Genomic DNA, 144,179 nt, shown 5'->3' on the forward strand with positions numbered 1-144,179 from the left:
AAATGAAAACATATGTTACAATATACAAAATAAATTATTTCAATTTTTATTAAATAATTGAATGCAATTCATTTATGGTTATCAGTTTGTATAAGCACACATCATATAATGCAATATTAATCATAAAAAAATGGTTTTAAGCAGGTGTACTCAAACTTTTGACTTGCAAGTATATCATAATATAGCCCAGTGCAGTGCAAGTGATATTTTAGAATCAGGTCAAATTATACGATTTTGCCTGATCACTTGAACAGTCAAAACTAGAATTATGAAGAAAGGCTTGTGTGTGTGTGTGTGTGTGTGTGTGTGTGTGTGTGTGTGTATCTTGCAGACTGCCGACGCCACGTTGTCAAAAAGTTGTAAGTGCACAATTCTCTACAATGTCATTGTATGCTGTAGCAATAAAATATCCCTTCAATAGAACTTAGGGGCCTAGCCCAAACTATGATAAACAGCCCCAGGCTATAATTCCTCCTCCACCAAACTTTACAGCACTATGCATTCTGCCAAACCCTGATTTGTTCATCTTCACAATAACAGCAGCTACAGTTGACTGGTGAAGCTTTAGCAGGACAGAAATGTAATGAACTGATTTGGTGGAAAGGTGGCATCCTATGACAGTGCCATGTTGAAAGTCATTGAGCTCTTCTACTGCCAATGTTTGTCAGTGGAGATTGCATGGCTGTATGCTTGATTGTATGCAACTGTTAGCAATGGGTGTGGCTGAAATAGCTGAATTCACTAATTAGAAGGGGTTTCCACATAATTTTGGAAATGTAGTGTATGTATAAGTCACTTTCTCTTTTGGAAAGAACTTATACATACAAAACATGTTTCTAAATTGATTATAGTTCAACTTCAAACATTCTCGATTTGTACCCTTCAGTCAGAATTTTAAAACATTTCCCTCAGTGTTAAGACCTAATGTACAGAAATGGCTTTCATGGAAGAATTTTACCACGTTTTACAACATATTACATTTATTGCAACATAAGATTATTTATTTTGTGAAACCAGACTTTAAAACCTTTTTTTATTTTTTAAATTTATTTTGGCGACCACTTATGATCGCTGCTATTATTGTAACAGTTCAGTACTTTGCTCAAAGGTACAATGGGGTTGCCCCACCTGGGATTCAACCCTGCAGCCTTGGAGCTACAAGACCAGCTCTGTACCCATGACATTACAGTACTGCCATAAAATCATACAGTGGCTACATTGCCATCTTAAAATGATAAGTCATGTTCCTAATTTCCTAATTCAGATTTTAGGGGATCATTAAATATCACACATTGCTACATTAACATTTACTTCTGAGGACTTAATTCCCATTTTCATATAATTTGATACAGGTGTGCAGTGATGTATTCATTACACATTCCCTAAGTACTTCTAAGAACATACATGTGAATGGATGGTTATACTTTCATAATTGCTTGCATTTTTCAGTCACCCTATGTATATTCTACATCTAACACTACAAAGAAAAGTTTTATTACCTTTACAAATGCCCAGAACATTGTTGAGTACGTGTATGGAAAATACTGCAGACTATTTGTCTGCCTTTGTGATATTGTAAAAAAGATGAGTGCAAATGCGTATTGTGTATGCTAATGTTTTAGTGCAGGTGTATTATGTTGTGGTTAAATACTTACTCAAAATATCCTTAGAGAACCATAGACATTTTAAAAATGTACAAATATACATGTGAAAATTGTATGGTTTTATTGTACACATAATTCTCTGAAAATAATTTCTGCCAGTATATTTAATACTATTTTATTTGAATGCAATGTTTGATTAAACGAAGGCCCTCCAGACTATCTGGGCTCACCATTTTTTGAACAGATCAGTGGTTTTACCTGGTCAAACTCTAAAAAGCTATTTACAGTCACTGAATCTTCTTGTGTCTACAGTGTGCCAGAGTCAATGATCACTGGTAACCTATGGTGGACAAACTGTGAACAGACAACTTCAATTTATAACAGATTTGTATTGCTAGTGTTGTTTATCATGCATGTGCTTAGGAAGTGTTGCCTGAACTGGAGTCATATCACATTAAAAATGAGTACTCAAACCACGATTGAGTATTTCAATGTCAGCTGTCTTTATTTACTGTATTGTTTTTAAGTTCTGCAATCAACCTAAACTGATTCCATTGAAAGAAGTAATACTTGCATTTATTTGAAAGTCAAAGTAAAGTAAGGGTGATTGAATCCAGGCCATGGATTGCCCATGTGTTGGCAATGGAGGAAGTCTGAATGGAGGTGGTCCATGGAACCAGAAGAACAGTAGCTACATTTATTTTACCTTTCAAAACCAACAGCAGACCAGACTCTTACCACAATAGCAAAATTATCCATTGAATTATTTCATTTGAATTTGATGGAAAATTCAACAATGCTAAAACAAGTATGCATTTTGCTTCAACAAATCTTATATTATCTGTCCTTGTCGAAGCATTGGACACTTCCAAAAGAATATTTCTGTGCTACAGAGGAATGTAGAGAAAAAAAATCAACATGGGCAATCAATATTTGAGGAGCAGTGGAAAAAGTCCCCTGGAACATATTTGAAGTGAACAGTGACATGCGTAAAAAAAATAGGAAGAAGCTTGTTCCTGAACAGGCAGTGTGAAACCCAATTAAGTTTTTAAAGGTACATTTATACAATCTATGACTATAACTTAAACTGAATTACAGAATATTGGCCTTGGTAATGTTTTCTGAGTAATTACATGTACTCACTTAGCAAAATAATTTCCTCAGTTTTGAATTGCATTCATATCCAGCACAAAGCTGCACATGTTACTATCCCCAAGAAACAGTATACTGGATTTCACAGATTGGAACTGGTTTGGGTGTATGTATGTTTTTTTCTGTCTCTCATTATTGCAAATGTTGAAAACCATATTGTTTTGGCTCATATTTTTATGTAAACGTAGCTTTTAGAACCATGGGGAAATGAATACACTTGCAAAAAGTGTTTGTATATAAGCAAAGTCATATTTAAAAAAAAAAATCTCTTGTGGTCAAGATGATGAATAGAGGGAAAAGAGAAAGGTGATCTCAGTGTGCTTGTCACTCCAGCTGTTCATCCAGTGAGGGCAAAGAAGAGAGAAACAAAGCATCCAGTCCAGATTAAAAGCTAAAAATTTAAAAGTCACTTTGATGCAAAGGGAAAGTTAAAGTGGATAGGATTAAACCACCATTTACATACTGCAGCAACAGTCAAGAGACTAAGTCATGTTGTGATTTGTAATAAAAACATTTTATAGGATGGGCTTCTTAAACTGGACAGTATGAATGAGGTTGGAATAGCAATAAAATATGAATTCAAACAAATTAACTCAGACTTCCGAAAACACTGATCTGTTTTCAAAATTTCTGCATGGTGATTCTTGCCATCAAATAATTTCATTTTAGGTTTATCTGTTTCGTTTGACAGATTTTTAAAAGCCAAGAAACATGAAGTTTGTTGACCATGTTTCCAGAATAGTAGGAGAGGTGATAACTCCTCAAAGCTTTGCCCATGTTGTCACATGAGATATTGCATGTAAATCCGAACTGAAAACACCTTGCTTGAGGAATTTATTCAGATTTAATGGCAAGGGGTAGTAAATGTCATAGGATTTATCTTTGGTTTATAGGAAATTAAAAAATGTTCTGCCTTCATAGGGATGAGTAGTAAGACAAGCCTTTGAACTGAGTGAAATCCTGTACTACAGCAGAAACTGTCAAGAGAAAATGGAGAAAGAAAGGGGGATATGACTCTACATGAGTCTAAAGATAGCTCCTCTGTTTGCTGAGGAAGCCCAGATGAATAGAAGCTGTGTCCCTGACATACTGCTTTAGTGTCCTCCAGGAGAAGGCTCATTTTCTCAAATTGTTGTGGGTACCTTCCAGTGCACAAGATGCTATGAAGGTATCACTATGCTATTGTGCTCCAGATAGGCATACCTGCATTAGTCTCTTTGAAGATTGCTCAAAGAGTCGTAATGTACTACATACCGCCCTCTCAGGAACACTTTTATTCATCCTCTTCAGTACCATACATCATTAAGAAGTAGGAGCAGTGAATAGAGGTCTGACAATAAAAATAGGACTGTATTGGTGAATTTCTGCCAAGCCTTAGGCCTTTGTATTATTTATTGTAGGATCCACTTTCTGAAGGTTCAATTACAGCTCTGCTCTTGGGCATATTGCAGTAGATTATATAATCACTGATATTGACCCATGCACTCACCATTCTGTAACAAACCTCCCCATCATTCCATTCAGATATTGTATATATAAAGAAGAAACAGCCATGACCCATGCACGCACAGGAAGAATAAATGGAAAAGCATGATGATTTATTTACTGCCTAGCTTCAAATCTGCTGTGTTTTTGTGTTTCTCTGTAAATGGAAACAGGTGGCAAGGGCATAGGGAAAGAAAACCGATGAAAGCCTCCATTTAAATATTCATAATGTGCCATAATACAGAAATGTTGGTGTGCTAGAAAAGAGAGATTTCACAAGTGGACTTGAACACAAATACCAAATAGATTTTTGGTTCAAAATTTGGACTTACCCACTGGGTCTGAATTTGCCATTATTTAGGCAGCCAAGTACCAAGGGTACCTAGGACCCCTGTTGTTTTTTCATGGATTATTATATTCCTCTTTTTCTTCTTCTTCTGCCTCTGTCTAAATTTTACCACATGCTCAAAAACTGCATGACACCCATGCAACAGATGTTCTAGTGTTACCTGCAAAATTGCAACATTGAAAAAAATATTATGGCCATCCCGTTTCATGGGCATGCACCAAATTCCTTCCAATCCTATATACCTCTTCATCCTGAAACATTTGCTCATAGAACCCCTGAAGTCAGCCATATTCTCCAATTTTCTTCCATTTAGAATTAAAAAAAATAAATGACTTTTTCATACTTCTACAATGCTACAAACACTACAATGCTTGTCCGATTCTAACTAAATTGGGCAAGCATGATCTACAGCCCATACCTGTGTTAAATTTGGTAAGGCCATTTTGATACATTTGATATTTTGATACCCAAAGATGGCTGCAGGACTGCAGGACCATAGACATATATACATAGACGCCGCATTGGCCGCTTTGGCCCCTTGCTGCGATACGTCAACGTGGCCGCCGTATTGGTCCAGGCAAGACTGGGCTGAAAACAAATAGAAGTAAACAGGGGAGCTGCGGTTTTTCTGGATAAAAAGCACTATAACGTTTCATTTCTCAGCCAATTTCAATGAGTCGTTTTTATATTCAAGGGTTTATGATCTACGTGGAGTACAAAAAAATGTTTTATCTCCAGTTAGAATCTCGATAGTTAGGCTATAATCGCTGCTAGACGCTCAAGAGAGGAGTGTACCAACGTTAGGTTTACATGAACTGAATTACTTACGTGGTGGAAAATAATTCATTGTCATAAGGAATTGCCACAGTTCATTTTAACCTGGCAAGCTGGCTAGAAGGTAATAAATGCATTGCTAACTAACTTGAGTAGGATTGTAAGCATAAAATAACCTTGATTGTAAGGCTAGCTTTGCTTGTTAGCTACCTACCAATGTTTTCTTGCAAGTCGTGTTTTGATTTTGAATGAATTAAACTGAACATAACCACAATAATTTTAACCTGGCTAGTAATTCAGTTCATGTAAACCTAATGTTGATACACACTCCTCGCTCTCTTGAGCGTCTAACAGCGATTATAGCCTAACTATTGAGATTCTAAGTAACTGGAGATAAAACAGTTTTTGTACTCCACGTAGATCATAAACCCTTGAATATAAAAACGACTCATTGAAATCGGTTGAGAAATGTAAAGGTTATAGTGCTTTTTATCCAGAAAAACCGCAGCCCCCCATTTACTTGTATTTGTTTACAGGCCAGTCTTGCCTGGACCAATATGGCGGTGACGTTGACGGACGATCCAAAGGCCAATGCGGCGTCTATGTATATATGTCTATGTGCAGGACAACGACTTAAATTGAATTGAAATGGCTATGCCCAAATTATGCATATGGCCCCAAATTTTGGTTTATTTCAATGATAATTATTACAGATGTACCCTTATATGCAATGCACACCAAAGTTGTCATGAATGATATTTACATTAGGTTTGCAATCTGTGACAAAGTGCCCCCAATGTGCTATGACCCACCCTTAGTGCTTGGCCCCTGACATCACTGCTTGCAGCTATATTTACCATTATATTGTTCCAAAAGAGGATATCTACCAGGATTTACTATGCTTTGCCATCAAAAATGATATTTGCCACTAAATTCTATTTCCTACAAGTCCTTTTTTCCAAAAGAGAATATTTACCATGATCTACTAATGATTTATTATGCTTTACCATGAGTTAACATGTTTAATTTTTAAAAGATTTTCTGCCATAATCTAGTAAAATCAAGCAGGATAGTTTACCATGATTTGCTTTTCCCAAAGTGGAATTTACAACAATTTTATTTCCACACAGTATATTTAGCATTGTTTTCTGTCCAGAAATAGGATATGTACCCTAATTTATCATCAATGATTTACTATGGTTAAGCTTTTTTTTCCCTTTTCTCTCCCATTATCTACTGCAGCCTTGCCATCAAGCATGCCCTGCCCCTCTGCAATGCTCAGCTGCTGTCTGGGAGGGGGTCAGGCACAACAAGTGCTAAGGTACTAAGCTGTTATCAGTTTTTAAAAAAAACAAAAAAAAAAAAAACTGGTGCTTTTCATTGTCTCCATTGTATTTATTTGTATTCCTGTGCTGTACTTCTCAGGTGAAATCATTCTGAATGGTGTGGCACTGTTTGCAGCAGATTATGATCCGACCCCTCATCTGCATTCGAATGGAAATTCACTCAAAATGTTTAGTTTAAGTGCAAACTGTGGCCTGTACTTGCACTTAGTAATTAAGTTAATCAATTAAAGATTTAATTAAGGTACCATGGCAAAATTGTTATTAATTTAAACATATTTTCATATTCTGATCAAAGGGAATATTTAATAACTCTTATGACTTCTGTCTTTATGAGAGCATTATTTGTAAATTGATCATATGTGCAGGGTCCCTTTAATTGAGGTCCCGCCCACACACTGATATGCCTCCTTTCAGGCCACACCTATTCCAGTTTGCTGTTTTTTCAGTCTTTATATGAATAAAGCAAACCCTTATGGGTATAAGGTTAGTTTGATTGAATCTGAAAAACTGAAGTTTTTGTGTGTGTGTGTGTGTGTGTGTGTGTGTGAGAGAGAGAGAGAGAGAGAGAGACACACACAGATAATGTGTTTTATGAAGCAGCTGTTACTATTTTTAGACAGGAAAAAGAGCAGACACTCCTGGAGGCGGCTTTAAATTGTTCTGCCATGCTTTTAGGACCCATCATTCCTATGACTGGATACAGTGACAAGTGACAACTGTTTAGCAAAATTAGGCTCATGCATATTTATTCATATGTATATATAGCTTACTGGTTCATCAAAACAAGTCACAAAGCTCTCACTGGGGGTTGTTTATGTCTTAAGAAATACTATAAAAAGAACTAATACACAAATAAAACTCAATTCTTTCTATTCTCCTTGTGACCATTCACCAGTAAACTATGCTATTTATATTACATGCATTACATTACTGCCATTTGGCAGATACTTTTTTCCAGAGTGACTTACAATGAGAAGACATGAGGATTACACATTTACAAGAAAGTACATACAATTTAACAAAATATCAAGATTGTGCAAAAAATATCAGTACCAAACAATGTAACACTAAAATAGAAGTGCAATCAATTGTAATTCATCATAGCTTCAGTAGGCGAGCTGTTTGCACAACTGCTAAGGAGGGTTGTGTGTGTGTGTGTGTGTGTGTGGGGGGGGGGGTAAGTCTGAAGTTAGAAGAGGTCAGTCTGTGAGGTGAGGTCAGTCTGCAGCAGAAGGTGGGAAGTGTCTCTGCTGTTCTGATGGGGGGAGGCCATTTCACCACTGGGGGGCCAGGTCAGACAGCAGGTGTGACCTGGAAGTGGAGGCATACAGAGAGCCAGGCATGCTGATGTTGCAGGACAAAGGGATCTAACTAGTCTTTAAGGTTTGATGATCTCAAGAAGGTAGGCCAGAGTAGCCCACTTAGCACCGAGGTTTTGCTGTTTCATTTTATTTTATTGATTCTACAAAGTGACAAAGTGTTCTTTGTTTTTTACATTGCTCCAAGGTTTTTCACACTACACAGGCAAATTATTCATTGGCCAGTGGAACTGGCATAATGCCCAGATTTACTGCAGCTAAGTTGGCATGCAATGCCTGTTCACAAGCCAACTGAGGGAATAGATCCATCAGTAACAACTGAACAACTGACATTTAGCAATACTTGCCTTTTGAAAAACTTTGCAAGGAGTGTGACCCATTTTTCTCTTTTTTTTGCAAATTAAAATGGCATAATAATGATCACATCGCTGCAATGCCCTCTGCTCCCCCACAAGCAATTATTCAAAAATAATTATTCTTTGTCATTTTTACTTTCATAGCCACTGAAATCATTATTGTTTAGCACTTTGCATAAATCACAGCCATCTTGTCCCTGAAACACAACCTTTGTAGTTTAAAATAAAAAACAAACTACTGAGGTTTACGAGCTTTTACTTCAAGCTCCATGAAGATGGCGGGGTGCCATGAAGTTGACAATCCATATATCAGAAAACAGCAATAATACACACCAATTGTTTTTTTCTAATTGTTTTTTCATAATTTATGCTACTTTCATTTGTAGATGTACATTGTTTCAGAATTACACATAAATAACTTTTTTAGTTTCCAGATTTTGTTACGTTACAGTCTTATTATAAAATTGATTAAATTCATTTTTATTCTCATTAATCTACACACAATACCCCATAATGACAAAGCGAAAACAGGTTTTTAGAAATTTTAGCAAATTTATAAAAAATTAAAAACTGAAATATCACATTTACGTAAGTATTCAGACCCTTTACTATGATACTGAAAATTGAGCTCAGGTGCATCCGGTTTCCATTGATTATACTTGAGGTGTTTATACAACTTGATTGGAGTTCACCTGTGGTAAATTCAATTGATTGGGCATGATTTGGAAAGGGACACACCTGTCTATATAAGGTCCCACAGTTGGCAGTGCATGTCAGAGCAAAAACCAAGCCATGAAGTCAAAGGAATTGTCCGTAGACCTCAGAGACAGGATTGTGTCGAGGTACAGATATGGGGAACGGTACAAAACAATTTCTGCAGCATTGAAAGTCCTGGAAGAACACAGTGGACTCTTATCATTCTATCATTCTTTAAATTCTTAAAAAGAAGTTTGGAACCACCAGGACTCTTTCTTGAGCTGGCCGCCCAGCCAAACTGAGCAATCGAGGGAGAAGGGCCTTGGTCAGGGAGGTGACCAAGAACCCAATGGCCACTCTGACAGAGCTCCAGAGTTCCCCTGTGGAGATGGGAGAACCTTCCAGAAGGACAACCATCTCTGCAGTAGTCCACCAATCAGGCCTTTATGGTAGAGTGGCCAGACAGAAGCCACTCCTCAATAAAAGGCACATGACAGCCTGCTTTAAGTTTGCCAAAATGCAACTAAAGGACTCTCAGACCATGAGAAACAAGATTACCTGGTCGGATGAAACCAAGATTGAACTCTTTGGCCACAATACCAAGTGTCACGTCTGGAGGAAACCAGGCACCGCTCATGACCTGGCCAATACCATCCCTACAGTGAAGCATGGTGGTGGCAGCATCATGCTGTGGGGATGTTTTTCAGAAGCAGGAACTGGGAGACTAGTCAGCATCAAGGGAAAGATGAACGAAGCAAAGTACAGAGAGATCATTGATGAAAACCTCTGCCAGAGCTCTCAGGACTGCAATCACTACTAACAACAACCAAGTGACTCCAGCTACCTTGACCTGCAGAAGAGTATGGACCTAACACAGGCAGTCTAATAATAGGATCATGTAACCTTCAACAATTATTTTTATTTGCTTTTTCCCACCAGGAAGGGTGGAGAAAGAGCAGAGTGGGCTGCTCTGGTGTATTGTAAGGCACTGTCCATTCAGCACCTCAGATGTTTTGGCTACCTGGAAGAGCTACAGGAGCACAGACAGCACCAGCCAAACTAACAGGCAGGCCAACATCTATGGCTCATTGGCAGTCCTAACTGATGGGCCATATAAAGGCTTGGTTTTTAGGTCGAAGAAGAGATGGCTTTACAGCACATCCACAATGCAATACTGCTCTTTGTTGTACATTGCTCTGGATAAGAGCATCTGCCAAATGCCTGTAATGTAATGTAATGTAATGTAATGCTCTCCAGCGCTCGAGTCCTTTTTGTGTTCTTTGAAAGTTGTGCTATTTTGTAGGGGTTCTGAAATCGTTTTTGATGTTGTTGTTGTAATTTTATTGTTTATTTATGCTCCTCACACTCAAGGGGTAAATAATAGGTGGTCAGACACACACAGGGTAATGGGTGTATCTCGTCCCATGCACCACCTGATTCAGTGACCACCCCCGGCACAGCATCACATCCTGTAATGTTGATATGAATGCAATTTACACATTATTTACAAATGCATTTAATACCACAAAGAAGCATACGTTATTCATCAATTATGTTATGTTACAGGTTAGCAATGAGACAAGCAGTGTAAATTGTAAACCTTGCATTTTAATTTGCTGCAGTTACATTTCTTGAGTTCATTCATTTTTTGGTGAACAATGAGAAGTATAAAGGCAGTCCAAAGGCATGTCTACATCAAAAACAAGATGTAAGTTTGAGCTACCAGGGCTGGAATTCACTATCATAAAGACCCCATTTAATTTTCATCTCTCTGTGTGAGGACTGGAATAAGCTTCTTCAGGGGCCATGAATGCTACCAAAATGGTTATTATTATAGAGATAGGTGTTTAGAGTCTCCTGTGGGTCAGATGCTTCCTGATGGCTGCACAGATAATTAATGCTTACAGAGTGACGGCACATGTAAAATCCAGTTCAGGCTTAGAGCAACTTGGCAGCCTTCATGGTGCTAATTAAAATTCTAGGGCCTGTCAGCATCAGTACAGCTCAGAGATCTTTCGGCCTACTTTTATCCAACTAAACACACAACATAGTAAATGTAGACAGTAATACTTAATAGGTCTGAAAATGAAAAACCATCATCCCAGAACTGTCCTGAGAAACAATTTTAACCACCCAGAAGTGAATGTGGACTGTCCCTACTTAAAAAAGTTGAAGGTGGTTGGAGGAGGAGGGGGGGGGGGTAATTTCTCAATAGTGGAAAAAAGTGTATAAAAATACATTTTAACCACATGTAAATTTTTTGATTACTAATCTAAAATTGTGAAGTACAAATCAAGAAAAAATGTGTCCTTGTCTCAATTGTTATGGAAGGTACTATATGACAGCTGTATAAATAAAAAATATGTAGCGAAAAGAACCATGGCAAACACAACCAATCATCCTAGCAAAGAGGCTGTTTGGTGTGTGTGTGTTATTGTAGTGAGCTATGCTAATACCAAATGCAGAACACTTTAGAGCCACTGTCAAGTTTTTTGTTAGCAGGCTAAAGCTGGTGAATCTTCACCATCATATTTAGAAGTAGGTGACTGAGCATCACTGTTCAATGCATCATTCAAGCTATTTGAATGATCGCAGTTCTATTCCTGTTTCCTCCAGTTAAATGGACAGCAGTTCCCCATCGGGAGCAGACCTAACATGACCTAAGCCTCGGCTACTAAAAAATGTTGTTTTTTTATCATCAGGGCAGTGCTGCTCCCCTATAAAAGCAAATTAGGCAGAATGTTATTTCTCCCACCACTTTTCTAAGAAGAGGGCTATCATAGAGGTCTTTTTATTTTTCGTGCAGAATCTCAAGCCTTACTTTACCTTCATACTTTAGTTCATTGGATCCAACATAAATTACGGCCACCTGATCCACCCCCACTCAGGTAAGAAGCTTGTCTGTGCAGGCAAGTCTCCTACCTGGGAGGCACACTATGTATTTATGTATGTATACTATGTATGCAGCCACCTGGTCTCATTCATTTAAGCACACACCTGAAAACACCCCCTTAAGCTGCTGATTGTGGGAGAGGAGAGCGATGCCAGCAAACCCGTCGGAGGATGTGTGGCTTTACCCTAGGACTCATGGCAAATCTTAAAAGGAAAGACTCACTTTTATGTCTCTTCAGAGAAATACATTTCCCAAAAATGTAAACTGCACATACTTAGCTTGAAATATTCCCGCATTGGACCTGTGCTTTGAACCATTCTCCTGCTGAAAGGTAAATGTTTACCATGACTAAAGTCTTCAGCTGACTAAAATAGGTTTTCAGTCAGTACTTTGCACTCTCCATTTTCCCATCAATTATGACAAGCTTCGCAGTTTCTACCAAAGAGAAGCAACCCCGTACTGGAACCACCATGCTTCACTTAAGGGATGGTGTTAAATGGGACATGTACATTGTCCCAGACATAACAAGTGGGCTTGCACCAGACATAACACTTTGCATTTTGACTAAAAATATGCTGCTCAACTGACCACATTTTAGCTGGATCATTCTTGTGCTTTCTTGCAAACACCAGACAGGCTTGGAGATGCTATTTTTAAAAGTAATGGCATCCTTCCATACTGGCCATGTTTGCGATGTGCATTTGATAGCATATCCATACATTTCGATTTTTTTTATCCTTCTCTTATCTGTGGCTTTTGATAATTTTATCCCAGACCTGTTGAAGCTCCTTGTTCTTCACTTTTGCGTACTTCAGATACACTAATTGATCAGTGACCCCCAAAAACAGGTGGCTTTTATTTTGCACTTGTCAGAACACAGCATTTAAATACTTGGGCAATCAACAAATCCATTTTTAGTTTAATTTTCAGTATCTCTATGTTTTTTTCACCTTTTTTGTCAGCAAATGTGGGGTGTATGTATACTAAATAGTTCCTAGATGAAAATGTAATAAATAAAAGCTTGAAAGCAAAAAAATGCGAAAAATGTTTTACATGCATATCCAGTGTTCTCCAGAACAATTAAGTAAAGTAAGACAAACAATTACTGAGCTATAGGCCTTTTTCAAAAGGAAAAAATTCTACTTTACTAATGATTTAATGGAATAAACCAAAATAACACAACTTCCAGAAATCACAAATGAATTAATTTACTGAAAAATGTGTCACAAATATTCAATTATTTTCAGTACTTTGTGTACCCGTCCATTGCAAGAATTATGCTAGCGAGCTGTTTTTGTTTTTTTTTACTGTGTTTCATGAGATTGAGGAACATATTGCAGGCTCTTTGACCGTTTCTGGATACAAACTATAATTCATTCATGATTATATTGACCTTTACAAGAGTCCTCAAAATAGGCTATTCCCACTACATCAGTGGTTCCCAAACCTGGCCCTGGGCCCCCCTGTGTATACTGGTTTTCATTTCAACCACAATTGCAATCCCACAATTTTAACAAGATGGTAATTTTTCTTGACTAGGTGCTTTTCATGTTTAGAGGGATTATTTACCCTCTTATATATAAAAATTCCCATGTTATATTGGGCTTATTGTGTTATTGTGAACAATCACATAAAAAGAAGTTAATTCTTTTGATCAAATGAAAAACTGAGGCCAATCAATTAGTCATCTAAGATTAATACCATCACTAACTGCAGTGCACGCCACCGCCACTTGTGCATATTTCAACAATGGATTAATACCGCCACCTACTGCACAACATCAGTTGCGCACGTTTCAACAACGATGAGTCAGCAAGTTAGTGAGTCAGCCAGCCCCCTCAGTAAAAGACCCTGTGTCCCCAGGTTCTGGAAAAAAGGAAAAAAGTGAAGACAGGAAACAGGTTATCCATGATTATTGATTGTATATAACCAGCAGGTATTTAATACAAATGTTGATTAAAAATGCATACATGATTATTCATTGTATATAACCAGCTGGTTTTTAATACAAATGTTGATTAAAAATACATACAACTGATTGAACCTTTCTTAATACATTATGAAATTTAACCTCCATAAATTGTGTGGAGCAAAGCTGAAAAGTGTTGGAAAAAAAACAGTAACAGAATGTGGCAGTTGGGGTCACTTTGTAACCCTTGAAGAACCTTACAGGGACAGCTCCAACTGACAATACCAATGGTGTACCCAAGACAATCCAAAATCTTTCCCACAGGAGCAAATTCACAATTTGCAAAGAGCACAATTCACAGAACTAATGGAGCAGGGACCAAAACCCTTATTAAATATGAACAAAAGTTCCCAACATCTCCAGCAGTACAATTCCATGATGCAATACAAAGATGTAATCACAGTCTACACACTATAACTCTAAGTTCATTAAAGGCACTGGAAAAATGGTATTGACAGGATAACACTGTTTCAATGGCCCAGGCTTTCATTCCTCAACCACAATACTCTTTGAGTCAGACACTGCAATCCTAGAGTATAAAATATTCAATTTAATAATACAATGGCAACAAAAACCAACTCTGATTGAATTGATGAATCAAAGATACAGGCCTGTGTACCCGAGCTGTACACCAAAACTGAAATTTTTTATCTACATTATATCTATTTTCCTTTTAAACACGTTACTACTCTCTTGGGCAGTTCATCCATCACAGTATGAAACAATCAATTCACACAGAAAATCATATCAGATATTTTTTATCAGATCTCAATGTGGATTGGAAATGATACATGTATAGTGAGGTGGAAGGGGTGGAAGTAAAATATTTTTGTGTTTTACAAAAAAGCAATAGCAAAGCTAAGGATTGTATCAGCCATAATTCATTTTCGTGATGAAAGTGGAATTGTGCAAGAGAAATACTAGTATTATCAAACAGAACTAGTAGTAAATTAGCTCTGTATGTTTAACAAAACTTATTTATGCAATATAGTGCTCATCATTTAGTGCACAGTAAAATAAATTAAAATAATTTCCTGTATCAAGAATCTAGTACAAACCAGCTGCCTCATATTTTATTGTAAAAAAATAAACAAGCCTTTCATTTTGGTCGGAGAACAGCATGCTGCACTTTCTAATGGGGCTTTGAAGTCTAACTGAGCTTAGGTAAAATGAGAATATTGACATTTTTTGTCAGAGTCAAATAGCACACCAAGTCTATTGTTGGACCTCTAAAATGTAAAGATTCTAATAAATCTGCAAAGGCCTTAATACAATTACATTCAGAAAGGCATTGCACCACAGCACTATATTCAATAAGCAAAACCATGGACTTTCTTAAAAAATAATGATCTAATTCAGCAGATAATGCAGCTTCAGTGTCTTCTTTGACTTATATCATGGCATCCATCTTCAAAGCCACTAGAATGGGTCTTCCTTTAAGAACAGGGGTGTCCATATCGCTGTTCCAGGATGGCTTCCATTACATTTACACTCTGTAACAAGATAAGCGCAGTCAATCTTTTTTTTTTTTTTTTACTAATTTTAATACAACAACGCAAACCGCATATTTGCATGGTTCCTATTACATAGATACAAGTAACAAGTACAGTTCCCAATACTTTTACACAAGATGAGGACTCTCGTTAGGTTGAGGAAACTCACTGTTCAAAGTTCAAACTGTGCCTGCCACCTTCGCTCAAACACAAATGGTAAATGGACTGCATTTATATAGCGCTTTTATCCAAAGGCTTTACAATTGATGCCTCTCATTCGCCAGAGCAGTCAGGGGTTAGGTGTCATGCTCAAGGACACTTCGACACGCTCAGGGCGGGGTTTGAACCGGCAACCCTCCGACTGCCAGACAATCGGTCTTACCTCCTGAGCTATGTCGCAGGGCAATTACCTACTACCATTCCCAAATGGTTTCTCACAACTGCCACGTTGCCTCCATGCCCCTACATCTCTCCTTTCTCCTCAATGTTTTTTTTAAAACATAATTTAACTTTAAAACATCAGTACAGTCATTCAGATATATAGTTGTTGCAAATTAGTGACAGTGCCATGCGAAAAGATGCTGTTTAAAGGAACATTTATCAATGAATGCACAAGATATAATGCACATGCAGCTTATTTTTATTATTATAAGCTGTGACAAATTAAAATATGCAGACATTGATGGACTTTTACATAAAAATATTGAAATAAATGAGTTCAGGAACACTCAGAAAAACTGTTCAAATAGTGGCAGTGCAGTGTGAAAAGATGTAGTTTAAGGGAAAACTAAGCATATATATCTAATTATCTTTTGTTAAAAGTTCACCTGACTCCTGACGTTAGTATGCAGCACCATAATAAACTGATTTTCTGGGATGCAATATTTTAAAGGAAGAGCAACATCACTTAATATACATCTCTCCAAATACTGTTAGTTCACACTATGATTATTTTAACTGATTTATAAATTGACTGATACCTTCTTCACTCCTCTTCTGAAGAAGGACTGAGCAAAATGCTCAAACAGTCGGTTGAGTCTTCCCACCCCGGTGACACTGATGCTGCCCATCTGCCAGAACTCTGTCCTGCAGAAATACATGAGCACACACTAAAAACAAAGAGGCAAGTGGAAAATGAGCTGCTAACCCTGAAACAGACAAGAAGAAGTCTTAACAGCAGGTACAGTCACGTGTGAGTATTAGTTTCTGTTGTACTAGAAGCCAGAGGAAGCATTTCCTGTAGGGAGAGGAACGTTGAGAAAGCAGATCACATGCACCAAACTGGAAGCCATCTCAAAGTACGGCAGTGTCTTAAATAAATCATGAAGGGTGCTTAAGTGTTGTTCCTCCTGCTGTATACATGCCAAGCAATAATCTAGATATACAGAGCCCCCGTTCCCATCCAGAACCCTGGGGTTCTGTTCAAACCTAAATCACAATGATCTGAGCTGATAAGAGCTTTGCTTATACTCATGGTGTTTACTGATTTTCATACTTGAACTTCCTCTTCAGTTACAGCACAAATTGACCCCAACATTATTTTTCCTTATTGCTTATGATAGTGAAAACCATCATAAATGTTTTTCACTAAAAACAGCATGTGTATTATACAAAATACTGTGTATTACTTAATCAAAATATAATTAAATATAATTTCCGTGCTTGTCAGACTAAATTTGTAACCACAATAACAAGAGAAAGAGTTACTAAACAACTCAGGATTTCATTATTAAATTACACACACTGGAATTGAAAAAAAAAAAAAAGTTGAAAAAAAAAAACTTATATGAATGAGGTCACTGAATAGGGTGTATGTGCTACCACAGGCAAGGGCATGAGAAGATGTTTAGAGCAGGGTGTGCTGCTGATGAAAACGCTAAAACGTGATTGATGTCACTATGTTAATATTAGTTGCTTTAATTGTATTTATTGAACTAGCAGGGAAGGGCTTGAAACTAGATGCATTTGATTACGTTTTAACTTCATACATGTAGCACATAACTGCAAAAGAAATTCTGCAACATAGGATGAAGGTCTTTACCATACAGGGGAAGGTATTTTCTGGGAGGGATGAAAGGATTAAATGGGGAGGTCGGGCCTGGGGTGAGATCTTACCAACCAGCTCAGACTGCAATAAGTAGCAGGGATAATACTCACTAGGTGGGAATTTACCAAGACACTAGCAGGGTATTTACTAAAAGTAACAACATAAATTAATACAACTACAGAACATTAGCTTAAGAGTGCTATTAAAATTTGTCTGCTATTAAAAAAATCCTCCAGTACTGCATGGCAAATGTCAAATAATTTCATTATGTCTAATTACTGTCAGCTTCCTGAGGTAAGATATAACACTGAAATCAAATTAAATCTATAGAGTCTGAGAGACATAAGCTGAAAGGGCACACACCAGTTGGGGTTGGCTGTACTTTCTCTGAAAATCGACACCTCTTGTAAGGTCGCATATTGGCTCCAAGTTAGACATCGGCTCTGAATGTTCATAGTCTTTCGTTTCTCGTCCAGCCAGGACTCCTCCTCCATGTAAACATCATCCACATTCATAAGGCGCACCTGCAAGCAATTGCAACACTACAGTGAAAGCAGGTGCTAAACTAGCCCACTTCTCCATTCAGTCATGCTGTTCAATGAATGCCAAAATGCACACAAATATTTACTGTGGGAAAACACAACAGATAGATATGGCTAAATAGCTAACAGTTTTAAATGTAGATTACAAGGCAGTACATACTGAACTTGTTTTAAACGAGCCAAAGTTTTGTGGACCAATACCATTCATATATATCTTCATTGGACTTTTCATTATCAGCTGTTCAGGGCTATTTTAATTCATCAACACTAATATTTGTGATAGAAAGAACATATTACAAAATGTGTAGATATTTGCATGCAGAACCAACCCAACATTTGCATGATGTTGAGAAGCACATTATTGCAGTCGTCTATAAATGTTATATATTCCCACTGTACTGAGCTACTTCAGTTAACTCACCAAAACTTATTTTGCAATAGAAAGAGTAAAGAGCATATTCTGAAAAATGTGGAGATATATTCATGCACAAAAAACTCACCTTTCGTAAGATACTGGGAAGCACATTATTGCAGATGGCTATCCGCCGTCTATAAATAATTCCAGAGCTGTCTGAAGAGATTTAAAATAGGTTTACTGTAAGTCAGCTGTGGTAACTGATCCATAGGGTGAGCTTTCAGACATGGGGACAATACCACTCCTGCTTTAATGTAATAATAAACGCAGTTTGGATTTGTCCTGGCCTCCCTTTAATCTTTAGAAGATTACACTGTGACATTTTGGCATTCACAAGGCATTCTTATCCAGAACAAATTACAAAAAGCATAGTTTGACATCAATGGACATTTTACTCTTATGAGGTACCTTGCTCATGGGTATAAGAGCAGCTCCACAGCTGATAATTGAACCCACAACCCACAAGCCAAGGTCATTAACCATCCAGTGTTACTGGAATATTTTGTCAATGTTGCAACATGGTGAGAATGTTTTGTCAGTGGGGATTATACACTACTGCCCCATATGTTGCACGTGCACTCTATAAAACTGCTGATACAATTCTCCACAAACCTGTACGAAGCTCAATCCAGACCAATTAATTTGTGATGAATGATTCAAGATACTTTTGTAGCTATATATACTGTGTGCAGTGTTTGGTAGGGGTGGGGGCAGCAAGTTACAAGTTACATTCAATGCATGATTATGAAAGAAAAAAATGGATAAAATATTGTAAATAAAAAGCAGCTAATGCAGTGTAATGTCAATAGTATTTTTACTTCGTGAATTACAAGTGTCATATGCATACCTTTCTTTTCTTCTACTGTTTTGATACCTTTGATGTGCTCCTCAAGTGGCGTGGGGTACTGCAGAACAAACAAATCCACATTTATATGAAAAACAAATCAATTATGTGAATATGCATTTCAAAAAGAAGTGTATCCCAAGCTTTCCCATGTTCTGATGTCTTTCTTCAACTTGACCTGCTCTCCAAAAGAGAGCTTCAAATATGACCTAAAGCACTTCAATTCTCATTTCAACTCCAGTCCCCCAGAACAGTTACTGACCTAAATCTACCCAAAAAAGCCGTAAGATTTTCTTAGAGTTATATTTCTAGGCAATACAGGTGGAAGTGCATCTTCCCTCTCTACTCTGTCATACACATTTTCTGTCTCACTCTTTCTATTCACCTTGTATAAGCATACTTTCTCTTTGGCTCTCAATCTTGATATGTTGATCAGTTTCTGTCAATTCAGACCTTCAAACATGGTGAAATACAAGGAAGCACAGGCCAAATTTTAAAGTTGAAAATCTGAGCTGTATCGCAGATCGCTTGATTTACACTGGCAGGGAGGTTGGGGCAGGCAGGAATATGACCCTCAAACACCATTTCCTATTTCCTCAAAAGTAGGTGACCTGTCACTGTTCTGAACAATGCTCGACTGCGACCACAGTTCTCTAGACCTCTGTTGTATAGGCTAAATACTCTTGGGTCTACATGGAAATAATAATTTGGCCTTTAAAATGATTAGCCTATATTATAAGCCATAAAGAATCTCAATTTTCGGCTATTTTTACTTTACAAAAGGTAGCCTATATTTAGGTTGAGGTATAGCATGCACATCAAATATGCTATTCCGGTAAGGTATTCAAATTAATATAATTATGTATCATTTTATTTATGCACCCTTCAATATAACTGTTCATGTCTGTTGTTGAGTCCTATTAGGAAACCATCGTCAAAGTATAAAGGGGCTTTTAGCCAGACTTTATTTTCCTGTCTGAACTAGGCTACGTATTTTAGGGAGACTACAACATGTTCAAGTTTTTACTGGCTGGGAACTGTGCACTTGAAAACTTGAACAAACTAAATGAAAGACAACCCTGACTCTGCACAGGCTTTGCGGCTCAGTCATAAGACAGATTAAGCCAAGGGAAGGCCATGTGGTGGAAACTTCAGGTTTAGGGACTGCATCTCCATGTGATTGCGTATGCTTTTGTATTTTTTTTGCTGCGTATGTTCATACTTACTCTCCACCCTTCAATTTCCTCTTCCCCATAAATAGTACTAGACTAGGAACATGGAACTTGTGGTTACAAAAATAGGGGTTTAGTCATAACAAAACAGATTGACCCCTTTGCTACATTATTGTGAAAAAAACATAAATATAGGTTTAGTCATAACAAAGCAGATGGCTGCCTTTGCTACATTACTGTGGAAAAATAACACAAAATATGTCTGTCTATCCTACATTACATGCACTCAACAAATACACCCCAATGGCCAACACATCAACAGAACAATCCACTGGAAATTACCTTTGGTATGAGATAGCAAAACCGGTTTAATCATAAAGATAAAAAGATATTTTCACTCAGAGGGAGAAATCACCATTTTAACACCCCAAGCTATGACCGGCAAGTGCAATAATGGATAGTGAAAAACTTAATATAAAGTATTGCCACATTTCTATCAGTAAAGAGAATCAGCTGTTCTAACACTACACACAATATATTTTACCTTGCACAAGCACTTGTACAAGCAAGCTTGGAGAACAAACCGGAAATGATTATCAGCCCCAACCTGACCTCATGGCTGAAGCAGTACATGCCGACGCACAGCCATATTCCCTCCCTGCAGCACAGACTCACACACTCTGACTCATTGAACGATAAGGATGAGCAGGAACCCACTAACTCAGCCATGCTGTGTCTCTCGTGTTGCAGTACTTCCGAGCTTGGGACCGCAGTGCAGGAGGTGGCTGCTGCTCGCACCCTGTGAGTGGACATCCCTGCCATCATGGCCGAGGCGGCGGCCATGGCTACGCTGCCATACACTCTGAGTTCCATAAAGCACCCACTTCACAGTGGTGGACACTACCTCCTCCCACCGGCGTTTCGCGGGTCTAATAAAAAGATGCCATGCCACCACCTCCCTTACAGACAGGTTTCATAACTGTGCTGCTACCTTGTGTAACTGTGTACCTTGCTATAGTTGCCATTTATCAAGCAGAGCAGCCAGAGAAATACGAGAGTAAACTGATGGATGAGTATGTTTATGAGCATCACTGAGAAAATATCTCTGTTCTCCACCTGTCTCAAGCAGTCTTGCTGGTTGCAGGCTACGGCTAAACTTCTGACCTAAATGTGGCAGAAAAGGTCTTGGGATCACCCTGGGTGCTGCCTAGACCCTCCTGCCCTCCCCCCTCCAGAAGTCAGCTGTGTCAGACTCAGCTGATGTATAGCCAGTGACGCACCAGACTCCTAAGTGACAGCCTGAGAAAAAAAGGACTCAGCATTTTACCCTGTAAAAGCCAGCCCAGGAGAAGAGGAAGCAGCCTGGATGGTCCGCAGGAGAGTTTCCCCCTCAAACTGCCTTCCACTGACATGACTACAGAGCCACAGTTAGCAAGCAGCAATCTCTGCAGCTACGGTAGCTGTAGCTAGTCAGTGTGCTAACCAAAATCCTACGTTTTTGGCATATTTACATGGGATGAACATTTTCAATAACAGACAGCAGCCTCAAGAGGTTGGCAGGCATGTGTAAGCCAGCACAATCTGTACGGCTCCCCAGCTATTAACTAGTTAGTTAGCTAGGGTTTGGGTGTTTCATAAGAAGTTGCGCATTAGTTAGCTTCCAGTAACATAAGTATAGCTACAGTTTGCAAGCAAGCGACCAGTTGGCTGCTTCATCTGCCCAAACCCAGGTTGACTAGCTAGCCACCTTTATATCTTTTTTAGCACGTGGACTCCAATGAGGGGACACAGTATGGAGAATAGCTTCCTCTCTCTCATAGCAGTAGTAATTCAGATAAATTTAAAAAAAAACTCACTTCAAAATTTGTCTGTTTATATGAACTGATATTATAGGGAAAACCACATTTGTCCCACTTCAAGTGCACTTTACTAACATTAATTCATAGTTCTCCAGTCTCTTGCATTAGCCATGGGACTCACATGTTGTCATTTTGGCCAGTAGATGGCACTGGCACGTAATAATAAGAAAAACCCACACACTTCTTAAGCTCCCATTATTACAAATGTAGTGTGTATATGGACACACTGGGCAACCATTCTGAAGAAACACCTGATTTAAATAGTAATAATCCCTTCGAGGGGCATTCAACGTTCTTCGAAACGGAAAACAGGCATGTTTCAACAACCCATGCCACCTTGCACACTCCAGTAATCAAAACCATCACAGGACAAGTACGTACAAGTCCCAAATCCTACAAGTTACAATAGATCAATCAACAATAATAAAACTTTAGATCAAAAATAAACAAATGTTGGAGGTACTGCAAGTTCATAAATACACAACTACCACAATAAGACTCAATTGGGAAAGCATAGGCCTATTTATCATCAAGTACACAATGACAAAAGGAACATGTTTGTAAAATGAATTAGCTACTGTGAACGTATCATAACATACTGTAAGACTAACTGTTAAGTGCTGTCAATCTACACATCCAATGTCTAACATTGGGAGCTAAATAAGTGTGTGAGTTTTTATAATACTGCCTTCCTACCTTGTCAACCTAGCACCTTAGGATTTGCATGTGCATGTACAAGCTTGGCTTGTGCTAGTGTCAACCTTATACACATAGACTAGGTTTGAAACATTCATATACTGTACATGCAAGCAACTTCAGTGCAATCACTTACATAAATTTATGTAGGTAAAAATATAGGGACATTCCTCAACTGGCATTGCTATAGTGGAATATTTATGCAATTCAATTATTTAATGTAATGAGACCAGGGTTTGAGAAAGACAAATCAATGGGACCAGTTAGTTGATATGTACGACTGGGATAGCTACCTCATGGTTGTGTCATGCTGTCCAGTGACTCAAACAGTGAGCTCCATAGTGTTTTTTTTCTTAATTTCTCTGACTGTTCTCTGACTTAAAACTGCTCTGTAACTCCAGTTTTAGAATAGTTTAATAATTCACATGGTTAAAGTGTACATTCTCAGGGTTTATTTACAGGTATTTTATACACTTTAGTTTCACCATGTAGAAATGACAACATTTTTAATACATAGCCCCCCTCCCTCCTCCCCACTAACACAGTGCACCATACCATAATGTTTGGGACACATTAATGTTATTTAAATGAAAGTGACCATGTTTAGTAAGTTGTTGCATATGCTTTGCATACAATGACTGCTTGAAGTCTGTGGCCCACAGACATCACCAGGGGTGTGCTGAGTATCTCAGTTGATGCTCTGCCCAGCCTGTACTGCAGTCCTTTTCAGCTCCTGCTAATTTCAGCTAGTTGCCTTACAGGGAACCCCGCCTGTTAAGACTTGTATGGCTTAATATGATGTAAATGCCCTCAACAATGGGAATAGGTTGTAAAAACCACACAAAACAGTTCAGTTATTTTGACAAAACCCCAGCCTTTTATTTTGACCTATGGAGGTTGCCATTATTTTAGACGCGCAACACACTTTGTGTAGACAACGTAAAATGCTTGCGCTGGAAGTTAACTCAGTTGTTTTGTCCAGCAGTTGCAGTTATTAATAGTGAAAAATATCAATACAATGCAACAGAATTTGTGTGTGATTTGGAACACAGGATATCTGTGAATAGGATGGATTTGATAAACATCTTAGGGTATCAGCACATATCTATCATTTAGGTATTATGCACTTAAAGGAGGTAGCCTATGTCCCGTGCTGGCTCAAATTGAAAAGGCTGAACAGAAGACATTATCAATGCCGCTCAATGGACAAGAGCAATGGAATGAGTCAAATGCAACCATTTGATGTTACTACCCATAGTGCATTGCAACAGTATTAACAATGGCAACCTACGAGTTGAAGGACTTATATTTTATTTTAAAATAACTCAAATCTTTCATGTGGCTTTAAAAACATATTTATGTAATTGTTGAAGGCATTTGCACCATATTAAGGCCTACAGGTCTTAACAGGTGGGGTTCCCTTTAAGTTCTCTTCAGCATGTTCACACATGTTCAACTGGATTCAGATCTGATAAATAACTTCGCCTGTCAAGAATTTTACAGTTTGGTTTCCAAGAACTCCTTTTTTTTTCCATTAGTAGTATGTTTCAGATCATTATCTTGTAGTATCTTGCTGTAGGATGAAGCACCATTCGGTGAGTTTGGAGCCATTTGCTTGAACTAGAGCAGATGATTCTGTAGAAGACAGTATTCATTCTGCTGTAGCTATCAGCAGTTGCATCATCAATGAAGACAAGTGAGCCAGTACCTGTTGCAGCCATACATGACCAACTGTAGAGGGCTTCCTTGGCCTACCAGGCCCTTTGACAAATACTAAGCTCACCAGTGCTCGCTTTCTTCTTCATGATTCTCCAAACAGTTGATTTTGGTAAGCCTAAGGTTTAGCCCATGTTTCTGACTTTTTTATTTAGTTCTCAACTCATTGACACAACTCTCGTCCTCATGTTGACAAACAGCAATAACAAACACCAAAGCCAATCAAAAGCCTAGAAACTGAAAGACTAAATACTCAAAGCTCTCTTATACCTGCACTAGGTAAGAAACTGGACACACTTGACTAATCAGAAACACATGTGAACTCATTTAACATTATGGTGCCCTGAAATGGGGGGACTATGTATAAAAAGTGTGGTAATTTCTACATGGTGAAAAAAAAAACCCATATAAAAATACCTTTTAAGAAAAGCTGTGAATCTGCATGTGTGAATTGTTTGATTATACATGTGAAGTACAGAGAAAAAAATGTTTCTCCCAAACATTATGGAGCCCACTGTACATGTGTATTAAATTGGCCTCTGATTCAGGGAAGCTCATATAGCCTACATGTACATGAGCCTATTAAGTTTAAGTTCTGTGATTTAGCCTATGTGTAGGCCTATCTCTGTTTTGTCCTTCATGTAAGAAAATATCTAAATGTTTAGCAGACACTGGCAGGGCTCCACAATGCTCCCATTACTGTGCTCCTAACTTTTTCAACTTACTGTGCTCCTCAAAAACAATATTATCACAGAGCCCTGATTGGCTGAAAAAACATTTTGATGTTAACTATCACAGAATATGAAAAAGATACAGGCCTAAATTCCAAGACATTATTGGTAAATAAGAATTCACCAAAAAAGGTTTATTTTTATATGTGCTAGTCATCTTCTCATGTCAACCTATTTTTGATACAAGATCAACTGTGCAAAAACACTTGATATTCTCAGTATAAAATATTTTTTTCTTAAAAGATGGTTGAACCTAACACTTCCCACCTCAGACCTCAGTGAACTCACAGTAAAGTGTAGCCTACATCCATGCTCTGAAAATCTGAAAAGTCTTGACCATGCTTGTGCAGCAGGATTTTCACCACTGTAGTACAACAACATTTTTTCTATTAAAGCTCAAAATCTACTCTAGATAAGCAAAAGTGCAGAAAACTCAGATACCATACAGTGGGCAAAATTCAGCTGCACAATGGCAGTAGACACAGCCTACACTTGAGTGGTGAAAATCTAGCTGCATTACTGTAGTGAAATCAAACTGCACTAGAGTCGTTAAAAACTGTGCATGTTACAACAGAGAAACATACAGTGCAATAATGAAAATTCAGTAATACCTATAGCGGTGAAAGTCCAACTTATTGAGTTGTGAAAAATCTCAAATTCAAAGCGTAAATTACATTACATTAGCACATTAATCAGAGGTTGGGATATAGAATTATAAAGCTATAGCTACTTTTGAAAGTAATGTTTTTATTGCCAACAATCACACCTGTCAGCAATCGTGCACCATGACCTTAGACACACCCTTAAATGTCCATTAACTCACATCCACAAAAATCACTTCATTTTTTAAAGTTTGGTGCAGTCTGTACATGCAACACTGCACTCTGTAATTGAGATTCTGAAGAATAAGCAGGTATGTATCCACATTAATGTTCCGAAAAAGTCCTCAAGGTCATTCACAGTCAATACAAAAAATTAGCCACTTAGAACTGGCTCTACTAACGGTGGAAATAGTTGCACATTTCGGGCCTGCTATCTTTCAAATATTAGGTTAACTATGCACAGTCGTTATTTAATCAAGAATAAACTGGATAAGAAACAGAAGTTTTGGGTTATCAAAAAAGAAAGAAACTGGTAAGGTAGTATATTATTTGCGCCACTCAAAGTGCAATCTATCTTTGTTATTTCAACCGCACTGCCTATTGGGAGCAGTTTGAAGTGAAGATAATTCTTGGAGTTCTAGGCTACTCCATAGCATAGCGTGGGTGGAGCTGTTGCCCTGAGTTGAACCAGTTATACCCCGAAAGAACGTGAGCCTTGCTCGCTACCATTGTCTGGCTAAACAGACGATAACGTTCGAAGAAACGTGCACTGTGCACGCGGCACGCCATGCCCGTTGTATGCTATATAACAATAGCTTGAGTACATTCCTGCTCCACCCGTCCAAACCGCGCAACTTCGTAGCCTAAACTGTTCACAAGACAGGTATTGAAAATAACAGCCACTGAAAGGAACACAAAGCAAAAGGCACCCATGCAACAGCTATTCGTTCTCATTCCGACAGCTACAGTGTTCAACACCGACATGCTACTCAGACATTTTTATAGGCTACAACTTATAGGCTAGTGAAAAGGAGCAGGAAGTTGACAAGAGCCTCATAAAGGATTAAAAAATGTATATTAAGTATGACCACCTTGTAAGCACATCCACTACAGCAGTGAGGAACATTTTCATAAAGACTTAACGATGTGATAAGAGACTTAACAAGCGCGACATTCAACGAGGTTGTTGATATCCACTCGCAGACTGAATATGCCATCGGTAATTTAATTAAAATCGGAAGCAGCTTTATTTGCTTAGGGATCATTTAGCTCAACTTATCGATTTATAGTTATGAAACAAATTATTCAGCCGCCCTAATACGACTCTGAGCGCAACAGAAGATCCTGTGTGTCTTCTAATTTAATAAACTTTGCACAATACCTTGTTCAGATGCATGTCTACCACTCGCTCAAACGGATATCTGTACATCTTCCGTATTTCGATTGTGACGACCATTGCTAAAACAAAACTATTTATGAAGAAAACAAGACCAGAAAATAAATAATAATAACTTCATACATAAAACATCGCTAGAGCTGCAACTGTCAAATTGACCAATAGCGACAAGCAACAGACTTTGCTCCTCTGATTATCTCGCGTAATCTTACGAGAGGGCATATACAAACGTGGGGTTAATTCGGGTTAATTCTGTGCTATAAGAATGAACTAAATCCGGCATGGTCTATGGCTCGACACAACCACTGAAAATCGGGTAACGTTACGCTGACACGTGTAGAATTTATTTGAAGGTGAAAATTGAAACGGCAGTGAGTATTCATGTAGAATTTCCAAATTAACGAGGCGCCAGGAAAGGGCTTGCTAGACAAAAAAAAAATAAAATAAACGTTATACATTTTAGGCGCAAATGCCATATTTATTATGTAACTACAAACTTGCGAATTAACTTGTCATGTATTTTAGCAGGGAACATCATATTCTACCTGTTGCTCAAGTTCAGAAGAAGAGAACTTGACCTAGCCTACTTTAAGCGTTGTCAATTACGTGTTGTGTTTCTGGTCTACGAAGTACGAACACAGTAGCCTACTGTAGGCGACGTAGCCTATGTGTGCGATCTGGATTTTATAAACGTAATAACTCCATTTTGTAAAGTCAACACATGCGTTTGTTTAAACACCGTGATGTATTCTTTGCAGTTCAATGCAGCGCCTGCACAAAAGACAGTGACGCACATACGCCATTATTTTTGAACCACCTTGATATACGTAATGGCGTCAAACCAAACTGACGCAAACAAAAGCAGCTTAGTCTGTTTAGTTAGTTTGCAAAAGTGCGGGCGTACCATATTATATAGCTACTGGGGGTACAGTAGGTCTATAAACCGTAAACGAAACCGTTTTAACCCTGGTTTAACAAGGACGCGAGCTCGCCCGATGCCAAAGTGTGCACTTTTCAACTAAGGCGGTGATACTGACACGTAACGAAAAGCATGCAAGAAGCTCGAACGTTGGAAGAACGGCACAACTTCCAGGACGAAATTCAGAGTACAAGCCATTCACTCATTGCAACATTCATTACAATCTTTGGTTTAAAAAAAAAGGAGAAAAACTTAAACTATACCAAGACCTTTTCAGAACAGTCCCCAAAGGTTATAAAGAGTGCATAACACACACAAAAAAGGCCATGAATGAGAGGGCCATAGGTGTGTATGAATATGCCACCAGCTGTTGATGTAAGAAAATAAGCCTGTGACCTCTGGAAGGTTTTCTTATTAATAAATGCATCTCAGAGTATCTCAAAAGATTATTCTGCTTCTGCATCATATAGCAGCAATCCCTCCACCCTCCCTGGGTTAAAATCTTGGGCTGCGTCCAAATAGTCAAAAAATTACGTCCTATGCAGTGGCGGACTCAGGCTGTTTGAAGGACACCTACTGCACGACATGGGGCCCCACCAGCGCGCAAAAAGCTATGATGCATCGTGGTTTCTCACTTGGAAGGGCATCTAAGAGGGCACTTCATGAGTTTTTTTCATCAGAAAGGCACCTGTAGGGAACCTCAAGTTTATCCCATTGTAAGGGCACCTAGGCTATATGGCACCACATCACATTTTCTCCACTGGAGGGGCATCCATTAGGAAACTTCCCCACATTCTCACGCATGTAGGGACACCCTTTACAGCACTGCATCACATTTTATCCACTGGAGGGGCACTTCCCCATTAGAGGAGCACCTAATTGGGCACTTCATGATGTTCTCTCACCTGTAGGAGTACCCTATACAGCACTGCATCCCATTTTCTCTACTGGAAAGGGCATCCTTTGGGACACTGTCATGTAGGGGCGGCATGGAGGGCACTTCATAACGGCACCCTTTTCCATTGGAAGGGCACCCATAGGGAACGTCAATGGTTGCAGGCACAAACCAATGTCATTAAGATCATATTAACAAATGCATATTCTTCAGGCATCAGGTTCATATGTAATGGACACTTGAAACACTGTCCCTCTGAGAGATTCCATGATTTTAAATTTCAGGCAGACCATATACAGTGAATGCCATAATGTTTGGGACAAACGCATATTTTTATTGATTTGGCTTTGTACTGCACAATTTTAGATTTGTGAAAAATTCACCAGTAATTGAAGTGCATTCCCAGCTTTTACTTAAGGGTATTTTTATACATTTTGGTTTCATGTAAAAACTACAGCACTTTTTTAATAAATAGTCTGCCAATTTCAGGGCATCATACTGTTTGCGACAAATATCTAAAAGTGTTTTTGATTCATCAGTTGTGTTCAATTGCTTCTATAGTGCAGGTATAAGAGAGCTTTCAGCGTCTAGTTATGATTCTAGCTTTTCGATTGCCTTTGGAGTCTGTTATTAGCGTTTGTCAACATATGGACCAGATTTGTGCTAATTAAAGTCAAGGAAGCCATTACGAGGATGAGGGAAAACAAACAAATAAAAGAACAGTCAGAGGTTCTCTTCTTAATGATGCTTGGGACAACAGTTTTTATTTCTTAGCCTCATAATGGCTTCCTTGACTTTAACTGGCACAACTCCAGTTGACAAATTCCAATAACAGACTCCAAAGGCAACCAAAAGACTAGCATCAAAACTGCATACTGAAAGCTCTCTTATAGCTGCACTAAGGAAGCAATTGAACACATCTGACTAATCAGAAACACCTGTGCCATTGTCCCAAACATTATGGTGAAGGGACTATTTATAAATTAAGGGACTATTTATTAAAAAAACTGCTGGAATATGTATAAACAGATGGGTGACAAATTAAAGGAAAAACCAACATAAAAAGTCTTAGTAAGATGTTGGGCCACCATGAGTCCCCAGAACCATTCAGTGACCCCTGTGCCCTGCAGATGGGGGCACTGTCATCCTGAAAGAGACCACTCCCATCCGGATAGAAATGTTTCATAGAATAAAGAGATCACTCAGAATTACTTTGTATTGATGAAACAATGAACACGATGTTAAAGTGCAGACTGACAGCTTTAATTTGGCATTTACATCCATAATTCCCTGTAGGAATTGCAACCATCTTTATACATAGCATAAGATCAAAAGTAATTGGCCTATTGGCTGCTCAGCCTTTTCTTAGCCAGCTGTGTGTTGTTGTGTCATTATTTCTGGCACAAAAAAAGCTAACAATAGGTCAAGAGATGATTATAGGTGTGGCATTTATATTTGGAGTCTGTTACTCTTCTCTCTCAATATGAGAAATGAATAAGCATCAAAACCAGTAAAGCAGGCCATCATGAGGCTGAAAAGTCAGAATAGATCAATTACACACACACACACACACACATATATATATGAGAGAAAGAGAAAGAGAGAGGGAGTGCTATAACTGTTGCTGTCAACATGATATTTGGTTAACTTTGCACCAGGTGGAGCACTTTCATATTGTCATAGAAGGAATGTCTTTACAAAAGCTGGAACACTTACAGTATATCAGTCAATGTAACCCCGTCTTCTTTTTTTGTTTGTGTTGGTTCGGAGAGAGACAACGTATGATGTAGGTCGGCCTTATTTAGATTTTCTTGCCATTTTTGCAGTTAGTGCACAGCCTTTATACAGTTTGTTTATAGAATTTGTTGAGCTTATGTATTTATATTTATTTTTGTTCTTTTTGACATGTCCACATTGGGTTTGTTTCTGTTCCCTCCATCCCCATCAGTATTACTGCAGGTTGCGGTTATTTTAAATAAAAAATTTTTTTTGCTATTTGCTATCACTGTCTCTTATTTACATTATAGTGCCTTGTGTGTGTACAGTCAGTGAAGCTAATGCTGTGCCTCCTTACCTGAAATGACAGTAAAAACGCCCTTCTCCTGCTCTTCTTACTTTTTTTTTTGGAAAGTGACACCAAAGCTGACAGTTATTGGTTTACCTCACCTTATTGGTACAGAACAATCCCTCAGCCACAAAGCCAGGAATGCTTCATAAGAACCTTTTTATTCTCTGTCAACTGCATGGCATTCAACCCCAGAAAGCTGAAACATATTACAGTAAGACAGGATCTCAGCAGGCCACTCCCTCCCCCCTCCCAGACCGCGCTCACCTGAGGCAGGGCGCTGCCGTTGCCCTCGCTGCGACACTCGCTCACCCGGGGCACCACAGCGAGGGTGCTGGAGCAACATTGTGTGTAAATCTTATGAAACCGCTACACCCAGTCAAGTGCAATATATCCAAATGAGCTGCGCGGTCAATATGTTGGAGTATAATCCAGGTGCAGTTTGCACACCCGATGGTGGGAAGTGAAACAAAGACATTCCTGCAGATGGCAGCCTTCCATCCCTGGCAATTGCCACCGACCACAAATCCCTGTGTGGCCTCCAGGATCATAAGCTGATCTGCAGCCAAATAAAGATGGGTCATTTTAAGATGGAATGTATTTAGTTCCCATCTATATAATGGGATTGTTTGTACTTCCCAAAAATAATTACTTTCTAAAAAGTAAGTGAAGAATATATTAAAAAAATGTTTTACTCTGAATACTTGGTTGATTCAGTAGTGCTTATTCTTGGGATGTTTAAAGATCAGATTTATAAAGGCTGACTAACCGTTTCGGCCTGGCAGCTGTATCAAATGAAGTCCAAGAAATGAGAAATGGGCATTGGAATGTGCAGAAGGACATCATGGCATGTACTTACCCGTGCCCTTCTTAAAAAGGGCATTGATGTTTTTTATGATGCCACATTAAATATAATAAATAAAGGTTTATTATGTTCCTGCATTGTGTAAGGTGTCAAATATCACCAGCCACTTTTGTGGGCTCATGCCTGAATTCCAAAGTTTTCTTCTGCAGATTTTTCAATCCACCACTAGGGGGAGAACAGATCAAAGTACTGAAAGACAGAAAATGCTGTTGGCATTTATGAATCAACAGTTAATCAGAATAAAAAACTTAGCAAAATTAATTTTTCATTTAAAACAATTGTATGAAATATTATCTTTTTAATTCTGTATTCAATGTGTTATGACAAGTCCTACTTTGAACAGAAAATTTGTTAATATTACATTTTATCAATCAGGGATATCGTATAGTATGTGACCAAAAGTATCTGGACACTCCTTTGCCTGGGGCTGTTTTTCATGGTTTTGGCTAGGCATTCTAGATGATTCTGTGCTTCCAAGTTTGTGGCAACAGTTTGGAGAAGGCCCTTTCCTGTTTCAGCTTGAGAATGCCCCCAGGCACACGGCAAGGTCCATATAGAAACGTTTTTTTTTTTAGATCCGTGTGGAAGAACTTGACTGACCTGCACAGAACCCTGACCCCATCCCCATCCAACACCTTTGTGATCAACTGTAAAGCGAACTGCGAGTCAGACCTAATTGTCCAATCAGTGCCCGACCTCACTAATGTTCTTCTGGCTGAATAGAAGCAAATACGTGCAGCAACACTCCAAAAGTACACTATGAATGTAGTATAAACCCTTTGCAGAAGAGTACAGGTTGTTATAGCAGCAAAGGGTGGACCAATGGCATATTAATGCGCATAATTCTTGGTGAGATGTTAGATGTCAGGTGTTCACATACTATTGGTCATGTAGCGTATATAGCCAGTAAAACCTGAAAAGGAATTAGATTGAACTGTATTATTCGTCAAAAGAGTTACAGGTGTAAGAAATACTGATATAAGCCTTGAAAGGGTAATCAGAGTACAATGCAATATTGTTTATTTTCACACTTTAAGAAGAAGAAAACAGGAAACGCAATTGCACAGTTGAAATCGATTTGGCCAAAGATGAGATTACTTGGATTATTGTCGTTGTCCCAATATACATGACTCGGAAAGAATCGATTTATTGACCGAGGTGCGTCTGACGAAGGCTTCTTATAAATCCTGCTTCCTCCAATTTTGTCTCAACTTTTTTGAATAGTTCGCCATTCCGTGTTTTTCTTCCATCCATGTATTTTAGGATATTTAACTCCTTTAATTGAGAATGTCGCCAGCAGTGTATGCGCGTGAGCTCGACAATGCATTTCTCACAGAAAAGGTCGTTTGTCGCCTTTTTTAGTTCATTACAGTGGTGATAGAATTGACAATAATTAAGTGGTACTGTGCTGTTAGCCTTTATTGATCTCTGTACAAGGTTAATGTGAAGTAGCAAGCACAATCGGACAGCACTAACTCATAAAACTACTTTGAATGGTACTTGCTCAATCGAACGGTAAATGTGAAAAACATTTGATTATAGTCAGCGGCACCAAAATTTTCTGTCACACCCTCAATAAACGTAATAAAATGCATTTCGGTTAATAGGGAGGTCCCTGACTAATTACAAGAGAGCAGCCTTGAGGTCAGCTGTGCATCAGCTGTGCTAGAAGCATTCTCCAGTGCACTTGCTGCACAGCTGAGCTCATTTCTTTCTGCTGTGGATTTATTCATTTGATGGCACTGAAGTGAACAGTTAAAAACCAGGACATATAGGCTCACCTTTACAAAATGCAAGCTCTATATTGATTGATTTGTTTACCACTGATTCTCTTAATTTCCTTCTCTGGTTCTCTTTACATCTCTCTTTCCTGGTTGTGCCTCTTTAACTGACTCATTGTCTCTCCTCTGCAGCCCTCTGCACTCATCATTTGTTCACTTCTTTTCACAAATATCTCACTTTGCTATCAAAAATGAAACAATATAATACACTTCATGAACATCCATGACTTAAATATGGTCACTTATTTAATTTGACTTCAGACTAATACTACATTTATCTGTATGTCTGAACTGAATCTCCAAAAGTACCTTTCCAGAAAGTAGAAGACAAGCCCAGTAGCCTATTATATGAAAGTTAATCACAGTTTTTACTTTCACACAGATGTTCCCAAGGCCGATAAAAAGTGCTTTCTCATGCCCATGAAAGTTACTATACTATAAAGCAAATCATTATATTGTATAATATACATCTTTAACAACACGCTCCAATAAAAAAGACAAATATTAGCTGGACCATTCTTGTGATTCTTGTGCAATGAGGAAAATTTATAGCTTCTTGCATTTACATGTATTCTGCTAATTCATTACTGACAACTTTAAAATACATGCTCATTGATATGATATCTTAAGGTATTGTAAAGACCAGCCAGCTGAATGAGGGTTGACTAGTAGAGGGGATTGATCCTAAAAGGCACATTCATTGAGATGTGATTATTGAATTTTAATATGCATACACTAGCCAACAAAATATATTGAGGGATTTTACCCACAAACTGCATTACAAATGAACTATTAAATTAACACTAGCAGTATGATTCTTGTCCACATTTATGCCTAATCAATCCCATAGAACAAAGTCAGTAATGTTCTACTACAGGACTACATGTACAATTTTGGATTTAAAAAATGATTTCAAATGTATAAGTAGATGAAATTACAGTGCACTGACAAAATAAATCTGTCCCAGCTACCAGCTGAAACAGAGATTTGTGAAAATATTGGAATTTACATTCAGATATTGTCACCAACACACTGTTATTGCCCAGACAGGAGTTTACCTGGAATAATTATTGTACATCTCTTTCACACTATTAAATGGAGTGCAGCTACAGAACAGAGTGAAATCAATAGTAAAAATGTTGCATTAGTAATACTGCAGGTTCCAGCTACACAAATTGGTTTGCTTAGTCCCTTTACTTCATTTACCTCTAATCAGCTAACAGTAGCAAACAGTGGTATGACTGAAATATCCCATAATGCCTATAAAAAACTACAGACAGGATTGTGCAGTCAAAAACCATACATTTTGCAAAATAGTTCAGATAAGACTGGTCAGCTAGTATGAATTTTGACTGCTCTCTGTCTACAGTAACATGATTACTTGAGCTCACCAATTTCCAAAGACCTTTTACTTTTCAGCAAGTCCTTGTTATTTACCCTGTCCTAAATATTGAGTCACGTATGGTGCACAAAAGAATGACACATTTTCTCTACAAAAGAGAAGTCTTCCATTTCCATTTAGACATAACAGGATGTCAAACAAGGTTCCTAACAATAACAGCTGGCACACTCCTGTTTAAGAATTTTGAGCTTCTGGAAGGCAACCATATAATTCAGTATCCATGCTTAAATTCTACAGCATTTGAAATTCGAATCACTCAAAGACAGTGGAAACTGATTAAAGTACATACTGTGAATCACCAGTAGGTCAAAGAACCAGTATATACCAGCCTTATGCTTTGTTGGAACAAATACTGACTAGTAAGGAAATTCCATCAGGAAAACATATCCATGCCGGGTAGTGAATGGACACAAGACAGTCAAACACTGCAAACTCGCTTACAGAATAAATGTTAATCCCTTTAGGATGCCAATCAAAGTGAACCCCCCCCCCCCAAAAAAAAAAAACAAAAACAAAAAACAAACAAACAAACAAACAAACAAACAAAGAAAAACAACTATGGCAACACAGGTTTACAGTCTGGAGAGCTGCTTCTCACAGCACTGACTTCATGCGAGCCACCTTCTCTTAAAGGCAAACTCTACCAGGCCTGACTGAGGCAAAAAGAAACAGCTGTGCTGATTAATGATCAACCTCTGCTGTGCATTGCTGTTGGTGAGGCTTCCACTGTCTGTGGTCCTGAAGAGCACCCAATCTTTGGTAGGCGGAACAACACCTTATCAGCTGTCAAAGCCCTCTTTGCTCCTCCCCAAACCCATGGTATCACAAAGCTATACACTAAGGTGGCAAAGAAGGCAGCATTTTATAATGTTGGGCAGAAGCAATAGTCATTTACACAGCTTGCGGTTAGGAAGAGAAGTATCAACACTGCAAGCTAGACAAGGTGCGTGGTTATAAAAGGCTGAAAAAAAAAATCAAAACAATGATCAACATGCATTTGCAGTCTATTTTCATTGCAACTTTTTATCACAGGCCATGGTCAACTATGCCCATAACTAATATCTCAAGAGAGATAATGATGAAATTCAATTTTTGCAGCAAGCTCTGACATATTTCCAAATCAGGTTCATATCCCCCAGATGTCTTTGCAGTGCATTCACTTATTAACTATAGAAAATCGCATGGTATAACAAAATAAATTACATTTTGTGTCTAACAAAAATGAACACAATAAATGCCATAACTGTCATTGCATAATCAACATAAAGATAACAAGATAGATCTAAAGTTAAACATGCATACAATGTTTAACTTTAAATGGTATCTTTTCTGTTATCTTTATGTTTATGATGCAATATGGCTATGTGGCTTGTGTTCATACATCGTGCATAATTTTCCACAGTGGTGTTGATGCCTTTCTACAGCTTAATGGTTCAAAAACTAAAGACGTGACCTTCGGTTTCATATGCAAACCCTGTGCCACTACTACTAAAAAAACAATGATTAGCGACCAAGAAGTAGGCAGTGTAGAGACAAGCAAGTATCTGGGCACTATTACCGATTGTAAGTTGCCTTTTGATGTAAACACGGATGCACTGAAGAAGGGGCAACAATTCTTATTCTGCTTACAAAAGCTCAGATTCTTTAAATACTCACAAGGCCCTGATGACAATGTTTTGTAAGTCTTTTATTGAGACAGTTTTAAGTTTTGCCATGATATGTTGGTTTGCTAATTTGAATGTCAAACACACAAATGTGTTTTTACCAGTGCAGCAAGATAACTGGGGTAAAACAGACTTTCTGAGCTGTTTGACTGACAGGCGTGAAAAGGCTCAGGTTATCCTTCCAGACTATGAACATCCACTATACACTATTTCTCCCAGTACCTTCATGTCAGCGTTTTTGGCTGCCAAAGATTAACTAACAAACCGTATAAATATTGTTTTCTTCCCCCAGCCAACAGTACTAAACAAATTGTAACGAGGAAATTTTGTTTGGCACTTTTGTATCAGGTATGCACGAGCGTTATCTGTTTCATATTGTCACGTAATTCTTGTTTCTTTTTTTGTATTGTTTGTTTCTTTATTACAATCCGGCAGGGATTGTAATACAGTATGAGTCAAAGAGAGAAATGGCTTCATTTGGCAACACAAATTTAATATTGTACATAAACAGCATATTTAAATCTAAATCCCAAATATGGACAGAAGGCTTAAAATAGCCTACTTATTTCAAATGAAGATATGCTTGCAGCTGTTTGTTTGGGAATGATAATATGGACAGTTTTGGTTAACTTTTGTTTAATCAACAAATCTCCTTTGGGATCAGGATCGACCCGTATGTGCAGAAAAAGCAGCAGTACATACAAAAATCAAGACCAAAGTAAATTTATGAAAATATTTTATGACCCTTACTATTTGTTATGCATTAGCATGTGAGCCCATAATGCTCTATTTGACACGGTTTCACAGCGCTGTCTGCATATTCCAACAAGATCCCGGGCTGCTCAAGGGTTAATAAGTGTAACGTAAATTGACACGAGTGTATGTGCAAACTTGTCAAACAGTTCAGTATTGGGATTCGTATTGTCTGTGATCGAGTGAATTATCTGTCCTGTGACGGGAAATCAAGGTTAGTACCGAATGATGTTTTATTTAAAACGATACAACAGTAGCCTACATAGCTACGTACAACTTTGTTGGAACTGCTTATATGAGCGAAGCGTAGGTCCTTTAGCAAAGCGTAGTTCCGTATTTCTCTCACAAGTTAGCTCGCTAACAAACTTAACTTCGGTAGGCTATTTCCCTGTCATACATGCAGCTTCGTGAATTCCTTCTTGTTTTGTAAACACCGAACTCACAACGTGAAGGTGTATTCTTAACATTTTACCGATATGGTACGTATTGTTCTTTTGCTGTGCCGCGGTGGTGCTGACTTCCTAGTGTTACAGGTACGCTAAAGAGACACCTGTCTCTGGGAAAATTTTTTGAAGAGCAATTGCTTGTCGACATGTGTCGCCTATTTCGTATCGTAGATCACATCATGTATGCTACAGACATCGTTGCTGAAACTTTTCAAGAATGCTGTATGAAAAGCAATGTATGAAATAAAGGGGTAATGTTGTGTGAGAAGTGGTAGCCTGGCACATTCTTCAAGATTCCGAGCATGCAGGCCGCGAGATGTGTTTTCTCTTTAAAACACAAAGCCCACATAATAACAGCACCTTCCACGGCAGCCCTGTTGTCGGTGACAGGACAGAAGAGTGAGTCTGCTTAGTCTAATTAACCTTATCAGCCCTGTACGTGGCGTGCTCTGTTTGGTGGTAAAAATAAATATTTCATCATGTCATATTGGAAACTAAAAAAGAAAACTTCTTCAATGTATGTTTGATGTGTGAACGTTTAATTTATTTAATAAAATAATAATTATTAAATTATTGAAATTCTGAGGAAATTACAGGAATACAATGAACTAGTCAATTGTTGCTAATCTGTTAGAACAAGCATTAAAGAGTGCTGAGAATAACTTTATTTATTTTCAGTAATGCATATTCAGCGTGAGGCCTGGCGTTTCTGCCCCAGTCTGGATGGATGAGCTGGCCCTGCTGGATTTACTGGAGTGCCCCCTGTGTTTGGAGCGGTTGGATGTGACAGCCAAGGTGCTGCCATGCCAGCACACCTTCTGTAAACCGTGTCTGCGCAGGTTGGCGGCGGCGCACTCTGAGCTGCGCTGCCCGGAGTGCCGCGCAATTGTGCCTGCGGGAGTCGAGGAGCTCCCTGCCAACCTCCTGCTGGTGCGTCTCCTTGAGGGCCTCCACCAGGGTCCCGGGGCAGGCATCCGAGCAGGAACAGGAATGTACAGTGCACCTCTCGCTAAGGACCAATCAGTAAGAAGATCCAGACATGCTCAGTATTCTCAATCCCCCCAACGCAGGCAGACGCAGGGCCACAGGAATGCTCTGGATGGGGCAAGTATCTTATCTAATTCATCTTTATGTGACGGTAAAGTGTTAGCCAGGCATAAGCCCCTCTTTGCCTTTACTTTTTGATTTGAAGATTAATAGGCTATCTCTTTTAAGTTGGAGCTTTGGAACAGAAGACCTTCTGCTCATGAAAGCATGTTTATACTTGGCAGACACAAAGACAGGGAAGTTAAACCCTCTCCATGACCTTGAGTCTCGTTTTTCCAAGTTGGCAGTGCACTTAGAACAGATCTATTTTTCATAAAGGTTCACAGCAAAAGGACATGAAGTAGCCATTAACAGCCCAACTGCTATATCACTCCACTGAGGAATTCATTTAATATTATTCTAAATGTGCAATTAAGTGTGTCTTTTTTGTGTGTGCAAGAGAGAGGGAAAGAGAAAATGTGTGCTTGCAGAAGAGAGGGATGTGATTGTGTGGGAGAAAATGCATGTGATAGAAAGTGAACGTGTGTGCTTTGTGCACATTTGTATGTACGTGAAACTACATATGTGTGAGAGGAAATGTGTTTATGCAAGTGTGTGAGAAATGGAGTGTGTGTGCATGTATGCATGTATGTGTGTATGAAAAAGAAAGTGTTTTAAAAGAATTGTCCTGTTTGTAAGCATGTGTGTCTATCAAGTTTATGTGCATGAATTGCGCTATCCTAGTTGGTGATGCTGGGTAAAGTCAAAATGGGAAAGGGTTTGTGTAAAACAACATCTCAAGCTGCATTCTGTAATAAGCTTTTTTTTTGCATTTTAAAACTGCATGGTTCTCGCCTGTGGAAATCCGAGGGTTACATATCACTCTGAATCTTTCAGCATGTTGCATTGGTACATTCATTGGTTAATCAAAATTGCAAGAAGCCTAGTTCACTTTGATATAAAACCTGGTTAGCTATATCTTATCTTGTTTGGAAGAATTTTTTTTTCATGCATCAACTTTGAGTAGTGTTCTAGTAGTTGTATGAGATGGTTTTGACACAACAGTATGGAATATCAGTGTGCTAGATTTTTCTACCACATTGTTTGCCATTATCTTTAAATGTTGCTTTTTTGGACTGGACATTATTCTCTGGTCAAATGGCAAATTAAAATTTTTTTAATGTGGTGAGATATTTCATGAATATATTTTATCTGGCCTTAATGCCACTATTAACAATGTTGTAGGCCAAGATAAATGGTCACACTGCAGGCACATTACTGCTGTAATGCTGAGCGTTAACGTTAGGTAAGAAGGGGAAATTCCAAAACCCTAGCTCTGCTAGCCTGTCAAAATACTAATCAGTGTTCCATGCAGTCAGGAAGTCCCACCTATTAACCTAATCAAGGGAGATCCAACTGAAGATCACTGACTAGAAATGACTAGTAATCTCTGCCAATTGGATTTTATGTCAACTGTGTACATACAGCGCCAAGAGAATTTACTGGTAGTTGCCTGGGTTTTCTGTGTCATAGTTTAGTCATCCGTGAAAGAAAATGGTCGTGCTGAGTGCCCCAGAATACAAAAGTGTTCACTGCTGAATGATGGATGTTGTTTGAGTATCTTTCAAACACAAACCCACAAGAACTTTTGGAGGTCATGGTGTGCGTTTCTCCAAGGTTCCATTGTGAAAAGTATGCCATTTGCTCTTGCGACACAATGCTACGCTATATGACCAAAAGTCTGAACACCCCTTGGTCTGGGGCTGTTTTTCATGGCTTGGGCTAGGCCCCTTAGTTCCAGCGTAAGCAAATCTTAATCCGATGACATTTTTGACTAATCTGTGCTTCCAAGTTTGTGGCAACAGTTTGGGGAAGGCCCTTTTCTGTTTCAGCATGACAATGCCCAGAGCGAGGTCCATACAGAAATGGTTTTGTTGAGATCGGTGTGGAAGAACTTGTTTGGCTACCACAGAAGACTGACCTTAACCCCATCCAACACCTTTGGGATCAATTAGAAAGCCAACTGCAAGCCAGGCCTTATCGCCAAATCAGTGCCCAACCTCAATAATGCTCTTCTGGCTGAATGGAAGTAAATCCCTGCAGCGATGCTCTAGCATCTAGTATAAAGCCTTCCCAGAAGAGTGAAGGTTGTTAGCAGCACAGGGTTGTCCACCTCCATATTAATGCCAATAATTTTGAATGAGGTGTTGGATGCCAGGTGTCCTCATAATTTTGGCCATGTAGTCTACTTTTGAACCATAACAAGTAGCTCCTTCTTGCATTGTTTTTAGGGATACGCAGTCCATATCATAATTACGTTTTCTACCATTTTCTCAAAAATTCTCAGAGATTCTGTCATATATTATAATGCATGCTGTAGAAGACCCTTTGGCGCTCTGCATGTCAGTAAATAAGTAGTTTAAATCTGGTATCTCAATGAGGAAAAATCATTGTTAAATGACAACCTTGAGAAATCAGATAATGGAAAACAACATGACATTAAAACCTTAATGTTATGTTGTCCTTTTCTGCATGAACAATTGCCTTGGGGAAAATGAGCAAGACAGGATGACTCACTTGTTGTCATTTTCTCTGAATTGCACTGAAACTTTTAGTAAATTGGAACATATTTCAGTTCATATTATATTAAAGAAATCCTTAGCAGATATGTTTACATATTAAAAGGTCACCAAATTTTTGTCTAAAAAAAGAAACTGTTTCTAAAGAGAAAAAAAATGGTTGTGAAATATGGTTGGGAAGTCATATTTTGAAGAACTCACTTCATTTTATGCATTCTTGTACATATACGTGCATTAAGGCAGCTGTACAGCTCATACTGTTAGGCTTCCAGTGTGTGGATTTGCCCCATAACATGGTGTAAAATCCAGGCTGAGCCATCCATCCATCCATCCATTAGGCTATCTATACCCGCTTATCCTGAGCAGGGTCGCGGGGGGTGCTGGAGCTTATCCCAGCGTGCAAGCGGCAGGAATTGACCCTGGACAGACCGGCAATCTATCGCAGGGCTGAGCAAACCATACTTTTAAAAATATATTTGTGTGTTCACTACAAATGGGATACCCTGTCATTCACAGATGGCATCCTTTATCAATTCAGAAGAGTCATACTAAGGGTACTCTACCAGTGCCACAAATTGCTTCTTTCACTTTTCTGTCAGTCAGCTTAGCCATGTTGTCATTGAGTTGTAGGGGTGATTGCACCTCATGCAAAGCTGGTGCAGGCAGGTAGCATATGTCTTATTGTCGAGAGGAGGTACTTTTCCATGATGAGATTGGTAGAACCCCGCCTACCTGGATGATGCATCAGCCAATCACACATAGCTCTGAAGGCATGCTGTCCAGAGCTAGTATTGGCAGAAAAGTCTGAATTTGTTAAAAGTCTGTGGAGTGTGTCCAGTATTTAGCAGAACAGGCTCCCAACAGCCCCTACACCAAGCAGTACTTTCTGTTCTCACAATAGGGAGAAAAGCTGCAGCAGGATATTAAATATTCATGCTCATTTTCTATTATCTGTGAAATAAGCTTATAATTAATAAGTATGGAGTGTAATCATGACGACAACAAGAGGATAGTACCGCAGTGACATTAAAGGGGTGTTATCACAGTTTTAAGATTAGGGTGACAATGAGGGGTGTTATCACAGGGTAATGACAAACCCAAATTAATCAAACCCACAGACAGGCAATTTCAGTGTGACTCGGCTGTGAAGTGAATGTACTCAGATATAGCTGAGGTATATTGGAGTGTACAGAGAAAAAAATTAAAACAGAAGACATGTCCCATTATACTGAGATGTTAAAAATATGAAATATTTTTTGGAAATGGGCCAAAGTGGGAAATGTGCTGATCCCTTTTTAAGAAAGGATTAGTCTTTTGTTACCAGTGCTTACGATCGGAGGAAACTTTTTCAGAAACAATTTTAATCCTATCTTGCCATGAATATTTCAGAGGAGTTGACATATCACTGAAGAGTAATTTATTTATAAGTGTTCTTGGAATGACTGTCAACAATGACTCCCCGAAGAATTCTAAAAGTGCATCCTTTTTTTAAAGTGTGTTATAGGCTAGTTTGGTAGGTCAGAATAGAACATTCATACAGATGAATGTGGGCAATAAACATAATATTAAAATGGGTTTATTTTAAGACTTGCAATCCATGTAAGTATTTGATGTATTTACAATCGTTTTTTGGTATTTAATAATTTACTTTGTCCCGGGTCTGAGTAAAGTTAATTTGGGGGCAAATGAGATCAACTTTCTGTGTCTAAAAGAAGCAATGTCGTTCTTGTATTTGTGACACACAAAGTGGGGAATGCAGGCAGTGTCACAGTGTATCCTGTGCTTGGAGCCAAGAGAGATAACAGTCCTTAGTATCAGTTACTGACTCACTGGGCATGCTCCTGAGCTGTTACGTGCTATGAAAGTTCTGTTATGTTCAGATATTGTGGAAAACAGGAAATCTGATTGAAAACACTTCTTGGATGGAGCAGTAAAGTGATTGGGCATTGGGGCGTATTGAATTGACTTCTGTGAAGTGATGGGTATTCTCTCGTCTCTGGCAGTGTCATACTTGGACAGGGCATGTACACGCATCTTTCCCAAGAAGTGACCTGTAGTGTTACCATGGTCCAGACCATGAAATCTTAAAATTTATTATGCATATTTATTATGTATTATTATGTGAATTATTAACATTGTACATAATGTGGAGACATTCTTATATATTCTGCCTGTATAGATCTGTCCCCTAATAAGTTTGAATCCGATGTGATTTTACAGAAAACAACTTGAGGTTTTTGTGAGAATACATTTTTCATACAGGGTAGTCTAACAAAGTTTTATATTACTCTGTTTTTTTGTACATAATTTAGTGTTTTGTGTTTAACTGTTTGTGAATATGACATTAAACTGTTGACACACATCAGTAATTGTTGACCTTTAAATACATTCACACAGTAACCTGACCATAATTGGAATGGACCAGGCCAGTAATAATGGCCTGCAAAACAATTTCAGACATGTTCACCTCTCCTGGAACTTCCCTATCACCATGAGGCCTGAGCAGACAGGGACAAGCTATCCACTCTGTGCTGCTACTGCACTGGTGACTATAAAAACAAACACACATCTGAAAATCCTCACGTCTTTGAGGTCCAGAACCGGCTCCTGTGTTTTTTCCTGTTGTGCATGCCTGTGCGTGCCTGGGAAGAGGGGGGAGTTTACTGCACTGCTACTGTTCATTCTATAATGTTGCAGTTCACTATATGATAAGTTCAACAGTATACTGGGTTTAATAGTTTATACTCATTACAGAGAAGGGCTACATTGATGCAGCAGATAAATACTACCCCCAACTCCATTGTAGAAAACTTTTTAGTTGTAAGATCTTATTAAACCTTATTATGGGTAATGACTAGGTGTCAATATGGAAAAAAGTTTGTGAAGCTAATTTAAACATACTTTTTTTAAGCTGCTTTTTATGGTGTCAAGCCCTGTTTTCAGTCACACCTGTCTCAATCTTGCAACCCCATTGTAACACAAAATATTATCATTGGATTGATCATCAAATAATCAGAAATTCTGGATTTCAACTCCAGGATCTAGGGGTTCTAGTCTTTTAATCAGTACTTCTCTTTCAGTAAAACTCTTTATACTCAGGTCAAAAGGGTTTATAGCAAGTGAAATATCATTTTTGGCCATGAGGTACCAGTTGATTATTCTTCACTTAACTTTATTATTTTACATAAAGTGGTAAAACGGACTTGGGATTTCAGAAATGTGAATGCTGATTGCTGCCTTTCTTTTTAGGTTCCATGGGCCCGAGCCCTGTGCAATTACAGAGGAAATGTTCCTGGTGAGCTCAACATAAAATCTGGTGACATCATCATCTTGCGCCGGAAGGTTGATGAGAACTGGTACCATGGAGAGGCCAATGGCAACAGTGGGCTGGTCCCAGCCAACGTGATGCAGGTTGTCAACCAGTTGCCCCAGCCTCTGCCCCTTTGCCGCGCTCTTTATGACTTTGATACGAAGGACATGGACCAGGAAGATGTCCAGGACTGCCTAAATTTCTTTAAGGTGGGTAACAACATAAGTTACTATTGCCTCAGTATCAATCAAATAGTTATGTATTTATGATAGCACTCTTAACAGTGGAATGCTCCCTAATTTTCATAATTTATATTTAATATTGTGGCAACACCTATATGATGACCCTTTATTTCTGGTAATATTCAATGAAATGAATCTGTGTCACTCTGTGTGTGTTACCTGTGAATGTAATGGGGTGATTTCTACTAGTTACTTGTGATTAAGATGAGTGTTTGCTCTGTTCTGCATGGCTTTGTTGTTCTGCAAAGAATCAGGGCACAATTATGAATCTTGTCTTTTTTTTTCTTTGTTGTTCTCTTCCTATCTTCTATAGTAATGCTTAACAAACAGCCATGTAGAACAAAATATTACCGGTTAATATCCACCAAGACAGCATATTGAGGAGGTTTCTGCTCACTTTGAAAGGTGTGATTTTCCCTAGAAAGTACAACAGAGGTTGAGCCTTTTTAAAGACAGCACCATTGTTCTCCTTCCAGTCAAGTCTGAACATTATTTGTACAGGGTGCACATCCATTGAAATGGGGTGGGGAAACAAAATGCAGGTTTAACATATTTCATCATGTTAAAGGAATTCTTTTTGTTGATGGGACAGCTGCACTCTCACTGCTTTCATTGCACATTTAGCGCAATCAGTGCAGATCAGCTAGCGTACTTCAGAATGAAAAGAAGCAGTGCTTGACTGCACAAACTTTGGAACAAACATGTGCTAGTCTCTCCCATTAATAGAGAAATGTGCGCCAATTGAACAGGGCGTGGCCTTCACTGGCCTTCACTGAGAATTCCACATTCCACCAAAATTGGGGATTAAATCTGTTAAAGAAAAAAAAATCAGTTTTTCTTGGACACAATTGAATATATTTTGATTTCACAAAGGTTTTTTTATTTTCCTTTATTGCTATATCTTTTCCATAAATTATATGTGCTTTGTATATAAAATATATTTTCAGTATTTAAGTGACAGAACCTCCTTGTTTTGCAAGACTAGTTGGAGGCATTTAAGCTTGACGTGGTGTCCAGATGAACATATTTAAAACACACCAAACCTGCCTAATTCTGTGAAAACAAAAAATGTAGTCTCTTTCAGGAAATATCTTGAATAAGGTCACTGAGGTCAGTAACAATCCACAGGGTTTTGAGTGAAACAGAAGCTCAGGCATTTGCATAAACGATGTCACAATAATATGTAATGGGGAGGAAGTAGTTGACGGTCTTTTTTCTGGCATACGTTCACGAACCTTTCCTGACGGAAACCTTAGTTTTTGGCAAAATTTATTGATGGACTTTTCTAGAAGGTGGCTAGAACAGGTAGGTTGTGTAGTCTAAAAATATGTTTTGGAAAGGCTGAATGTCATCAGCTTGCTTTTTCTGCATTCTGACGAAGCTCATTACGTTTTGTTACGTGACAGTAAAAGCAGCCTTTGGTTGTAAATTTTGAGCTTTGATAAATGGTGAAAATCCTTTCTTAACTTTGGAGGTTGTTTACCGAAACTGGGGTTCTGAGAAAATATGTGTTGGTTATCTAGCTCTATATGCACACTGATTTATCACCCCTGTCAAGTATAATAATGAGAAAGAGCAGAGGTTGGCAGGAGACTTCGATCTGTATTTGAAGTGTACAGTCGTACAAGCCCCCAGGGCTGGATCAGGCCAGACATGTGCACTGGTAGTACTATCATTAATATGCTGTGTTCTGGCCAGAAACCGCAAGAAATATTAACCTAAGTTTATTTATTCAGTTCCCATCTAACATAACCGGTTTTTTTTCTCCTATCGAAGCTTATGGTGAGCTTGGAGTCGGAAAGGTTGTGCGCAACATAAAAATGCCATTCTCTCATTCATAACTTTTCTGTACTGTGGTCACAGTCACAGGGTTGGTGAAGAATATGTGCAGTTAAATATTGGCTGGAATGGTGCATGTATTTGAATTTGGAGTGCATAGTGAGGGTGAGAAAGCCTCTGATTGGTTAGAATTGTATACTATTTGAGTTTGGAGAAGTGAGTAGTGGCCTGGCCGGTCACATCTACTTATGAAGCATTTGTCGTCCTCAAAAATTGGAACGAACATGTGATAGCCTTGGGACAAACTATGCAAGAATGTGGTTGAAGGAGCAATTCAAAACTGGTGAGAGAATCTGCGGTATCTCTTGAAAGACACTAGACACAAAGGTGGTAGAGAGTAAGGTAGAGAGTAGGAGTCCTAGGAGCTAAGTATAGACAGTGGTCAGTCATTGTCACCAACTCTCTCACATCTTGTCTTCTATTTTTCTTCCAAACATGGTTTTGCAGGGAGACATTATCTCTGTGATAAGACGAGTGGATGAGAACTGGGTTGAAGGGAAGCTGGGAGAAAAAGTTGGAATTTTTCCTATCCAGTTTACAGAAGTAAGTATTTTTCTGTGCAGCTGTCTGAACATTTGAAATTGGTACGCATACACACACACACTGTGTAGTGTACTATAGTAGAAATATTTGCCTTCTTACTTATTTTCCACATCAGTGTTTTTATGCCTCCGCGACAGCACAGCCGTGGCCGGAGGCAATATATTTTCGGGTTGTCCATCCGTCCATCCGTCCGTCCCGATTCTCGTGAATGCGATATCTCAGGAACGCCTTGATGGAATTTCTTCAAATTTGGCACAAACGTCCACTTGGCTCAAAGATGAACTGATTAGATTTTGGTGGTCAAAGTTTAAAGGTCAAGGTCACTGTGACCTCACAAAACACGTTTTTACCTTGAGGGAATACAAAACGTTTTTTCCTTGAGGGAATTTCTTCACATTTGGCACACACATCCACTTGGACTCAAGGATGAACTGATTAGATTTTGGTGGTCAAAGGTCAAGGTCACAGTGACCTCACAAAATACCTTTTTGGCCATAACTCAAAAATTCATATGCTAATTATGACAAAGTTTCACACAAATGTCTAATAGGACAACATGATGAAGTGATGACATTGCACCCCTAAATTAGTGAATCTGAATCCATCCAGCTTGCTTTGTTTTAGCGGTAATAGACCATTCTTGTGACAGATTTATGGAACCAGGTTAACTTGCAGCTAGGGATGGGTGATATGGCCTAAAATTCATATCACAATATTTTGCATGATATTTTGTAAATTTCTTGTGAATTTCTGTATGTTCGCTCGTTTCATGTGTTACTAAATAGCATTTCTTCTATATTCCACATTATTCAACCAAGAGGCAAAAGCAGGGGATGTTATCTGCCATTTTTTTCATTTTCCCATCCGTCTTGCTCCAGGTTACAGAAATTTGTTTGATAATTTGCATTTCTTGTTAATGAGATTTCCATTGTGCTCTGCGGGGCAGGTAAATGTGAGTAAGTGCTTGCATCTTAATTGGGAGGGAGTTTTATATGACTCACTCTGCACTCCCTGCTGGTAGCCTGGCTGAGTCTGCTGTGGGCACCTAGGTATGAAGGCACCATCTAGTCTAGTTTTTTTTTTTCCTTTTTTTTTTGTTAGTAAACTGTGTAACTATCTACTATGTGATGCCATACTTTGCTAAATGATGGGGTTAACAGTGAACCAGCTGATCACCATGATTACCATTTCCAGGCTCCGCTTAGTGGTGAAAGAAACATTTGGGCCATGTGGGCCCTGACGTTAGTGGCTGCTCAGAAAGCAGCCTCGAAACTACAGGGTTGTGGGTTCCCTTCCCAGCCGATGCACTGCCTGTATATGCTTAAGCAAAGCACTTAATCAGAACCACTTCCCTGAATGTATTGTTGAAACTGTCACTGCCTTAGACACTTACTTAGAACTTGTATGAATTTTGTGTCAACAAAATGCTCAAAACATGAAACTGAATTTACAACTGTCAAAACTGTTAAGGCATTACGAAAGTTCTTATGTTTTACTGTAACTGGGTAAGCATGAAATGTGAAAGTCAAGTTGACAAGCCAGCTTATCTAACACAAGCTAGTCAGCTGTTTTTTTGTTAGCAAACTATGTAAATACCACGAATGTCATCACACTTTGCTAAATGATAGAGTTAATGGTGAACAAACCGATCACAACGATTACCATTTCCAGCACCACTTAGCAGTGATGTAAACATTTCCTGTAAGCACAACTGCTTACAGAGACAGTGAGAGAGAGCAAGAGAGGCAGCAAGATAGTGTGTGTGTGAGAGAGAGAGCGAGAGAGAGAGAGAGGGAGAGAGAGAGCGATACAGCGAGAGAGAGAGAGAGATAATGCAGCACATTAGTCAGCCTCCAGAAGCAACAAGAAGCACTGTGCTTTCTCACACAGCCCAACTCCGCTGCCGCCAAACTCCTGGACAAACGCAAGGCTAACGGGACCACGGAGTCAGGACCCCAGGCGCGGAGTGGGAGCGGGAGCAGACTCCCTGTGCCCAGTGCTCCAGGAGCCCCCAACCGTTCCAGCCACCCCCAGGGCCCCGCAGACATCAGCCCAATCTTCCTTGGCTCCAGCACCCTCGCTGTGGTGCCTCGGGTGGGTGAGAGTCGCAGCGAGGGCAACAGCAGCTCCCTGCCTCAGGTGAGTGTGGTCTGGGAGGGGGGAGGGAGTGGCCTGCTGGGATCCTCTCTTCATTTGTTTTGGCTTTCTGGGGCTGAATGCCATGCAGTTGGCACTGAATGAACGGTTCTTATAAAGCATTCCAGGCCTTATATCTGAGGGAGTGTGTTTGGTGATGGCTATTTATAGTTGAATGAGCTATGGCTGTTAAACCTTTACAGAACTATTAAATGTGGCTTGCTGTATCCTAGTATATCATAATAGCTTGTGATGGTATGAACACCAAATCTGTAGGGCTGTGTTAGAGTGTAAATGCCCAGTAAGACTGTGTGAGAATGTAAATGCCCTGTCAGTAGGAATCTGTCAAGGATGCCCTAGGAAAAATTCCCTGTCAGTCAGACCTATAATTTAATTCACGTAGACTCATGTTGCATGATGCTCTGAGGAATATGAAGAGGAGAATGTGTTCTCGACAATCTGAGTGTAATTCAGCAAGCTACCGACAGCCTGTCCCCACACTCCCCTCCCACCTCCCCAAAGCCAAGCTTTCATTTTCCAACTTGCAACCTCTGAAGAACCTCTGCCCATATTCTGTTTTTAAAACCAGACCACATACTCACAGTAGCTAAAGTGAATCAGAAGTTACCAGGAAAGCTAAGAGACTGTTACAGTACATTACATTAGCATTTAGAAGATGCTTTTCTGTGTACATATGCAGCAGGTCTTTTGGAATTGGTAATGTAAAATGCACCTCAAATCAATGCTTAGATTTCACACCACCGGAGAGACTAAGTGAGGCATTTTGGAGTCGCTGATCAAATTTCACTTTTCTTCTGGAGTGAAAGTGATCTGTTATGACAGAGGGAGAAAAATGGACATGCACTGAAAAGATTTTTTCTTTTGAAAAGGTTGTCCATCATGTACAACAGCTGTGAACTGGGACACTGCTTTCTTAAACTCCTAAAGAAATATCCAGTTGCCTAATACTTTGGGCAGTTGAAGTATTTCATATGCCAAATGGGTTCCCCCAGTGAAATGTGTAATAATGGGCAGTAACAATCTATTATTATGGGCTGACATCATTGCAGGAAAGGCAGGAACATAATAACCCACAAGCTGCTACAGGAAAGGCTCTGACTGCAGGTGGAGTGGGGAGGTGTAGTTCTGGCTGCAGTGTTTATGAGAGTGGGGTTGCAGGATGAGGGATTATATGGACATCTGGGGACTCTTCGTTTAGATACAGGCTGACGGTGAACTTGTGGGATGGAGGATGGTGTTTCAGATGTACAGATGGGAGATGCACAGTTAGGAACCCAGAGGAAACCCCTGCACCTGACTGTGCAAGTCTGAGCCGAGAGATGGCGGAAAGGCTCTTCCTCTGTGCGTGCATGGGCGTGTCTCACCTGATCTTGACAGGACATGGGAGAGGAGAGTTTGGAACCTGCCTCATTCAGGATAACATCTTTTAAAGAAACAGTTTTGCAAAGCCTAAGCACCTCTGAGCTGCATTTCGTGCTGTGGGTCACTGCAAAACTTTTTTTGGGTGAGCAGCTTTTCAGAAAAAGTGTTTACTCTGCCAAAATCAAACAAAAAAAGGTTTGAACAAGTGATGTGTATTTTTTGGCATGTGATTTGTCTAGGCAATGAGGAAATTATTTGAAATGACTTGGAAATATCCTTATAAGAAAGGACCACTTTAGATATTACTACAGCTAAGAAAAAGGAAAATGTTTTGCAACGTAAGTCAAATACATGGAACCCCAACTTAAATACCATGTTAAAAAATGACATCAGCAGTAGCTTAGATTGAAGAAGGGTACAGTAGAGTTTATGTAAATTTGACATCTGTGTTCATTCGTGTCACCTGGATTTGCAGTGTAGACTGCAGTGATCTGATGTAATGATACAGGAAGTGGATGTGACTCCTATATTCAGCTCTATTTAGAAAGAAGTGTACCAGCTTGATATGTACAAGTTTGTCCAGAATGTTTGTAGATTGCTGTTGGTATAAGACAAAAATGTGATCCTGGATTAATATTTTTTGCTTTCTCCACTTACTTTAGCCACGGGGGGTCACCTCTATGTGAACAAAATCTTTGTTTTCTGTGAATGCCTGTGTGGTAGCACAGGCTGTGTGAGGCGAATTAACTGGGACATAGCCACCTTCAGCTTTTCTTGTCATTTCTGCTTGATTGCATACGAGCTGCAATGGCTCACAGTGTCAAATGAATGCAATGCCTAATTATGCCGATAGTCAAAATAAGGAGTGAAAATGTGACAATGGCATAAGCGGGTGTGCAGTCCCAGTGAGGGCATGTGTTAAAATGACATCAGTTTTTGTACAAACCTAGTGAGAGGGTGTGCTAAAATAACATCAGCAGTTGTGCAGTCGTAGTGAAGGGATGTGCTAAAATGACATCAGCAGTTGTGCAGAACTAGTGAGGGGATGTGCTACGGTTACCTCAGCTGTTGTGTGAGGAATATACTAAAATTACATTACTGAACGCTCTGCAGCCTACTTTACCAGTAAACCAGAGGGCTTCTGGTATCTTACAGGTTACTTGGTTTAATGTTTAGACCTAAAATATTTTCATGATTGTTCGCCTGATGACATTTTACCTGCGTCATTTTCATGGAGGGGTTAGTGAGGAAAGGGAAGTATGGGCACTGTGGTTCTGTCACATGGCCATGACTCATGTAAGTTACATAAGTGTCCGCCTCTCATCTGCTGTAATGCTCATTCCTCTTGACTGAGCTGTCCACATCAGCAGCTTGCTGGCGTACTGATTTCTGGGCAGCGGCTTAGTAGAAAAAGTACATCTGGCCCAACATCTGACCTGCCCATAGGCCACTTCTTAGCACTTTATGAATTTATTTTTAGTGTCCATCCTTAGACATGAGAGGCTGTGCACATTTTTAAATTGGTAAATATGCAGAACCATTTTCTAAGAACCCCCTCACATTGTCTACAAACACCCCCCTAATATAAGGGACATGCTTCTTAGAGCAGATTACAACCCCCCATCCTACCTCATTACCTTCTGAATGACATTCCTGCAGGTACAGCACCGTGAAAAAGAAGTTGCCCCCTTCCTGATTTCCTCTATTATTCCATATTTGTCACTTTAAATGGTTTCAGATGTTTAGACAAAATGTCATATAAGACAAAGGGAACCTGAGCAAACGCAAAGTTTTTCACATTGCTGTGGAGTAATTTTAGCCCACTGCTTTAGTTTAAATAAATTGGTAGGTTTTTGCATATGAACTGCTTGTTGCAGGTCCTGCCACAGCATCTCTATTGGGTTCAAGTCAGGACTTTGACTAGGCCACTCCAAAACGTATTCGGTTTCTTTTCAGCCATTCAGATGTCCTTGTGGACTTGCGTACATAGACAAAACTCATAGACATTTCAGAACATTGCAGTAACTTGTTTAAGACATGAGTCACATGTACCAATATTGATGTGCATGTTCATATACTGTGACTGTTTATTTTTTTGTGAATATATTTCTATTGCTGTACATGTTTTTAATAGTATGATTCTTTCTTTTATATCTGTCACATGGTGTATCAGCTGTGTTTTATCATAACCATGCCTACAGTATATATACTGGTAAAATGCCAGTTCTTGGTTACCTGTCAAAGATCCCTGTGGGGATCCTTTCAGGAGCCTTAAGCAGTGAGCATACATTATCTTTTTTATGTGATTTATTCTTATCCAGCTCCTACAGAGAGAGATTTTGGATGTGCGCACTTTCAAAGTTTTTCAAATATGCTGAACCTCCCCCCATCCAGTGGTGTTCAGGGCAGCAGAATCGTTAGCCATTTTTTGGATGTAGATTGAAGACCTACCTTTTCAGAATGTATCTTGGTCTCCCTCTCATCCCCATGCCCTAAAACTCCCACCTTTTGTATTAATTCAGGATAGGTTGTTTGTATGGTTTTATGTTCTGTTCTTAATGTTTGTTTTGGATGCCACTTGAATGTATATTTTTTCCTGGCTAGCATTTTCATTAGTGCTTTGGTTATATATACACTCACTGGTCTGGGAATATTATTAGCCAGGTCTGGCATTATTGCTCATATAAATCAGCTGATTGCACTTTCATTTCTCCTGCATTGTAATTCACTCTGGATAACAGCAGCTGACTGGTTTCAGCATACAGGCCCTGACTGAGTTGCATTGGATCATCAGTTCACACAAGTTGTTTGTTTAGATTTAATACTTTTATGTAATCTGTTTTCGCACAGTAAACGAGTGTAGCCTGCTTGACTGTATTTCATTTTTGGTTTTGTCATTTTCAATTCTGGCAGCATTTCTGCTGGCTATTTATAACTAGTATAATGATTCCAAATGTTGATGCTACCAATTAGCCTGCCTCTCATTTGTCCCAGGGAATGTCATTCATGTGAGCAGCTGAAATAATACTGTCTCAGTGTGGTTCTGAAAATTTCAAGAAACAATGACGCATCTAGGGGATGCACTAATATGAGAATTTCTGGCTCATGCCGATTTCCGATTATTTGGGGGGGACATTAGCCGATGCCGATACCGATGGTTCCATTGTTTGGTGGTTCTGCTTCCATAAACTGTTTAAAATCTTGCCATTCTAAAAAAAAAAAACACACACACAATTTTAATTACACAACTTTAAAGTAGCATATTGGTGGCACATTGGTGCAGTTAGATGTTACAGCAGGTGGTCGGCAATTTATATTTGTGTTCAAATTTCAGTTTGTCTGTATATTCAAGACTTCAAACAAAATGATCACAAGGAGAGGATAACTTAATATGCTGCATTTATTGCAGAAAAATAAGCTGTCTAACCCTGTGTACGCCACATTATAATTAAGACTCCACAATTGCACACAACACATTTTAACAATGTTACAAACTTCAGTGGACAAATAAGATTTTTGGAACATTCAATAAAAATATATTGGACCAAATGAATTTATATCAGATTAAAGTGCCAGGGTTTTGTTGGGGTCATATATTTCAGAAGAATTGTTTTTGGAGGAAAAAACAGGGGCACACTTTACAAATTTACCAATCCTCTAACCTATATTATCACATTTGGCTGTCGATCCCCCGAGTTTTTCCCCGCAATTTTAGTTGGTGCCAAGTTCACGTTCACGTTCGATTCTAGCTAACTTGCCGGGAAACCGTTTTACCGGCACGCAAACTCGTACAAACTGATCAATCGCAAAGTTGACGGCTAAGGTTTGGTATCTAGTTATGAGAGGCAGTATCCATGTAACTCTAGCTTGCTAGTTGATTATTTAAATAGTGCAAACAAGAGACATACAGTTGCATTGAGGTTTCACAAGAAATTATTACATTTCAGAAACTTTCACTTTGAGATGGCTTGGAGAATAAAGACTTTAAAAAGCCAGCATGTCTCCGGTCTCCTGGCGTCAACTTTCCCAGGTAACAACATAGAGGTTGACTTGTGTTTTGGAGCAGCGCCCCGCAGAGGCTCATAAGCGCCAATGATTATTGATTTCAAAATGAATAAAAATTTGGGTTATTTTTGGCATTAAAAAAATGATTTCTTTTTAAAATTTATTTTTACAGGTCTGTAGGCTATAATTATAGGATAAACACTGAATATGGAAAACGAAGTGCAGTTATGTTATATTTGATAGGCAAATGAAAACCAACTTTTGGAATATAATAAAAAGACTTTTTGCCTTTTGATTTACAGGACATAATCTGAGTTGACCGTCGTTTTTTAAACGACGGCCGATGGCCGCTTGTGAAAATTGTTAATCTATTGGCAGATACCGATCGTTGGCCGGTATATGTACATCCCTAACACATTCCATTAGTGTTTAACAGTTTGATTAGCTAAATCGTTAGTTTATGCTGTGTACGGGTGCATGTTCACTGAGTAGCCTACTACACAAAACAAAACTATCTAATACACTTTTTCCCACAGTCTGACAACCTGGCAAAGAAACTACATGCATGCATTGTATCGTGAGTCACTGAGATTATGGTTCCTGATAGGGCAGGTTATTGAGACACACCTTCACTGTATAAGTTGCTATATTTGTACTGTGATATTGTTCCTGTATTGGGTGAAAGCACGTACAACCACACCTCATCACACCTTTTAACCTACTTAGCCAGGTATGCCCTCCTTCAGACAGTCTAGATCGGAAATCTTGAGAGGTTTCAGTGATTTGCTCTTTTCTGCTTCTGCAACTAAATGACTTGGATGAATATTAGCATCTGAAAGACTCTAAACCTACTTTCTGGGTTGGCCTAAATTCCTGGAATGGTAGAAGTAAGTTTTTCTGAGATGAAGGCAGGGCATGAATCATGTCTTTGCGGTGCCAAGGAGTACTTCGGTTGTTTATTAAATCAAAACAAACTTGTATACTACTGATTATGTGGCAGCAGTTGAATGCTATTGGGGAACAGTACAGTAGTTATATCATGAGGGAACTGCACAGTAGTCTGTTGTATTTGTTTTGTAACTGCTCAGTTGTGATTTAGTCATGAGTAAACTGTGCAGGACTATGTTGTATTCGATAAGTAACTGCAGTAGTGATGTGACTAAGAGGAAACTTCAGGAGTATGTTGTATTTGTTAAGTAACTGTGCAGTAGTGATGTGATTAAGAGGGAACTGTGCAGGAGTATGTTGTAGTCAATAGGGAACTTTGTGGCAGAGCGATGTAGTTTGGTGCATTTCCTGTAGTAGTGCCCAGATGTATGCATAGGTGTGTTAAATGTTAGGATACAGTATGCGAGTAGCCTTGGATAAAAGGATCTGCTCTAATAAAATAAAATAAAATAATATATTATTATTATTATTATTATTATTATTATTATAGCTGATTTTCTGTTTAATTTGGAAGGTCCATCTGTAGAACAAATGTACAGTATACATTAAAGGAAAGTTTACTTCCTTGGGTTTTTTAGTATTATTTCAGTTTTGTGCTGTTTTTGATTGGCCCAGGCAGTTTTGTGTGTGATGAAGGATATAACGGCAGCGTAGTATAATGAGTAAGGAACTGTACTTAATTGGTTGTGGGTTCAATTCCCGGGTATGACTCTGCTGTTGTACGCTTGAGCAAGGTACTTAACCTGTATTGCTTCAGTATATATCCAGCTGTATAAATGGATGCAATGCAAATGCTATGTGAAATATCTTTTAAGTTGCTCTGGATAAAAGTGTCTGCTAAATGCCTGTTATGTAATAGATGTTTAGATACATTTATAATGTCCTGCAGCTTTCCAATAGCTGATATAGGGGCATTCAGAAATTCATGGTCTGGAGCAAGAAAATATACCTCAGCTAACTCCCAAATGGCTTCTACAGTTATGTTATGCCTGTGGAGGTTATAACTGTGTATATTACCCAGCTATTCTTCAAAAAATTATGCTGATAACCTGAGACCACTGTACTCAAGGACAGAAGAACTGGTATTCTATAAAAAAAGATATTTATGTTTATAATTATGAATATGCACAGCCTCTGGAAACATAATTTGACAGCACAAGCTATCTTTGAATTACTTGAAGTCTAAAGCAAAAAAATACACATTACATTACCTTACATTACATTACATTTATTTAGCAGATGCTTTTATGCAAAGCGACGTACAAAAGTCCATATCATGGTCATTGGAACAACTACAAAACACAGGTTCGATAGGGTACAATACTCATTTCGTACAGTCATTTATAGCCAAGAGCACATTTCAGTTTCCGCAGTGGACATTATTCTGACCTAACTTATGCCAGGTCAAACTAGGGGGAAGAACAAGCTACAATATTAGGACGAAAATACAAATTACAAGTGCTGGAATGGGGGTACATGTAACATGAGTGCCATGAAAAGGGGGGTTAGTCCAGGTATAGTCTGAAGGATGCGTCTTCAGACCATGGCGGAAGATGGGTAGTGAGGGAGAGGTTCGAAGAGGGACAGGGAGTTTGTTCTACCACTGGGGAGCTAGGGTGGAGAAGCTCCAACATGTGATCCCTTTACTCAGATGGGAGGGGGTGCAAGGCGCCCTGCTGCTGCAGTGGAGTGTTCGAGCAGGCGTATCTTGAATCATGTCCTGTAAGTAGGCAGGGGCCGTCCTGTTTGCTGCTGTGTAGGCGGGGGTCAGGACTTTGAACCTGATCCTGGCAGCGACCGATAGCCAGTGGAGTGACCTCAGAAGAGGAGTGACGTAGACGACAAAGCCCGTATACTAGCCATTGTAAAGGTCGTCAGAAACTTTTGTAAGCATCATTATCCCTCTTTGCACATAGAAACTGTCTGGGCCAATCAAAACACACTAAAACTGTAATGATATGTGATAGTGAACTGTGTCTTTAATAAATCTATTGGATTTTCCACACCAATATGAAAGTGGTTACATTGATTAAATTACATGGTTGATTGACATGAAGTTTGTGACATGGCACAGGAAGACTCCATGTGAAGTTGCTATTTGAAAGTTAACTTTAGCTCTGAGGGTATCAAATAACAGTTACTGTAGTGTGTATCTTTAATGTTGTTTGAGTGTGGCTTTTGCTCTGTTTTAGGGGTCTCCGGTGGTTCCAGGTGAGAGAAAGCCTAGCGCTGACCCAGCGTCAACCACCGTCGCCATGGCACTTATGAACCCTCAGTCCCATTCAGCTACCATGGAAAGCAAGCAGTCCTCCAACCAACAGGTTTCCATCAGCGTGTGAGTCCTGCTGTGCAATGCTGGGGTGGGCGGGGCTAACATTTGGTCGCAAATGTTTTATGGAGACCGCACACCTATCTAGGATTTCTTTCATACAGCACGTCAGGGTTTCAGCCAGGCTAACCCAGACTATGCTTGTCCTACTATAAGCTGTGTTTCATTTTCTCTCAGTGCAGTTTTAGTTTGCTGTGTATTCAGGGGTAAGAAACACTCTGAGCTTCCTGGAGGAGTATTCTGTGGGAACATTTCACAAAGGAGGAAATTCTCTCATTAACACTGGAGCAAATGGCCAGTTTAAATTCAATCATGCTGTGAACTCTGCCACCGGATTTAAGCATAACACTGAGATTTCACTGTTGTCAAACTATTGCACTGCTATCAATCAATCTGGTTCCAATGAAACATCAATGCAGCTGAGATCCAATTGGAGGCACACATTGCCATATTGCTTTTCTTGCAGTCATTCATGCATATTTTCACAAAAGGCCTTAATTGTTGTGAATTGCACCTTCTGTCTCACTGCTCTCCGATCTTTCCTTTTATGGAGGAGCCTTGGAAAATGTTGTTTCTTATGGATGTAGCCATTGTGACGAAATCCCACCCACAATCAATGTTTCACGTAGCCTTTATTATCTGCATTAGATTGCACAGTAAAATCAGGCAAACAGTATTTACAAATGCGTATCTTTTCATTATTTCTGCTTCTAAATTATTTATTTCCATTAATTAATTTTATTTAGTCACCAGTAGCTTGGGTTCATAGCAAAAAAAATATAAGTAACAGACTAGGCTCTGCTACTTATTCATCTGCAGGCGGTTATGAAGGACGCACCTGTGTGATTTCTCAGCTGCCCACGCTGGTTTGCTTTTAGCTGCCGGCGGGTCAGGGCCGGAGCAGCAGCCAGCCCACTCTGTTCTGCACTGAGTGATTCCGCCCAGTTCCGGAAGCCCATGCAGCACGTCACCACACTACTTCATCTTTCTCCCACTCTGTGTGGGATGCACTGATTGCTTCTGACACCACTCCCCAGTGGTGTTTTTGAAAAGTTTTACTGCATCTCCAAAGTGCACTATTCTCTGCTGCTGCTTATAGAGCTGATGCAGGTTTGGGTGTTGCCATCGCTGCCTGTAAATCATTTTCCTAGCTAATGTGTGTTTTTTTTGTTGCTGAAAAATATGTTTACTCTTTACTCAGTTCTAAGTGAGAGAAAACTGTTTCAAAGCGACAGAACACCAGAAGTCCAAATGTTGCCTGCGTGGTTTAATTCTGCACTGCTGATCTTTTGGTGCAAAAAAGAGCAATTCCAGGGCAAAAAGAATTATATGTGTGTGCCAATAGATGTGTGGGTATGCAGTGTATCATTTTTGTATGTGTTGTGCTACATATGTGAGTTTTGTAACTGGGTGTGCCCACATGCATGTCCCTCTGCAGGTGTGTGTGTGTGTGTGCTTGCATGTGTGTGTGTGCGCGTGCGTGTTTGTGTGTGCGTGTGTGTGCGTGTGTGTGCTTGCGTGTGTGTGCATGTATGTGCGTGCGTGCGTATGCATGTGCGACCCGTTACGCTGCTGTACTGTTTGTGAATGCATTATGCAGCCGTAATGGATGTGTTTGTTTGTGTGTGTGTGTGTGTGTGCGCACACACACTGGTCAGGCGTAGCTCTGTGTATGACGCATGTTCTCTGCGCACAGGTGTGCTGCGCTGTACCCCTACACACCGTGCCGCTCTGAGGAGCTGGAGCTGAGGAAAGGGGAGATGGTGGGCGTGTACGGGAAGTTCAAGGAGGGCTGGCTCCGTGCTCTGTCTCTGAGAACCGGCAAAGTGGGAATCCTGCCAGCCAACTACGTCACACCTGTGCTCCGGTGAGGGCTTGCTGCCATGCCAACCACAGGTGTCAATATGTGTCGTATATGCAAGATCAGGCCTACTCCATTTAAGTACCAGACAGGTCATGCCCACTACTGTAGTGCAACATAAAATCTGGATTGATTCATAATTATCAGTGCATTTTATCTTTACGGGAAGTTTTTAGTAGACCACACATGGCTCTTTGGAAATTTGCCAATAAGCAGTTGAGACACAGGTTTGAGAACACTGTCAAGATTATGCAGATGATGTACTGTTTTGGTTTAAATGGAAATTAAGGGGATTTTTGCTCTCAAGATAAACAAGTCATATATTTCTTATAATTGATTGCTAATGCCTTGGTGGACAAGAAAACATTCTGATGAAAAATGCAAATACGAGTATATAAGTTTTTTATGAAAAATCATTTTATGACAATACTACCTCTCCAGCATTTCCTCATGCATATTTATAGAAGTTTAACATTTGTTTAGGAAGTTACCTTGCCAAGTTCATGCTTCCACATTTTCTTATGCAACCCATGTATAGACTTGTTAGATATCATTTGAATAATTTATATGATGTGCTCCACAACGTTTGGGACAAAAACCTTGTTTTTTTCTTGATTTGACTCTGTATTCCACAATTTCAGATTTGTAATATTGTGGTCAAAGTGCACATCCCTGTTTTGTTTAAGGGTATTTTGTATACCCTTTGGTTTCACCATGTAGAAAGTATAGTATTTTGGTTGCATAGTCCCTTCATTTCAGGGCTCCACAAGGTTTGGGACATATTAATGTTATATAACTGAAAGCAGTCATGTTTAGTACTTTAGTAGTTTCATATCACATGCAATGACTGCTTGAAGTCTGTGACCCATATACATCACCGGGTTCTGAGTATCTTCTCTGGTGAGGCTCTGCCAGGCCTGTACTGCAGCCATCTTCAGCTCCTGCTTGTGGCTGGCTTCAGAATGAAGTGCCATCCAATGAGTTTGGAGACATTTGCTTGAACTTGAGCAAATAAGATACTTCTGTACACATCATAATTAATTCTGCTACTGCTATAAGCAGTAATGTCATCAATGTTGTTAAATGAGCCAATATCTGTAGCAGCTATACATGCCCAAACCATAACACCCCCACTGTCATGTTTCACAGATGAAGGGGGGTGAATCTTGGTATCATCCATCCACAAGACTTTTGCAGAACTCTTTAGGTTCTTTTAGGTAGGTCTTAGCAAACTATAACCTGGTCATCCTGTTTGTGCAGTGGTTTGCTTCTTGCAGTGTAGCCTCTGTAGTTCTGTTTGTGAAGTGTTCTGCACACAGTAGTCACTGACACATCCACACCTCCCTCCTGAAGAGTGTTTCTGATCTGTCTGAAAGGTGTTTTGGGGATTGTCAGTCATCTCCTGTAGAGGTCTTCCTTCCTGCCTACCTGGCCCTTTTTGATTCCTGAGCTTGCCAGTGCTGTATTTGTTCTGAATGATCTTCCAAACAATTGATTTTGGTTGGCCTATGGTTTTGCCTATGTCTCTGACTGTTTTTTCTTGTTTGTCAGCCTCATAATGGCTTCCCTGACTGTAATTGGCACAACTCAGGTCCTCATGTTGAAAAATAATAGATAGGCAATAATAAATTAGGCAATAATAGACTCCTTAAGCAATCAAAAGCCTAGACTCAAGACTTGATACTGGAAACTCTCTTACACCTACACTAAAGAAGTGACTGAACACACTTGACTAATCAGAAACACTTATGAAGACATTTGTCTCCAAAATAATGGTGCCTTGAAATGGGGGGGGGGGGGGGGGGGGTCTGTTTATTGAAGTGTTGTTGTAATTTATACTAGGTGAAACCAAAATGTAAAATTATACCCTATAAAGCTGAGAATCTGCAGTTTAACCATACATACACTGCATGTGTTTTTGTCTCAAACATGGAGCTCACTGTATATAATATCTAATAAAAAAACACGTTTTCAACGTACAAAAATGCCAAGTTACTCACACATACAAGACCAGTCCAGGCCTGCCATTAAAAGTATTGATATCAAAATGACGCCAAGTTACGGTACTACAAACAATATAGGCTATCTTGCCTCACCGAAATTAAATAAGATGTATTCCAAAGCAATGCTACCCAATATTTCCTCAATTCTTTCAAGTCACTTGGCCTTGTGTGTATAAGCATGCACTACATGGACAGGCCAAACATATGTGTGGATGGCTCTCTCACAGTCAAGATTGATTGAATTGGCGTGTATATGTCCAATTTGTATTGGTATGTATGTATTTCGCTGCCCAGCCTTTCTGTTGCGTGAATGATAGTATGTTTCTTGGTATAAGTGTGTGTTCGTAAATGTGAATGTAACATGCTGCGAGGGAAATGTCCACATGGGGATAAAGAAGTTCTCTATGTATGTACAATATGTATTTTACATGCAGTATTTATTGTACGTAGCAAATATACAATAACTTGTACTCAAATTCAGTTCAGAAGCAAGTATAAACATGTTTATGGAGAAATATGCTTCCTGTAGTTACTCAGCAGCAGTTTTGTACATGAATTTCAGTGTGTTCCATGAGGCAATTCGAAATATTTGACTCTTTGATCTGACACAAAGTTTGCATGACATTGTAAAATGGTAAGATTACAAAACACAGGGCCAAGTGACTTGAAAGAATTGAGGAAATATTGGGTAGCATTGCTTTGGAATACATCTTATTTAATTTCGGTGAGGCAAGATAGCCTATATTGTTTGTAGTACCATAACTTGGCGTCATTTTGATATCAATACTTTTAATGGCAGGCCTGGACTGGTCTTGTATGTGTGAGTAACATTTTTGTACGTTGAAAACGTGTTTTTTATGAGGTATCATTTCTTTTTGCAAAGCGTTTTATTACGAGAGTGAGAAATGTGAAGTGACCCTGTAAGAAACGGTTGTGGATTATGGCTATCCTTGTGTGAAATTGTACAGTCTGATGAGCGTGTACTGTTTAGCAGTTTCGGTTTGCTATATATGTAAAACAGTGGCTGTGACAAAGGGTGCGGTGGCGTAAGTGTAAACGCAACAGAAGCGCAGGTGAAATATGGCCAGTGTATGTACTCATGGATTTGACGGCCATCCAACAAGCCTTGATTGAGAAAAGAATCAGCAAGCCCGTAGAATTAGAGCTCCCTAGGTCGCAACTTGTGTACCCTGCTGTCCTGCTCCGTTGTCTGTTATTTCGTGGAGATGCACTTTTAGTGTTTATTAGGTTTATAAGGCATTTTGATAGGCTTATCTGCAGGTAGGAATCCTCTTCACTGTTTTGCTAAGCTAGAACCGGAAAACTTGATAGTGGAGACTAGGAGCAGACGCATATGTCCCAGCAGGCTTTGCATATGCGAAAATAACTACAGTGTGAGAGAAATTAGGATGAAATGATGAAATTGCGTAGTTGAAACAATATGTTTTTAGCAGAATGGGCATGTAGGTGAAGGTTGACATGATCACAGACTATAGTGCGAAGTAAATGAAGTGACCATGAGCGAGCTTAGTTTCCTTATGGAACGGTATATATAACAGTCTGTATAAAGCATTAGCTTTAGTGGAGAGTTAAGTAACGTGTGAAATCTATTGCACGGATGTGCTTTTCTCATGTTCAGTACTAGTAGTTATACTTATGAGTGAGTCATGATTTTAAATGTAATGTTTTAATGGGGAGTTGCAGAACGTACATACGTAGTAATTATTTGTATGTGGCTAGATAGAGAACAGGGCGAGGTAACATGAATGTAAAAACATGGCGTTTGCTGATAAGAAGGCTTTGTACGGTAGCCAAGTGAAGAAATATAGTTAGTAGAAATGGCACTGTGGTGAACTGGTGTAACTTTTTAATAAAAGGAATACATTTGCCATCATGAAATGCATATGGGTGGCCGTGAGTGATTTTTGGTAAAGCAAATATAAAAGCGTAAGAAAACGTTAGTGTAAAATAGGAAATTATCTGCCTGAGGGCGAGGCGGGATTCAATCCTTCAACCGGAGGTTTACCAGTCTGTGACTTTGTTAGTTCAGCACCAGGACATAGCTATGCAATGCATGAAATATCATTAGCAAACCTGTCCATGGTTTTAAAGAAGAACACAGGCCAGTAAGCACAGAAGAGCTCCCGTTGAATCCATATGGCTTTGCAATATTGTAGCCGGTTAATAACTGAACGTGCAGACGGTCCGTCATAATGCAGTGTATACGTTCGGTGAACGGCGGGTAGATATGGTGCAAAAGCAATAATTGAGAAGTAGTATACAATTATTAGTGAGGGTAAAAGCAGGTTAAAGAAACCTAAGACCCCATGTTCCCAAGTCTGTAACCTTACCCACTAGGCCACAGGCAGATTAGCTGTTTAAACTTGAAATGTTTCAGAGTAAAAAGGTATGGGTATTTTGATTGGGTCGTGAGGGTGAGGATTTGGCTGATGTTGGTAAAATGTCCAATGGGGAGATATGTTGTTAGTGGGATAGGCGGCAGGAAAAATAAGAATGAGAAGAAGAAGAAGAAGAATCCCCTTAGTTTGGGGCTTTATTGTGTGGACATGTGAAGTTGTTTATGAAATCTGTCTGTTGAAATGGGGTCAGAATGTACAGTAATGTAATGTTTTTAAGGGCTGAGTGTCTGTGGCTGTTGTGGTTATTTCTGTGGGGAACCCTGAAAAGTGCCAAACTCTCTGTGCTGTATAGGTATGGGGCATGCCCCCGCCAAGGCGTAACTTGGCGGGATGGCATACCTGCCATCCCAATATAACATCTGTTGGTCATAATGCAAATTATGTGATTTTACATAAATTAGAATCTTAACTATACAAACACTTCTAGTAATGGAAGTCATTTGGAATTCAGAAATGTTTGTAACTCTTCAAGTGCAGTCAAACGGTTCATATCTTTGAGGTTGTACTATATGGTTTTTATGGTGCACTGTTTGATTTAAATCAATAACCCCTTATTTTAAGCTGATTTAAATTAAATGTGATTATCTTCTTTCCACATGCCTCTTTTTGCAGAGATGTTAAAATCTGCTATCTTTCACTGTAAATGTGACCATGCACAAAGGCGTAATATCTGTACATGCCAGCCGGTTTAAGCACCTGTTTCTACACGCTGTGATTGCGGGTGATGAATAAGAGTTTTGGCTGATGGAAGAAGAATACAAGTTGATTTGGCAGTTTGTTCAAAGGCTAAACATGTTTCTTTCCAGTTGAGGCTTATATCATTAACCTGGTTCTTCTGCATTGCATGTGAATACAATGTGAATACAATTTAATTAAAGGATAGCTTCATGTTCTCACCGCAATACTAAACTTAAATTAATTTGTTCCTTCCTCATTTATGCACACTGTTACCTCTACCACAGAACTTCTGCTAGGTTCCTGGACCCCAAATCTTCCCAGAGTCAGAAATCTGCCACAGAAAAGAGGCCTGTGGCAGCCAAGCCACATGCCCCTGTTATCACCAATGGCACAGTCAGGCCTGCTGGGCAGGCTCACTTGGTTGCCGTGACAGCATCTGGCAGTGGCATGAGAGTAGCTCAACAGGAAGGAGTGCAAGGTAGAAGCATGAAACACAGACGTGAGTACCACAACCACTGCATTAGACTCCACAGGGGTCCACAGTGCTCTCTTATTTGCTCTTGAAAATTGATGTGTGCTAACTGGAAAAATAATTTAGGAGCGCATCTACTAATATGAGATGCATTAGTGTGCTGCTGATTTTTTCAACCTTGGAGTACATGTACATAAAAAAAGGAAAAAAGAGCCCTGCAAACAGCCAAACCATCTGGCATAAGCCCCCCATCACTGTGTGCCGCACAGGTCTACCTCCTGAAAACTTGATACAGACAGGCCAACTTCTGCACCTACTGCAGTTACTGTGCATTTTATGAAGGTGATTGAATTAGGTCATACTTTAACAAAGGTCTTGTGTTCGCCTTCTCCCAGGGCCTTCCGTGCAGGGGAGGCTGCACAGCCGGAATCCAGCCCCAGGCGCAGCTGTGGTTCGGCCCCAGCAGCCACTTCCCTCCGGGGGCTTGGCACAGATGCAGGGCCTCACTTGCATGCCTGCTATGCAGCGAGGGAGACACAACCACCCTGAAAACCTCAGCAGACCCATGTGCTGGGTCTCTGAGACAACACCGCCCTCTGCTGGTGACTCTCTGGTACTTGACTTAAGAGATAATCCTGCCAAAGAGCTGCCGGACAGGCAGGTCACTACCGGTCTGCAGTCCATCCTGGTGAAACCAGACGCCCACAAGAATAACACAGAGAAGGTTAGACCAGCTATTTAATGTACTTGTTGCAGCATTCCCTATGGTTCTAAACGTTATTCCACTGGTGGAACAAAGAGTAAATCACAGTGATCCCAGTACTGATTAACACAAAGTATTATTTGAGGATTTGAACTCTGGATACCTGAGGCTTGTTGTTCAGATGCTGCTGCTTTTGCTTTAACCCTAGCCCATGAAAACAGTGCGCTTCCTCACCCAAGAGGCTCCAGCCAATGGGCAGAGGATGGTTGCTGCGCCGCTGGGGGGACCGGGGAGCCCCAGTGTGCAGCCTGTGGGCCTAGGCCTGGAGCTGTGGGTCAGTCAGACCCTGGGTGGCTCCATGCCCATGGACGGCAATATGGCCACTCAGAAGAAGGTCTTGGCAATGGATCCTGCTTCTGTAGATGGACTCCCACCCTGCCTAAAACCAGCCCCCTGCAGGTAACTCCTCTGTTCTGGATGTCCATAGCCTAGGGTAGTTATACTCCAGGATGTGGGTACCTACGAGCCTTTGTTACAACCTCTGTTGTAAATTTTGTGTTTACATTTGTGTCTGCTGCATGTGTGTCTCGTTCTTCTGGTTCGTCATCAAATGGGCTGTTTCTGTCTCTGGTTACTCGATTTGAAAGAGCTGCCGTTTACCATTCACCAAAGGAGACTAGCTCTTCGAAATTCGCTTGGTACTTGTGGATAGTGATTACTTCGTTTGACTTTGCGTTTTTGGCCTTATTTAGCTTGATTCAGATTCTCAGCTAGCACCTCTGGTTTGTTTGCTGATTGGATTTGGTGTTTGACTTTTCACTTGTTCTATTCGACTCCAATTCTTGCCTCAGCCCTTCTAGTTTCTTTGCCCAGTGGATTTTGTTTGTTCAATTCAACCTTGACTCTCATTGTCCCCTCTGCTCTGACTCCGGTTAGTGAGTGTTCCCAGCTGGATTACAAATCCTTCCAGCGAGACACTATTTTGTTATTTTGCTTTGTTATTTTTCCTTTATTATTTTTGAAAGAGACACTGGGTGGAAATTTAAATCTCTGTTGGGGGTTACGCTATTCGGACTCTTGGTCTCAGCCTGCAGATTAAGTGCCCCGAAGCTCGGCATTCAAAACGGCCTCGTTCCCAGCAAGCCAGCCAGGTTAGATTGTTTCTGATGGTCAGATAGGGACCGGAGTTTCTCACCAGTCTGCAGTTACCCTTATATCAAATATCTAATAATAAAAATTGATTAATATAATAATAATAATAATAATAATAATAATAATAATAACATTATGGACGGCACGGTGGAGCAGTGGATGGCCTCACAGCAAGGAGGTCTTTGGTTCGAATCCCGGCCGAAGCCTTTCCATGTGGAATTTGCATGTTCTTCCCATGTTCGAGTTTCCTCCGGGTACTCTGGTTTCCTCCCACAGTCCAAAGACATGCCTCTCACCCTATGCATACTGGGATGGATGGATGGCTAATGATAGCATTGTGACATTGTAAGAAAATTTGATACCGTTCTGATCTTGATGAAGAGTTGACAAATTTTATTTAAAGTATATTAGGAGTGACAGAGAGATAATTGCCTCAAAGAGTTTGCAGAGTTAATTGAACGTTATCAGGACCGAATGGCTTTAAATACGCTTTTTCAGACATTGATTTTCTGAGGTGGAACATAAAAAGGAGACCAAAAGTCTGCCAATCAGCAGGAGGTCTGATGTTTCAGAGACCTAGCTAGGAAACGGTCTATTGTAGTGTTAATAAACTCTCCTTGTGTGGAATAGTTCTTAATCGCACACTCCCATTTGCTATTCTGTAATTGAGTACTATGCAGATCTGTGACAACAAGTTGTCGATTATTCTTACAACCTGCATTGTCTTTATGATAAGTTGACTGAAACTGGGTGGGTGGCAGACATGACACTTGAGTGGATAATCTTACAATATTGATAGACATTGAATGCATAAGATTCCTTCCTGCATAGGATGTTTCTTTGTGTACAATTCCAGGAGAATCTTTGATGGCAGGGTCTTTTTTTTTGTCCAAATTCACATACGATGCCCCACAGTTCATTTCTCATGATAATAGATTTGGAAAGCAACTGTTGTGTTTCAATGAAACTGTCAGTAATAAGAGAATCACACATTTTATTTTTATTATCATTTTTTCAGACATTGTTCTTTCCATTTTAATTTTCTTCTCATCTTCCTTATTGTTTGCATTTTTTCTGTAAACAGTTATTCTAAATCAGACTCCATTTCATGGGCAATGGGAATATAATGAGCATACAATGAGGATGTACAGTTAAATGCAAAAGTATTGGGACAGTGACACATTTTTTGTTGTTTTGGTTCTGTACTCCAGCACAAGGAAATAAAAAGATTTATATGGGTTAAAGACTGTCAGCTTTAATTTGAATGTATTTACATCCATATCGGGTGATCCGCAGTCCTTTTTATACAAGTCCCCCCATGTTCCGGAAGCAAAAGTAATTGGACAATTTGCTGCTCGGCTGTTTCTTAGCCAGCTGTGCGTCATTAGTTCATGCACAAGCAAGCTAAAAAAAAATAGGCCTAGAGTGCACTTGCAGCATGAGGATCAAATAAGTGTCATTACCAGTAAAGCAGGCCACATGAGTCAGAAAAATCAGCATAAATCATTCAGAAACATTACCAAAACATTGGCTGTGTCAAAATCAACTGTTAGATACTTTGTGAAGAAAAAGGAACGCATTGGCAAGCTCAGCAATACCAAATACCAAACAAGCAATACCAAACAACCTGGTAGACCAGTGTAGTGGACCACTGTAGTGGATGACCATATATGGTAATTAGCATGATGTCTTTTAGCGATAAGAAGCTCAGCCACTACGTTTCCTCACACAAGCTTCATTTCTCTGAGATTACAGATCAAACAATGACCACTGCAATGGACGCTGTTATGGCAGAGAGCAACCCTCTCAGCTGAGAGTGGGTAGTGTCTTTAAAAAATAAAAAATAAATAAATAAATAAAAAAGACCTCAAGCTTGACCCAAAAATGACCCAAAAAAAGAGATATGAACTGAACCATAGGTTGGAAATTGAGGATCAAACTGGACTGTGGACATGGAGAACCATTACACCCCTTGTGTGTGTATGTGTGGGCTATTCTTTATAAGCCCGGTATGCGTTTTCAGGCGCAGAGTGTGGGCTGTGTATGGTATGTCTGTATGTACAGTATGCGTGCGCCTGTGCGACACTCCTCAGAGTGATGATGTTTACTTGTGTTTGCATTTTCAGGTACAGAGTTATGGTTGCATACGCTGCACAGACTGATTCAGAGATGCATTTGCGGGAAGGAGAGCTGGTTCTGGTGCAGCGGCCTCGGCAGGATGGCCGAGTTCTGCTGACCCAGGAGAAGAGCGGGAAAACGGGCCTCTTCCAGAGCGTCGTGTTTGAGGTTCTGGAGAAACTCAGCTGACCCTAGTTACTGAATCAACTCTGTTCTACCCCACTGCCAAATCCTCCTGCCTACTGTGTGTGCGTGTCTGTTTCGGAAAGATGACCAGTCTGTTACACTCCCACCTGCTGTGTATGTGTGTGTGTGCGTGCATGCGTGTCTGCCTGTCTGTCTGTCTGTCTGGTACACGCCCTCCTGGTGTGTGCATACAGTACCTGTGTTTTTGAGGGATGGACAGGGTGTTACACTATCCAGGCAGCAATCACTGGTATACTGAATTAAGTCTGTTCCATTCGCTCCGCTGTTTGGCGATGTAGAACCCTTACAACTAAATCCAGTGACAAATAACAAATTAAATGTGCAACACATTTTTTTGTACATTTCATTACATTTATTTGGCAGAATCTTTTATTTAAAGTGACAGACAATCAGTGCATGCCGGAGGTCATTGGAACAACTACAAAACACAGGTCCGATAAGGTACAATACTCATTATGTAACAGTTATTCATAGACATAAACACAGCAAGCATAGTCTAGGTCAGAGAGTAATGTTAAGTCAGACAAGGAGGCATGACAACAAGCTACAACATTAAGATAATGATACAAATACAATATAAGTGTTGGGTGGAGCTACATGTGACATGGAAGTGGCACAGGAGGTACATGTGTAACATGAAAGTGCTATTGGAACAAAGTCGAAGGATACAATATATGTGATAAGAATGATCCTAGATTGGGAGTGCCCTGCAGAGTAGTGATAGTTAGTCCAGGTATAGACTGAAGAGATGTGTCTTCAGACCACGGTAGAAGATGGGCAATGACTGAGTGGTTCATAGAGGAACAGGGAGTTTGTTCCACCACTGGGGAGCTAGGGTGGAGAAGCTCCGTGTTAGGGACAAGCCGAGGGAAGGTTGAAGACAAGTCGGGCAGCAGCATTTTGAATCACCTGTAGACACTGTATGGCACAAGCTAGCAGGCCTGCAAGGAGGGAGTTGCAGTGAGTTCAAGACAGGAGGTCACTATAGCCTGGACAAGTAGCTTGACGGAGTGCATAGTCAGGTATGGTTGAATCCTCCTAATGTTGTACTGGAGGAATCTGCAGGACTGTGATGTTGCTTTGATATTAGCATTACTATCCTCTTTATTGTAATGAATTACAGTAGAATTTTCTCCTTCAAACGTGGGGTAAAAATGAACCCGGTTAAGTTGAAAAGAACTAATATGACAATCACGGTCAAGAGGTGCTAAACACAGCACAGGTCTGAGTAACACTGTCATACAGCATGCAGTTACCAGCAATGCCGAAGTAAAATTTCATACACAATGAACAGTTGGAATGGTTTTACAGCTATCACAAAAATCCCAAAATGTTGCATTTCATGTTGGTCATGTCCTCAACAAAAGCTATTTAAAACTATAAGGAGATTGTACATTTGATGACAAAATTCAGACTGCAGGCAGTGTGTCATGCATTTCATGTTGCCAGCTTGTGCTTTAGTTGCTCTTTTATAATAGTATAAAAGAGCTACTAATGCTCTTTGACTCCCAGCATCCAAAGAGGATTTTCTGGCCATTTTTACCATTTAAATGTTTCCCGATTAAGGGATTTCTGTGGATTACCCAAAGGCGAGTTTCATTGAATGCAAAGCCATGGCCTTTACTATAATTATATGTTTCCGTCCCACTGTATATATGCTATGTACGTTCATTTGCCAATATTGTCCTCATTACATACTAGTTAATATCAGTAGACATGTCTCCTGTTTATCAATGGCATTTGAGTTCATATGATAACTCCATTAAAAGTCCACTGCCATGTTAAAATGCACTTTATTTACATGCAGTATCTACCAAAGCAGAGGGAATCCTTTCATTATGAACCTGTCCAGCATTTCGAAATGCTAAGTATACTCAGTTGTTGGTATCCTCAGTTATTCAAATTAAAACAAGAATTATAAAATGTAGAATTAAAGTATTGCTCTAGTAGTCTGTGGTAGAATTTAGTAAAAACCGGTTCCAAACTCACAGGTGCTAGGAGTTTATCTTTCAGACATTTAAGGCATTTATGATATGTCCCACACTGGGAAGTAAAGTGAATTGTAAAAGTCAATGAGAAGAGCCAGAGAGCCTTGGGTGTAGGAGCCAAATGTAAGTGGAATGCTAGAGAAACTTGGAGTGCCTGTCACATACGCCCAGGTTTTCACATTACCGTTTGGCACTTTGCGGTTTAGCTCCATTGCAAATAGGATGTAAAGCTGTGGATGATGTGGACCCAGTGGATGTTTTTTTTTTTTTTTTGTCAAAATGTATTTATACAGTATATTGTCAAAATACTTGGAAATTTAGTTCAGTTGTGGCTGTAAGAGAAATACATGAGCAGAGAAAAAAAAAATCTGAAGATAATGTACTTCTCTTTTATGTTTGTCAAAGGTCAGATCTTGTAATGAATATGAAAGAAGGAATCTGTAAATGTTACACTTTGGACATACAGTAACAAGCCTTTATGATGTTGCTAGCTATGGATTTATTAGTATGTTTGATTGCATTGCTGTTTATTTTTATTTTTTGGAAACCGTAGGTTCCTGACATGTTATTCTTATTCCTCTCATAGTTATTATTATAATGGTACCCTTATTGCAGCTCTCAGTGTTGGCATGAACACAATGGCCGTAGAGTTAATGCCTTGGAAAAATAAACAAATTTCCAGAAACACTTGCTGCCACTTTTGTTTCTCTTTTCTATAGCATGCATTGATTAAATAAGGAGGGTGCGGTGGTGCAGTGGGTAGCACTGTTGCCTCACTGCCTCCAGGTAGTCCAAAGACATGCAGGTTAGGTTCATTGGAGAGTCTAAATTGTCCCTAGGTATGAGCGTGAGGCGAACTGTCCAGGGTGCATTCGTGCCTCACACCAAGTGCATGGGATAGGCTCCAGAACCTCTCATGACCCTGACCAGGAATAAACGGGTATAGATAATGGATGGATGGATGGATAGATGATTTTAAAAATCCAACAGCACACTTCTGACTCCCATCATTTAAAAAAATACAGCTCATTCTGTTCCATTATTTGCTGAATGTTGTAAATTTACTTGGGAGGGGCTTGTGCATCCATATCCAACCATTTCACAGGTGCCGTGGATGCAAAGTGAACTGATGCAGAGAAGAGGTAACTGCACACTATTAAATGCTCCTAAGCAAGTTTAATGGTGCAATTTTGATGGGAAATATTTTTTTGGGTTAAGCTATAAAAGCCTGAACAAACTTGAACCAATAGGTGGATTCAACACCTTCAGGTTGTGTTTGCCTAACATATTAAAGTAAATCATAGCATATGCTTACTTATGAACACTGTTGTTATGCTTGGTCTTCCCAGAGATGAGTACACAATAGAGAAGGGAAGGGGGTAAGAAAATGCCAGAAATACCAACATATTTAGGTTGTTTTCACTAGCCACTAGTTGTTTTCACTAGTTATTTCATCAGCTTGAAATAACTTACCTGCTCCACTACTTCAGCACAGTGGTTAGCAAACAGCCTCTCCCACTGCAGATCAGGGTTAAAGCCTTTGTAGATCTCTGTTTTTGCACTTGGTTTTACTCATTTTTAAAAAATGTATACAATAATGCACATGCTTGGCATAAATACAACAATTTATAGCTTTGTATCGTAGAATTATCAAAACAAGTCCAGCAGAAATTGCAGGGGGAAATCTTCATTTCTGTTCCAGTGGTCTACATAAATTCACATGGTTTCTGAGATTCCCACTGTTAAAAGCTATGCTTGGTTTGTATAAATTCAGAATACTCTGCACAATAATTTGACTACAATGTAGTGGTTGGCAAGGTTCAGATAAATAATGTGAGTATAGAAAAACACAAGCCAGCCAGACTATACACAGCCCCTGAAATTAAGTTGTTGAAGCATCCATAGGCGTAGATTTCGGGGGGGATGCAGGGGATACGTCCCACTCAATATTTAGAACACGTGCATTTGTCCCCCCCAATAAAAACATGAAAGAAGCAGAGGACTTTTAAATTGATGCAGAAAAGGCACAAATTGGTGCATAAAAATTCACCAGAATGCAGGAAATGAAGTGCATGACGCTCAAATTTCCTGTGGGGAGGACCCCCAGACCCCCCCCCCCCTGCTTAATGTCCCCCCCCACAAATGTTCAAACAAAACCTACGCCACTGGAAGCATCTACTTGGGGGATAGGGAGATAGGGGTGGTTTCAGACCCTGCAGTGTGCAAGTGTCTCAAAAAAGATTGGTCTACTGTACCCAGGCCCCTCTGGCCAGGGGTTCACAGGGTTCTGAATCAGAAAGAGAAACTCTAATTGGCCTTGAGCTCCATTGCCACATTGCCTCAAATACATGACTGAGAAGAGCAATAGGCTTTTTAATCATTCATGAGCATTTTATATAATCTATGCTGGAATAAACCAAAAGTATGTTCTATCTTAAAAGCTCTATGGGAGTAAATCTCACTGCTGCTAAAGCTTAGGTACCCGGAAACTCATTTTACATGACAGCTGTCGAGTCTCCTTAAGTCACACAATGTATTTCTTCAGCTTTTTGCAGATTTTAAAAAGCACTGTGCCACAAAAACATCAAAGTGACTTGCAGCAAACCATGGCTGAAAACAGACCCAAGACCAAAATAATCAACCTCAGAAGTCTGTGGGATTTATGATTATTCAAACAGGAGCAATGTGAAGCTGAGGATGAGAAGACCCAGGCTAGAAACTGCAACTAAATGTGGACCAATTCTGAGTTTTTCCCTCTAATGTGATATAATTACAATGTGCTTAGAACAATGTGAACAGCACAAAACCACATGGAATTGCATTTTTTTCAGTTCTGGTTTGTGCCACAATGGAATGTGTAAATAGATCATTGCATTTTCTTCTTCTTTATCCTGCCGATTACATAATCACAAATGCTCCAGTACCACAATCAATAATTCTTCCCATTGGACATTTAGCTACATCAGCCAATAACAGCTTTGGGTCTTGAAAGTGGCCAAATGCTTGCAGGATACTTGGATGCACACTAAAAAAGGACATAAGGATATACACTTTTTCAAAAACTTTGTATTTTACAGAAGCTAGCTTTTGCTTGCTAACTAAAAAATGCCAAAAATAAAAAAAAAAATTTATTTTTACAGCTGAATAATCTGGAAACTCATTTATATTTCTGAAACGCATTATCTATCATTTCACATTCAAACACCACTTTACATTGTTTCATGGCTAGGGATGGTATCATTCACATTTTAACAATGGTTATCTACCTTTTTTAAATGAATGACCAAATGATGACATTAAAGAACATCCTTTCAATTGCAAAGGCACATCGCATTGTTTGAATCCTTCTGGGTAAAGTACAGCCACACTTTACACAGTTTTGCTTTCAGCATTTTGACCCAGTTTAAAGTAATAATCTCGAAGATTTTCATTAAAATAAATGTCTTTTAAGTCACTATCTATCGCTGCATTGGGTAACACAATGGTGATTGAGCCTATTTTTATATTCATTTATACTATTATTATTATATAATTCATGATTAAAAAACTTGGTGTCTGTGGCGACATTCCCGGGAAAAAATCACAAGCGGCGCACAGTTAGTGACGCGTTTTTCATCACCCATCAGTGGTTGGTCCGCCAGAGAGGGTAGGCGGAACTAACGCAACAGGCTCGCTCTTCAACTCACTTGTGTGTGAGCGGCGTACTGTTTTTTCCGGTGTCTGCATGCGTTACAATAACAGAGAAAGGGGGGTTGGGGGAGTTATGGAACCCTAAAAAGTTTTTGTGTAACATGAGAGATCATATTATTTGTTGATGTAGATTTCGTATTACATTTAATGACAATGTAACTTCACTAAATTACATAGCTATTTGCACAGCTAACGCTAGCTACCGACCATGTCAAGAAAGACAACGTTAGTTTAGACAACGTTGCCCACAGTATCCATCGCTCATATCAGGTAACGTTGCGTTAGCTAGCTAGCTAATGTAATTAACACAATCTAATGTCGGCTAACAATTAGAAAAAACGCTAGCTAACGCTACCGACCGGTACCGACCTCGCAAACCGTCTCTCGGATGCAATGCTACCTTGTTGCAACGTTGCAGTGTAGCTAACTTAAGGCCAGTTCAGATCAATGATTCGCAACGAGACTGGGTGCAACTTGCAAAATTCCAAGACGTCTGATTATAAACGTTCTAAAACTGCACTTGGCGATTTGACAAGGACGGTCTTTTAGAACCTCAGGGCAGGCAACGGCTCTGCTACTAGCCAGTTCACACCGCTGCGATTTTCTCTGCAAAATTCTAAAACCGTTTCGCCTCGTTGCGAATCATTGATCTGAACTGGCCTTAACGTTACCGTTATTTACATTGCTATCGAGTTCATCAATATATTATAATGATCTGAATAAAGCCGGGGTATGTAGAGCAGAGCCGGGTCTGATTTCTGAAGACGTCATGCAGGAGAAAACTAAATAAAAGAATATGGCAGTATGGATTAGCATTGTTATTATTTTATTACGCTTCCTCATATGTTCCTTCAGCCTTTATGCCCTTTTTGATGAAATCTCCTTTGTTTTTGTTTTATTCTTCTTGTTCTGATTGCTAATTTAACCACCCAGCTCAGCTTTATTCTCGAACAGTTTAGCTAGCAAAACCAAAAACACCAGGGGTAACATTTTGCAAGGCAGTTATTTCAAAAATACCACAACAATCATTCACGAAAAAGACTGCTTATTGTGCACGAGATACATAATTGCAGGAGCCACAGAGAAATTCTTCTCTGCAGTGTAAAGATGTTCATACCGGGCAAAAGGTGGATAAAGAACGTTTGCAGAAATTGATCATCACTAATTCTACCCCAGGTTTGCTACAGAATTTTAACTCGGCTCGGCAGTGTAGAGATCTTGAGTTAGCCTAATGTTAGACAACGAATGAGTATGTACATAACGTTACTTTTATAACAACCGTTTTTTATTCAGTAAATAGTAAGTGTTATAGTTGGCGTGCCAACTGACTGACGTCACACAGGCGACACTGGTTGGATCCGGTTGGATCTATGGGAAGTGAGGTCCAAAAACACACCTGCAATTACCGCTTCTCGCCATTGGCACCGCCATAGAGAACGAAACTGAAATCTTAGAGATTGTCACTTTAACATTAGCTAGCTTGCTTATGAGTCAACCGGATGCGTGTATATAATGTTAGTACAGATGGCGCTGAAATTAACCTCCGAAATCTGAATTCAATTACATATGTTTAGGAAAAGTCACAATGGGGGAGCTATTGGCTATGGATTTTATAACAGCAGATTTATCGATTTTATTAAAGTGAGAAGTACCAAATTAACCGCTATAGTGTTTCTAGTGTTAACTACTTTTTAATTAGCCTACTGCAGCTACCTTGCAAATGCCACATGTCTAAATTAATGTTAGCTATCGATCCTCTACCGACATAAAAACAATTAATAAGTCTATCATTTATACAGCACCCCATTAAAAACACTTAAATTATGACAAAAAATTTGACAAAACACTTTCATTTATTCATTCATGGTAAAGTAAAAATGACTGAATCCATGCCTATGTGTTTGAGCTAGCATGCATGTGTGTTTGCATGTATGTTCCATCTCTCTCATACATTTATTTGCTTTATTATTATTATTATTATTATTATTATTATTATTATCATAAACAACACCATACAAAACGAAATATCTGAACAAAAGCATGTTTTCAATGCACAAAAATGGCAAGTTCACACATACAAAGCACTGTCTATAAAACATTAATTAAATCAGGCAAAATCTAGCCCTGCCATTAAAAGTATTGATACCAAAATGAGGCAAACCTATCCAAACATGTTTCCCCATTAATGTACAGTATGTTTGTGGGTCAGATGAACTTTAGACAAATAAGTACAATTGTATAATTTATTGTACCATGTAAACTGATTTAAAAAATATATATTTGTGAACACAATGTTCTAAAGATAACAACAACAACAATAATAATAATAATAATAATAACAATGCTTTTGATGTGCTTTTCATATGCCCAAAACACTGGGTGCACACAATTGTTCAGACATGTAGTCATTTAAAAATATTTTTAGGTGTAACACAGCTGCATTATTTTCACTATAACTGATTGACATTTGGAACCATGTGACTCATAAACTTTCAATGAGGGTATTCTTTTCCGATGGTAAGATGAAAAAACACAGGGCCAAGTTACTTGAAATAATTTAGGAAACATTGAGTCGTATTGCTTTTGAATAACGCTTGCTTAATTTGTGTGAGCTATGATAGCCAATATTGTTTGTTGTAAGGGCCAAATTACTTAAAAGTATCAATACTTTTAATGGGAGGCCTAGATTTTGCTAGTTTTAATGAATGGCTGATAGACATTGAATTATACAATTCAATGTCTATCAGCCATTCATTAAAACGTGAGTAACCTGGCATGCTTTGTCCGTTGAAAACGTGTTTTTCTTCAGAAATTGATCAACGTCAACGCTCTGGCCTTTGCTATCAAAAGATTCGTTCTAGCGCGGTTGATAAGCTCTTAATTTACTTCCGGAGATACCGTCAAACTCTGATTCCGATATCACCAAAAACTACAACGCGACGTACCGTTATACGATTAATTCACGTTCACAAACCCTCGCCTATTTTCCGGACAGCGGATTGGCTTATTGGTACGTTGTTCAGCATATTGGACGCTTTACGTAAATACGTAAAGTAGTTTGTCTGACCTGTAAGTAGCCGGAGTAGGCCGAAACTGTGTCTGGGTATTGCACTGACGATGAAACTGGGATTATTAAAACATATTCATTATTTATAGTCAGTATTAGCAGACACTTCGGAAAAAGATGATTATTGAGAATGTGGAAGCTCTGAAATCGTGGCTGGCTAAACTCCTGGAGCCGATGTGAGTGATAAATCAAAATGTCATTTTAATTTTATGCAGTAACTAGCTAACCTTAGCGAGCTAGCTAACTTGTGTAGTTTAGGGGGAACAGTCGTGCTACTAGCTTGCTAGCTAGCTGAATCGTGTTAGATAACTTCTTAGCAATCTTACTTGCTAGTTAGTCTATCTCGGAACCGATGCTACACTACGTGGCAAAATCAGCATTTATGTGACGAAGTTCGCTGGCTTGTTTTCTATCGAACTAGCTTTGCATACAAGATTGGTTTGCTAGTTGTGTAGCTAGCTGGGGCAGCCAGCTATCTTCTGATCTAGTTGAATTAGCAGTAGCTTTCTGCTATGAAATTCTGCTAGCAAGCTAGTAACAAGTGATCTGACGCAGCATTGGTTTGCTGGTGCAGATTCTCTAGGCCAGCAGTGAGTGTCAGGATAGTTGAGTGGGAGGTGCCTGTCGCTGGCTAACGTATAGTTTACGTTATGTTTTAATGCGATCTTGGCTGCAAAAGTACCACTACTTCTTTATTATTTGTTATTCACTTTACATTATATTTAAAGCCAACACTGTCAAGCTTGTCTCTGTTCTTCAGATTAGGCCATTCAGCACATCCTCTCTAACGTGTGCTAACTAAGCTTTCAAGTTAGCCTGCTAACGAGCCACATGAACAAGTTCGCTGCATCTCTCGTTTTCGTTCATTCATTCATTCATAACTATTTGGCAATAGAAGTTATACTCTCTGTATTGATTTGAATCAAATAATGCAACGAATCGGGGTAAATTCAGCTGGATTTCTAAGACACTCTTGCTTGAGTTCGAGTCGGGTTGATACATTTTCTGGTGAACACTGATGTGCTTTTATCATGCCAGACCATTCACCATTTAGGCCTATTTACATGGTGATATTTTCATAGTCTCGTGCCACTGGAAAAGTTTCTGTCTGAAGTTTTGGTTGTGGTACCTAGGAGTTGGTGTCCAGCAGGGTTGGGGAAATTTGAAATTCAGTTCATGAATTTAAAAATGGTCATAAAGCTTCAATTCATTGACCGAATGTTGTGAATGTAATGGAGCTTTCTATCCATTTACTGTTTCACGTCTTGCTGGTTCGCCAGGTATGTAGTTACAGCAGTAACTTGAATTAGCTTGTTTTTATTGTATGATGCCATTTGGTTGCGTATAAACCAGTCTATAATAAGCCAAATAAAAATTGAAATAAAATTGGCTAAAAGTGTCTTGAACATGAATATTCTGAAAGAAATCGTACCAATGTATATTTTTCTGTAATATGCACATTTGCCTGTTTGACAGCTGTTTGCATGCAAATGTTCAGTTTGAACGCTTCCTGAATTGTTTATTCTTCTCTCTGTTCTAGATGTGATGCAGACCCTTCTGCTTTGGCCAACTATGTTGTGGCCTTAGTTAAGAAAGACAAACCTGAGAAAGATCTCAGGGCTCTCTGTGCAGATCAGCTAGATGTCTTCTTACAAAAAGGTACATCATTTTACACCCTACAGTATGCATGATTATGCACCACTGCACCTTTCCGTATTTGTAGCTTTCATTATTGAATCCTTACCGACATTGCAGTTTGTCCATTTGTCTGTTGTGCATGGTAATCGAGTGGATGTTTCTTCTCTTTCAGAGACAACTGGTTTTGTAGATAAACTCTTTGAATGTTTAACTACAAAAAACTACTTGGGCAATCCAGAACCAATAAAAGAACTTCCTAAAGTGGAACCCAAGCTGGCAGTGCAAAAACAGGAAGACCGAGAAGAGGTACTGCTTTGATCTACAGTGCTGTCTGTGCAAAAATTAGTCAGTGAAATATCTGCAAGGCTGTGTTAAACTGATTAGTCTAATGATTAAAAGCCTGATCTAATGATTTAAAACATTTTTTAAGTATCAGATACCACATAAATAACCAGTTAAGCTTTATTACACAGGTTTTATTTTTGTTGTATTCTCTTTATGTTATAGTTAACCTTGCTATACTTTGCTTTATCCAGGCTGGTATAAATTTAGTTTGGGCATGTGGTTTCTTAGCAACTTGTCCAACTGGGCGAGTGTGAAAACACTTTAATGTTTAACCCTGTTTGATGTTTAGCTTCCTTTGCTGTTGAGTAATGTAATGCCCCATCTGCCTTTTGTTATATTAGGCAGGGAATGCTGAGGAAGAAAGGGATGGTAGAAGAAGAAGGAGCCCTTTGAGAAACCGATCTGACATAAATGAATCCAGGCAAGTGTAAAAACCACTCTATCACTGCTCATATACAGTTGGCTTGGCAGTCCTATTAAAGTGATGTCGTAATGAGTGATGGCAACAAAATGAACTTCACGTGTGGTTATGGATTTTTAATTTTTGCCAGTTTTGGTACTGTATGTTGTTCAGTGTATTTTCCAGCCTTGTTTTAAGATACAGGTGGTATCATTTTTAATTATCAGTGAATTGCTTTTCATTGTCTTAAGCCCTATTCGCACGGGACTAGTATTACCTGGGGACCTCATGTGATTTAGAAATTACCCCCCCACGTCTGTGTTTCATGCGGTGCATTCGCACGGGATACGTGGGATAAACAGTAAGATACGACCCCAAATCACCGAGATGCCCATTCGCACGGGACTAATATTATCACATGACCTCTGTGTTTGGTGAAATATGGTAGGTAATTTGCGGTGGAATTTTTACTTTACAAATTACGGACATGGCAGATTCGCACGGGATTAAGATCACAGACGACCTCCGCAATTATTACAAGTTACTAGAGATCCCTAGGTAATACTAGTCCCCAGCATTATTGTAGCATCAGTAAATGCTGTGACAGTGCCTGCATGTACACTTTACTTAATTTACCCTCCAAAAAATGCATGTCCTTGTAGACCATTTATAAAAATCAGCTTACCACAATTGCCTCGAGAATTTAAAGTTAAAGGTTTTAAGTTCAGTTAAATAATCTTACTGGGTTTGTGAATTTCCAAGATTAAGAGCGTGTTTAAAATATAAACAGTGCATCCAAGCCACAGGGGACATGTGTGTTTTTTTTTGTGCTACACCCCAGGGCTCGTGATGACAGGAGGAGAGATGACCGCAAGAGACGCGATGGCGATCGCTACGGGAAGAGCGAGTCCTACAGGGACCGGTATGAGCGGCGAGCGGGAAACAACCGGGGGCGGAGCTACAGTCGCAGCAGGAGCCGCAGCCGCAGCGGGAGCAGGGGCAAGAGCGGGGACAAGGAGCACGCCCGAGGTAAAGGTGAGTGACGGACAGGAGCTGCGTCGAGGGAGAGGCTGTGTGGGCCAGTGTGAAGATGGGCATCAACTGACGAATGCCAAGAAAGGATGTTGGGTGACTGAGGGGTGGAAGGAAAATGGTGGGAACAGTTACAGTTGTTTGTGTAGCAGGTAAATGTGGCAGAGGGCATGTGATTGAGAGAACAAGCACTGCTGAGGGAAAATGTGAAGGCACTGCAGTCAGAAATAAGGAACGATACACAGTGTCATCGTGTTCCATACCTGGTTACATCTCATTTTTAAATACCGTATTCTGAAATGGTGTTTGAATATTTCCATATTTCAAAAACATTATGCAGGTGAGATGTTCAGTTAAGGCAATTTTAAACCCGAAGGCAGTGTGTTAAAATAATTCATGAATATATATACTGAACAAGTGTTAGTTCTTTCTGTTTTAAGTATAAATGTATTGACATACAGTAACATGAAATTTAGATTTGACCATTCCAAGATTAGGGTGAACTGAACTGAAAACCTTTTTTTTTTCTGCCATAGTTCCTTTAATACATTTTCCCTATCAAATATTATATGGTACCTTTTCCTTTGTAATCATAGCTTTTGTGGTACCTTGCCTTTTATGGTCAATCCCCTGCCAGGTTTAGGAACACAGAGCAAGCAGTAAGGCTCCTCGTGGGGGCTGGACTCTCAAGAGTCTGATTCTTGGTTGAGGCTATGGTCTCTGAACCAGGAGTACATGCTCTTCCTTTTGTTCCTTGGGTTTTGTTTGTGTACAGTATTGTACACAAACAAAATTTGGAGTTTTTTAGTCATTGTATTTAAAGTGGGTGATCCTGGGCAGGTATCCTGTGGTGTCCCGTTGGCAGCCTGGCGCTAATGTAGAGTAGTAAGTGCAAAGACGGGCTTCCGTGTGTAACTGTCATGAAATGCGTGTTTGTAATTTTGCATTTGAAGGCCTGCTTTATGACACCCTCGGGTTATTTGGGTTCATGCCAAGGTCTTAAACACCTGCGTGTCTGTGTGCTTGTTTTGTCTGTGTCTGTGTTTGTGTGTTTGTGTGTGTGTGTTTTCACACTTGCGTGTGTGTGATGCAGAGCACCGGTCCAAGTTTGAGCAGGAGAGAAAGGAACAGGAGGGGTATATTCCCACGGCCGTGCCCGCCTGCAGCTCCCTACTCCCTCTCCCGCCCCCCCACCACCAGCTCTCCTCCGGGGCCACGGCTCTCCCCAGCTCCGTTACCGTGGTAGTGCCCGCTCACCTGCCCGATGGCACCAGTGAGAGCTGGTCCAATTACTTCTCCAATCACAGCGAAGGCAAACAGTTCAACAAAAGCGCCTCACTGAAGCGCCGCTGCCGTGACTACGACGGTAAGACCGCCGCCGGCGCCTCCTTCCTTTCTGTCCCGGTGTTTTCAGGAGCTGCGGAGCCTGTTTATATCTGACGGAAGGGACCGGAATTTCTTTGCAGCTGTTTATTTAATGAAGGCCCCCTGCACGCTTTCATAATACCTCCACTGTAATCGTATTTGACTGGGGCAGCACATGTTTCACTTATCTTGGTGGGATGGTGAGAATTCTACTTTTTTAAAATCAATATAATGATGTAGTATCATTTGAAGTGGTCATTTTAGTGCAGTAACACACCTGTTTTCAGTGATTTCATGCTTTTAAAAAAAAGTAATGCTGCCTTTGCAAAACAAATCTAATTCTATTGGAGAAAAAGCTATTTGGAGGTGGACTTCTAGAGGAAGAAGATAATTTGAGGAGTTTCGCTTGGTTTTAGACAGGTGGATTTTACAATGCTGTAATGTTTAGAAGGTTGGTCTGTTTGCTTGAGTTGACATAGGTAACGCAAATAGCATCTCTTAGCCCACTGTGGAGCTCCGCTAATGATCTGAGCATCCCCCGGGATGCCTTAAAGCTTAGAGGGAAAGCTCCCAAAGTGTGGCTGATATATTTATCATCTCATTTACTCTCCGGTACAGTATTTAGACATTTACCATATCATTTACTCTCAGGTACGGTGTTTAGAAAATGTTTCTCTCATTTACAGTCTGGTAAAGTATTTAGACCGTAATCTCTCATTTACTGTAAGGTGTAGTACTTACACACTTGTTATCTCATTTACTCCAAGGTATGTTTTTATAGGTATTTATGGTGTTATTTACACTAAGGTACTGTAATTAGATTTTTACATTCTCATATACACTAAAGTTCAGTATTAAGACATTTGCCATCTCATTGACTCTTATGTATGGTATTTTTACCCTGCTGCTATTTGGGGCCTAAATACATGGACCTGCTGAATTAGCACTGTGTGTTCAGCAATATCAAATGCACAGATGGACACTTTGTCCCTGTCTTTCACTGAAACATTATCCCAAGAACTTTTTAAATCTATATTTACATTTTGTGGAGAAAGATCCTTGACTAGAGGATTAGTCATGGCAGCAATGTTATGACAGAACATTTTTATAGCGATATTATTCATGTTATGGCAGCAATGTTATGACATTACACTTTTATAATGATACTGTTCATGTCAGATGTCTTGTGTTTTTATTATTGCCTATTTTATTTATTTGCCTATGGCAAAGGTGTTGTTATTTCAGTAGGTTCTGATGGCGAATCTTGCCGTCTCTTCACAGAGAAAGGATTTTGTGTCCGAGGAGACCTGTGTCCCTTTGATCACGGCAATGATCCCCTGATAGTGGACGACGTCACCTTGCCAACCATGATTCCCTTCCCGCCCCCACCTGGCATGCCGCCACCGCCCCCCCGAATGCCCATGCCCCCTATGACAGAACCGCCTCCCAACATCAGAATGCCCATGCCCCCCCATGGACAGCCCCCTCCAATGCCCGGCATCTTCCCCCTGCCACCTGGTAAGTTTTTTTTTTTTTCTTTTCTCCCCCACCCATCTCAGAGACACTTCATCTTCTCAAACACATACATTTCAAATGGATTAAAATAAAGCTTTGCTCACCTCCTGTGTAGCGAGATCGTGGAGTAAGTAGGATGTGAAGAAATGTTTTGAAGTAAAGCTGCCACCTCTCCCCTCTCCAAAGTACATTGAAGCATGGCATAGACTGGAGGTTGTTCTCCTGTATTGATACACTCACATGCCCTTGTTTTATCATGAAGTTTCGTGGTCCTGTGCAGTGTTTGTAAGGAGTGTACTACTCATTCATAATACCATCTTCAGATTGTCCCATGGGTGTTGCGGGACTGTGGAATGTGTGATGATAACCCTTACTGCAATTGACCCTTTGTTTGCATTTTGTTTGGCTACCTGACCCACCAATCAGAGGGCTCCCGTGCATGGCAATCATTGCTAGGTTGGAAAAAACATTTGTTGCCTAGATATGGGGAGGTCAGCTAGCTACATTTTGGCCTGCCCTCATATTTATCATGGTTATATCCTGTGGGGGGGGGGGGGGGGGGGGGGGGGGGGGGGTACATGCAAAACAGACTGCAGTTATCCAGATTTGAAGGAATATGAATAACATTCATCACATTCCTGTTTTGTCCTGGAAGTTAGTGTCAGCAGGGATATCATTGGGCAAAACTGCTCATGTACGGCAGGGTATGAACATTAGTAAATTATTTTACTAGTATTATGTCATTTACAGTGGCAGCTGCTCAGCTGAAAATTTACCTCGACCCGTTTTTAATAATTTTTCTTGATTAACGATTCTCCTCATTAAAGCTATTTGGTGAGTAAGAAAATTATTTTGTATTGCAAAATTGTGCATATTTTATGCATATTATTTATTGGGTACATGTATTCTTTATTCTTCACACTCACCTCTGAGAGTATTTAATGCGCAGATTTAGTCATTTGAGCGATCTTGAAATGTAGGTTTGTTAGAGGGTCTTGATTGCAGGTTGTGCTGAAAGATAACGAGGTAGTTAACACAATGGTCTATCTTTTCATTAAGTGTACTTAGTAATTAAAACAGATTTTTCTGAATTGTATTTATCGTTTAATCTCCCAAACATGACGAAGAAAGAAGTTGTGTGTTTACCTGGCACACTTGTTAATCAAGGAAAATTACTGAAAACAGGTGGAGATCAATGATCGGTTTAAAGGGAAGTTTTCCACCCCATCTATTTTTAACTTACCAGCCGCCTCTGTAAAAGACATACTAGTTGAATAATTTACTAATATTACACACCCTGTAAAACATGAGCCGGATTGCCCCATGATATCCCCCTTGGCATTCACCTCCGAAGAAAGTAGATGAGACTTTTCTGTTTTTCGCATTGGATCTATGACGTGGCATTTATCGATTTGTCTGTGAATGTGACATTGTGTATGCAACATTCAGCAGCATACTGAAGGCCTTATTAGCAGCATTTAGAAGAAATTAGAGACTTCTAGCTCCAAAATTGGTCACTTACAGATTGCAGGGGCCAGTCCGTGGTGCAGAGACAGCTAGCAGCCATGGCAAACCATTTCATTTTAAAGCAAAAGCAGTTGTTAAATGAATTGACACCAGACTGTTCTCGAGATACTGTTTTATTAATTATACGTATTTGAAATTGTTGTTTTCAGTGGGACCAGAGTCTCTTGAGAAATGTTTTCTCCTACTTAGCAACAGTAACTAAGGAGTGTGGGAGAGGGGCGGGCCTTGACAAGGGGTCAATTGAGATATTCACAAACCTCTAGCTCGACTTGACGTTGTATCTTCCATAGGACCTCCATTAATACCAACAAGTGCAATAGATACTGGTGAGCACTCTGGGACAAGTTTGATCTCTACTCTTGCGCCGCCAGGAGTAGGACCTCCTCCTCCTCCTATACCAACACATCCTCAGTACACGCTTTCAGAATGTAAGCATGTGTACTCTTCTTCTTGATCTAGAGGATGTCTGTGCTTTCTGTCGGGCAGAAATCTGTCTTTGTGGTGACAAATTGTTGATGCTTATGTTGGTTTGTTGCGTTTGAGATTTGTTGATTCCTTAGCTTGGCGAGGGGTATAACTGCAATTCTGCACCTATAAACTGTTATTTTAAGTGTGAATGGGTCTGAATTGTATTAGCACTTGTTGGTGGTAGTTCTGCAAGATTCTGGCTGAAAGTTTTGCCGTCTTTCTGTTGCTGCAGTAGCAACGGCTGTCCAGATGGTAGCACTGTTGGGGGGGGGGGGGGGGGGGGGGGGATTTGGGTATTCAGTTTTAAGTGCAAATTTTCTGTTCACTATATCTTATGTGAACTAATTAGAGGTAGTAATGTTATCATTGTTTAGTTATTGCATAAAGCTTTGGATTTTTTAGTGTGTCGCCGGCAGCGTTGTTTGCAGTACAAACAGCAGTTTGTCGCCTCTCGACAGATAACTATGAGCAGGAGGCCTACAACCCTGAGGCTCCGGGAATCACGCAGTACAGACACTTCATCCCCCGCATCCAGACCCAGAGACCCAACCTCATCGGCCTCACGTCTGGAGACATGGACACGCAGAACTCTCGAGGTACCGGTCTCATGCAAACACACACAGTTTGAAACACGGATGCAGGCACATGCTTGCAGACGCGTACGCTTTGCCTGCGTGTGGATGCAATTGTTAATTTCCTCTGTTTCAGTCCAGTTTCGCATTTGCAGACATCACTACTCGTCATTTGTGATCTGAATTGCTGTGCTATTGTTCCTGGCTGTGGTTACCATTCATTACCATTGTTGTTGAGTGGTGTTTCTGAATGGTCATTTTATTCTATGAAATGTTTTGTTTTGCAGCAGCTAACATTGTCATTCAGACGGAGCCGTCCGTGTCGGCAGCATCCAACAGCAGCTCAAGGTACAGCAGTGAGCAGGAGAGCAGGAAGAGGCCCTTGGGAGCCACTGAAGGCCCCGCAATCAAGAAGCCCTGGATGGACAAGTAAGAGCAGCCAGCCACTGGTTAAATATAGTGGATCACTGCACAGACTTTCATCATGCTACTGTTTTCTGGCATACAGATAATCTGTTCTACTGTAAAAAATATACAGAATGTAACCTTTGAAAGCCAGATCACTGTGGTAGTCCACAGAGGCTGTTGTCAGGCCCTTGCAGTGTGCCCCACAGATAGCACATGCTGCTCTAGCAGGGAAATGGTGTTATTGTGCACTCGGTCTTTGTCATACATATTAAAATATGATATCAACAAAAATTTCATTGCCAAAATGACTGTGGTCAATCCACTGTGCAATAAGTATGAATTAATATTGCCTGAAAATGAGCTGTAACCTGCAGCTCAGTTCATTTAAAGGCCATGCAATATGTACACTTGTCAATGACCATGGCAGCTGTTATAGTTGTAAGGAGAAGACAACACCAACATGTTAAGTGCGCAATAATATAATTGCTTGATTGTTATGAATTATGATAGCTTTTTTGCTATGATATAAAGTAAGCTATTTAATTTTACAGAGATAAACATTTAGTCCAGTGACCATGTTACTTTATTTTTTTTTAATTGTTCATTTGAAATGATCCAATTCTGTGAATTGAGATTGTGAGTTGTTCCAAGAAATATGTGGCGATCCAGATTGTATGAGTAGTTAATGTGGTGTGAATACTGTTATGCATTTAGGATCACCCACTGTGCTTCCTATTTTTTCTTGTCAATCTACCCCTCAGGTTTTGGTAAGCTGTGTACTTGGTTGTCATAAATTTGTTAACCTGCAGGGATACTTTCGTACGGGGAAGTTAAAATCTTCCATTACTTATTGAAACTGTTCACTTATGCAGTTATATTCTCTCATTAGGCAAAACTTCAATAATCAACACAAGCCTGGCTTTCAGAAGAAGAATCACTACGCCAACACGAAACTTGAAGTTCGCAAAATCCCCCGTGATCTCAACAACATCACCAAATTAAATGAGCACTTCAGCAAGTTTGGGACTATTGTGAACATTCAGGTACGTGTTCATTTTCCGCTACGCACAGTCCTGTTTCCGCTACGCACAGTCCTGTTTCCACTATACACAGTCCTGTTTCCGCTATGCGCAGTCCTGTTTCCGCTACGCGCAGTCCTGTTTTCACTGTGCACAGTCCTGTTTCCACTACGCACAGTCCTGTTTCCACTACGCACAGTCCTGTTTCCGCCACGCACAGTCCTGTTTCCACTATGCACAGTCCTGTTTCCACTACACACAGTCCTGTTTCCGCTATGCACAGTCCTGTTTCCACTACGCACAGTCCTGTTTCCGCTACGCACAGTCCTGTTTCCACTATGCACAGTCCTGTTTCTGCTACGCACAGTCCTGTTTCCGATATGCACAGTCCTGTTTCCACTACGCACTGTCCTATTTCCACTACACACAGTCCTGTTTCCACTACACACAGTCCTGTTTCCGCTACGCACAGTCCTGTTTCCACTATGCACAGTCCTGTTTCTGCTACGCACAGTCCTGTTTCCACTACGCACTGTCCCGTTTCCACTACACACAGTCCTGTTTCCGCTATGCACAGTCCTGTTTCCACTATGCATAGTCCTGTTTCTGCTACGCACAGTCCTGTTTCCGATATGCACAGTCCTGTTTCCTATATGCACAGTCCTGTTTCCGCTACGCACAGTCCTGTTTCCACTATGCACAGTCCTGTTTCCGCTATGCACAGTCCTGTTTCTGCTACGCACAGTCCTGTTTCCGCTACACACAGTCCTGTTTCTGCTATGCACAGTCCTGTTTCACACAGTTTACTGACACATTTCATAAGGTGCTGCATGCACAGTGCTGATCTTTTATCCACTATAAACTTGGTCACTGTTATTGTGTAGCTTAATGAGTTTTAGCTTGGTAAGGGTTGTACTGTACAGCACCTAGATGGGGGCCAGGGCTTTCAGAACACAATAAGAATAAATGTGCAATCATCTGTGGACCAGGTGGTGTTTGGTGGTGACCCTGAAGCAGCATTGATCCAGTACACCGCGAATGATGAGGCCCGGCGGGCCATTTCCAGCACAGAAGCAGTGCTTAACAACCGCTTCATCAGGGTCTACTGGCACCGGGAGAACAACGAACAGCTCCAGCCCCAGGGACAGGGACAGAGCCAGAACGCTCCCCTTGGGCCACAGCATGCTGGTGTCCACAAGGTATGTGTGTGTGCGTGCGTCCGTGTGTGTGTGTCTGTGTGTGCGCATGCGTGTGTATGTTTGTATATATGTTGTATATGTTGAAGTGCATTCCGTTCCTCTGCCTTTGTGTTATGAGTATGGGAAAAATTCATGATGCTTCTCAGTAGAATAAGCCTGCCATTAACAAGGAGAATCCAGGGAGTCCAGTTTTTTCAGAGAGTTTCAGCTGAACCCCAATGACCCCTACTCTGTTATTGCTGAGAATCTCTATATTTAATAATAGTTTGGATTTCAGAGTGAAAAGGAGTCAACCCAGGATTATTAGACCTGCAGTGGTTCTAACTGGTATGCAGTGGGAGTGGTGTTTTGTTTGCTGGTCTTTACTCTGCTAGAGGGTCTTTAGTGAACTTGGCCAAATGGAAATGACCCAAATGTCACCTCACTCCCCAGTCTCCCTCTGGTTTGAAGGTTGTCAACAGGCCACACAGTCCTGGCTCCTACGTGCTGAACAAGATGACGGCCAAACATCGCATGGGAGGTGCGGCTCTGAGCAAAGTGGATGCGCTGCACCCCGCTCCAGACACCTCTCAGGTAATTACAGCAAGGTGTCAATCATTCCTCGGCAACAAAACAACCAGCATCGCCAGGTCTTTAAAAAAAAAAAAAAAAAATTTTTTTGCTGAACTCTACTGGCTCAAGTTTACTGCACTTCAGAACGGTTTCCGTTCAGCTCAGGTCTGTTGAAACAGAAATGTTCACGTAAACATATTGTGTGCATCGTATGCATGTCCATATACGCAATAAGTCTTCACAGTTAATCAGTTATCAATATTATACCAATGCACAATAGTGTCATAGAGTGGATGTTCCAACATGGAGGCATAGAAATGATGCATGTCCTTATTACTGATGCAAGTGTTGTCTTCCAAGCACATACTAGGAAAGCGCATGCTATTTAATAATTAAATCCTGTACTTTCTTCCAAGAGGCGACTGTCTGTTCAGATTAAGTCTAAACCATCAACATCATTTTTGGTAAATTGTAAATAAAACTTAAGAGCTAAAATGTTTTGTCCTGTGTATAATACTGGATCTAATAATGCCGTGATGTTGGATTTTGATGGGGTTCAGGCTTCAAGATTTGAGTCAGTACGGCCTAAAATGTCATTATTGATTTTGGCTTGATCCGCGAATAATAATAAATTGTCAAAAGAAGTGACGTTCATGTTTTACTTTGTCATTTCAGACTATGACTACCTCTACAAGCCTCCAAAAGGGAGCTTACAGTTCAGCGATGAAGATGAGCTCCAAGACGATGGGGAAAGCAGCCAAGGCTCTGGAAGCTCATGAAGCACTGAAGAAGAAGCAGGCAAGATTTAGACCCCTGTCTCCCCACATCCCCCATAGACCCTGTAACCACAGACCCTGTATGCCAAACAGAGTCTGCCCTCTCCCCATAATGCTAGACAACTCATTGTTCTATTTGAACCTTGGTTTTGGGTCACAGTTGAATTCAATCCTTGGTTCAAGTTGCATGTCAAACCCAGTCAAATCTGAATACAAATCTATTTTTACATTTCTTTTTCAGAAGAAAAAAAGAATACATAATCATTTAACATTCTTTGCTGAGAGGTTAGCTTTTGAACATTCAGTGGGCAGTGCAGTTAAAAGAAACCATTCACGTTGCAGCTATATTAATTTTCTTTTAACCTTCAAGGAAATGACAAGGCTTTGTGTACTCCTGATAAACATTGTGTTACATGTTCATCTTCTTTTGCTATAACTACTCTGAGCTCTTTGTTTCTTAAGCCCAGGTATATTCCCAAAGAACGTGTTTAAACCGTGTGTGTGTGCATGTGCGTATGCTGATTTGTCAGTTCTGTTGAGATCTTTGTTGCTGGACTGTGTCTGCCTCTTTATAGATGTATGAGATGTGCATCTCACCTTAGCCATTCTCTGCTTTGATTTCATTACAGGAGGCGCTGAAATTACAGCAGGACATGAGAAAGAAAAAGCAGGAGATGGTGGAGAAGCACATAGAATACCAGAAGGTTGGTTCTGCCATTGCCAAAGAGACACAGAGGCTTAATGTGTCCCTTGCAGAATACTGTTGGGACTCTAGACCCCCCCCAAGTACTGTTGGGCTAAGTGACTGGAGTTTTAGTAAAAAGAGTCTCAGAAGAGGTGGCTCACTTCACATTGGGCGAATAACATGTCATGAAAAATAACATGAAGACTGTTCTGTGCTTGCTCAGCTTCCACACTTTAGGGATCCGCAGGCCTTGAAAATCCTTTCAAAAGTTTTCATCCTAGAAGAGCGATGGAAAATCTCAAATATTCCGCTTTGAATTCTTGGAAAAAAATAATATGTAAATGCATGTTGCAAACTCACTAGCACTCAGTTGCTAATTATTGTCATGTGTCGCAGTGGCATTGTGCTAATTTTCCAACTAATCTTGCTGCTCGACATTGAGCCCACTGTCGTTGGTCATTGGTTAACTGGTATTTACTGCTAAGAGAATCAGCAGGTTATTCTATGCAATTTAAAGGGTAATTGCTCCCTAGATCACTTTTCTATTAGCTGTTTCTAAACATGTTTCTATATCTACTTTATAATGAAACATTTTAATCCAGGCCGTTATTTCAACACTTCTGAAATAATATAGTTTGGCAGAAAAAGTGGTAGAAAACGTCTTGGTGGTGCCGTCTTTTGAAAATTGCTTTCTGCATTCCACACTGGTCCCGCCCCAGTAATGATGTAAGAGTAACTCTTTGGAGTAGAGGTCGACTGATAGATCAAGGCTAAGGGCTCCAATTAATTTCATAATTGAATGCTCCTGGTGCTCCGTCTAGCATCTATATTACGCTTATTCGCTCTCCCCACAACTACCCAGTGACTCCATCCATGAGACCTGGAACATTTTCAAGTTTCAACCTCAAGAGTATGCCGTTAGCTTCCACCTGATACATTAAGTTTATTTATTTAGCAGACGCTTTTATCCAAAGCGACCTACAAAAGTGCATATCATGGTCATTGGAACAACTGCAAAACACAGGTTCGATAAGGTACAATACTCATTTCGTACAGCTGTTTATAGCCAAGAACACAGTTCAGTTCACACAGTGAACATTATTCTGACCTAACTTATGCCAAATCAAACAGATCACTGCTTGCTAGCTTGGTAGTAGGTGGAACACGTACCAAAAAAAACCAAAAAAAAACCACTGAAATGTTAAAGTTGCTTTTCCACTTTAATGCAGTTCGGTAATGAAAGGCACATTTCACAAATGTTCTCGTCAAATATAACGTTCCCATTGGCCGTGCATGGGTTAACATTACCTCAGAGTCTCTGTCGCAAATCTGTGTATCGCCAGCTATGTCATAGGCTAGAGCAACCCCTGCTATTATTAGTCAGCTACGGTTGGCTCATGTTGAGCATGGCTGACATTTTCATACGAGTATCAATAACGGCTGGTAATGTCAACATTAACCACACCATCTCGGACGACTATCTGAGGCGGAGACTACCACTGTTACGCATCCGTCAATTCAATCCAGATAATTTCAAACATTTTCTGTTTCCAAAACCCTGTAGATGGTTTCTCTGTTTTGTGATTTTTTCCACAATCATTTTTAAAAATTCTAAATTAGTCTTTATATCAGTCCCGTTGCTTTATCTAGGCTATCATTTTAAACTGAATTTCTCAGACCAACCGACGTGAACAAGCCGTTGCTGTTCTGCATTAAAGTTGGCTTATAGTCCAGTGAGAGTTGCTCGACTGAAATCGCAGAGCGTTCATGAACGTTCTGTTGTCGCCGGACATTGACTGTGGTTGCTGTCGTGAGCAAAAAATATAAACGCACTCCAGTGACATTACGGCTACAGCTGACACTCGGAGGACAAGGGATGTATTAAGCCGTCAATTTCTTTTTAATCTTCACAGTAATGACATTTCCTAGGATTTGATTAGAATTCATTTCTGGAACATTGGAAATGTTTATGAAAATATCAGTGAAATTGAAGTGTGACCAGAGTGAGAACCCTGTCATTTAGTGTGATTTGTCACACTAATCACATTTCTCCCCAGGCACTGATAAGCAAACTGGAGAAGAATAAGAAGATGAAACCAGAGGAGAGGGCAAGGATCATGACCACGCTGAAAGAGCTCTCTCAAAAGATCCCCCAGCTGAAGGATGAGATAAAGCCAGCAGCTAACTCTGCAGCCAAGTCTGCTCAGCCCAAGACCAAGATAGACGTGAGTCTGTTCACCATACCTCATATTGCCTGCATCTGTCTCTGTCTGCATTACACTGCAAGGTGTGGAGTGTAAATCAAGAGGCTATGCGGTCAACTCTTCATGAGTATGAGCAAAAATGGCTGTAAAAAAATTTAAATATACAATGAGTCATATTTTGGCTGAAACATATAGGGGAGCCTTATACTTTTATTTTATTTGTACAAAACACAAATTTATAAATGATTGGCAATTATTATCAACCCCTATGATTGATTTGGTGAAGCCTCCCCTGGAGAAGATAACCACACTGAGGCTCTTCCTGTAATGCCTGACAAGGTTGGAGAACACCTTTCTTTTAATGGGTCTTGGACCACAGGAGGTGTCAGATATATGTTTCCTCTGGTCTCTTGGATACAGTCAGATTCTAGACCTTAGGGTGCAACACCATGAACCAGTGATTTACGTGCGTATGTCACCTGAGGTCCACTTCCGTTATGAGCGGTTCTCAATGTATACTCTATGTCCGTAAACCATTTCTGATGTGAATAGATTGCCTCGATAGTTTTATTAAAGATGTCACTGTGTAAATGCAGGCGCAGAAGGAACTGCTGGATGCCGAGTTGGATTTTCACAAGAAGCTGAGCTCCGGAGAAGACACCACCGACCTGAAGAGGCGACTTAGTCTGCTGCAGTTGGAGGTGAGTCTGCCCCTTCCTGGTAAATGGGCAGTGACTTCTGAAGGGCAGGGCTTCTTGATACAATTGTCTGAACACTTCAGCAGAATTAACCCAAATGTGACCTACATTCTTTATAACCAGTCTTACTTTCATTTGTCTGGCTTTCAGTTTGCTGAACTGTGGTTTAGGCTTGTTTTGTCTTTATGGAGAAGGTAAAACAAAGTTACGGAAGTCCTGAGTGATTTAGGGTGAAGTAGCGAGATCCTTTCCTCAGTGTTACATATTTAAAGAATGTGGCTTTATATGAGAACTAGTTTTGTAACACCAGCTGGGTGACTTTGTGTTGCTGGTGTGCTTAAATTAGCTAGCATGAAATATGGATTACTTTTCCCTCCTTAACATCATCAGCCACACTAAACAGCAGGCACTTTACAAACCCTGAGGACACACACTGCCAAAGTTGACTTTAAAAGAAGTCCATTAAAGTTGGAGCTGATGGGGGTTTGTCAGAGAAGTAAGGGGTGAGGTTAGGGAACCCGTAGCCTTCAGACCCCCACGGGCCTGCTGCTCCTCAGCCCGCACCAACCGTTAAATGAGAAAAACAGGCTTCTTCGCTTGGACTGGAGTGACCTTTCGTAAGAAATGTTGTCCATCTGGACGGGGGGCGGGAGGTTAGGATTGGTGACTGCTGTTCTGATGTGTGAGCCTGTCTCCCAACAGGCTGCTCGACTGGGACTAATTCCAGCTGGACGGGGCAAGCCTGCTCCAGTTCGGGGACGGGGCCGGGGGCGGGGTCGGAGCATGAGGGGTCGAGGCGGAGGCAGTCACATGGTGGTGGACCACAGGCCACGAGCGCTTGCCATCCTTGGCGTGAGCAAAGAAGAGAAGGATGAACTGATGCCTCACTTTGTGGTAAGTGTGCAGACGGGCTCACAAATTCAATGAAAAATACAGAGAATTCTCATTTTGCTTTAGATTGTGGATTGTCAATGGAGCACTTATCTTTGATTTGTAAATGGAGTTGGCAGCATTCCCCTCTTCTCCATGGTTGATTTCTGTTTCTGTCACAGAAATTTGGGGAAATTGAGGAACTGCGTGACCACGATGCCACCAGCGTCGTAATGACGTTCAAGACGAGGAGCGACGCCGAGAATGTAAGTCCAGTAGACTGAGGAGAGGGGTTGAGTTTCATCTCATCTGTTTACCTGGGAGAGAGTGGAATACACCATGCAGAATCGTCTGAATTTCAAAAACTACAGCATTTAATGAGTGAAAAATCTCTTACGCAAGTACATATAAATGTACATTTAAATGGTAATTGATAGGTGAGTGTGCCATAAGCTATTGAAGGAAACTTTTATTTAAATTAAGGGATATTCAGACATTTTGACGACTCAAGTGTTCAATTCTTGGTTCAAGAGGAAAAAGAAGAGTTATATTCTTTCAAATAAATAGATAATGTTCTTTCAGGCTGCAAACCAAGGCGCCAAATTCAAAGGCCGCACTCTCCAAATGTCCTGGTACAAACCCAAGATTCCATCTGTATCTACTGAACCGGAGGAGGAAGAATCAAAGGAAGAGGTAAGGAAAATTGTATTTGTAATTCTGATGGTGTATACAGGTAAAGGGTTTGATTGTGCAAACAAGCTTTCTCATGTGGAACAAGTATACAAATACTTATTTGCGCTCAGAATGGGAAATATTTGGGCCATAGTGAAACTTCAGGAGGTATTTTATATTAATTTTAAACGTTTCTTGGATTTATGCTTTCTCAGAAAAATTGATTATCTAATAAATTCTGCAGCAAGCTAATTCTGAACCGCACATATTTTCGTTCACACTAACAAGTAACAAGGTACATTTGAAATGCTACAAAAATGTGGAACACATTGCCATGGCTCCCACTGTAGAGTACCTATTGTGTTGGTATTAAGACACAGTTGTAAGGTAAAATAAACAAAGGTTTGTTTTGAGGACTTGGAGGCCATTAGAGTGTAGAGACCTAAGTGGCTCAGTTGGTTCAGTTCAGGGAGTGTACAGCCAGAGGACAAATCAGTTTTATTTGTATTGAAAGAATGACACAAACTGTGTCAGAGGAAAACGGAACCATCTCAAACATATCATTTCATTGGAATTATATGACTTGGATTTAATGCATTTTTTGTACTGGCAAACCACCGCAGAGTGCATAATGACATGCAAGTGTATTTACTTGGCTCTTACAGTCGGATTTGCATGTATTAAATGTTGGAATTATGATATTTTCTGACTGTGCCCCCACCTTTAAGGGAAATGATACAACTGTCTCAGTCTTCTATAATGCAAAATATGGGAATGCTTTTATGCAAATGTAACTTTATCGGAACTTGTGGCATGACTGCATCTTGTTTAAGGAATGTAAAGCTAGTGCAAAATTTTTGTCTGGTAAAATAGATGCTAGAAGTGAGAAAAAGCAGATGGCAGCCAAATGAAAATTGCACTCCTGATCAGTGTGATATATCTGAAGAATTAATTAAATCAACAGAGGTTATAGGCTTTCAAGCCATGCACTCAGCACATTCATTTTATTCTGGTTTGAATTTGTGCATTCCAAGGCTATATTCCACATCATCTTCGCATCCCATGATTTTTATTAGTTATCTTTCATTTCAACCCTTACAAAGCACACTTCATCCAACAGCTAGCAATCTTGTTGTGCTACTAATTAGTAGAGCCAGGTGTGCCAAATTATGGTTGAAATGGAAATTTACAGGACGGTAGATCTCCAGGAACAGGGTTGGTTACCACTGTACTGGATTTAATGTACCTACCTGTTAAGCCTACCCAATATTTAAGACCTTTGTATTTTTTGTAATCATCCCTAGATCTGTGTCTTTCAGCTTGGTTCTCATGGTTGAGCATGCTTAGAAATGCTCAACCCATTACATGCTGAAAAAAGGGAAATGTTGGATCAACTTAAAAATTCTTCTAAATTCATCATACCTATTGGTATCTCAACCATGAAATTCAAAGCTGTTATGTGCTCTCATGAAGTAAGTCACGTACAAGTTGCTATATCAAAACTACAACCAGTTGCGTTCCGCAATGTCCCGTCACTCAAGTTTTGTACAAGTTTGCCTGCTCAATGCTTTGTACCCTTACATCTACCCTACACAGTTGGCATACTTTGGTAGAAGTAGTTGTTAAATGAAACAATGGAGCAATTAAGCTTTGTGGATGTTTGAGTAACTGCGTGATTATATTTGGAAATAGATTGTTTTATTTTTTGGAGTGTAAATTTTTGGCACATTGACGCCACATGAAGATGGAACCACAAGGTCCGTTTAATCAGGAAGAGCTGTAGCCAGTATCTAGAAAGTTTCACTGAAATGTGACACGTTATCTGGATGGACAGATGCTACTGTGGGTTAGTGGAAACACCTTAATTTCATTTTAGGGTGAATTTTTGTGTAAATTTTGTGCAAATTTTTTCAAATAGTGGCATTTTCAAGAAAATGTTTCTGTGGAACGGACCTTTAGAAGACTGTTTTTCAAACATTTTATTTTTCTGCCTCCGCGACAGCACAGCCGTGGCTGGAGGCATTATGTTTTCGAGTTGTCCATCCATCTGTCCGTCCTTCCGTCCATCCCGATTCTTGTGAACGCGATATCTCAGGAACGCCTTGAGGGAATTTCTTCAAATTTGGCACAAACGTCCACTTGGACTCAAGGATGAACTGATTAGATTTTGTTGGTCAAGGTCACTGTGACCTCACAAAACATGTTTTTGCCTTGAGGGAATACAAAACATGTTTTTGCCTTGAGGGAATACAAAACACGTTTTTGCCTTGAGGGAATACAAAATACGTTTTTGCCTTGAGGAAATTTCTTCAAATGTGGCACAAACGTCCACTTGGACTCAAGGATGAACTGATTAGATTTTGGTTGTCAAAGGTCAAGGTCACTGTGACCTCACAAAACATGTTTTTGGCCATAACTCAAGAATTCATACGCTAATTATGACACAGTTTCACACAAATGTCTAATATGATAAAATTAAGTGATGACATTTTATATCCAAACTGGGTACTGGTTGGCGGAGGCATACAACTGTGGTATTTCTAGTTTAAAAATGTTTTATGTGAGATTAATGTCTTAATATTTGTATTGTTAGCAGATTACTTATATAATCAACTTTGTCATTTATCAGATAAAATATGGATCGGAATGGTTAACCCCGTCTATTGCACCCCTGTTTTTAACACAAACCTGGAAATGAAATACTCAAAGTGGTTACTATTCTTGAACCTTTTTGACTACAAGCACAATCCTGTTGTCTTCTGAATGGTAACCCTTGGGGGTTTGTTTTCCAAGAGCCTAAATTACTCAAAATATTACTGAAACAAATTTTTAGTTTTCTTCTTTTTATTATTTTTTTGGTGTGGATACATATTCTTGTAGCTGTGGCTGTGCCTGGTCAGCTTAGAAACACAATGGAGCCACAATCACAATGCTGGGCAAATCCTGGTTCAAATTTGATGCCAATACCACCAAAAATGAGTGTTCAGCATTGCTTTTTCTGAGCTATGTCTAGGCAGGGTTTCCAAAAAGGCCATTTGAAGACTCCAAAGGACACTTGATAACCAAATGATATGGGTTTTTAGAGGTGTAAAATACTATTTATTGTATGCTATATGCTTATGGTAGAAGTGTGCTGAAATTAGTTCCCCTTCCCCCCTGCCGGACTTCCTCTCCATCTCCTTCTCCCCCCATCTCTGGCAGTGGCGGGTCTGAAAGATTGTAGAAAATAACTACGATAGATATCTAGTTTACTAATCCATTGAATGAGTTTCATTGATTTGAAGTTTTAGTCAATTACCCCACGCCCATTGACATGTCAAACACATCCCAGAATTTCAACATTTTTAGGTATAAAGTTGGAGTTGGAGGATTCTTCCTACTTTCAACTCCTCACTTCACATCAGAAAACATGACATGGGTGAACATTCCGACGATTTTTTTAAAAAGGGCGGTTGGCCAAAAAGTGTAAGCTTTTTTATCTTTTAGGGCTTTGTTAACTTGTGAATATGAATCATAAAATAGGACAACTTCCATTTGGTTAGTGTATTTCTTTCTTTTATTTAATTTGGTGCTTATTCTTTAAGCAAGCTAACTAGAGTTAGACTTTTCATTCAAATTATGCGCTTTCTCTTTGAATCTTGCAATGCTACCAAAGGTTTGTATTGATGTGATCAATAAATTATACAAATGTAACTTGATGCGGTAAGGTTGGGATATATCATGCAGCTCTCAAGCACAGAATGCTTAAAGAACATTGTCAGATGTGATTTTGGTAAAAAAATGGGATAAGTGCAGATCTGTCATTCAACTATCAATCTCTTAACTGTTACTATGTGCAGATATGGGAAAATATCTGAAAATGTAATGCCTGGTTAAGGCACTTGCTGCCGTTTGGCCATGTTTTCTTCATTTGTGTATAAAGCAGTACCTGTGCAAATGACATGAAAATGATGTGGTGACAAATAACTTTATATGATAATTACTTCCTGCAAATGTAAGAGAGGTGAAAAATGTTGTTTCACTATTTTTAAACTTCAGTGATCAATGTGCAGGATAAGGCTCGTGTAATTTATTATTAGTTTGTCAACATATTATCCTATGGAAAGACCAAGGTGGACTAACTAATTCACCGATCTCATACTACTGTACTCTTGTTTTAAAATTAACAAAAGGCACAGTCTGCAAATTTGGTTACATTAAAGGTACCTTATACTGAAGTGTCTCCAAATGTCTGCCCAGATGTCTACTTTTTGTGGCGATTTTATAATCGGATATATCTATGGGAAATATAATCCTACCTTTTTCCACACCTAAGTGATACTTCAGAGGTGTTAAACGCCTCTACATCATGAAACCTATGCACTTGTTGTACGTCGCTCTGGATAAGAGCGTCTGCTAAATGCCTGTAATGTAATGTAATGTAATTAGCATTCTATTGTACTAAATCTATGAATCTGTATTGTGGGGAAATCCATCTCTCATCTTAATCTGATCATATGGAACTGTTGCACCCCTGCAGGAGTCGGAAAGCTCCCTATTGCTTCCAGAGGAAGAGGAGGAAGATGATGATGAAGAGGATGAAGATGAGAGCCGTTCATGGAGAAGATGAAAGGACTGTAAAGTTAATCCTTTTTTGTGAAAAGGACTGTTGATTTTTTTAAGTACAAATTTACCTGTATTTAATAAGGTGTTCCAAGTTTTTTGACTTTTTGAAAACTTCTAAATCGCAGAAGATTCTGACTCATACTGTACTGGTTAGTATGAGGGCTCCAGCTTCACATAAGCTTAATAATTCTCTGCCATCTCTCTGTTTTGTTTTCAGAGATATACAAGTAAACCGTTTTCATGATTTACCAATACTGAAATTTGAGTCCCAGAAATTGTTGATCTGGTTTTAGTTCCCGAACTATGGTTTGTGAGAAGCTTGAATCCATTTTATAAAAATTTAGCTTTTTTTACTTTCAAATCCAACACAGCATTTTGGGGTGTTTTTAGTTTTCATCAATATTTGTAGTACATTTTATGCCGGTTCTTCTCACTGCTTTCTTTTTAAAAGAAATATGTGTGTCATTTAACACAGAAGACATTTGGAAACTATGCTATTGGCCACCAAAAAAGGAAAGAATATTCTGCAGTATTTTATACATGCTGTTCTCCATTAGCCCTTTTTTTCCATTGTATGTATAAGTGGCTGGTTTATGTCCCCTTTTGCAGTGCATTCAGCTCTGCTGGAGGGTGTGTGATCTGTAGGCTCCAGCTGTCTGGAGGGTGCCATCAGAGCCATTCACAAGATTGTATTGAATGCTATATCTGGATTCAGGCATGTATGGAATTGGCTACCTGGCTAATTAAGATCTGGTTTTTCCCTGGAGAAAACATGAATTCAGTGAGAACATTTACACATCAGAAATGGCCGCTACCGTGACTAAATTAAATTTAGACTGATTTCTTCCTGTATTGAGTTACATTTCATTAAGACACAGTGCCACTTTATGTAAATATTGACATCCAAATTGAAAGGTTTTGCCAGTATTTCTTTGAAAAGATATCCAGGTGTCAATTATATATATATGTATACACAAAGATATATGTATCTTTCCCCTAAATATAATTCTAGCTTTTGTCATCTTTGACTAGGAATGTCTGGTCTTGGATGATTTGACAATAGATTATTTAGAAAAGGTCAGCTGTCTGGCATGTCACACATCCCTGTTGAAGAGAGTGCATTATTTGCAGGGGTCACATTAATTACATCTGCAATATGCAGAGTCATGTAGGAATATATGTTGTGTATTTTTTGTATATGATTTTTTGCCTTATTGTCAGTTAAATTACCAGCAGACAGTTGCATTTTTTTATAATTTTTGTGTGTATTTTTCTGTACAGACATTTGCAATAACATTACGGACAGTGTAGATAGGTTTTATTTTTAGAATAAATCAATATTGGATTACTGTGGCAGCAGAAGGAAAAGTCCCTTTCACATAATTTGGTTTAGGAGTGAGTTTGTCCTACAGGTCCCAGCCATGCGCACACAATTACATTTTACAACAAGCAGAGAACCATCAGCTTATTTCGATGCGATGCATGTTGCATATACTGGAGCAGTGCCTACATGAGTCTCTCCCTCCAAGTAAGCAGATTGTACGCTCTCAGGATACTTGTAGGACTTCCATTTGGGCTCATAGCATTTCATCAAATGGGCATCCGTTTAAATCATTTTCCTCCGTTAAAAGCGTTGCATTATTTGAAGAATTGGCTTGAAGGTGTAAATTTGAAACCTTAGTTTGTTTTGACAGTACAGGTTTTTTCTTTCAAATGTATGTGCACTATATTTTAAAGAAAATGTGGGATCACCTGTGTGTTGAGCTGATCCAGTTATACATCTTAAATTTACTGTGTGTGCCCCTATGATACAAGCTATGATTATGTGGAAGGGAACTTTCTCCTTTGTACAACAGGCTGTGCATATGAGTTTTACATGGTGGTGATGTGTAATTGGATTTGTTACTTACTGTTTATATATGGGGATTTGTGGATGTATTTTTGATTTCTTGTTTATATCAATTTCTAACACACTAGCATGTTGGCTTTTACCAATAAAGATTAAGGAATGGCAGCAACAAGAACATACAAAAAAAGGAAATATATGTATATGTGCATACTTGCATATATATCCATATATTTCACAAAACAAGTAATCATTGATTATCAGAAAAAAATACAAATTCGGTGGAAAAAGAAAAGAATCCATTCCGAAACTTGTCACCTACCTCTCTGTCTCGTGTGATATTTTTTTTCATTTTTGTAAAAATTAACTATTTTAGTCTGTTTTAGAATTTCAGTTCTAAAACCTGTTGAGCAGACCTGGGTCAAATACGCATTTGTTTTGGATTCAAATACTTTTCTACACTTTACTGATCTTGTCTGGTGTATTGAAACCAATGAAATACTCTCAGAAAGTGCAAACCCCGCCTTCTGGTCATACTGGCAGGCTCAGTTTCACCAGGCGAGATCCGTAGAGCACAGAAAAGTATTTGAATACAAAACAAATATGTATTTGACCCAGGTCTGCTGTCGAGATATCGAAAATGATCTTGCTACATCATGTTAAAGGGTGATAAGGTGAATTGCATGTGCTTGATTGCGTATCAAAAGCAGCCATTTATCAGTTTTACATATTGCAATTTTCATTTTAAGAGTCCACCTGCAGCAGTTTGATACAGTATGTAATTCCTGGAGCTGTAAACAGCTAAATTTAGCTTCCCTCACAAAATGTAAGGCTGTGCTTTGAAGATGATTTCATAACACCTTATGCCACAAACTCACACTGCCCCCCTGAGGTTGAGTACGATATTCAATGTATTCGACATGGCCTTTTGATAAAATGAAATGAGGAGGGCGTGGCTATAATTGTCTTTGAAAATACCAAAATTCCTGAGCATTGTGGGAACTTCTGTGGTTTTCACTTATTGAGATTGCTGTTAAATTATTCATTCGTTCTACTTTGGGAATTCATGTGAGAACCACTCCCAAGTCAATTCGGTTTAATGCAGCAGTGTTTGGTCCCCTGCTGAAGGAGGTATGTCAACTAACGGCTTCATCCCCTCGTCACTCTCAGTGTCTGTTACTGAAGCGATGTGTGCGCAGCGTGTGAATGAGTGCAGAAACCTGAATTAGCTGGGCACTCGATGACAGAAGACTGCATCACGAGAAGAGGAAAAGGCTGTCATTTTCTATAAACAAATCAATAAAACATGACGCGTGCAATTATGATGCTTGCTTACATCAAGTGCACGAGCTTGTAGGTACTACAGTAACCTTTAAAAGATTGATACCAGTTTTAAAGTGGTAGCAAGGGAGTCCTGAAGTTTGGATTTGATTTTGTGGATTGAGAGAATAATTCTTTACTGCCTACTGACACTTTCATAGACGTTGTGCCATCCTCGTCTTTCCTTCTCATCCTCGCTTTTTTAACTAGCCTTGTTGGCTTGTTGGCTTTGTGTAATTTTAATTGAGCATCAGTATCCAATAAAGGATCAGGCCTGTCCACTCATGCACATGCAGATACACTAACCAAGAAAGCACATCAGAGACAAGGCTTCAAAGACATTTCTGAAAGGTCATCCTGAGAATCTGCGTATGAATGTACTCAATGCATGCAGAGAGTACCAACAACTGTTCTCATCATAACAATGCCAAGGAGTTCAGTGGAGCCTGTGTATTTCATTTTTTTAATGGTGAGCAACAGATTTATTGGTTGTTTTCCTATATGCTCAAAGTAGTCGAACCTACCGGCTAGGTAATAAGATCTATTATATTCCCATCCATATTATGTTTTTGTGTTTTAATAAATAACATACCTTAACTGTATAAAATGTGTAATAAAATAAAAATGTTTAGGTTGTCATTTGGTTTAGCTTAGAGAAAAACAACCAAAATGACCACACTGTAATATGTAACTCTCCATATTATCATGTGATCTCATAAGTTTATGATGGCAAGGGTTTCAAAAATGTTAACACTTCCTTTGTTATGTGTTGAATAACATATCCAGGTGATATGGGTTCTGAACACAAAATGCTATAAGATCAGCAAATTATTGACATGCCTTCTTATGGCTTGATTAATACTTGGATTACAGACCTCACAGAAACACAAAGTTCCTGCTGGAAGTGGTGCTTTGGGTCAGTAGGAGGCAGTCTTCCCTCTGGAAAAACCTGAAAAACCACTGCCCCAGTGTAGTGATGGGGACACTGTGCTATGGGAGATGCCGTCTATTGAGCATGGAGGCTGAGCTATATGGTAAGTTGGATGTGTTGTCTCTCAGCAACACATTTTCTCCTCAGTTAGAGTATGCTGTTTAATCTCCTTAATGAATAAGAAAATACAACAAGGTAACTGATGCATGCCATATACCCACTGAATTATTGACTGTCTGGGTAACATGAGAACCTAAAAGGATCTGACTGTGCAATGGAACAGTCCTGTCAGTGGTCTGTCCTCTGGGCTGGAGAGCATGGAAACCATGGCACAGTAACTACAAAGATACCTGGAGAGGAGAGAGCCTATACAGAGCTCATCTTCAAAAGTAATAGGACTACACCAGACTGGTTCATTCAGTCCAAATCCAAAGCAGCAGGCTATTCTGACTTGCAGTTGCACCTGTATAGCAGCCATCAGAACATGTGTTGGAGGATACGTGTAACTATAGTCCCAGTCAGGTCACAGAGACCTTGCAGAGGATTGCTATACAGACTGTCTCCTGACATGTGGGCGAACACTTCACTCACTACCTTTTGACCTGGCCATATGTTAACCTTTGAAAATTATGTCTTTATTGCTTAATGTGTCCCAGACGTGTGAAATACGATTTAAATACACTGTACCTTATGTTTTCTATATGCATTGCTTAAGAGCAGCTGTAACATACAGTTAATGAAGATCTGCATTCTGAATTGAAAGTAAAATCATTTGTGTGTTTATTTAATACTAATAATGAAGAACATATAAAGAAGAACAACAATAAGAAGAACAACAACCAAAATATTCTTAAGTATGGTGACCCTGTTAAGAGTCATTTGACAGAAACAGGCTATAATTTAATTTCGATGTGAGCCAACTCATCTATCAGGCCGATCACTCATAAATAAAATATCACGATTAGAATCCCTGAACTGGATAATTCCAGTATCATCCTTAGTGGTGCTGACGGAATGTAATGGCGGTCCAGGGGCTTTAGACCAGTACTTGTTTGTGCAAAAACCTTTTGTTTTGTCTGTATTCAATGTCTACTTACATGTGCAGGGCAGGAACCATAACCTCTTAGTTAACTCAACATAGTTTTCCTACACATATTGTGTGATGGACACCAATCTAAAAAAAGAAAAAAGAAAACGCCAAATCTAATGCAAAATTGTCTACATTTGCACTAAGACAAAGCTTATGGTAATAGGTGTAGGCCTATATCTTATAAATCACTATTAATTGAGATTTCATTTCACACCAAAATTCTATTTTCACATAATGCTTTATCATAATATTTGTTAAATAACTAAATGAAAATTTGGTGTGCTTCAATTTTTCAGGTGTAGACTACATTAAATAACCAATTCGGCCGTTGTCTTGCTTCAGTTAATTGAATAGCCATATTGTGTGTTCAATTATTAAGATGAAAGCTAATACAATTGTACATCAATTAATTACCTTTTAGCAATGGTTGACTTTAAATATAGTGGCACTTCAAATAAAACTTTCATGTCGCTATTTAGGCCGCGTGAAATATAAATGATTTGCTCTGAATGTTTTATGAAAATCAGGGTGTATAAGCGACAAAGACGCTGATTAAACAGCTTTGAAGTACAGTTCACTCTCCAGATCCGCTCGTTTCCGTTTGCTGTCATCGTGGTAACTATGCAAGCTATGTTCCGAAGTTCACACACTTTCCTCAGTGCGCACCCATTACTTGGGTCAAAATCGTGAATGATTCATATGGATGTGGGGAGAAAAATAATAACTTACAGTCCCTATCGTTTCAACAGGTAATCCATATGGCCTGCACTAATAAATTAGGCTAAAATGAACAGTTGAAAAGTTTTCTGTTCCATTTGCATGGGATGTCAGATATCAATGAACAATGTAATTTTCTGTTTTTTTAAGCTACTGTTTGTGACTGCCCTGAAATAACCTCTGTGATTCGTTTTAGTTACTCTTCCATCTGTTCGGAAGGCTCTGAAGTTTGAATTCTGAATTACTATGGCTGAAGGGAAGGAATTTATTATGCTTTCTTTATATACCTTCTGATTTCTACATGTAGGAGAGAGTCGGTATAAATATAACAGTTTTTGAATTTAGTTCATTTACTGAGGAAATATTTAGCCTAGTGCTATGCAATTTTACTACATACAGCTTTGATGTGTCAGTAGTCTTTACCCAGTTCAATAAACGCCCATAACTCAATTGAGTCGAATACAATTTAAATCAAAAGACAATCAGTCTGATGTTACATTCATAAGACCTAGTCGATATAATTGTAACAGAGGGGCGGAACAATTGTAACAATAATGAAAATGACACATAATGCGTTTATGGAGTTTTTTCACATTTTTGCACATACAAATGTTAATAAAAATAGCACGTTTCCAAAGGCAACGTGAGAACAGCCACATCATCACATTTTTAAGCATGATGCTTTATTTATGAAAAAAGGGCTGTGCACAAACATTGAAGCACAAGCAACTTTGTAATTTACCGTTGTGGTAACGTCCAAATTGATGAGGAAGGATGCTTTTGTTTGTTTCTTAACACCCAAGTAAGCTTTTACAAAGCAAATAGCTTTTACAAAGCAAATAGCTACATACCAATCTGGTGTATAGTAATCTTGCTATAGTAACTCAGAGGCGGCATAATTGTAACCGCAGTTACATTTATACAAACGGGGACATTACGGTTTTTGATCACCTAGCCAAGAATACCAGCTGACTCAGAAAAATCATACTTCCGGTACAAATGATTACTTACCTCGCTCAAAAACCGTTTTTAAAAATGATAAATTAATAAATACATAAATAAATAAATATCCCTCGAAAGTTATGGAATTGCTTCGTTATTTTGGCAAGTGGTAGAGGACTGAATTGCATGTGTACAAATGTGAAATGGCTACTGAAGCAGCCGTGTACAAAAAGTAATTGACCGTGTTATATTTGCAATGCGTTACATTTATACCGACTCTACCCTCCAGCATGGCTCACTCCGTGGCTGCGCTTGTATGAGCGAGGGTTATTATGAGATTTACAATTTCTTTGAGACATACCTACTACAAGCCTGTCAAACAAAATAACGTAGCTGTCTATCTACTGTTCTGTCTACTGTGGCGTCCAATAGGCTACAAATATTTGACTTTAATCATGTCAAATAATTATATTGATAAGTGTATTGTACCTATTATTAATATCAAATGAATAACCAAAATAAATAGACATTTATTGTTTGACTAAAATCATTTATAATAGTTGCGCTCAATGAATTTAATATTCTCATTCCGTTAATAAACTACGCGTAAAGCTGTTGTTTTTTTAAATCATTTCAGCCAGCCAGCGTATTAAATCGGCAAATTATCACCAGACGTATGGCCTAGGCAAATGGTTTTTAAATGTGGATTTTTGCAAATGACGGTCAACATTTTAGTTGGTTAACTTGGTTATAATAAGTAGGCTAAATAACCGATTTACGCTGCTTAATTGGACCATTGTCAAATGACTATGTAAAATTCAAATCAAACTTGCTGCGGCTTGATTACGGGTTATATTTGTCAATGGTTATGAATCTATCCATATTAAGTGAAGATGGAGAAGCGGTTTTAAGTAGTCAGATTTAAAGTCACACTTGACGCTAAATGGTTGTGGCTCTTCCGGCTACTTTCTTTGCTATCTTACTTATACCACGCTTGCGCACAGCGGCCAGTCCAATTCCTGGCGTGTAGCTTGTAAGATGAGTAAAGGAGCAGGTGGGTAGAGATGCGTAGGGAGAGGCTCTGTCATTCGAAATAGCTCACACTAACAGCAGAAAGCCAGGGTCCAGCCAGCATCTATGTCAGGGCTACCTACCTGCAAGGTACTCAAGGAAGATGATGGCCATGAACGGCAAACAACATTTTTCGATGCATCCCACATTACAGGAGCCCAGATATTCCAGCCTCCACTCAAATCCGGAATCTATGCGCAGAGTTTGCCTTCCACCTCCACAGGTATGTGCATTTGCATGACGACTTCTTTAAGGCACCTTTCTGACAGACATTTACTTTAAAGTTTTTTCATGTCAGCAAAACAATAAAATTTGCAACATCTCTCTCTCTCTCTCTCTCTCTCACACTCTCTCACACACACACCCCCCTTTCCCTATCTCTTTCTCTCCCACCCTTTCTGTCCCCTGATCCACATGTGTATTCAAACAGAGCCTCTGCGTTCATATTAATTTTTATGACCTGTGCTTTGAGGAGGATTCTCTCTGTGCTGGTAATGTTCTAATCCTGAGTTGACAGAATTCCCCACTGACTCCAATATGCACATTCCTGCTTGCAGCTCCAGGGCAATATATTCGGAGGTTTTGATGAGAGCCTGCTGGCCCGCGCGGAAGCTCTCGTGGCTGTTGATATCGTCTCTCACGGCAAGACCCATCCTTTTAAGCCAGACGTGACCTACCATACCATGAGTAGTATTCCCTGCACCTCAACCAACTCTACTGTGCCCATCTCTCACCCATCCACGCTCACATCACATCACCACGTCCATCAAACATTGGAGGGAGATCTGTTGGACCACATTTCCTCTAGTCTAACAGTGAGTGGGATGGGGGCACCGGATCCGTCGGTGATGTCGGCGCAAGTACACCAGCATCATCTTCAGACTATGGGTCATCTCCACCAAGCCATGGGCATGGGCCATCCACATTCCCTGTCCACGCACAATGGGATGACCTGCATCAATGATGTGGAATCTGATCCTAGAGAGCTCGAAGCTTTTGCTGAGCGTTTTAAACAAAGGAGAATCAAGCTTGGAGTTACCCAGGCAGATGTCGGTTCTGCCCTCGCAAACCTGAAGATACCCGGTGTTGGTTCTCTAAGCCAGAGCACCATCTGCAGGTTCGAGTCCCTGACTCTATCTCACAATAACATGATTGCTCTCAAACCCGTCCTTCAAGCTTGGCTAGAAGAGGCAGAGGCGGCAAATCGAGAGAAAAACAGCAAGCCAGACATTTTTAATGGCAACGAAAGAAAGCGAAAACGTACTTCAATAGCCGCTCCAGAGAAACGTTCTTTGGAAGCATATTTTGCGATCCAACCCCGTCCATCTTCAGAAAAAATCGCGGCAATCGCTGAAAAGCTGGACCTCAAAAAGAACGTGGTCCGTGTTTGGTTTTGTAATCAAAGACAGAAACAGAAGCGGATGAAATATTCGGCAGTACATTAATTTAAAAGTCTGTGAGGTATGAGACATAGCATATAGCAGGGATGTATCCATGTCTTCAAGAACTTCACTATTTATACAATTAACAGGTTATCATTTTATTCATTTTCATTGGAGGTTTCATTGTTTTGTTCCGCTGCGTTATTTGTTTAAATGTAGCCTACTAAAATTGTAAAATATGTATCGTGCACGAAGATAATCTGTTCGTCACTTACTTTGTTAACGCATTGTATTACTGTATTTGATTGCTGCTTCTATGTTGTGACATTACTTCAATATACTGCTTTGGTGTTTCATAGAATGAAAATGCTATTTATTCTGAACAAATCACGATATTGTCTGACTCTGACTGTATTTGTACACTTTGATCTAAACATTTTCGGTAAAGACAGTATCGTTTTCGTATATTAGCCTATAGGCCTAACTGACCTGTGCTAAAATATTATTTTAAATATTAGATAGCCAACGCATGATTCCGGTTGCATTCTGCATGGACTGAACTACACAATTAGGCTAAAACATGAACGCATAAATTACAGGCAGTCTAGTTTATGACGAATAAAAAATACAATTTAACCACAAATCATTATCTGCAGTAGGCCTACTGTTTTTTGTGTTAACAATAAGAATTTTTCAAAAGGACAACAATTCAAGTCTTATTTAAAAAGTCAATTTTCCATTTTAACTTTAGGAAAGCGTGATCATTTTGAATGTTACAAAAATGCATCTTTCTTAAAGCTAAAAGCTTTTTTTTTTACAGTATCGAAACACAAGAAGCTCAGTTCACTTGAATGGCTTGGGGAAACCAATTGCCTTGAACCATTTGCGTAGAGAAATATGTTGAAGTTTCCATTGGTGTTTAGCTTTTAATGTCTTTAACGATTCTTAATTCAGTTATAACAACTTTTTCCTTTTTATTTACTCATTTTAGTAACGTTGCATTTATGGTTTACAGTGTAGCCTACAAGGCAACCAGCTTCCTCGGACAATCTGAGGAAACTAAACTCTTTGGTTTACACTTTTAACTTAATTTAACTTCAACGGCGCCTTTGTCAGAGAGAAGCTCTTAGTTTGTTATAGGACAGGCTACGCATAATAAATCTGACTGGATGAAACCGAGAACCACCAAGACTATTATAGCCTAATGCTGTGAGCGAACTTGGTCTATTTTTTTATTTATGAATCCCTAAAGCGCCATCTAGATTAAAAATTAACGAAAAGCGAACAATTTTTCTCACTATTTTGCTGAGAAATTTCTATGTCTGTCATTCAAAACCACTTGAAATTTTGAAAAAGAGAAGTCCTGCTCGGAAACCATCTTATCAGATCTGCCGATACCTTTGCCCTTCAACCCAATAGTCTTTTAAATAAGCTTTTCTGCATTCAATCATTGAATAATTAATTGTTTGATTCCATTACAACACATGCTATACTGTGGGTTTTGAAAATGTTAAATACATGTGATGTATTTAGCCTAATGGACCTTGTGGACTATTAAAGCCTTTCAGACTGTTTAGAGACTGTAGAGACTGGAAACGTCCAAGGATTAATTCCTATTTCATCAACAGATGAAATAGGAATTAACCATTCCAGGTAAGGCTGCAATAACGTAATTCGCATACTGTATTCTATATTGTTTTATTGTTGCTACGCCCCGTTTAATCCTTCTTGTATTCATTAAGCAATTTAATTATTGGTTCGGATTAGCCAAGCCTACATGCAGAAACCATGGCTAAAAAGTGAAATGAAATACCAACTTGACTACTTTATACCGACAACATTTTTTAATGTGTTGCTTTCCTTTCAGTTCCCCGAATTGAAAAGGTGTAGCCTTACACTGGCTTGTCTGTAATAGCGTACGTTTCATTTAATTGCATATGCATATGCATATATAATGCATATTTGCATAATCGATTCGTTTAATCTATTAGTAGTATATTGTGATTGATGCGAAGTTTTCAGTTAAGGCAAACAATCTGCCAAGCGGCAAATAGCAACGGACAATTAAAAAATGTAGGCTACTGGACAAAGACAGGTTTTTTTGTTCTTTAATGAAACTGTAAATCGTAATCACGATCAGATGCTGTCTGAAAACATTTTAAACTGACTATAAGACTCTAATGTAGGATTAGTTGACGGTTCTGTTGTGCATTTTGTGTAGGCCTACAATCTACAGCTAATCTTGTTTTTGATTGTCATTCACTTTTGCGTAGAATGGTCAGTTCTTCATTCGTAACGGTTTATTATCAAGACAGACTATTTTTAGAGATTATTCTTACTTTCTCAGGACAGAGGAAATTTTCACAGAGGTAATGCTTAAATGCAGATTCATTTTTGTATATTATTATTTATTATTTGTAGGCTATATTATTATTTATTTTGATTTATTATTGTATATTATTAAAATATTCAGAGTAAGAAGCAATTTTCAGATACAAAACAGCACAGTCGTGTAACCGCCAGGTGCAACCTAATTCTACAAGTGATTAAAATAACTTTCCAATTGATAGACCCTACGTTTCTTATGTTGCCTTCGGAAACCTTTGAATTGACCCCATTCATTTAAAAATCGGTTTATGTTCTTTATTTTTTTTCCAGATTACATCACGCACACAGGAACAAGTGGGTAGGCCTATAGGCTACCTCCAGGTTGTTCAGCGTCCGGACTGCAATCGGTTTAAAAATACACATACAAAAATTCAGTGTGCGAACAGTGATACGGCCTTATTCGATCTGCTTGGAAAGTCTTTTTCTTAACTTTGATAAACAAATTTAGGCCTGTGCATCGTAGGCTATTTAGCCTTCAGGTATTCTAAATGAACAAACTTGTAATTTAAGATGAAGAGTGAAGCACTGACAACACGTCCCTCAGGGTCATTACTTATTAAACTATTTTAAGTTCCTGGAATACACAGAGTATGATTCTTTTTTTTTTGCCAAACACAACCAAGAAATGGGAAAGGGATGAAAAGAGTTGAGTGTGTCTGAGCTAAGCATGCAGTGCAGTGTCTCCCTAATATGTCAGTGCTATTAAAACTTAATATATCCATCACAAATAAAAAATGGTCACTTTCAAAGCTGCATACAAAATTGTTAGTATATGCCATGCCATTCATAACATTTACATATGAAATATAAAAATATAACCAATTAACATTTTCCACACCGATAAACACATATATTTCCTCAATATTTTCCTTCAGTATTACACCAGAGGTTCACCTCCTGATAAAATCTATTAGGCATATATGGTTGAAGGTGATACAAGATGAGAAATGAATTACTTCCTTTGAAGTAAAAAGACATGGTTCCAGTATTATTATAACAAATAACTTGCATAACGAGAATCATTCAGGATGAATGACTGTTGTCTTTGTTAATGTCTTTGAGGTGAATATTTTCCAAAACGCTCAATGCCAATAAACTGAACACTGCCTTTCGAGAAAAATGACTACACTGCTTGCATAAGACTAAGCAATATAAATGTGTACAACTTAGTCATTTCAGTGCATAGCTGTGTCACATGGATTTTCTACATTTTTCCTGCTTGACATCATCTTGGAGCCTGTTTTCTTGTGAGAGCAATGCAGGACAGAATGTCCTCTTTGGTAATTGTTTGTTTGATTATTACCCAAAATTTGATTTAACAAAACATGCTGGGGAAAAAAAAGACAAAGACATTAATATTTCATACAGTAAACAAATGGCAGTGGAAATGGATAGGAGCTCACAGAGCGTCACAGCAGGATTAAACTGTATGATAGCTCCTCGGTGGTCACATGATACATGGTAAAAGGTTTCAACTATCTGATCCGAAACGTTTTGAGCAGGCTATACCTAGTACTCTATTCCAAAAGACAACAGCTAAACACACAAAAGTCGAATCACCTGACCAGTTTTGGAGCTATGCTTTCCCAGAATATTCCCATACAGAGCAGTCTTGTGATTTTTGAACAACGGAGTACGGACTGCCTGAAGTTGCCTGCCATGCGCTGTAATTAGCATTAAACGGTCAGTTTCAGTGCGTGGCATTTAGAATGCAATGGCTAATTCCCACGCACTGTAATTTTAATGCGCCAGTCACTTTCAATACGAACTTCCCTGAGTTCACCCGTTGCAGTCTTAATCAGGGATGTCAGGTGGGAAAAGCCCAACCAACAGAGACGAGCAAAGGAAAAGTAAGAATGAGAGAAATTCAGGGTCTGCTGCTCTGATAAAATATGCATTGCTGGCTGTTGTAAAATCTAGGGCGACCAGATGTCCCATTTTTTCCAGGAAAGCCCCCTATTTAAGCCCCTTTCCATGCATCCCAACTTTACGCATCCCGACTAAAATATGGAACAAATAAGGGGCTTATTTGTTCCGTATTTCAGTCATACCATTATATCAATGGGTTTTATGAATGTAATTGCCATTACTGTGGATCCTCATTTCATCATGTACACGGTCCTCCAGGGAATCTGGTCACCCTATATTAACCCAAAGCTGCCCATCAGATTTCTGCCAAGGTGCAATTTCCCCCATTATGGGTCCTTTGTAAGTTCCCTACATTCATTTTATGTACGTGGGTCAGTGACAAATAAGGGTTGGCAAGACGAGCAATTCAAAAATCTTTTAAAAACTTGTTTTAAAAGTATGCATCAGGTTTGTTAAAATGTACATTTTGTATTTATGTTGGTTTCATGTCATTTGAAATTACATTTGCACAATTTTTTACAAAAGGTAAGACTGAATGCGCCTGTAAATGTCAAGTGGTGTAACCACAAAAGAATGAGAAATATTAAATATTTTAACCACCTAGAGTGTATGTAAGTGTACTCATAAAAATAATTACTTCATTTTAAAATATCACATGAAAATAGATTTTATTAGGATTATCTTTAAATTTAAATTTTATGCGTTTTTTGCAATATTGAGCAGGGCATATGCTGAAAACACCTCTGTTTTCTAAATAATCTTTGACAAATTATTTAAAAATAGTTAAAGACATGCTGTTACACTGCAACAGATGATTACATTTTTATTCCACATTCATTTTCTTGTATATTATCATGTTTTTATGAAAAATACTGGTTAGGCCAATTGACAAAAACCAATTACACCACCCGACCATGTTACTTCTACAGTCAAAGACCATTGTTTGTTGAAGAAATTGTTTATATTACATCTTTAATCAGCATCATAAACTGTATTATATATATATTTGACAAAACTGGCCTCTAACAGAAAGGCTGGTAATAGGAGTCAAATGGTGTCAAATGGTGTAACCGGTTACACCATTTGACATTTCAATTTAAAATAAAATTTGACACGCATTATCATGGACACCTATATAAGCACATGACCTTGGTGTGAATATTTCAAACATAATTTTAAAAGTAAATACTCATTTTTATAATTATGATGAATGATCAATGTTTTCCTGGGGTCATACCATTTGACATACCCTAAAAAAGGCGAATCATCTTAAAGAGAGTTACTAACCTTGGCATGCAGCAGTTAGGGTAATCAGAGGTCCTCCTCTGTGATATCATTTCCTGTCACATGGTCTTCTTGCACAATATTAACAAAATGGCTCCTTGAATGGTGGGTACACCACCTGGACACTTCAGGGAGTTGCCTTGACTGACATGATTCCCCAAATTAATTATAATATTCAGAACAATGGTGTCCCATTACTTTTATTTACTGTTAAATAGTTCTAATGTAAGATTATTCCAAACTATTTGATAGGGTGATTTGTTGAGAATTGCACCTTTTTTAAACAAGTTGACATTGACATTTTTGCTATCATCCCCAAAATATTCTCTCAAAATTGATTAAAACCAGATATTTTAGGCTAGGTCCTCAAATAAAGAATGTATGCAAGTAATTTGTAAATTTATTTTCAAATTTTAACCCTTTTAAACTTAAAGTAATAATCTCGAAGATTTTCATTAAAATAAATGTCTTTTAAGTCACTATCTATCGCTGCATTGGGTAACACAATGGTGATTGAGCCTATTTTTATATTAATTTATACCATTATTATCATAATTCATGATTAAAAAACTTGGTTTCTGTGGCGACATTCCCGGGAAAAAAATCACAAGCGGCGCACAGTTAGTGACGCGTTTTTCATCACCCATCAGTGGTTGGTCCGCCAGAGAGGGTAGGCGGAACTAACGCAACAGGCTCGCTCTTCAACTCACTTGTGTGCGAGCGGCGTAGTTTTTTCCGTGTCTGCATGCGTTACAATAACAGAGAAAGGGGGGTTGGGGGAGTTATGGAACCCTAAAAAGTTTTTGTGTAACATGAGAGATCATATTATTTGTTGATGTAGATTTCGTATTACATTTAATGACAATGTAACTTTACTAAATTACATAGCTATTTGCACAGCTAACGCTAGCTACCGGACCATGTCAAGAAAGACAACATTAGTTTAGACAACGTAGCGCACAGTAGCCTATCCATCTCTCATATCAGGTAACGTTGCGTTAGCTAGCTAGCTAGCTAATGTAATTAACACAATCTAATGTCGGCTAACAATTAGAAAAAAACGCTAGCTAACGACCTCGCAAACCGTCTCTCGAATGCAATGCTACCTTGTTGCAACGTTGCAGTGTAGCTAACTTAAGGCCAGTTCAGATCAATGATTCGCAACGAGACTGGGTGCAACTTGCAAAATTCCAAGACGTCTGATTGTAAACGTTCTAAAACTGCACTTGGCGATTTGACAAAGACGGTCTTTTAAAACCTCAGGGCAGGCAACGGCTCTGCTACTAGCCAGTTCACACCGCTGCAATTTTCTCTGCAACATTCTAAAACCGTTTCTCCTCGTTGCGAATCATTGATCTGAACTGGCGTTAACGTTACCGTTATTTACATTGCCATCGAGTTCATCAATATATTATAATGATTGGAATAAAGCCGGGGTATGTGGAGCAGAGCCGGGTCTGATTTCTGAAGACGTCATACAGGAGAAAATTAAATAAAAGAATAGGACAGTATGGATTAGCATCGTTATTATTTTATTACGCTTCCTCATATGTTCCTTCAGCCTTTATGCCCTTTTTGATGAAATCTCCTTTGTTCTTGTTTTATTCTTCTTGTTCTGATTGCTAATTTAACACCCAGCTCAGCTTTATTCTCGAACAGTTTAGCTAGCAAAACCAGAAACACCAGGGGTAACATTTTGCAAGGCAGTTGTTTCAAAAATACCACACAACAATCATTCACGAAAAAGACTGCTTATTGGGCACTAGATACATAATTGCACGAGCCACAGCGAATCCCGCAAATTCTTCTCTGCAGTGTAAAGATGTTCATACCGGGCAAATGGTGGATAAAGAATGTTTGCAGAAATTGATCATCACTAATTCTACCCCAGGTTTGCTACGGCATTTTAACCCGGCTTGGCAGTGTAAAGACATCTTGAGTTAGCCTAATGTTAGACAACGAATGAGTATGTACATAACGTTACTTTTATAACAACCGTTTTTTATTCAGTAAATAGTAAGTGTTATAGTTGGCGTGCCAACTGACTGACGTCACACAGGCGACACTGGTTGGATCCGGTTGGATCTATGGGAAGTGAGGTCCAAAAACACACCTGCAATTACCGCTTCTCGCCATTGGCACCGCCATAGAGAACGAAACTGAAATCTTCGAGATTGTCACTTTAACTAAACCATATGGACACAAAAAAATTAGCATCACATCATTGACCCACAAGGCATTTGGTCTTCCGTCCTACTGGACTATGGGCTACTCTGACTGCCACATGCCAATATAAACACATGGATATCATCACCAGTTGATTATCAACAAAATACACTTTCACTGTGAATCTCTCACATCAAATTCTTCCCTGCTTAATTGTATTTAATGTCATTGTTGTAAAGCACAAATGCTGCCTCTTGTTTTGTCGCATAGTGGAAACAGTGCTTCTATAAAGGTAAATGTATCAGAGCCTAGTTAAAATGATGACAGGATGTGTCAACTGTGTAGCAGTATATGGGTGCAGTTGTCCTGGGTAGGAGGACAGGGGCAGGGTAGGGGCTCTGAATTATTGATGGTTGGAATGCCCCATGTATGGGATGCCATAACACACTTGTTATGAGGTAAATTGAGATGAAGCCTGGTGCAGCAGAGTGGCATGTGGGAAGTGAGGGCTGTTCTATTATTCATACCTGCTCAGAGGTATTAGTTTTTCACATGCAATCATCAGGCTGCAGGCCCAAACCGGCAGTGCACTGTACGTTTCCCACTTCATTCCTCAAGGCTATTGTTCTGCAATCCTCTCACTCATAATCCTTGTATGTAACTGCTATATGGCTGAGAGAAACTCCTTCAAAAAGCAAAAACAACAGCAAGCTGGCAAGGCAAGTTTCACGTGTGGGCAGTGTAGTATGGTGGGAAAGGAGTTGGTCTTGCAACCTAAAGGTCGCAGGTTCGATTCCCAAGTTGGACACTGTCGTTGTACCCTTGAGCAAGGTACCTAACCGGCATTGCTTCAGTATATATCCAGCTGTATAAATGGATACAATGTAAATGCTATGTAAAAAGTTATCTAAGTCGCTCTGGATAAGAGCGTCTTCTAAATGCCTGTAATGTAATGTAATGTAATGTGAAGTCTGCTCGCAAAGAAATCAACTGCCTGTGGAAACCCACTCTCTATGAAGGTGATCAAAAAGTGCTCAGTCCCTGCCATCTACATCAGAGACACCACAGCATGAGAAAAACCCTGGCTCAGAGTTGGCTGATTCAATGACCTTCTTGCAAAGCTAAATGAATAAGTAATGACATGCTGGGACTTATTTCTCAAAGGCCATTGGTGGTGGGACCTGTAAGATGAACAAAATTTAGCTTGAGATGTTTCTGGAGAGGCAACAGTGTTTGACAGAATGAGGATGAGAGCTCTTTAACTGCCACAGACTGTGTTTCAGAAGGCAAGCAGTCGCAAACAGGCTCTGTCTCCCCCTTTTCCAGCAAAAAGCAAGTTCAGGCACTGGGAACCACAGTGAAGCTAAGGATGGCAGAACCAAGATTCCACCAACTCAATTATTCATAAAATGCCAGCAGCAAGAAACCAGATTGTGACCAATATGAAGTCAGTCAGCTACCTCTCTGTGTTTTATTAGTCCTCTCCTATTATCGTCACTGGGGCAGCCACCTTAAGACTTCACCTTAAGTTCCCTGCTAACGTATCAACAAGCTACCTGAGAACTGCTGTTGCCATGACGCGCACAATGTTACAGTCTAAAGGTATGCTTTTCTTTGTGGCATGGCATTGGACCACAACGGCCTTTCCCTCTTTGAAGAAGGTTAAGGTAGGACAGAGTGTAGCACAGTGGGTAAGGAACTGGGCTTGTAACCAAAAGGTCGCAGGTTCGATTCCTGGGTAGGACACTGCCGTTGTACCCTTGAGCAAGGTACTTAACCGAAATTGCTTCAGTATATATCCAGCTGTATAAATGGATACAATGTAAAAAATGCTATGTAAAAGTTGTGTAAGCCTGCTAAATGCCTGTAATGTAATGTAATGTAAATGTGTATTTCAGGTCTCACACAAAAGACAACTGCACATACATGCGGACACGCATACAGGTACAAAAATAGAATAGCACTAATTCACTTCAAAATATCTGACTGATATATCATGTAATTAACTCAACTTCAAATTATGGTCACATTATAATGTATGTCTAAGAACAAAGATGAGAGAATAAAACAAATACACCATTGATCACATGGCGCTGGGTGTTTTTCAAATAGAAGTGCTTGTACAGCATCTATAATGGACACATGCAGCTCAAAGCGGAAGAAGTGTTAAAATTGGCAAGCAAAACGTCCCAAACTTTATGGGCCTCTTAAAATTACCTGTGTAGCTTAAGTACTATGATATAGCCACATGTGAAAAAGGATACTTGTTTGCCCCTAAATTTGCCTTAAAGCATTTGAAATATAATTAATAGAAATTTAAGTATTTAATTATTTAATCTTTTTGTATCCAATTTTCACCCCAATTTCAAAAGCTCCATCACAACGACAAGACTGGACGTCCCTTCCCTGAAACCCAATTTAAGAGACTTTAAAACTAGGTATTTTGAAGCAATTACTTTGAAACTAATTCAGTTGAGACTGTACATGATTTCAGGGTGGGCATAGTGACCACCCCACATTGTTATTAATCACTGTTATGACAAGAGACTGCACATCAGTGCTTTTAATCAAAGTTAGTCTGTTTTTAATATAATTTCTCCATTTTGCTTTCACACATCCTACAGAATAATTTATTCCTGATTGTTGTGAACACTGAATTATCACATAAGAAGAAATGCAAAATGATGGTATACTATGATAAAAATGGATGGGCATTGCATTTATCCATCCATCCATTTTCTAACTGCTTAGTCCAGATGAGGGTCATGGTGGCAACAGGGCAAGCAGACAGAGCAGCCCAGAAGTCCCTCTCGCCAGCAATTTCCTCCAACTCATCCCAGGGGATCCCAAGGTGAACCCATGCCAGCCGGGAGATATAATCTCACCAGTGTGTCCTATGTCTGCCCCTGGGTCTCCTCCCAGATGGCCGCCCAGGAGTTATCCTTATTAGATGCCAAAACCACCGCAACTGACTCCTTTCAATGCGGAGGAGCAGCAGCAATCCTCTGAGGTCTTCCCAGACAGATGAGCTCCTCACCTTGTCATGGAGTGTAAACCCTGCCACCCTACAGAAAAACCCCAATTCGGCCGTTTGTATTTGCGATCTCACTCATTCGGTCAGTTCAGTTGCTTCCCCCTCACTTGAAGGGGACAAGCCATATTTTTCCAGGAGAGAACCATGGCTACAGACTCTGAGGTGCTGATCCTCATCCCAACCGTATTTATAAAAAGGTAAACAAATTCACTTAAAGATACAGGTCACTGCAATGTTAAGGAGGCATCAGACCACATCACAACTCTGGAGCAATGTGATGCCTTTGTCACCACAGAACATTAGTCATGATGAGTTTCCAAACACTGCTGCCACACACAAAGATTAGATTACTTTGCGGTCTTGAAATGGAGATATCCACAGCTGGCAGATCTACAGCTCACATAAATAAAGACAGTACAGGTAAGAGCATAATGCCACAGGACAGTAGCACAGAAGGCATATGCAAGCCAATGGTATTCTAGATGAAAGTACATAAAAGTGGTATTATCTGTGATTGAGTTACTGAGCTAAATACCCAACAATTATGCATGCATTTTAATTCTAGGGGTCATAGCAGTTTGGGGACTTGCATGCTCATCTGTTCCTTACACATTAGACAAACTGACAGCAAAAGGGAGACCTAATGCAAACTTTATGATTAACTTGGCTCATTTTGCTTGAGTTAAGGTTCAAAACATTTTCTTTGTTACTTTGTTTAACTGGAAGTCTTTTTTGAATTTCTAATATTTTCTCAAATTTGGATTGGAAAAGATAATTTTAAATATAAGCTAGAAACATTGAAGTTGCAAGTGAATTTTTGCTGCCGTCAATCCAAAGAATATATTTCATTCTACAGTACATACCCTCTAACAGTACCCTCAACTGTTGATAAGTACAATTTGTACGGCCTATACACTCTCAGTACCTGGGGTCAAATTAAATCACAGACCCCGGCCTGGAAGCAGCCCCCAAGTACTACTACAGACTGAGATCTTCACCATCTATTTAAAGCAGTAATGGTTGTGGTAAATTGTAGAAATGGCACAATAAATCAGGATGTGTCACATGCGGTCTAACTGATCATATCACATTCTGTTTACTTTGGCAAACAATTATATTCAGATCAATTATAGTCCAACAGTGGCACCTGTTGGCTTCGAAATGAAACGCCTACTTTTAAGAATTTACATTGAACCATTTCAGTAAACCAAATGTCCCTTGCAATATTACTACATTTCAGAACCTATGCATTTATATTTTACAATTACACAATTAAACAGGGCATCCTGCCCGACTGCGGTGAATCTCATGGGCGATGACCGTCGGTGAATTCAAGTAAACAGTACATGATTGCAGGTCATGATCCGCCCCCTTTCGTTATGCATTGAGTTGACCCTATTCATCGAATTACGTCAGTAGTCTCACCGTTCTATTTGATTGGTGCAGTATATAAACTCTTTCCTTATAATTGGCTACTTTTCGCATCAATCGGGTCCAAGAAGTGAAAGGGGACAAAATTCTGCACATGCTCAGTTTATCAGGGGAGAAAAAATGGTCTTTTAAATGGGGTTGTAGAGCTCTGTTGACTGTGATTTTGTCAAATCACATAACTTACAGTTCAGCCTGTTTTATTTTGGCAGTGGATGTCTGCATATTCCATTGTAACAGCTGATTCTTCTTGATTTCTAAAAATGCCGGTAAGAGATTTTCGGCCGATTAGCTACCTTGATGGCTAACTAGCTCGCCAGTTAATGCTTTTGTTTTGACTGTTAGCCTAGCAGCGGTCCCTCCCTTCCTATGCGGTAAACGATGACTGGCTAAATTCTTCTGTAATTGTTATAACGTAAGCTTACGGCATGCATGATGTCGTATTTGGATGTGTAGATTACGTTAGTTACTCTAGTAGTTAATGTTACACAAGCTCCCGTTAGTTGTCTTGTGATGTTATTAATTTTATTAGCAAGTTAGCTTGTTAACTAACCCCACCATATTACAGTGTAGATAATGTGAGCTAGTTGGCTATATTGGTCGTAGCAACCGCGTAGCTATTGTTGCCAATGTTTGGCAGCTATTGTGGTTACTATTTGTACAGATGTGTGCATTGCTTGACATTTCAAATGGCCTACCTGCCTATGTTCTCTGACTAGCTGGTTGTCTTTGTAGTGAGTAGCTTTCCTATATGTTTGCTAGCTAACCAGTAATCTTTCGTACTAGGACTTCAGAATCATTTGTACAGCCAACTAGGTAACATCCAACGTTATCCATCTAATTGGTTTAGCACTGATTTCCAACGTTGGTCACTTTTTTTCAGATTTTGCCTGGAATGAATGAACGCGTCTCGTACGCTGCTAGCTTGGTAGCTACCTCTGGGTGCAGCCGTACTAGCTACCTACCGTTAGCTGGTGCGCACTGCTGTGCATACGTATTATAGTAACGTTAGACTTTTGTAATATATACATAGCAACGTTAGAAGCTTGTTGAATTGATTAGAAATACAATGCAGCTGGTTAATATAAAAAGCCGTCGCTAAGTTATTGAATATTTATGTAGCTTAGCAACTGTTTATTATGTGTATTGATGAATACGTATCCTCTTAATTACAAGGTAGCTAACTGATATTTTTATTAACAGAGTAACAAGCTGGAAAAACCCGAAAGGGAGGTCAGTGACAACGTTAAAGTGGTGGTGCGATGTCGGCCTCTCAATCAGAAGGAAAAAATGATGGGTCACAAGCTGTCGGTGTCAGTGGACGAGATACGAGGGACAATAACAGTCAATAAATTAGAAACTCCCAACGAACCTCCAAAAACATTCACATTTGACACAGTGTTTGGACCCGAGAGCAAACAGCTGGATGTTTATAATCTAACTGCCCGACCTATTATTGACTCTGTTTTGGAAGGATATAATGGTGAGTAGCTCTTGTCAAATATTTATGCCACATCTAGTCTTTTAGGCTGAAATGTTATTGACCTCACCTACAGTATATGTTTCTGTTGGTGCTAAAATGTCACTTCTGAACATGCTATCTGTTTGTTACAGTGAAAGGTCATTGTATGTTTCAGGAACAATATTTGCCTATGGCCAGACAGGGACGGGTAAGACATTCACCATGGAAGGTGTCCGAGCAGTACCGGAGCTGCGAGGAATCATTCCAAATTCATTTGCTCATGTATTTGGCCACATTGCCAAAGCAGAGGGTGACACCAGGTGAGATCACAAACAAAAAGAATATATTCTGTTGATGACTTGTACCCAGATCTACATTATCACATAAAAAGCACTTCTCTACTCTATATAAATGACGGTATTTGTACACTGCAAGGCAGATGACTAGCAAGATTTCATTTATATTTTGGCTCCAGGCCTCATTTTAGAGATTCAGGAAAGTAACCACAACATACTGTATGAAATGGATTGGTAGCTTTGAGGTATTATGGACTGGCATCTTAATGAAATTTGTGAATAATCTTGGTTCACTTTATCCTTTTGGAGTACCCAAAAGATGGTGTGAATTATCCTGGCTAAATTTACAGCTGACAGCTTACCCACCTGCAGATATATACATAGTTATTCATGTCCCATGTAGGCAATGAAAACGCGCTCGTATAGCTTCAAGCTGCAGTTAGTGTTGTGATGGTAGGGGGTGATAGCCTAGTCAGTTCTGGTCTGACCAAATTATTATCCATGGGATCTTGTGAGTTCGGGAATTTATTGTTTTTAAGGCACAATCACGTTTGAACCATTTATAAGAGGAATGAGTGCAGTGTTTTTTTATTGTCTTAGATTTTTCAATATATTAGGGAAAAATCCATAGAGTGTCAAGTTTCGACAGTTGGTTGGGAAACACTTTTGGATCCATGAATAATTTTGAGTCATCTCCTCTGGAAATAAGCAATGTTTGAATGTTTTGTCAGATGCATGCTACTTATTTGTTATTTCTACATTGAGAATGACTGTTAAAGCAGGTATTGCATTGTTAACGTGCTCATGGGCAACACACTGCCATAGGAAGACTTTCAGAGTTAATCCAAATCTTTCTTCCCAGGTTCTTGGTGCGGGTGTCTTACTTGGAGATTTACAATGAAGAAGTGAGGGACTTGCTCGGCAAGGACCAGATGCAGAGGCTAGAGGTGAGATGAGAGTACTGTCAGATGCAATGCAGTGGCCATCTCAGTCTTCAGACTTGAAGTGATTGCAAATGTCTGCTTGGAATTGAAGAGGGCAGTCCACGGGAACAGACCGAAAAGATACTGTGTGGAGAAATTTTGAAAGCACCCCCCCCCCCCAATGTGATTTCTAGGGAAACACTCAAAATCGCTCTCATCTCATTAAATAGAAGAATACTTCATAGTTGGATTTGTGTGAAGGGAGCTTGCACGAAATACTGAATGGGTGTCAATGAATTTGAATAATATAATGATGATGACATACAATTTCATCTAGAAATGTTTCCATTGTGGTATTGTAATGCACATCTCCATGCTTCTTTTCTGTGTATATTTGTTTTAACAGGTTAAAGAAAGACCGGATGTGGGAGTCTACATAAAGGACCTGTCTGGATATGTGGTGAACAACGCTGATGACATGGACAGGATTATGACACTTGGACACAAGAATCGTGAGTTTGCAGGCAATCTCAAACACTTGAAATGTACAGGCAGAATGATATTCTTCACCTTATAACATTAAAAAGCGTTTTTAAAGCACTTCATTTATAGTGTCTGCTTGTATAATGACCTTGAAATAAGGGTGGCATGGGGTTGCATTTTTAAATCTCGGTTGTTTGTGTTTCAAGCACTAATTATTTTAATGCATTTTCCTATTTTTTCACCCTAATTTGGAGTGCCCAGTCATATTCACCAACTACTCTTGATTGATGCAACTGGCCCTGTCAATTCGTGGGAGCACAGAGAAACGCATGCTCTCCTCTGAAACTTGTGAAGTCAGACCGTTGCTTCTTTCCATACCACAGCCCACAAGCTGAGCTTGCACAGACATGAGCTTGCGTGCAGATGAGTACGTGGAAGAAGCGTTATGTGCAGCTTGAGTATGCAGCCTGTGCAGGCCCGATTAACCTGCAGGGGTCGCAGCTGAGCAGTGAGACATGGCCATTCGGGGCTGACTGAATCTATCCTTCCCTCGGTGACGCCTAGGCCATTTCTGCACCCTGCAGGGTCGCTGGCCACTGTTGGCACAGGCACTGACACAGTCCATATTTGATATCATACATTGGCCACCCTGCAGCCCCCAAAAAGTTAAATTGAAAGAATTTTTTTAATTATTGTCAGATGTGACCTTGCACTTTTACTCTTCCCTCAGAATATCAATCGCTGCTTTATTTTGTATACGTTTCCAAAGAAATTAGGAAATGTATAAAAAGTCTGACTTCAGTTGGTGGCAATTGTCCTTCTTAATACACACAAAAAGTGGGAGTAAATATAAAACTGAGTGACTGAGCCGGTCCTTCTTCCCCAGGTTCGGTCGGAGCGACTAACATGAACGAACACAGCTCACGATCTCACGCCATCTTCACCATCACAATTGAGTGCAGTGAGAAGGGAATCGATGGGAACCAGCATGTTCGGATGGGCAAACTACACCTGGTAGACCTAGCGGTAAGACCCTCAAGCTATTAATGTCATATTCTCTGCTGTTCATCATAGACCTGGTGGAGTGACCGTCCATCTGGAAACCTTAATGACGTATTCTCACCTCCCCACTGCCGATTTGGCGGTGTGACCATACAGCTGCTAATGCTATTTTATCAGCTGTTTGCCATAGACATGGCAGTGAGACCTTTTGGTCTCTTATATTAGCAGGTCTTCATTATGGATGCAGTGGTGAGAACCTGCATCTACTAGTAATAGATCATCAGCTTTTCACTAGAAATTGGTTAAGATACTGTTATGTTGAGTACTTTCTCCTCACCATCTGCTGTCATCCATGCAAAACCATTATTTAAAAGTATCCTGGGAATCCTGATCTACTGGAGAATTTAGTTATTTTGTCTTTGTCCCAGGGTTCCGAGAGGCAGGGAAAAACGGGAGCAACAGGACAGCGTCTGAAAGAGGCCACGAAAATAAACCTCTCTCTCTCCACCCTGGGGAATGTCATTTCTGCTCTGGTGGACGGCAGAAGCACCCATGTGCCCTATAGAAACTCCAAACTCACCCGCCTCCTGCAGGACTCACTGGGAGGAAATTCTAAAACGATGATGGTAAAGACACCGTCTGGGCCTTACGCTTTGTGTTACCATTGCTTTTAAGCCTTTCATTTATCAGGACATCATGCTAGCACTGCAGTTAGCGTTCCGTCATTGCTCTGTATAATAAGGTGAATAAGATCACCCATTCGTACATTCTTGCAGTTCCCTCTCATTTGGACATGTGAATCAAAATTTTCACTGTATATTTATTTCCTGTTAGTGTGCAAACATTGGGCCTGCTGACTACAATTATGACGAGACCATCAGCACCCTGCGCTACGCCAATCGAGCCAAGAACATCAAGAACAAAGCTAGGATCAATGAGGACCCGAAGGATGCCCTCCTCCGGCAGTTTCAGAAGGAGATTGAGGAGCTCAAGAAGAAACTGGAGGAAGGTATGCTTATTTTTTTATAAAGGACATTCAGAATTGGCAGGCGGTGAATATTGGACAGCTGAGTGGAATGGCAGGAGCCTCAGCCAGATGGCAGTGTTGAGCTGAGTCAGGATGTATAGTGCCGCTTAACGAATATCAATGAAGGAGGAAGCGCGTCACCTTTAAAAATGTCATTTTTATTCATTTATTTTTAAAAAATGATAAAATCCCATTAAGATGTAGAATCTCTTTCATCAGAGAGGCCTGGCTAAGAGGACAGCACAATAAATGTGCACAGATTGTGATATAACAGACATAATTGATGCATAATAAAATGAGAGTACTAATAGTTAAAAACTAATTACGCACTTCCAGCACTGCTTTCTGAATTCTTGATTTCAGTTCTTTATATGAAGTGCTTAAGCGGAGTGCTTTTTTAAAGGTTATTTAAGGAACACGGATCCAGAAAGTTGAAAGCCTTCATGTCAGTTCTTAGTCCCGATACCTGAAATTTATTCAAGGACTGAGAGCGTAGAATCTAAAAACTATGACGTAAAGGTTTTAGTGGCAGGGGAAAATGTACGTGTGATGTTTCAGGGAAAGTCTAAGTTTGTGTGTATTCTTGCAGGGAAAAGCCTGAGCTCTTTTCTAACGTTACAGGGGAGGAGATCTCTGGTTCGGATGGGAGCGGATCGGAGGACATGGAGGACGGCGACGTGGACGGAGGCGAGGGAGGGGATAAGCGCCGGAGACGCAGAGGTACGCATCCCCGTTGGCAGGGAGAGGGAGCATGGTACAGCTTTCAGTCCCGTGGTTGACGGTGGAACTCTACCTGCATGGCACATTTCACTCTGAGAGACATGGTTTAACGGTCACCTGCACAGTACCCAAAAAATATCTAAAAGGCCGGCTACAGAAGTGTGGTTACAGGACTTATGGTGTGTCTGGGCGTGTGCACGTATGTGTGCACATGTCTGAATATGCGCATATGGGAGCGTGTCCATGCTTTTGAGAGTGCGTGCATCCGGGCGTCCAATCAAATGGTTTTCCTTCTGTTACTGTTCAGTGTCAAATTCTGTTTATAGAGTCTGACTTGGATATAGCAGCGTTTGCAGTAAAATGGCTGCAGAGCAATGAAATGAGGCCTGTATTTGAATTTTCCTGCAAGATACCCTCTGCAAGGGTTTGTCTTCACTTCTAATCAGCGTTGCGGTAAATATTCACACAAGCAGATGTTCACGCGATAATGTCTACGTGTGTTCATCAGCATGCTATTTTAAATCTTCTGCATCCTTTTTTATGAAGAAATCAAACACTAGATGACTTCTTGGTAGTTTTCAGTTATTACAGACTTTTGGAAATGTCAAATGACAAGGACCTCAAGATCAGTCATTAGTTTTTAAACTGCTGAATATTCCCGAGTTACTTAAAAGGGCTCTTGTTCTCTTGCCTGTCTATACGAAATATATGAAATAAGTCACAAGTTAAAACAAGTTTAAGTTTTAAATGAGTTGAAGTATTTCATTCTGCTTAATGCGAGTGCAAGGGAGCATTGGCCTTCTATTTTAAATTACCATTTTATTTTTATACAGGACCGCATGCTGTTATTATTGTTGTCACTGTTTTACATATTGTTATTATACAGGAGTTACATTGGTCATGGTAACGCAGGGTTTTTTTTTACGTGGAAAAAAGTGCCAGAATGTAGGGAAAAATAGACTGCATTTTATTAACGTGAATATTCCGAGGCCTTTCAAAAAAATTACAACGGGCGATGACCCAGACTGGAACCACAACAAAGTAATTACTCTCGTTTCTTAAAGCCAGTCATCTGCTGGTGTCTGACATTTGAGTTTGTTTATTGGTCATACATTTTTCACAGCCATTGGTAGCGCTGCAAGATTTATTTGCGCATAATTTGAAGTAAAAGTCGAAAATGTGATGTCACACTCCACAACATGAGCAAATTAAAAAAAAAAAAAAAAAAAAAAAAAATTGCTCCTAGTGTTTAAAAAAATATATGAGCATGTGTGGCAAAAATGCATTTTGATCAGAAAGCCAAAACAATATTTGTAGTTTTTCATTCCGCTAATCTCCCTGTTTCATCCCACTTCTCTTGCAAGTGTCATAATAAAATGATGAATACCATACATTTATTGTAAGTTGGTATATTATGACGAAATAGTTATTTTTATCACAATGCGAGTGAGTTAGTGTGAAATGCAAATTTTGAAATGTCTCGTGTTCCAAAGACGAGACAATCCACGGTCTTGTGCGATCACTGGTGTTATGTTTACCTGGGCTCTTTTATGACTTAATTCTGTGTGGAAGGAAAGAGCTGACAGTGAAACTGCTGTCAGGCTTTGTCGGACTGAAACTTGGATAAATTTGACAATTGGCTGTGAATAATGATGGTTTTGCTTTGAGAAACTTGTAGTCTTATCACTCAGGCCCAGCAGAGCTGTAACATGTTTACAAATAGTGTAAGCTTTCCTTTCATATACCTCAACGTACCTGGTTCTTTTTGGAAATAGTCTGGAAAAAGTAGAAAAATCCTCACTGATTATGAAAACCCTTGGTTTAAGGAGCAGAGTAACATCACAAAAATGACACTCAGGTGGGCATCTGAAAGATTCGCATTTGCCACTTGACAACATGAGTTAACATTCTAATTGCTCAGCTGTGCTACTGTGTCTGTCTATACATAACCTAGTGAAGAGAGAGGCAGAGAGTTCTCCAGGTGCATGTGCACCTATGTTTTTGCTCTCTACCTGTCATGTCCTGTGCTGTGATTGGCCAGCCATGTTGGGGCGTGTCTCTCTCTTTTGCAGGCAGTCGCAGCAGCAGTAGTTCAGACTCCGCCTGTTCTGTCATTCAGAACTGTCCGGAGAAATCCCAGCCTAGTGAGTGGGAGCAGCTTCGGAATAACAAACCCTGTCCTCCTTCCTGCCCCTTGTGTGAAGAATCACTGTCAGTCCATGTAACTCACAACCTTTATGCATACTTCAGAGTATGTACATGTAAAATGCCTGCATATTTGTGAGAGAGTATGTACAGGTGTACTTCATCATACAGTACAGGGTGCACAAAAGCCACAGTGCACTAAACATTTCAGTAGTCATGAGTTCTTCACCAAAGCATGTACTCTGCTAGCTTTTCTTTTGCTCACTTGCTGGGTTGCTCAGGTATTGTGTTGGTGGAGCACACTTTACAGTTGGCGAAAGCAGTATAATAACAGTAGATTAGAACAGTCATTATTACATGAGACGGGGACTACTCTGTCAAATGAAACTCTCCTTCCCTCGGAAATACTACTGCCGGTGTGTGTCCAATGTGCCTTTGTTGGACATTTTTGTGATAATTTGATTGATGTGAAACTTTCTCTGTACCAGCACACCTTGAAAGGCAGTATTGGCTGTTCTTCTTCATGAATTGGGAATGCACCAATTCTTGGTTTAGGAAAAGTAGGAATGCTAGGGACGTAGATACATTTCCATACATCTATGCATCATAGCACCTAAACTAAACAAATGTTTTAGCCAGGGCTTGAGGGAGAGCTCTTGCCATTTCCGGTATTTTTATTGTGAAATTGAGTTTTTATTTCCTCAGGTTTTCAGATGTGTAGTATTACTCTGTTAGTTGTAATACAGTAGAATGCATATTGTCATGCAGAAAAAAAGACACGACCTTGGGCTGCGTAAGTACGCATTTGAATTTTCCATGCCAATAGACTAAACCCATCACTCACATTTGGTGGGCTTAGCCTATAATAGATGTAAAAATGGTAAAAAAAAGAACACAAAAAACACTAATAAACTGCCACAAACACACTGACATAAACATGGGTCAGATTCCACTAACAAATCCAAACACTGGCTATTTTACATGTACAAGAATTATGAATGACACTTTTGCATTGTGATTTCACATGCAGGGGTTGTGACTTACAGGTGAGTTGCTTTTTACTGTACCTTTTTGGTTCTGAACACATGGGGCTTTGGCGATGATATAACCCTTTGGTCATTTCTTTATCAGAGTGGAGGGAGCATCCCCAAATTATTTTGCTCCCTTTTAACAGTGTCTAGCAAGAGCTCACAATGACCTCATCAAACTGCATGCCTCTTTTTTTCCCCCATGATTCTCCCTGTGACGCATGTTGCTGGAACTGCTCACTGTGCAACAGCTGTGTTTAGCATAACCGCGCTTTGTCTGACCCACCATGAGGCTGTCGGGTAGAAAACATCATTTAAAAAGCTTAAACCAAAAACATGGATAACTTTTGTTGCTGCTGGCAAACTTATGGATAGCTTATTTTCCACTAAGCCTACATTATCCATGCGAGTGCTTAACACGCGACTGTTCACCTTCTTTTCACCATCTTGTCCACTAACGGTTCACTGTCTGACGTTCTGTTACATGTGATGTCTTGTGTCTCCTGCTTCCGCTGAGCTGAAGTCTTTCGGTGTCTGTGTTCTGTGTTCTGTCGGTCATTATCTCTGGGGGAAAATAGACCGTTGTGGGTTATCAGGTGAAAGAAATAATGTGTATTTCTTCTTCTCTTCCCCCTTCCTGATGCACAATGCGCTGCCTCTCTGACTTGCTATTCTCTTCTTAATGCAAGACCAAACAGGTTGGTTCGGAATGATCCCCCTACCCAGCAGTGCTATTTATTAAGAGCCGATTTTCAACCACAGCTGTACAGCCAAGAAAGACAGAATAATGGCTGCATTTAGGGAGTCTATACATTTCTCATCATTTGAATGTTGTCCATAATCTTCATTATGTACATTCATAGATTTATTTTTGAACCATGTCCTCTAAACCATACATTAAATCATGTGTATTTTTATCTATTACTATCAAAATCTGAAAGAGAAAATGAATAATATGGAGACCGTTCAGTTGAGAACTGTTGTGAAGCTGTTCTTTAGGAGATTATTATTTTCTTATTGTTGGTTCTGTTAATCTTTCCTTTTTCTTACTTAGGAAGGTGAATTTACATTTACTGTGATGAAACGTTGGTGAATGTACTTTTAATGTACTTTTTATTTCTTCTCTCAAAACATTCTTAATGGCCACTATTGAAAATGAATTATGTCTTGGCTGAGGTTTCTTGCTGAGGTGATATTAGTTGTTTTATGGGATTGTCACACAGTCTTTAGTTTATGATTCTCAGAATGTCAGTTTCTTTCTGGGTAATGCTGCACATTGCAAATGAGTGTCATGATGTATACGTGGAACTGTCTGACTTTCAGGAAAGAAGAAGGTCTCACCTGATAAGATGGTTGAGATGCAGGCAAAGATTGAGGAGGAGAGAAAAGCTTTGGAGGCCAAACTAGACATGGAGGAAGAAGAGAGGAACAAGGCACGTGCTGAACTGGAGAAAAGAGAGAAGGACCTGCTCAAAGCACAGTGAGTCTCTCCCCAAAAGCTCTGTATGCTATCAGTGGATGTACAGTGCCCTCCATAATGTTTTTTTGGCTCTGCACTCAGATTTGCAATCAAACAATTCAGATGGGTTTGAAGTGCTGATGTTTTTCTGCTTTTGTTAATACATTTTGCCCCCTTTTCAGGGCACTATTACATTTTGGACAAATTGTGTAGGAGCCATCTTTGGTATTTGTATAGTTTGCCAGTTCGAGGCTACATTGTTAGATTAGCTCCCGCCACCCATTTTCCACTTCCTGCCTGCTTGTGACCTTATTACGCCGGATGAACACACCCAACCTACCGCCTAGTGCTACCTGCTGCCCTCTAATGGCAAACTATACAAATACCAAAAATGGCTCCTTAACAATTTGTCCATAATGTAATGGTGCCCTGAAAAGGGGGCAGTGTGGTCTGTGTGTAATGAGGTGGTTCATTCTTTTCTTCTTTAGCGTTTGAGTTCAGATGACGGTGCAGCCCCACACTGTTTTGAGGTATTGTGGTATTTATGGAATTGACCTGGACCTTACTGTGGCCGCCGTGCATGCTTCCTCAGACAGGAGCATCACCTGTTGCTGGAGAAGCTGTCGGCCCTGGAGAAGAAGGTGATTGTGGGGGGAGTGGACCTGCTGGCCAAGGCTGAGGAACAGGAGAAACTGCTGGAGGAGTCCAACAATGAGCTGGAGGAGCGGAGAAAGCGTGCGGAGCAGCTGCGGAGGGAGCTGGAGGAGAAGGAGGTCCGGCAGAGTATGCTTCTTAAGCACAGGAGAGACAAAAAATTAAAAAAATAATTAAAAAAATTTTTTTGTGCTAAATATATGTAAGAATAGCATCTACCCCAAATGATTTTATTATTAGAAAGCATATGTTATTAGAAGTAGAGTGCATTCAAATGTTTTGAACAAGTAAATTTGGCCAAAATGGTTAAAAATGTCACTGTTGCTGACTAAACATTTCAAAGATTTGAACAGGAATGATTGTATCCTATGGATTTTCATCACTAAATCTGAATTATTCCAATATGCTTACAAGCAGGTTGCACTGTATTCATAATCTTAACCCTCCACCCCACCCACAAAACAGCAAGAGCGTCTCGACATCGAGGAGAAGTACACTAGTTTACAAGAGGAAGCCCAAGGAAAGACCAAGAAGCTGAAGAAAGTTTGGACCATGCTAATGGCAGCCAAATCAGAGGTACAACAAAAAACCACTCAAATTCATAAACAAATGTGATTATTATTAACATGAGTTGTTGTTGTTATTATTATTATTATTATTATTATTACATGAGATGATGGATGAACACGAAAATGAGATTATAAATGGATTTCTGATCATAAACCAGCATCAATATTATAAATGGCCCAGAGATTTTAAACAAACAGGAACATTTTAAATATCATGAGATGATGGACAAAATGGTGAACTTGAGAATGAGATTATAAATGAATAAACAATGACATTATAAACAAAGTAGATTACATTATGATTGGTAACAAACATGACACCTAAAACATGATCTGAATTCAAGCAACTTTTGTCCTTTTATATTCTGTCCTTGTTTGGTCAGTTTTTGTGCTGTTCTGTGATGATTTTGTGCGGAGAAGAAGTGATAAATGCTTTTAATTATGACTCAAAGTTATAGGGCATATGTATATGGAATTCATTGTCAATGAAAATGGGAAATAGTAGCTTTGCGCTGACCACATCTGCCTTAGAAGTGCATTTTGATCATGCATATCTGTTTTTTTAAACATCACATTTTCCCAAGGGAGCTGTAAGCCGAGGGGCATTTCCAAAGCATTTTTTATATCATTCGCACTTTTAACATTCTCACTTTTGTGAATGTGGGTGAAGATCATAACAGTCCAGTTTCAGTTATGAGTACAAGGGTAATTTCCAAAAGGGAGGTTCATTAAATGTGCATAATGTGTAGGCGGACAAAGGTCACACCCGTTGATCCTGAAGTTTAGTGGTAGCATTACTGTGTAGCGGCTATAAAATCTGTTGTGCTGTTCATGTATCTTTGGATTGAAGGATTGAAATCCCTTTTCAAATTTCATACATTAATTAGCATGGTCTTCATCTGTGTCTCTTTCTCTCTCACTCTCTCTCTTTCTGTCTCTCTCTCTCTCTCACACACACACACACACACACACACAATCTAATGACAAAACACCACATTAAAACAAGTGTGCTTGTGTGTCTTTAAAAAAGCATCTTTTTCTTAGTGTCCCCTTTAGCATTAACTTTAAATATGAAAAAGTACAGTTACAGTGAGTTTGACAAGTTGAGCATTTTGGGATGGCATTGTTTTAAGACCTTATATTTAATTAAAAGGTTAGTTAAAATGAAGTCATTTACGATTTATGCATCTTTCATTCGCACTCTAATGAAACACTTTGAAGTATGGGGGGTTTGCACTGCCATTGGGTTTAATGGGAGGTTTGCACTGCCGGTTGGTGTAATGGGGGGTTTACACTGCTGATGGGTGTAATGGGAGTTTCACTACCACTGGTTGTAATGGGAGGTGCACTACCAGTGGGTGTAATGGGGGGTTACACTGCCGGTGGGTGTAATGGGGGTTTTGCACTGCTGGTGGGTGTAATGAGAGGTTTGCACTGCCGGTGGGTGTAATGGGGGGTTTACACTGCTGGTGGGTGTAATGGGAGGTTTGCACTGCCATTGGGTTTAAAGGGGGTTTACATTGCTGGTGGGTGTAATGGGAGGTGCACTACCAGTGGGTGTAATGGGAGGTTTGCACTGCCGGTGGGTGTAATGGGGGGTTTACACTGCCAGTAGGTGTAATGGGGGGTTTACACTGCCGATGGGTGTAATGGGGGGTTTGCACTGCCGGTGGGTGTAATGGGGGGTTTGCACTGCCAGTAGGTGTAATGGGAGGTTTGCACTGCTGATGAGTGTAATGGGGGGTTTACACTGCCAGTAGGTGTAATGGGGGGTTTGCACTGCTGATGGGTGTAATGGGGGGTTTACACTGCCAGTAGGTGTAATGGGGGGTTTGCACTGTCGGTGGGTGTAATGGGAGGTTTGCACTACCAGTGGGTATAATGGGGGGTTTGCACTGCCGGTGGGTGTAATGGGAGGTTTGCACTGCTGGTGGGTGTTGCGGTGGGCTTACACTATTTTCCCTGTGCAGATGGCAGACCTGCAGCAGGAACATCATCGTGAAATTGAGGGGCTGCTGGAGAACATTCGGCAGCTGAGCCGCGAGCTGCGCCTGCAGATGCTCATCATTGACAACTTCATCCCCCATGAGTACCAGGTGATCATGCGGAGACCTCTCAAAAATAGCAGGGACACTCATTCTTTTTTTTGTTCATCTTTTTCAATGACGTTCTTTACTGTATTCCAGCGTGTGGTATGGATGCTGTCCGTTCATCTCATTCTATCACAACTTCCACAGAGAGCAAGAATAGTTGCTTGATACCGGAACCCCTAAAAGTGGAAGGATGTCTAACTTTATATTTATTACATGTAGTCATACATTCCCAAATTACTTCTTAAAGCTGAGAAAGTATGTAAAAATGGTTTTATGGGTAGATTTATTTTTTCTTGCTCTTTAAGGCTGTGTTTACACCAGACGCGCTTTTTCGGCTTGAACTGCTCCACTGGAATTTTTTAGCCAATTAAATCAGGGGATGATTAGGTGGCAAGTTTTTGTGAGAGCCAGGTCTGGGATTTTTAGCCAGGATACCGGCGAACCCCCTACTCTTTGCGAACAGTGTCATGGGATCTTTAATGACCACAGTGAGTCAGGAGCTCGGTTTAACGTCTCATCCGTCACTGCACTGGGGCATTGGGGTTTATTTGACCAGAGGGAAGATTGCCCCCTGCTGGCCCACCAACACCACTTCCAGCAGCAACTCCGTATTCCCTGGTGGTCTCCCATCCAAGTACTAACCAAGCCCACACCTGCTTAGCTTCAGCCAGTCGGCAGGAGCAGAGTGCGTGGTGGTATGGCTGCTGGCTGTAATGTTGTTAACGGCATCAGTGACCTAATTTTACCAGAAATTAAATGCGGGGGGGGGGGGGGAATTTTTTTTTTTGAAATCTTGAGAAAAGGCAACGCCCAATCATCTTTGTTTGCAAAGGAACCTAACGGCAAAATCAAGGCCTGCCTCTATTTCTGAGATTGGACAGTTGAGGAGAGAATGACAGTGACGGTGCTTTTTTCTTGGAAAGCATCTAGATAAGATAATATTCAGCACACTGAAAAACAGCAAGGTGCCTGGAGCGGATGAACTTGAGGCCCCTGGCGTGCACAAGCAGCGTAGAAAATGCTTCAAACTCATTGAAAATAATAAGAAAGAAGGCGTCCCTAGCTGTTGAAGCGTGTCCAGTTTGAACGCAGCCCTTTTTGACTCTTTTACATCAACAGTCGTGTGTCCAATAATGAGTAACATAGTACAATAATCAGTATTGAAACAGGTAGACTTGATTCCGGGGGTATTTGTTTTTTGTGTTTTCTGTGTAGGACATGATTGAGAACTATGTGCACTGGAATGAAGACATAGGGGAATGGCAACTGGTAAGTGGACCATTACAGATGGACCTAATTGTGTTGTCATTGTAAAAAATATGTATATAATAATTATGCTGTTTTAGACTACAGTATGTGGTCACAGTTCTTGCTTGTGGCATTTATGTGGTTGTTTGAATATCAAAGTTTCACAGTTTTTAAGATTGCTTATGATTTTGCATGTCAAATGCACAATAAAACCAACTCTAGCGTCAAAATATTTGTGGAAAAATGGGGAGCTGGACAGCATGGTCACAGGTTAAAACGACACTATTTCTTTACAGAAATGTGTGGCGTATACTGGCAACAACATGAGGAAACAGACCCCAGTGCCTGACAAGAAAGAAAAAGATGTAAGTTGTACTCATCTGAGCAGCATGAACAAAACCATTCAAACTTGGGGTTCCCCCAGAAAAATCAGTTTATGGGGGGGGAGGGGTGCCTCAGAGGGTAAGGCCTGTAATATACCCTAGGTAAGTACACGTAGCATCAAGCTACTCAGTCTATTTCGTGTGTTGTCACCTGAAATTCTTAACGCAACTCAAGTGCAAGCTGCAGTATCGAACGCCACGTTGAGTGGCGCTATAGCAGGCATTAACAGAATGAAGCCGTCTTCTTCGATTTGTGCTTTTTTCTGCTGAGTCTTTTCAGAACTGTCCTGGATCGACCCTTGAGGACTCTGTTTATTACCTCCATAGGGACATAACGCACGTTGAGTATGTACAGCTGGGACGTGCGTTTTCAGTGTATCAGCCCAGCATTGTCATTTGCATTTGCATACTCGTGTAGGGTATGTTTCGGGCCTAAGCAGCGGTGACAAATTTAGTTTTGACTCTGTACTCCAGCACATTAGATTTTAAATAAAACAATGAATATGTTAAAGTTATAGTGCAGACTGTCATCTTTACTTATTGGTATTACCTATAGGGTGATCCATGTAGGAATTACAGCCCTTTTTATACATAGTCTCCCCCATTTTAGTGGCGCAAAAACAATTGGACAATTGGCTGCTCAGCTGTTTCTTGGCCAACTGTCTTTGCATTATTAGTTCACAGGAAAGCAAAGCACAGGTCTTGAGTTGATTCTAGTTGGTTCTTCTTTGGAGTCATTGCTGTTGTCCCTCAACATGAGGACCAAATAAGTGTCAATGCCAGTACAATAGGCTGTCAAGAGGCTGTATTCAGAATAAATTTATTGGAGACAAAGCCAAAACACTGGATGTGTCAAACTATTACATTGTTAGGAAGCAAGAACGCACTGGAGCTCCGCAATAGCAAATGACCTGGAAGACCACTGTAGTGGATGAATTGGTTGTGGAACATTTTAAATAGACAAATCTACTTTTTAGTCCCCATATTCATTGTTTTATTTCAAATCCTCTGGAGTACAGAGCCGAAAAAACAAAAATTGTGTTACTGTCACAGGGGATGTCTTGTAGGGGATGAACAGCAGCTCAGTCGTGTTGAGGTTGAGCTTCATGTAGAGTAACTGTGATTTGTATCACAGCTTAATCACAGGTGATGTTACTGATTGCTTCTGTGTGACAATGAGTAGGTTTCATTTTAACAACACATGGCAAAATGGCAAATGGCAAAACACCAAACATTACTATAAAATGTAGGCTATAGTAGGTGTACCGGGGAGACATAACTGTTCAAATATAAAAATGTCATTTTAAGGATTTATTTTATCACAATGTAGGCCTATAATTATAATTTAATCTGACCGTAAGATGAATTTTTCCACCCCTTGCCTTCTGACACCCCCGGCCAGCCCATGTAGAGTGGAGGAGCACTGCAATCAGTGTGTAAAATTAACACCCGCCACCCGCCAAATTTGGGTGATTTTGCGGAGTGGCTGGTGAATTTGTGAGGCTCACACGCCACAGTGGCAGATGCCCAAACTTTGTCTGTACTGTGTTATCGCGTTGTTTACATGGCAGTAACCTGGCAACCCATCTCGCGTCTCGGCCCCGAGACGATATTTCAATGACAAGTGGCGACATGATCAGGTGTTCGAGCCGTCTAGCAAAAAGTATTGCTCCCACTGGCGTATTTAGCCTTTCACGGTGACTGGTGGGCGTGAAACTTTCCTATAAACTAATCATTGATCTCAAACTGTTTTAATTCATTTTCAGTGATTAACAAGCATGCAAACATCTGACTAATCAAATGGAAAGGGACACAACTTATTTGCGTTGTGTTAGGGAGATTAAATGATATATGCGATTTAGAAAAATCTGTTCTAATCTCTCAGCAGTGGTGGAATCTTCCCCTGATTTTCCTTAAGTATCAATACAATTAATCCACAAAATAGGCTACTCAATACTATCATATATAGCCAGCTCTCCCCAAATAGGCAGTTTTAGCGAGTAGCCTAGGCCGTATAGCCTACATTTATTTTAATTTGCAGTATGAAATTGTGCACATTTTTAATCAACATTATTTGCGGATACATGCACTTCTTTCTCTGCACTCGTATTCATGGCAAATATTTGCAATGCGTAGATTGTAAACAACCTTGAAGTGCAGGTTTTGTTTTTGCTGGTTATTCTGTAAGCTAACATGGTAGATAACAGACTGGTGTATCTTGTTTAAGTGTAGACTACTTGGTGATTAAAACGGATTTTTAACGGATAGATTGAATTTATGATTTAATCCGCCTAACACGGTATGAAGACGCCGTGTGTTAGGCTACTTGTCATTTCAGTGGTCCGATCGTTGGCATGCTTGATAATAAAGGAAAATTAATGAAAACAGATTGAGATCAATGATTAGTTTAAAGGAAAGTTTTGCGCCCCACCAACTTTCAGCTCAGTCGCCGCTGCTTTAATATTGATTTTTAAAAAGTGGCTGGTAAAAAAGGTGAGTGGCTGGTAGAAGTTGAGAATCTACCAGACACAGTGGCTAGTGCATAAAGTTAATTTTACACCCTGGCTGCAACACTGTGCACAAAAGCAAAAGTATGATAAAAAATTTAAATGAGGCAGGCAGATGTGAATGATAGCCAATTTCCGATTGCTTGCATGCACACGTTTGTCGTGTTGATGGCTCCAAATTGCGATTTCTACATTAAAATGTTGCAAAAAGAGCAGGAGAAATCTATCTTTCAGATCTCGGCTCGCACGTTGCGATTTTCGTAAAACGAGCCACTGTTGTCTTGTATGCCTTCTCCGACTGGATGGATATTTCTGTATGTTAAGGAGAAAATTTTTCACATTTGAAACATTTTTTTCATTAATAATTTTAGGATGTTCAGGATGTTCAACAATGCTTGGTCAGTCTTGGTGAGAAGTGGCTACCATTGTCTAAAGATGACAGTGAATATATTTCTCTCCCTCCCTGCCTCTGTCATTCTCTTCTCTCAGCCATTTGAGGTGGACCTCTCCCATGTGTACTTGGCATATACAGAGGAGAGCATGAGGCAGTCACTCATGAAGCTGGAGAGGCCTAGGACCTCCAAGAGTGGTAAATCCAGGCCAAAAACAGGCAGAAGGTAAACCATGATTCATACTTCAGACATGGTCTCCAGTGATTGTTAATTTTACAAATCATAAATAAATATAATAATAGACAACATGGTTAAGGTAAAAAAAATCATTGTAATTACAATTCATGGAAAAAAGCTGTTCAATGCACAGATATGATTTCTGACTTTTACCCAGGAAAAGGTCTTCAAAACCTGAGGCTGTGATCGAGTCCCTTCTGCAATAACACTTTCATGGAGAAAGATCACTACTGCAACCTCAACATGTTACTGAAAAAACCAAGTCTATGAAAGGACTCCTATCAAAAATGAAAAAGAAAAAATTGTTTCATGGCATGCAGAAAGGAATTACATGTATGACTTGGCATTCTGAACTCAGCAAGACACCGGGGTTTCATCCTATAGCCAACGATACGAGCCAGCCAGACTACTAGTGTTTTCCATCTGTAGTGCTTTGATCACTGAATGACACCAAGAATCAAGCAGGGGAAAATTCTTGAATGTAGTGATTGTGCAGTTTGTGCATTGTGATAACGTATTTGTTCCCAACTAGAATGAAGATTGAGGAATGAAGGAATTCCTGAGGATCCAGTTTGGTTTACGGTAGTTTCCATGCTTTGGGCTGGATCATTGATTGTTACGGGTGCCAGGATTGAGGCTTACTGGGCACAGATTGCATTTTTCAAATATGCATGTATGTATGTATACTTTGCGTGGAATGATGAAACGATTTCTCATTTTTGATTGGAAATTACCTTTAAAACCTGCTAAATTCCCACAGTATATAATACTATTCATATGCCAGTGTCCCTGTTAAAGGGTTTCCCTGTTTACTGTGTAAAATAAAACAAATGGAAACACAGGACAAAAGCTGAAGTCTTAACACTGTTTCAGGGTATAATTTAAATAGACCCACACTTTAGCCGGGGTGACTCAGCTTCTTTATGTAAAAATGTCACGTGTGTGTGTGTGTATAAATAACATGAGCAACACAGTCTATTACTCTGCATAATACTACTCTTCCACTCTAAATAGTTCATAATTTTGAGAGCACCATGACTTTCTTCAATGAATTGAAGCTGGGTTTACTCTTCATTTCTTATGTACCATGTCTGTTGCTGAAATTTATGAAAAATCCTGTATAAAATGCAAGAATTACATGTTTTTGCTCAGTACATTTAGATTGAATAGAGCTCTAAAGAAGCACTTTAATGGCCAGCCTACATTGTCTTCTGCAGATGCTCAAACCACTCTGATGGACTGGAAATGATCTCAGTCTTAGTAAACAGAAGACCAAGGGTAGGGCTTTGTCCTTGTAGTAGTTTGGTCTTATACTCTAGAATGCTTGGAGTATAAAACTCTTCAGCACTGTAAAAGTCATACACATTCAGCCAATGGCAGTGTGATAGTTTAAAAGTTGGATTTGAAATGGAAGCAAATAGTGCTTAATACTTAATTTAATGGTATTGTAATTTGCATGCTATACAGTTCCTTATGTGAGGCCATTTGTCCCAGATGAAACACTAATGTACTTTTTTGTGTTTAAATGTCGTCTCTTTGATGTTCTGTAGTCTTAACATTTTGACCAACTATAATATAAAAAGGTAAATCTTCCTACATTGTATGTCAAATGTTTACATGTACTGGTCCCCCACCCAATTAATGTAGGTAATAAATTATTACACACCTTTGTTTGTCAAGAAGTGCTTGCTTTGTCGATCAGACTGATTTCATCCTACCATATCTCGTATTCTGTGTAACATTAAGAGGACAGATGAACACCATCTGAAAGCTTCCTATCACTAAATGACACGAGGTAAATTGTCGCTCCAGAAATCTTGAGCTCATTCCAATTGTTTATTTTATCAATACTTACTTCCTTTCCTTGCGTCCTTTCCTAGTAAGGAAGGCTAAACTGGTCAAAAATACATTAAATTAACGACTGGGTCTCATTCCAGTTGCTTATTTTCTTTGTTCTTATCTCCACACTCCTTGCCTGACCTGGAAATCGATCGAGGTCCACCATCTCTAAACAATGAGTGCATGTTAAATGGATGACCTGCGTGACAATGGTGGTACTTGGAAATTAGTTTATATTTAACATACAGTGCCTTCGAAAAGTATTCATACCCCTTCACTTTTTCCACATTTTATGTTACAGCCTTATTCTAAAATTTATTAAATTCATTTTTATTCTCATCAATCAACACACAATACACACATAATGACAAATTGAAAACAGGTTTTTAGATATCTTTGCAAATTTATTAAAAATAAAAAACTTAAATATCACATTTATGTAAGTATTCAGACCCTTTGCTATGACACTCAAAATTGAGCTCAGGTGCATCCTGTTTCCATTGATCATACTTGAGGTGTTTCTACAACTTTATTGGAGTCCACCTGTGGTAAATTCAATTGATCGGATATGATTTGGAAAGCCACACACCTGTGTGTATAAGTTCCCGTTGACAGTGCATGTCGGAGCAAAAGTCAAGCCACGAAGTCAAAGGATTTGTCCGTAGTCCTCCGAGACAGAATTGTGTTGAGGTACAGATCTGGGGAAGGGTACAAAAAATTTTCTGCAGCATTGAAGGTCCCGAAGAACA

The 144,179-nt window shown here is 39.7% G+C and overlaps 5 protein-coding genes across 11 annotated transcripts; 4 read left to right on the forward strand and 1 right to left on the reverse strand.

Moving 5' to 3' along the window:
* Positions 1-13,871: 13,871 nt before the first annotated feature.
* On the reverse strand, positions 13,872-27,686 carry LOC118224291 (PRELI domain-containing protein 2-like). Its single transcript, XM_035411701.1, has 6 exons — positions 27,442-27,686; positions 19,288-19,345; positions 18,526-18,596; positions 17,847-18,007; positions 16,417-16,522; positions 13,872-15,436 (listed from the first exon to the last, which is right to left on the reverse strand). The coding sequence occupies exons 1-6, from the start codon at positions 27,514-27,516 to the stop codon at positions 15,380-15,382; spliced, it is 528 nt and encodes a 175-aa protein (XP_035267592.1). The 5' UTR covers positions 27,517-27,686; the 3' UTR covers positions 13,872-15,379.
* Positions 27,687-37,876: 10,190 nt separating this feature from the next.
* sh3rf2 (SH3 domain containing ring finger 2) lies at positions 37,877-70,997 on the forward strand. Of its 2 annotated transcripts, none has more exons than XM_035408011.1 (11): positions 37,877-38,014; positions 38,925-39,350; positions 45,101-45,370; positions 47,690-47,785; positions 49,676-49,924; positions 58,450-58,592; positions 60,283-60,453; positions 65,833-66,047; positions 66,416-66,744; positions 66,932-67,182; positions 70,002-70,997. In XM_035408011.1, exons 2-11 carry the CDS (start codon positions 38,970-38,972, stop codon positions 70,180-70,182), a joined length of 2,286 nt encoding a protein of 761 aa, XP_035263902.1. In that variant the 5' UTR covers positions 37,877-38,014; positions 38,925-38,969; the 3' UTR covers positions 70,183-70,997. The 2 variants fall into 2 exon arrangements, with proteins under 2 accessions (XP_035263902.1, XP_035263903.1); XM_035408012.1 differs by lacking the exon at positions 37,877-38,014 and adding an exon at positions 38,626-38,645.
* Positions 70,998-78,946: 7,949 nt separating this feature from the next.
* LOC118223577 (RNA-binding protein 27-like) lies at positions 78,947-103,225 on the forward strand. Of its 3 annotated transcripts, none has more exons than XM_035410286.1 (22): positions 78,947-79,121; positions 80,486-80,604; positions 80,756-80,889; positions 81,270-81,349; positions 82,170-82,363; positions 83,454-83,726; positions 85,007-85,243; positions 85,667-85,696; positions 87,058-87,195; positions 87,694-87,831; positions 88,095-88,236; positions 89,105-89,258; positions 90,224-90,433; positions 90,884-91,006; positions 91,661-91,783; positions 92,391-92,465; positions 94,504-94,671; positions 95,247-95,351; positions 96,051-96,242; positions 96,401-96,484; positions 96,801-96,911; positions 101,410-103,225. In XM_035410286.1, exons 1-22 carry the CDS (start codon positions 79,063-79,065, stop codon positions 101,497-101,499), a joined length of 2,979 nt encoding a protein of 992 aa, XP_035266177.1. In that variant the 5' UTR covers positions 78,947-79,062; the 3' UTR covers positions 101,500-103,225. The 3 variants fall into 3 exon arrangements, with proteins under 3 accessions (XP_035266177.1, XP_035266178.1, XP_035266179.1); XM_035410287.1 differs by having other exon boundaries at positions 82,170-82,357; XM_035410288.1 differs by lacking the exon at positions 85,667-85,696.
* A 2,464-nt stretch (positions 103,226-105,689) lies between these two features.
* Positions 105,690-110,857, forward strand: LOC118224127 (POU domain, class 4, transcription factor 3). Of its 2 annotated transcripts, XM_035411323.1 has the most exons (3): positions 105,690-105,695; positions 109,567-109,635; positions 109,970-110,857. In XM_035411323.1, exons 1-3 carry the CDS (start codon positions 105,693-105,695, stop codon positions 110,855-110,857), a joined length of 960 nt encoding a protein of 319 aa, XP_035267214.1. In that variant the 5' UTR covers positions 105,690-105,692. The 2 variants fall into 2 exon arrangements, with proteins under 2 accessions (XP_035267214.1, XP_035267213.1); XM_035411322.1 differs by lacking the exon at positions 105,690-105,695 and having other exon boundaries at positions 109,516-109,635.
* A 12,180-nt stretch (positions 110,858-123,037) lies between these two features.
* Positions 123,038-143,260, forward strand: kif3a (kinesin family member 3A). 3 transcript variants are annotated; one of them, XM_035410294.1, is made up of 19 exons: positions 123,038-123,232; positions 124,167-124,446; positions 124,601-124,745; positions 125,584-125,668; positions 126,051-126,156; positions 127,014-127,153; positions 127,558-127,755; positions 127,964-128,138; positions 128,778-128,876; positions 130,949-131,020; positions 132,739-132,747; positions 133,373-133,529; positions 134,101-134,281; positions 134,628-134,738; positions 136,702-136,827; positions 138,040-138,093; positions 138,369-138,437; positions 141,452-141,579; positions 141,749-143,260. In XM_035410294.1, the coding sequence occupies exons 1-19, from the start codon at positions 123,227-123,229 to the stop codon at positions 141,795-141,797; spliced, it is 2,190 nt and encodes a 729-aa protein (XP_035266185.1). In that variant the 5' UTR covers positions 123,038-123,226; the 3' UTR covers positions 141,798-143,260. The 3 variants fall into 3 exon arrangements, with proteins under 3 accessions (XP_035266185.1, XP_035266186.1, XP_035266187.1); XM_035410295.1 differs by lacking the exon at positions 130,949-131,020; XM_035410296.1 differs by lacking the exons at positions 130,949-131,020; positions 132,739-132,747 and having other exon boundaries at positions 123,039-123,232.
* Positions 143,261-144,179: the final 919 nt, after the last annotated feature.

Source organism: Anguilla anguilla, chromosome 3, assembly GCF_013347855.1.
Source record: "Anguilla anguilla isolate fAngAng1 chromosome 3, fAngAng1.pri, whole genome shotgun sequence".
Taxonomy (NCBI): Eukaryota; Metazoa; Chordata; class Actinopteri; order Anguilliformes; family Anguillidae; genus Anguilla; species Anguilla anguilla.

What these genes read in the sequence shown, in the direction of transcription:
- LOC118224291 (XM_035411701.1), bottom strand. Translation starts at nt 27,516, where the DNA reads ATGGTCGTCACAATCGAAATACGGAAGATGTACAGATATCCGTTTGAG. An exon ending in TAGACATGCATCTGAACAAG is followed by an intron (nt 19,346 to 27,441) that starts GTATTGTGCAAA and finishes TTTGTTCTGCAG; the next exon opens with TACCCCACGCCACTTGAGGA. An exon ending in AACAGTAGAAGAAAAGAAAG is followed by an intron (nt 18,597 to 19,287) that starts GTATGCATATGA and finishes AAATCTCTTCAG; the next exon opens with ACAGCTCTGGAATTATTTAT.
- sh3rf2 (XM_035408011.1), top strand. Translation starts at nt 38,970, where the DNA reads ATGGATGAGCTGGCCCTGCTGGATTTACTGGAGTGCCCCCTGTGTTTG. An exon ending in ACAAGAATAACACAGAGAAG is followed by an intron (nt 66,745 to 66,931) that starts GTTAGACCAGCT and finishes CTTTAACCCTAG; the next exon opens with CCCATGAAAACAGTGCGCTT. An exon ending in CTAAAACCAGCCCCCTGCAG is followed by an intron (nt 67,183 to 70,001) that starts GTAACTCCTCTG and finishes TTGCATTTTCAG; the next exon opens with GTACAGAGTTATGGTTGCAT.
- LOC118223577 (XM_035410286.1), top strand. Translation starts at nt 79,063, where the DNA reads ATGATTATTGAGAATGTGGAAGCTCTGAAATCGTGGCTGGCTAAACTC. An exon ending in GGACTATTGTGAACATTCAG is followed by an intron (nt 89,259 to 90,223) that starts GTACGTGTTCAT and finishes TCTGTGGACCAG; the next exon opens with GTGGTGTTTGGTGGTGACCC. An exon ending in AGCATGCTGGTGTCCACAAG is followed by an intron (nt 90,434 to 90,883) that starts GTATGTGTGTGT and finishes TCTGGTTTGAAG; the next exon opens with GTTGTCAACAGGCCACACAG.
- LOC118224127 (XM_035411322.1), top strand. Translation starts at nt 109,516, where the DNA reads ATGATGGCCATGAACGGCAAACAACATTTTTCGATGCATCCCACATTA. An exon ending in TTTGCCTTCCACCTCCACAG is followed by an intron (nt 109,636 to 109,969) that starts GTATGTGCATTT and finishes TCCTGCTTGCAG; the next exon opens with CTCCAGGGCAATATATTCGG.
- kif3a (XM_035410294.1), top strand. An exon ending in AAAGCAGAGGGTGACACCAG is followed by an intron (nt 124,746 to 125,583) that starts GTGAGATCACAA and finishes CTTTCTTCCCAG; the next exon opens with GTTCTTGGTGCGGGTGTCTT. An exon ending in GGGAGCTGGAGGAGAAGGAG is followed by an intron (nt 134,282 to 134,627) that starts GTCCGGCAGAGT and finishes CCCACAAAACAG; the next exon opens with CAAGAGCGTCTCGACATCGA.